At 37.2% G+C, this 144179-nt stretch overlaps 4 protein-coding genes and 3 long non-coding RNA genes across 11 annotated transcripts; 4 read left to right on the top strand and 3 right to left on the bottom strand.

Moving 5' to 3' along the window:
* Positions 1–13631: 13631 nt before the first annotated feature.
* Positions 13632–14631, top strand: LOC132126846 (uncharacterized). Of its 2 annotated transcripts, none has more exons than XR_009427464.1 (3): positions 13632–13698; positions 14360–14473; positions 14564–14631. It is a non-coding gene; the product is annotated as an uncharacterized LOC132126846 (long non-coding RNA). The 2 variants fall into 2 exon arrangements; XR_009427466.1 differs by having other exon boundaries at positions 14549–14628.
* Positions 14632–15568: 937 nt separating this feature from the next.
* LOC132126914 (uncharacterized) lies at positions 15569–17102 on the top strand. The gene is made up of 2 exons (XR_009427475.1): positions 15569–15650; positions 15763–17102. It is a non-coding gene; the product is annotated as an uncharacterized LOC132126914 (long non-coding RNA).
* Positions 17103–18692: 1590 nt separating this feature from the next.
* On the bottom strand, positions 18693–19938 carry LOC132126964 (uncharacterized). Its single transcript, XR_009427477.1, has 4 exons — positions 19849–19938; positions 19684–19754; positions 18877–19018; positions 18693–18758 (listed from the first exon to the last, which is right to left on the bottom strand). It is a non-coding gene; the product is annotated as an uncharacterized LOC132126964 (long non-coding RNA).
* Positions 19939–21366: 1428 nt separating this feature from the next.
* On the top strand, positions 21367–55624 carry foxk2b (forkhead box K2b). Its single transcript, XM_059561764.1, has 9 exons — positions 21367–21769; positions 46329–46520; positions 47996–48140; positions 49462–49608; positions 50469–50662; positions 50972–51168; positions 52332–52547; positions 52631–52843; positions 53956–55624. Exons 1-9 carry the CDS (start codon positions 21498–21500, stop codon positions 54147–54149), a joined length of 1770 nt encoding a protein of 589 aa, XP_059417747.1. The 5' UTR covers positions 21367–21497; the 3' UTR covers positions 54150–55624.
* Positions 55625–97999: 42375 nt separating this feature from the next.
* LOC132152938 (hepatic leukemia factor-like) lies at positions 98000–111094 on the top strand. 2 transcript variants are annotated; one of them, XM_059561963.1, is made up of 4 exons: positions 98000–98320; positions 100162–100515; positions 107434–107645; positions 108500–111094. In XM_059561963.1, exons 1-4 carry the CDS (start codon positions 98206–98208, stop codon positions 108713–108715), a joined length of 897 nt encoding a protein of 298 aa, XP_059417946.1. In that variant the 5' UTR covers positions 98000–98205; the 3' UTR covers positions 108716–111094. The 2 variants fall into 2 exon arrangements, with proteins under 2 accessions (XP_059417946.1, XP_059417937.1); XM_059561954.1 differs by having other exon boundaries at positions 98003–98326.
* Positions 111095–113149: 2055 nt separating this feature from the next.
* On the bottom strand, positions 113150–129389 carry LOC132152950 (monocyte to macrophage differentiation factor-like). 3 transcript variants are annotated; one of them, XR_009436601.1, is made up of 8 exons: positions 129332–129389; positions 121417–121498; positions 121126–121286; positions 119994–120068; positions 119475–119576; positions 117862–117931; positions 115451–115713; positions 113150–113989 (listed from the first exon to the last, which is right to left on the bottom strand). XR_009436601.1 is itself a non-coding variant. In XM_059561975.1 (7 exons), the coding sequence occupies exons 1-7, from the start codon at positions 129358–129360 to the stop codon at positions 115510–115512; spliced, it is 723 nt and encodes a 240-aa protein (XP_059417958.1). In that variant the 5' UTR covers positions 129361–129389; the 3' UTR covers positions 115266–115509. The 3 variants fall into 3 exon arrangements, 2 of the variants coding, with proteins under 2 accessions (XP_059417958.1, XP_059417973.1); XM_059561975.1 differs by lacking the exon at positions 113150–113989 and having other exon boundaries at positions 115266–115713; XM_059561990.1 differs by lacking the exons at positions 113150–113989; positions 129332–129389 and adding an exon at positions 123228–123553 and having other exon boundaries at positions 115266–115713.
* Position 129390: 1 nt separating this feature from the next.
* On the bottom strand, positions 129391–129896 carry LOC132152974 (small integral membrane protein 36-like). The gene has a single exon (XM_059562027.1). The coding sequence runs from the start codon at positions 129777–129779 to the stop codon at positions 129486–129488; it is 294 nt and encodes a 97-aa protein (XP_059418010.1). The 5' UTR covers positions 129780–129896; the 3' UTR covers positions 129391–129485.
* Between the last annotated feature and the right edge of the window lie 14283 nt (positions 129897–144179).

Here is a 144179-nt window from a genome sequence, read left to right on the forward strand (position 1 = left end):
AACCTTCTGGCACCCCTCAGGAACCTAACGATCAGGTCATGCCTCCCCAGGGACCGGCCGTCCACTGCATCGTGATGGGCTGCAATGGCAGCCACATACACTTTCAGGGTGGAGGGTGACAGCCCACGCTCCAACCTTTCTTGCAGGAAAGAAAGCACGACTCTGACCGGGCATTTCCGGGGGTCTTCTCGGTGAGAAGAACACCAATTCGTGAACAGACTCCACCTCAGAGCATAGGCCTGCCTCGTAGAAGGGGCTCTAGCCTGAGTGATAGTGTCTACCACCGCTGGGGGCAGATCACTTAGGTCTGCCGCGTCCCATCCAGAAGCCACACGTGGAGGTTCCAGAGATCTGGACGTGGGTGCCAAATGGTGCCAAGCCCCTGAGAGAGAAGGTCTCTCCTCAGGGGGATGCGCCAGGGAGGGGCTGTCACGAGGAGCATGAGTTCCGAAAACCAGGTCCGGGTGGGCCAATAAGGCGTAACCAACAGGACCTGTTCCTCGTCCTCCCTGACCTTGCACAGTGTCTGTGCGAGCAGGCTTACTGGGGGAAACGCATACTTGCGTAAAGCCCGAGGCCAGCTGTGTGCCTGTGCATCTGTGCCCAGGGGGGCCTGGGACAGGGAATAGTACAGCTGGCAGTGGGAGGACTCGTGGGAAGCAAACAGGTCTGCCTGGGCTTCCCTGAATTGACTCCAGATCAGCTGGACCGTCTGGGGATGGAGTCGCCATTCCCCGGGGAAAAAGAGCTGTCGTGAGAGCGCGTCGGCTGCACGATCGAGCTCCCCCAGGATGTGGATAGCGCGCAGCGACTTGAGCCACGTCTGACTCCAAAGGAGGAGATGGCGGGCGAGTTGAGACATGCGACGTGATCGTAGACCGCCCTGTCGGTTGATGTACGAAACAGCCGCAGTGTTGTCCGTGCGGACCAACACGTGCTTGTCCAGCAACAGCGGACGAAACCGTTGTGGTGTGGAGGACGCAGGGGGGCGCCCACGGCGACGAGCAGGCTGAGGCGCTGCCCGCGACGGAATGGTGGCAACCGGAGGCACACGTCGGGGCAAGATGTGTTGGATGGCCTCAGTCTGCTTTTGCTCCGCCGAAAACTGCTGGGCAAAGTCCTCGACAGTGTCGCCGAACAGGCCTACCTGGGAGATGGGAGCATCGAGAAAGCGGGCCTTGTCCATGTCCCTCATCTCAGCCAGGTTCAGCCAGAGATGCCGCTCCTGGACCACCAGCGTGGACATCGTTTTCCCGAGGGACCGCGCCGTGACCTTCGTCGCCCATAAGGCGAAGTCAGTTGCCGTGCGCATCTCCTGCATCAACCCCGGGTCGGTACCACCCTCGTGCATTGCTTTGAGCGCCTTGGCTTGGTGTACCTGCAGGATAGCCATGGCATGCAGGGCGGAGGCAGCTTGGCCCGCGGCACTGTAAGCCTTGGCAGCGAGCGCGGCCGACAGTTTACAGGCCTTGGACGGGAGACCCGGACGATTCCTCCAAGTGGCGGCGTTTTGTGGGCACAGGTGCACCGCAACCGCTCTCTCCACCTGGGGAACATCCACGTACCCCCTGGCTGCCCCGCCATCGAGGGTGGTGAGGATGGAAGAGGGAGACGAGCGGCTTCTGACCGTGAAAGGGGCCGTCCACGACTTCGTCACCTCTTCATGCACCTCCGGGAAGAAAGGCACCGGAGCAGAACGAGGTTGTGAGCCGCGTCCCGCGCCGAGAACCCAATCATCCAGCCGCGAGGGCTCGGGACTGGGCGGTGTAGTCACCTCCAGCCCGATACTCACGGCTGCCCGGGCAAGCATGGATTAAATTCAGAGATGATTGGCCTCCCAAGTGAGACCCCATATGTCGTTCGACATAACTCGTAGTGACCGACAGATAGGGAACAAGAATATTCTGTAAAACACTGTATACGAGCAGTAAAATCCCATTCTTCTGATTATTCATGATGCCCCCGATGTTTATTTACAGTTCAGGGGCTGGGCTACATTTGATAAATTCTTGTAAAAGCTGCTAAAATCCCATTCTGCATAAGTGGGATGCTTTGGTTAGCCGCGGTCCTCCAGCTGAGTTATTACACTGGTTTCCTAAATGGTTTCTGTAAGAGCTTTCCAATGTAATTGTTGGCGTTCTGGAGTGCTGAATATCGATCGCTCCGCTCTTTATTTTAATAACCCATGAGCATGCATCCTGGTGGTCACTGGTAGATACAGAAAATACCACAATGAAGCACAAAAAGCAATTTATGTGTGTGTGAGAAGAAAGAGTGAAGCCATACAGAAGAAGAGATGTTAATAACAGCAATAATAGGATTGCATTTCGAATGATCCATATAATTAATGTGAAAACCAATATGTTGGCATAATCCAACAATTCCTTCTTGTCCAATGTGGATGCACTCGAGACCAAATGTTGGTACATTTGGGGTAAATGTACCAACAATATTAATGACCCATCTTTTTCACAGGGCATATACCATTTTTATTTTTTTGTATCCAATGCTCTCTAGAATGAGCATGTCTCTCATTTCTCACAGTCCATTTACTGTATTAATCTTTTATATATTTTTGATCGCATGAAGGATATTTTTCCCCATTTTTACAGAATCTCAGATTGAGGAATAGTTCACCCTAAAATAAATACTAGCTGACAATTAGCGAAAAGGGCATCCAAGATGTAGATGAGTTTGTTTCTTCATCAGAACAGATCTGGAGGAATGTAGCATTATATCATTAAATCAATGGATCCTTTGCAGTGAATGGGTGCCGTCAGAGTCCAAACAGCTGATAAAAACATCACAATAATAAAAAAGTAATCCACTCACTCCATCAGTTAATGTCTGGAAAAGTGAAAAACTTGATTTGTAAGAAACAAATCCATCATTAAAACATTTTCAACTTCAAACTGTTGCTTCTGGCTAAAATACAAGTCCATAATTCATAATAACGCTTCCTTCTGTGAGGAAGTTGTCTCGTCTGAATCAAGAGAGAAGCATTAGTTATGGACTCTTATTTTATTTTTCTCATTTGTAGGTCCCTTTAGATAAAAGTGTCTACTGAATGAATTTACATGAGTGTAACATTAAAATATATAAACCATGTGTGCTGTTATTGTTGTTTTTAATGATGTACAACCTGTTTTTATGCGTCATACACCTGCTGTATGCTTTTTTTTCAATATGAATTGAGGTACAAAAAATAAGGCAGTCAAATAACCATTATAAACAATAAACATTAGCTTGAACAGGGATTTTATTTGTGAGAATGTCACCATACTCTCTCCTCAAGCACATGACAACAGCTTAACGTCTCCCTCTGGTGGCCAGGGGCACAACTTAACACAGAAAACTTTCTGCAAATCAATGACCAAAAGCCATCTATATAGTTGAAAGTTTAGACATCCTTCATTAAACTGTATAACCAATAAACTCTAAAAAAGCAAACGGACAATGTTTAACATTATATTTGTTGTCCAAATGAATTTGTTGCACTAGTTTTGTCAAATGTAAAGCTCTGTAGAAAGGAAAATACTACTTTTATTCTTTTGAATCCATGTAAAAAAAAAAAAGGCCAGACATCAAACACATAAATGCCCAAATGTAAAATGAGTTATTTTGTGCATTTAAATATGGTTTCATTTTCGAATTTCATTTTCATTAACGAAAATTTGTAAAATCCCATTCAAAAACCATGGTTCTACTATACGGTAGAAATTGTTTAAAAAAAAAATAATTAAAAAAAAAAAAATGGTGCTTTTTAGCAAGTGTGAAAGCCATCGTGTTCTCTATTGTTAGGCAAACACCCTGTGCTTCCTCCAGGAGCTGTTGTCGGGTGTGATGGGTGTGAACACACCCAGCAGCACTGTTTACAAACACCAGGAAGAGATGACGTCACCCTGCACGAGCACATGTTCTGCGCCCATCTCCCTGCGCGGGGTTCACGCTTCTAAAGAAACGGCCCCTGCTGAACTTATAAAGGACAAAGTGAGTGTTGTTTCAGGGGAGGGTCATCTTCGCGCTCACAACGCTCAAGTAAACGCGTTTGTTTTCATGACCTCCATACACAGACACACGCGTCTCGGACGGCGCGGAGGATTGTGGGGGAATCAAGACTGCAGACCTGGAGAGGACTAAAGCACGGAGTGGATTTACTCCGTTTTATTCACTCAGAGATACACTTTCTAGTTTCTAAAGATACATTATGACACGCGTTTATGAAGATAGATGCACGTCGGGTAAAATTGTGAACTATTGGAATATAAAATGTACCATGAGCTAAAACCTTAATTATATTAAATGTCATTATGAATTATGAACTTCTCTTTTTTTGGCGAAATTTTAAACATAGTATGAAAACAATTACATTCAATTGTAAAGGAACTTTTATTTGCAAGTTTGCTGCAGATTAAAAAAACATGAATAATAATATTTAAAGAAAATCTATATTACAAGATTCTAACTGTTTTTTACATAGCCTACTTTAGTATTATATTAGATCACATCGTTTTTTTTCTATATTCGTTTACATTTAGTCATTTAGCAGACACTTTTATCTGTGTAAGTCACTTACAAATGAGGACGATAAGCAAGTGATATGATAAGTCTGACTTTTTGAGTTTTTATATAATTATATAGCTAATAAATAAAAAGAAAAGAAAAATAATAGAGAAAGCTCGGGTTATAGTTAAAAAAAAAGCAATTAGAAAACTAATAGTGCAAGTCTTGAATGTTAAAGTGTTGTTGTTTTTTAAAAATATTTTAAATGATTTTTTCGGTAATTTATTATTGCCCTAATATTATGAATTAAAGGAGCTGTATGTAAGAAATCTATTTCAATTAATCATAAAATGGCCCTGATGTGTCACTAGACATTAAGAAATCATGTTCATTTCAAATACTTATATCACTGACAACAGTAGTCCGGCCAGGATATTGTAATTTAAAAAGTGGATTTGCAGCCCAGGCGGGAAGGAAGTCGACCGGAAGTTGAAGTCGGCCGCGTGCCGCCATCTTGTAGCAGAACTTCACTTGCGTTAGCATCCCATTGACTCCCATTCATTTTGGCGTCACTTTGACATCGAATAACTTTACATCTGAGGCGTTTAAAGACTCCAATTGTCCATTATTTATTTCTAAAGATACACGACAATGTATAAAGGGCTCCATTACCTTCTATGTTACATTATGGCCCCATAGAAACAGTTTTGGTAAAAATAGGCTAACGATTGCGTCATAACCACTCGACTCTCTGTCGCACAGTAGAGAAATTACCATACAGACAGGAGGAGAAGCTCGCAGGCAATCGGGGAGACGTCAAGGGAGAAGCCCATAGATACAAGCCCTGGCGTTACATTTTAAAATACTATACAAAATAATTAATCAGAATACTTACTCCTGCTCACTCACGCCAAAGAACTCCCCGTTCAAGCTCACCGTCTCTGCAAGATTAACGATGGCAGTTTGCACGCACAGCTACTAGAAGATTTACATCTGTCAGACAGGTTGCTGACGCCATCAAGCTTAGTTTGAGTCTGGCAGTGTCAACCAGTTTTTGTAAAAAACCTTTTTCGAAAAAGAGTTAATGTGCTGAATGGAACATGGTAACAGCTTTGCACAAGTTCTGACATAAAGAACAGTTAAGTCACATCACTGATCAGCTGTTTACGCAGTCAGGTACATTACTAAGCGGGGGGAAAGAAACTAACCAGGAAACCCTCAGTAGCAGCGAGCAAAGAGCCCAGCACTAAATCCCCATCTGACATGCGGCGTGGGAAATTTGGTGTATGGGAAACCGCTTGGGCAGTGTTGCATGAGACCCTGAGTCTTTCTGATCATGGCTCAGCCTCTGGAAGGTGTGAGGCCGGTAATGGCCCCCATAGTGCCGAGGTCCCATCTAAGGGGTGGGTTGTTTGCAGCCCAAAGCTGGTGGGAAACGGGGCGGGTTAGGGACAGCTTCAGTGTGGAAGAATCCCCTCGCGGGATCTTAATTAATTCCCTCCAACCCAGTTGATAGAAATACACCTGATTGATATTTTATACTTTTTCGATACATTTCATAAGTTCGCTTGACAATTACATGGAAACATGGCTACTGACTGTTAAACTTTACTGTGTTAATTGATTTAATTTCATAAATTCCTATTAGAATCCTGAACTTTGACCTAACCTTACCAACACATGGCTGCTATTCAGAACAACAGTCCTGTTGTTGTTTTTCTTTACTGACTCCTTCCATTCATTTTTTTTATTTTGAAAGTTGCATCTCTTCGCTGCAACTTTTGCTTTATATGGCTGCAGTTGTTTGCAAAGTGGGCAAGCCTTGTATGCAACACTTATTAGGGTGTTGCACCCTGGGCACATTTTCTTTGAACTTCCTGGCATCTCTAAAATAAAGTAAAAAATAACATTAGTTGCTTTTGTAACACGATATCCAGTAACAAGAGGCACAAATATAACGTTAGAATTCTTTAAAACTATGTTGTTACTATAAAGGGGGTTAGTACTACTGGCTAACCTAGCCACTTGCCAATGCCAACTGTCACGTGTCATCTATTAGCCGGGACGTCCGTATACTGGGCCTAATTTATTTGTCCCATACGCGACGTCCCTTGTCCCGTTTATTGACTGTTACGCTGATCTAACCACTGACTGATAAAACAGCAACAGCAGCAAGCACATCTAAAGTCATGCTTTTCCTATTTCCTGTATGACTGTTAAAAGGCGCGTTTATTTGTCTGGGGTTTCTCATTCCAGATTTATGCAGTAACGTTAGGCCAAGTTATATTGTTATTACTGACACATCATGAGTGTAATGACAAAGAAATGCATCAATTATAACATTTAAGCAAAACGTGATCATTACTTATTATGAACCTCGTAACTTACCTGGACAGAGCGCAATGAGAAATGAAATCACTAAAGAAATCACCCAATCTCTAAGCGGACTGGCTATGTCTCCATAGCAACTGATGCTTAGGATCACGGGTAATGCTGGCGTCCACTAATTTATTAAATTTAATTTATTAAATTTATTTTAATTAAAATACTATTCAAAACGAATCCCCGTTCTCATAATCGAAGGAGAAACAATTTAAAACTGATGGTCACTGTCGATAAGGCTAATGGGTTATGTATATTACTGTTAGATTTGACTCACCAAACCCATAGAAAAACGGTAACATTATTTCTCAAAAAATAAACAGCAACTTCTGTCTCGTTAATTAACGGGTAGAATATATTTACTATATTTACTATATTTTGACTGGAATTAATTACTGACGATGAGAAGCCTACAGAGTATAAATCAATAAAAACAAGGACAAAAAAATCTCTGTACGTTTTTTTTTTGTTATTTGTTGAGGAGTCATTTATTTTTCTGTATTTATATATATATATATATATATATATATATATATATATATATATATATATATATATATATATATATTATTATTATTATTATTATTGTTGTTTTTTTATATTTGTTATTTTTGGTTAATTCAACGCAGTCCTGTTTCTTCTTTGTAAAAGAAAAAAAAATGTCACTCTTTAGCGATCCCAGTGGACGTTTGTGTTTCAAAACTGTAGCAATACGTACCGGGTGGTACATATTTGTGGCGCTGCAAAAAAGTGTGCAGAGGTACGTATTTCCCATGAGACCAGGTTGGTTAAATCTGCAGTTAAAATCTAAGCTCAGAATTGATCCAGAATCATTAGAAAGAGACTAATTTCTCCCACCACTAATGTGACCAACACAATATTAGATCGCTTAAACACAAACTGCTCTTTCCTGTAGGCGTAACGTGCCAAGTTGATGCTTTTCCTCTTGCTTTACTCTCGCGTCATGTGACCAGACTGTAATCGCAACTTTTACGGTTAAAAAATCGTGTTTTATCATATTGCGATATTATCACAAATGCAATTAGTCGTTCAGCCCTAATATGTATTAAACAAATGCTAAGATTTGTAATAAATTCATGTTCCGTATTGAACACCCCATATCCATTTGGTTCACACAGATACATGTACTATTGCAGCCCTAACCAATATGCTATTAAAATACTGTATTAAGTAGAGATGGACATTTTTCAAAAACATTGTATTCGAATATTTGGGCTCATAACAATTGAATATTCGAATATTCGTTTATTTAAATGACGTCTAACGAGAAATACGTTCTTTTTTTTATTTGTCAAGTTTTTGTCACCAATTCTGAACAAGATGTGCTAAGCAAAGTTTCTAACCGCACTTTGTGTTTTCTGTTCTTAAACCTGACTCCCTCAATGAAACTTAAAGGACGCATATGTCTAGAGATAATTTTGCTGTCTAATAAGGAATCATCTCGGCTCACTCGGCGCTCACCTGCAAGACTCATGAATGCAGTGATGGACAGCTGTCTTTCCTCATTCGACTGGTGTTTGGATTTCATGTGATTTCTCATTGTGGTGGTGATATTGCGATAACTCAGTTTCATTCATTCATTTGATCAAAAAGTAATTCCATTTTGTAAGATCATTTTCAAGTAGATCCAAACTTTGCGCTGCAGACTACGACATTATGCGATCACACATGCGTGTTATACAATCCACTTGTTAAACACACTCCACAGCGCCACCCAGTGCATTTAATTATAACTGCGAGTTTTAGTGCTTGAAATTTAACATGGATTCACTGCATTCAAGGCCAGCAAAGCAACGTAGTAAAATTCGAATAGTATTTTTATTTTTCGAATAATAATTACAGATCGAATATTCGAATATTCATGCACACCCCTAGTATTAAGTACTACTTTATTAACTAATTTGATAAAGGTTTCATGTAGTGTTGTGTCATTTGAATTTGCTTACCTAAAGCATCATCCTTCAGAAAGTAAACTATGACACCAGGCACTGGAACACAGAAACAAATGAGATTAATAAGTATCAATTGTTAGGTTGAGTGTGAATGTTCTCTTTTAAACAATTATGAGCTTATGTACACCGCAATCATTTATTGTTATGATGGAATTCAGCATCTGTGTGTCCACAAAAAAGTTGAGCCTGGAATAAACAGCAACAAGCTTCCCTTTCATAGGGCCTTGGCAGAAAGGCACTTGAAAGGAGGGCATTCATGGTGGAACAACATGATGGAATCAGAATTGTCGTGTCCATCCTTCATACCTTGTAGGCTGTGGCAAGATGTACATAGTTATTTATTAGTTTAATTTAAAGACACAGAGCACTACAACCAAATCAACAAATATGTCACAAGACCTAAGCCTATCTGGAGAAGAACATTTTAACTACAAAAAACAAAATTAGAATGTCTAGAAACAAGGAGGATGAACAATAACAACAAATGGATCTGATACAAAACAGCCATAATCAATTTATTCATGAGGTTAGAGCATGTCCTATGGTCATCTATTAATAGCTAATCACAAACAGTTTATATTTATAAAACAAATGTAACTTTTCTGTTTAATACAGGATTATTTGCGCTATGTTGTGCTTCATTTTATTGAGCACAATGAAGTTGAGGTGGCTCCATCCAGCTGGTTGGAGTCGAACAATGAGGTAAGACTAAGTCCATATATAAATATAAATGTTAAATATTAAATAGGTTTATTGTAAATGTGCAAATGAAAACAAATACATCTATGTCTGAAAGATATTGTATTGCTACTGGCCTCACTTGAAAGCTGGTACTATGGTAAAAAAAATGTGCCATACCAGATAAGAAGCTATGGACTAAACATCAAGTCAGAATATTTTCTGACACAGGTAAAGTATGCAAAATAATACCTTACATACTTTTTAATCAAGACAAAAAAAAAAAAGGCAAATATTTCTATAATAAGTTATGTTGCTTTGTGAGCAGATAGTTATGATCTGGCAAGATTTCGGGCAAGAAAGGCACAAGAGACATCACATGTTGAGGACTCTGATGAGAATAGGGGGAGAAAAGTCATTCCCCCAAGACGATTTAGAGGTATTTAGATATGTTGTAATAAATAGGGTAAGGATCTTCCCTACTTTATTATGATAGGTAATATTTAACATTTGTTTTTTGCAGAGGAAGAAGTCTTGTCCAGCCAACCCAGATGGACAAAACAGACTCAAAGCTGTAAGTATACATATAAACTATAACTGAAATGAGAATGATTATGAAAAGCCAAAATTTCTGTTCTCTATAAATGTTGATTTTGTTTTACAGTTCATGAGAATGGTGAATCGTCTCAAGGTGAATTCATTGTGGTGTGTCCATACCAAAAAAAATGGGTTTTAAATATCAGTGATGTTATGGTTTTTAAAAGGAGAATGAATGATTCAAGACATGACATTTTGTATTTACTTCTATTTAACTATATAACATAATTCTTTATTTTCACTATTCCATTTGGCCATGAAGATGACATTGCCAGCTTACTAGCAAAGAAAAAGAAAACAAAACAAAAAACAGATCAAGAGTAGCAGAAACTACACCTGAGTGTAAGTAGAAAATTAATGTCACTTTTAAAAAAATATAAAAAGAAGTCAATAGTGCTTACATTATTGCTGTAACTTTTTTTTTTTTTCTTTCAGCTGAGGACACTGATGGAGGTAAGACCACTGTTATTTAGTTTTTAGGTTTAATCGATGTGATGTATTTTTTACTCAGTTCTTTTCTTACTTTAGATGAGGAGCTGCAGCCGAAAAGAAAAAAACAAAAACAATCTTGTTTGATGTTGCCCAATGCTCCTTCTTGTGAGTACATTTTTAGTTTTAATTTTTCAGTAACTGAGTATTTATAGAAAGAAGTTTAAGGTTGGGACTTTTTTAATGAACTAAATTAAATAAAACAGCAACACAGCTGTTTTCAACATTCATAATAAATGCTTCTTGAGCAGCAAATAAGCATATTAAAATGATTTCTGAAAGATCATGAAGACTGTACTAATTCAGCTTTGCCATCACATTAATTTGAAAATAAAATAAAATAGAAAGCAAGTATACAAAATGTAGTAATATTTCAACTTTTATATTATATATATATCAAATAAATGCAGCCTAGGTGAGCAGGATAACAGAAAACTTCATTGTAACATTGTGTTGATTGATGTGGTTACAGTTCCCTCTGTTTCAACAAGCCAGCAGATTCAAGGTACGAAGAAAGACTTTATACACATATATACCTGTACCTATACCTGGATAGATATGTGCAAGCATTGTGATTCTAACAGCACACTTTAATTCATTATGGGCCCCTTTCAATCAGTTCTGTTCAATCAGTCTTTTTGCCATTTGCTATAAAATGTATATAATATATATAATATTTTGGAGGGCATAGGCCTTTTTTGTGACATTAGGTTTATTTGAAGATTGTTTATTAAATAAATGTTAAAATTGATAGATTTTAATTATACTGTAATGCTGAATGGCTATAATTGCTAAAATACATATTTGCGAAAACATCAGAGAGAGAGAGAGAGTGAGAGACAATGTTTTCACAGAAATCGCTCAGCTATTTGATGGTTTGGAGAGGAGAATACTCCTGAAACTTGACCAAATCCATGCTGACATTAAAACTGCAATTGGAATGCAGTCTGTTAGCCAGCCAAGCACCTCTGCCTCGGACCTGTTCGAGGTGCTAGAGGAGCCGTGCAAGTCAGTGGAGGAATTGGAAGAGCTGTGCGAAAAGCTGAAAGCTGTTGATTTTCGCAAGAAGATTGTATGTGCTGAAACATATGCTGTTTTATGTTATGCTATGCAATTTTTTGACACTGTTCTTTGATAACTGATTGTTGTTGTTTGTTTGTAGATGCGATACCTTTGTCTTCAGAGTGCAGGCAGTTTGGGGGATGGCATTAGAAGAATGCTAAAAAAAAATCGGAGAAAATTCCCTTTGGGCTGAATATAGCCACAAAGGGAGAAAAGGAAAACGGGCATTTCAGCATCTGCTGATCAATGATGTGATCATACGTAAGTTTAAAACATTACTCATGAGATCCTGTCTGTCTCAAGGCTGAAAAAGTGCAGTGGAATGTGATAGATTCATTCTCTTTGATTGAATGTGCATTCTGCCATTCAGATGTTCATTCAAACTCAGCATATAAATATTATGGTCTGTTATGAGAACATGAAGGATGTTTAATACTGTAGGGAATAGTATTTTCTACATTTGTCTGTGATCTAGTTATAATTACTGTCTATAATTACTATAATTACTATTTACAACGCACCAACATGTATTCAGGGGGGCACAATTGTATCAAATGGTTAAGAACATGGCCACATTATAAAGTGGGACTTCTTTGCTCTAAAGGTGTTTGTGCATCAAGCAGCAATCAGTCCGAGCAAGATGATTCTGTGAATTGGCATGTGTCTAATCAAATATAATGTTTGCATATGTTCAAGCATGTCTGGCAACTTGAAAGTGAAAGTGAAGTGACATTCAGCCAAGTATGGTGACCCATACTCAGAATTTGTGCTCTGCATTTAACCCATCCGAAATGCACACACACAGAGCAGTGAACACACACACACACACTGTGAGCACACACCCGGAGCAGTGGGCAGCCATTTATGCTGCGGCGCCCAGGGAGCAGTTGGGGGTTCGATGCCTTGCTCAAGGGCACCTAAGTCGTGGTATTGAAGGTGGAGAGAGAACTGTACATGCACTCCCCCCACCCACAATTCCTGCCAGCCCGAGACTCAAACTCACAACCTTTCGATTGGGAGTCCGACTCTCTAACCATTAGGCCACAACTTCCCGTGGCCTAACTTGACAAACTTGACAAATATACTGTATGTTGCCATTGTTAATAGGATAAATAAGGTAAAATTGTATGATCTGTAAGCATTTTTGAAGATTACTTTTTTTTTGGAAACTAATTTATAGTTGAGTGTGAATAATGCAGATCATATCTCATGTAGCCTACGCTAAAAAAGTGCGCACATGCACGCAAAAAGTGCGTATCATAACATATAAAAAAAAAGGTGCGTATCAGATGCACGTAAAAGGTCATTTCTGTGTATAAAGAGCATGCAAAATGAAAGCATGAACTCGTGCCATACGCAGTAGGAGACTTCCCGAATTCATTCGTGAATAAAATTACTACTAATTTAGTGCACAATGATCCCCCTGTAGCCTATTTAAAAATATTTGAATGATAAAAAATGCTTTAATTAAGATAAAACCTAAAGGTTTAAATTTTGTTACTTTGTTTTAGGTTCCAAGCATACGGGTGGAATCAGATGTGGAGGAGTAACGCGTTTCAGCTGGAAACCTGGCAACTGGACACGCACGACCGCACGCACACACACACACACACACACACACACACACACACACACACACTTTTTTTGTTTATGAAAATAAAAGTATTTTGTTTCCTGAAATTCCTTGTTGTGTATTTGTTCCTTGGGCAGTTAAATTTTGTGTTATGAGAATAATGCTTACACTAGCGATCTAGCCTATAAAAGTAGGCTATGTTAAAAGGACTTCTAGCAAACGTTCCATAAAGGTCCCCGAGTGTTTTCTGAAAGTCCCGCGAACGTCCCCCGCGACGTCCTGCGAACGTTTAAAGAACCCTACACGAAGACGTCCAGGGGACGTTCGCAGCGGACGTTCAGGGGACGTTCTGGGGACGTTTTTTTGTTAGCTGGGGAGACGGCTGAAAACGGAGAAGAATTTGAACACAGACGCCAACGTTGCTAATTTTCTCCTGGACAGGTAAGATTCATCTATGCTTGGCTAATTTGTACTTGATGTCAATGGACATTTCATATATTCATGACAGTCGAACAAAGTTATGCATGTTTGTAACATAACGTTAGCTCACATGGACGTATGCTAACATTAGCAGTGCATTATAGGAGCCCGTTTCTCTGTCATTATGCTGAGACGCTGAGGAAAACATCATTAGCACGCCCATTATGGCAATTTGAAATGTAATTGAGACAGTAGCCTAATGTTACCTCAGTAAAAATGATTCGTCATTTGTTCTTCACGTATATCGTGGACTAAGTTACACATGATGCAAGTTGACCTGTATGACCATTGCTAATGTAATTTAGTTACTCTAACAATATTTTCTGATGAAACTGAAAAAACAACCCTGTGATAGCCAATGGTGATATTGAATTTGTCCCGCGTTATAATTGCTGTGGCAAATGTTTTGGTTATTTGTTAGCCTACTTATGACAAAAACTTTAGTACTTGTAAATCGATTTTTTTTCTTATTGAAAAATAAGGAATTTATATTTTGTTGTTTATGTGTTTTTTGTTTTGTTTTACTAGTATCATTTTTTTCTCAGATTTTTTTTTATTGTAATTGTATTTATATGTTCAAAAAAAAAAAAAGAAATCAAATCAAAAACGCTTATCTCTTCAGCTATTATGGCCCCAGCACCTCAACACCCAGTAAGAGAGACTTGAAGAAGCACCACCTGACTGCACCATCACTTTCCAGTATTGTATGTGCATCATCTGAAACGCTTTCAAATCGGTCAGTAGTCAGTACCACTTTTATTTCTTTTTTTATTTTCATTGCATATTTTGAAACAATTTGGGTCTAAAACAGCTACACCATTTACAGAGAGGACCTGTCGCCTATTGAGGAAAGACTGGAAGATGATGAGCGCACCATGGATGCCTCTGAGGTTCAGGAGAAAAGGTAGATAAAGCCTCTCAAGCTTCCTAATATGCCAAATGATAAGAAATGTTGTAGAAAATGTACTTTTTAAAAATAAAAAAAAATCCATTGTGACCGCTGTATTGTTTTTGTTTTAATCTACATACATAATTACTTATCAAAATATCTCTCATGAAGCATAAACATAATTAACAGAAAAATAACTTACTGGCTGCGTCTGAAATCGCATACTTCTCTACTATATAGTATGGAAAAAGCAGTATGGAACAAATTAGTATGTTTGAATCTTTTGCGTTCATAAAAGAGTAGGCGAGAATTGCAATAACTCTCGCGAGATTCAGTTGTACGTATACTTAATTTGCGTTATAATATGCCTACTCACGTACTATATAGTAGGGGAAAAAGAGTATGTGAAGAAAGAAGTACGTTCGAAACCTTTAACCATAAAACAGTAGGCGAGAAATCCCCGGATGTCCTTCTGCTTCAGCCACGATTCTGAAGGGTTCATCGATGGATACTTTTCAATCCCAGGATGACACGCGGAAAGGATAAATCGTCATCGAACGTGAAGGAGAGCAGCAACGAGGGTGTTTTCAAAGGTGAGTATTATAAAACAAAACACGGTTCCCATGTGATGTATTTGTTGAGCTATACTGTAGAGTAAACTGTTGATTTGTTAAGGTGTAAAAATGCTAGCCAGTAACATAACAGTGTATTTGTAAAAACAAAAAAAACAACAAAACATGTTTTATTATGTAAAGCGAACAGCGGATCTCCAGTAAGCACATGTACGTCTCCAAAGTGGATTTGCATGAGCATTGCAAAAGAGCAAATCACATGAACGTACATCTGAGTGAGAGATGTGTGTGTTATTATGTAGAATCCACTGTCTACATTGCTTTAGATGAATGTAAGTAATGTAAATAAATCTACATTAAGTACACATAAGTTATCTATGAGACAGATGAGACACGTGTGTTTATCTGCTGCAGAGAGACTGATGAAGAAATGATGCCATCAAAGACTCTCGGTGAGTACACTACAGTCATCAATAAAACATCTTTTAAATTTCAAGTTGTAGTTTATTTTAAACAGTTATTACAGCACTTTTCTGATTCTTGATTGCTGTACATTTTATGCAGATCTTTTGTGGTGGAGCAGGTGACAGCAGCATCTGTGGAAAAAACCTGAAACCAAAATATAAAATATAATTTCAGGATCTGAAATGTCTGCAGACTGCTGTGTGCACCGAGGATGGAGAAGATTGAGTGCCATGGGTGAAATGCTCCATCACTGCATCTCCTCTTGTTTTCTCATCAGGACCAGATGTTGCTGTGGTCTCTACATCTTCAGTGACCCCAGAGCCAGTGAGAACATCTAGAGAAAAACCAAAAGACACTCAGGATGTGATTTTGGTCAAGTTTGTTCTGCTGGTTTCTGTTCATACAACATCAGTCAATAAACCTAAGTTTCAGAAGCTTCTAAAGCATCATCAAATAATGTCATGAAGAATCTGAAAGTCCATTGACTGATACTGTATGAACACAAACCAGCAGGAGAAACCTGACCAAAATCACCTTTTGTGTTTGGACAAAGGATTGAACAGAATGAAGGCACGTCATTAATGACTGAATTTATTTTTAGATGAACTGACCCTTTAAAACCCCAAATAGAAACTGTATTAAATATATGCACGCATTAATATTATAGTAGAACATTGAAGAAAAAAAAGCTTTAAGAAATAAGCAGCTTTATTGAGCGTTTTTCTGCCCAAGACACAAAAAAAAAATTCACAAAGTTCACATTTACATGTATTTGTTTTTCAGACACTTTTATCTGAAGTGAGTTACAGTGCTCTTATTACAGGATCTCAATCCCTCTGGAGTCACCTGGAGTAAAGACACACGACTTAGGAGATTGATCCAGAAACCTTCTGCTGACCAGTCCAGTTCACTACACTACAGAAATAATGAAGCTATAGCAAATTAACATGCAATTGTAAAAATATACAATTAAATTCAGCATTAAATAGAATGCTGACAACATGACAAAGCGTTTTACTCTGTGTAAATGTTTTCCAGGTATTGGTGCTCATGGTGAGCAGACACAGATGTTTGGAGCAGACACAACAGCAGTCAGATCGTCCCGCACATGTTCTCCTGCTCTTGTTCAGGGTTGTGTGGTTCGGTCTTCATCATGGTCTTCCTCATCCTGTCTGTGCACTCAGACAAGGACTCGATGTCCCTCTCTCATCATGATCAGATTCAGTCTGACCGCAGCAGTGAGGGACGTGATGGACGAATGTGGGTTCACTGTCTGTAAAGATTCAAAAACAGAACAATGTCTGAATAAAGTTTTGTTTCATGTGTTGTTGACTTGTATTTTATTTATTGTGACGGTTACTTTTATTTATTATTTTACTTGTTTATTCATGTCTCCTGTTGTTGTCATTAAATAAAATATAGCCTAATTGTTTCATTAACACATGCATTCATTCATTACTTGACTGAATATTTAGGTGTATTTATCTTGGCTGCATTTGTCTAGTGTGAAGTCATGCATAGATATGAAAAAAAAAAGAATTACAATTTGTTTTACAAAAAATATAATTTATCATTATTATTGTTGATAAGTGTTGGGGTGGGCTAGAAATGCTTCCTGTGATAATCTTAATTTTTAAGTAGTAATACTTACATTTTTCAAGTGTAAAATCAACATTCTTCTCCAAAGGCGAGATCTTCAAGCAGCTGATTAATGTCTTATTTGTGCAGATATTACAAATACTGCAAACGCTGTGGAAAACCGTAAGAGGTAGGGTTGTGGAGTTATTGATGCTATGAAGGGTTTAATCTTTAAGGATTAAACTGTGGGTCATTTCAATAAAACATATTGAAGTTAAAACATAAAACAACACAAAATGTATTGGTTAAACTGCAATAACAATAAAGGGGCACCTGTGTATTCAACAAGACCACAAAAGGAGCAAATTGCATCAACATCTAAATATTTAGATAGTAAATATTAAACCTGTAGCAGTCAGTCATATACCGTATTTTCCGGATTATAAGTCACACTTTTTTTCATAGTTTGGCTGGTCCTGCGACTTATTTATCAAAATTAATTTGACATGAACCAAGAGAAAACATTACCGTCTACAGCCACCAGAGGGCGCTCTATGCTGCTCAGTGCTCCTGTAGTCTACACTGAGCAGCATATAGCGCCCTCTCGTGGCTGTAAACGGTAATGTTTTCTCTTGGTTCTAAATAAATGCGACTTATAGTCCAGTGCGACTTGTATACGTTTTTTTTCCTCGTCATAACGTATTTTTGGTATGATGCGACTTATACTCAGGTGCGACTTATAGTTCGAAAAATACAGTATTTGAAGTTGTTGCGCTTGTTATAACGTCATAGGTCACATGATAACGTAAACATGGCGGACAGCATTCATACTCAACGAGATTTGGCTGTAGAGTACGTACTCTTTTAGCGCTCGTTAAATATAATTTTAATATAAATTAAAAAGCGAATATAAATGTTGTGTTTTTGCATTTATTGTTGCGTTTCCACAACATCCCGTATAAATACAAAGAGTTTTGGATTACGACGAACAGAATAGAAATAAATGGTCTAATTTACAATTACTCCCTCAATGGCTGTAGACGCTACCTCGGCATTACTCGCTGGTTTTTGAAAATGACACAGCAATATAATGCAAAGTATGGTTATGTAGATAGTCATGGAGTACCTTGATTTATATATTCAAATTTTATATATATATATAGTGTGTGTGTGTGTGTGTGTGTGTAACAAATTGTCACCAGTCTCTGAACGTCACCAATAATATACTGAACATTCCCTTAGCCCCTACGAAAATTTACCATGGTTCTGCTACAAAAACTTTAGTTAAACTATGGTGTTTTTATAATTACAGCACATGGTATTTAATATGCCAACAAATATTTTTACTACAATTAATCCATGGTTACTTTTTGCTGAAAACCTCATTAATCCTGAATTTATTTAGTTACCCACTTCTATGTAAAAACATAATACATTTAATCACCCCTTTATGATGCTGTACATCCGTCTGAACTCGTTCTGGTAGACAGGAGGACAATTCTTCCAGTTGGCCACAACTTATAGTGTAAAGACAAAATACAGGAAAGATAATAATAATAATAATAAAAAAAGTTAAACAGCCTCATACTACAAAGTTCAATTGGAGAATGAGCATTAAACAGGGGGAAATCTTACTGTCTAGCCAGGCAAAGTGTGCCGCTTTCCGGAAAACTTCTTGAGTGACCACATCCCTAAACCATCTGCAAACCAGAGAAAGTGTCAAATATGCAGAGTCACCCGCTGACAAAATAACTTCACTGAGGATTTCCAGGGGAAGCTGTTGAATCAAAAACATACATAGGTTTATTTATACATGTATATAAAAGTTATTAAACATTATATAAACACTGACTACAGACAACCTTGCTTTAAACAAACTCTATAGATTGTTGTCACAACTGCATACTCATTCTTTTATAATACCACTAATAAAATGTTAATATATACAGTACTGTGCAGATGTATTAGGCATGTTAGTATTTTCACATTGAGAAAAATAGTTTTAAGCCAATTATTTATATCTTTTGCTGTAGCGTGTAAGTAGGATATATTAGTTTATATTTCCACACATTCATTTTGCCATTAATTGTAATAATTCAGTGATATATTTGTATGCATGATCCACATGAAGATCTTTTACATTGAATATAAATATTTCTGTCTTATATGGTGAACAAAATCCACATTAGATCGCAAACAGAAGTTATTTAAATCACTCGCTGCTGTCTGAAAATGAATTAAGCTGAAATGTTTTTAAATGTCTTTGATGCTGATGTTAACTGATAGCTATATATGAAATAATCCACGGTGCTGACCAATATAGTACTTGTACATAATCCCAATTTCATATCTGAACAACTATGTAGCTGTAATAACTAAAATACCTCTGCATGTACACGCATGTAATTATTAGTTCTTAATGAATGTATGTGCACAATTAACCTGCTTTGCTGGACTCTGCCTGAAGACATTGTCTTTTGAATGGTGAAGTTCCTCCCCTCAGTGGTTGAGCTCTAAAAGAACAAATGTCAAGAGGTAACGTTAGGTATATTGCTAGATATAGTACAGAGTAATGTTTCATGTAGCAACATTCAAACAGCTACATACATTTGCGGAGTGAAGCTGTCCAAGAGAACAGAACACCACCACCTCCTGATCATGTCATCCTGAAAAATAATAATAATAATATACACACAATAATCATGCATCTCTGTTCAAATAACTTGACAAATATAATGGCATACCTCTGTAAAATCAAACCTAAGAACTAAAGCCATGTACAGAGTGTACTGTTACAATCCACAAAGAACAATAAAATGAGCAATTTATAACAATTATTAACAATAATTATTCAAATTGAACGTACCATGGATAAATAAATGATCGAACATCGCATTTAATATTAATATTAATATTGCTGCTGCAGTTGCCACCGTTCTGTTTGTTTCAACGCAAACTGCCCCCTGCTGGCTCGGAGCAAAATGTCAAAGGCGGGGAAAACAAATATGGGCGGGGCGACACATGGGCGGAGTTTGGGGGGGGCTAAGGGGGGCACTGCTTGTGCTTTGAAAAATAAAAAAAATACAGAATTCATATTTTCTCATTTTATTTGTCCTGTCTTATAATTTTTGTGGATATTATGGGTAAGTTTAGAATTAATTATTTTTAATTACTATATTGAAAAAGAAGCTCATTTTGGCGGACTTCAAAGTATCGCGGCAAGTTACGTGAGTGGACTCTCTTCTCGTTCTGTTCCCGCTGTAGTCTACATGCTAAATAAACAAAATGGACATTCGTCATTTTTTTTAATAAACCCACTAGTAATTGGTAGTGTCTGCTGCAGCTTGCACTCACACTGCTGGCTCTGCTATGTCAGAAAGAAGTTTCTCAGTTATGAGAAGAATCAGAAACTGGCTCCGATCTGCAATGGCTCAGGACGGATTCTCAAATCTTTCCCTACTGCATATAGAGAATTGACTGCAAATTTATAAGAGAAGATAGTGGATATCTATGCAACTCTGAAAAAAAGGCGGCTTTCTTCTGCATTAGGTAAGATATGTTTTTAATGTTTTTCTTTGTATAGCAGTCCTTGTTCATTGTAAACGTATTTTAAATGTAGATGGTATGATATATGAAATATGGTAGCCCATAAAAAAACGAGCTCGTGGTCTGCTGGTAGGTGCCCCCTCACGCACAAAAGTGAAACTCCCCCTATGGGACGACACGTGTCGCTCCGCCTCGAAGTGTCGCCCCGCCCCATCGTCCAGACTGCACTCTGGGGTTACTCGGGAGTAGGGGGAGGGTATACACCGCTCTACAGTATTTTTATAGTGATTGCAGTACCAGTTTTGGCCACAATCCTACATACGGCTCCTTTAATTTCAAGTCCATGACTGATCTCCAGTCCAGTGTTGACATCTCTCCACACACATGCGTGTTGAGGCACAGCGCAACCGACCTTCAATCCGTCGAGTCTTCCATATTCCTTATTTCATTGGTTGCGATTGAATTACTGCATCCCCTAACGCGTCTCTGATTGGCTGGCCTGCGTGTCAATCACAGCGGCACCTCCAGAAGCACGCTTTGATTGGCTAAGGCCTCCTTCTCTTTCTCTGTGCGGTGAATCGCGGCGGTGGGTCGAGTCGCCGCCGCTGGTGCTGCTTGTGTCCCTGGTCAGGCACGTTTAACATTTCACCCCCTTCATATTTTATATTCATATTTATCGTGCCCCGTCCCCTGTGTGTGGAGAGATAAAGATGGCAGCGATGGCCCGCCTGGAGGGCCGCGAGTTTGAGTATGTGATGAAGAAGCGCTCGGTGACGGTGGGTCGGAACTCGTCGCAGGGCTCGGTGGACGTGAGCATGGGCCACTCGAGCTTCATCTCCCGCCGGCACCTGGAGGTCTTCAGCGCCGCCGCCGAGGACACGGGCTCGGGGGAGTTCTATCTGCGCTGTCTGGGGAAGAACGGGGTGTTCGTGGACGGGGTGTTTCTGCGGCGGGGGGCGCCACCCCTGCAGCTGCCGCGAGTGTGAGTGATTATAACCTTCATCTTCTCGGTGCTCTTCATCCTCATCGGCTTCGCTGTTATTGTTGTGATGCAGAAGAACCGAGAGCACGTGCTAGTGTCCTTATGTTGCACATTTTTTCGTTTCGCTTTCAAAGCGCGCTGTGGGCCTTGTCTCAAACCCTAGTGAGCTGACTAGCTAGACAGCATTCGCAGGCGTCGTGTTGATGGTCATTGTGTGTGGCATCGTGCGCGTGGGAACGTTTCAAGTGCATGGAACGTTTTTGGGGCGTGATAAATGTGGCTAGATTTTTTTTTCATCAACAGGGGGCGAGTGCGGCGTTTTTGGACACCCACTATACGTGCATGCAGTGTTTCGGGGGTGTCATAGGTGCATGCTGCAGCAGATTAGAGCATTGCATGCCAGTGTAGCTGCATTTTGGGGGGCATCGTGGCTATGTACATTTTTTCAGGACATTGCTTTGCAATACTTTGGGGTGTTATTGATATAAGCATAATTTTTGAGCATCATTAGGAATGCTGCGTTTTGGGAGTCATAGGCACATGTTGTAGAAACTTTGTGGCATAGTAAGTGTGTGCAATAGCATTTTTAGGGGCATCATAGGTGTTTGCAGCAGATTGGTTTGTTGTAGGTGCATGCAGTGCATGGGCTTTATCATAGATGCATGTAACTGCATTTTTGGACAGCACAGGCATGCATAGCAACATATTTGAGCAACAATGGGTGCATGCAGCATTTTGGGAGTCATAGGCACATGCAGCATTTTGGGGTGCTTGCAGTGGTTTGGGGGATATAGGTGAATGCTGTATGTTTGGGCATCATCACAGATGCATGCAGCATTTTATGCACCATAGGTGCTTTCAGTATTTGGGGGGTGTCATAGGTGTATACTGCAGCAGATTAAGAACATCACATGCATGTGAAGCAACATGTTGGGGGGCATCTCACAGATTTATTGGGAAGGTATTGGTGCTTGCTGCGGTTTGAGTTTTTTTTAGTTGCATGCAGTATTTTTGGGCACGTTTAGGAGGTTTTTAGGGCAACAGTGAAACTTAGCAGAATTTTGGGAGTCACCGGCTGCAGCAGTTTGGGGCATCAAAGGTGTATGTATCAGCATTTTACATGTGCATGCAAATATCACCTGTTTTTTATTTGCCATAAATGTGCCTGAAAGAGAACATGTGTTATGAAAGATTGAGTGTTGTTTTGTCTCACTTGGAGTGTAAACATGCTGAGATGGTGCGATTGTGTTAACTAACAGTTATATCTTGATTCTCTGCATCGTATGCTCTTTGTTTCTTAAGTGCTATTTTTTGGTGCATCTCAGAAAAGCACAGCCTGTCAGTTAGGTGGGTTTGCTGTCAGCTGTTTCCCTTTTTCATTATTTGTTTGTCTTGAAGATGTTGGACATCTGGGTGTGTTGACATTATCCTGAAGTCGACCTTTGGATGGTGCATTATCTGTAGTGAATGTCTGATTTGTATTAAGTCTCACGCACAGCTGGCCAGCATATATAACAATGATTTTGCAGTGTAGATTTGTACCTCTCATGTATCTTTTTCTTTTCTCGCACATCATCAAATCACAGCATCGAGCACGACTCTAGTGTGCACACTTATCCCTTGGCTTTTTTTAACACATGACCCACATATCTCAATATATAGCAACAAATCTGTTGCACCCTACAATGCCAGCCTTAAAAGCAATTTTGTGCACAGCCGTTTTCTGCCCTGCAAGTCTTTCAATGGAATTCTACACAGACTTAAAAGGCATGTCACCTCGAGATGTTCATGTTGATATGCCGGGCCACATTTAGAGTGAAGTGAGCACATACAGTTTGACTGATAAGCTCTTTCTAAATAAGGAAGCATACATGTTTGTTTGAGTCATATGGAGTTGCAGAGAGCTTCTCTGATGTCTTTGTGGCTTTTGAAAATGTAAATAAGGCTTTTTATAGCCAACATCTCTCTTTAAAGCTAGAGCTCTTTAAAACCAGTTTAACTTTAAACCAATTCCATTTTATTTTTCCCAAATGTAGTGTTTTCCACTTTAGTGTGGTTTAGTTAAATTGTATTAATCAAAAAGGATGCTGAATTGATTAAAGGGAAAGTTCTGTCATCATTTACTCACCCTAAAGTGGTTCCAATCCTGTATGAGTTTCTTTCATCTGCAAAAGATATTTTGAAGAATGTTGGTAACCAAACAGTTGCTGGTAGCCATGGATTTCTGTTGTTTTTGGCTCTGTACTTTGGAAGTCAATGGCTACCATCAGCTGTCTGGTTATCCACATTATTCTTCTTTTTACAAATTAGCGAATTCATTTTTTTCAGTAGCACCCCTACGTTTGATTTAATCATCCAAATTGTGTATAATTCTGTGACTATTCAATTTTTTAATGCCTTTTATCCAAAGTGACTTAAAGGGATAGTTCACCCAAAATATTTCAATTTTCACCATTTACTCACCCTTAATTTATTCCAAATCCGTATACATTTCTTTTAACTGTAGAACACCCTAAAAGCTTTGAGGAATAGTACTGGTAACCAGACAGCTGACGGTAGCCATTGACTTGCGTGGTATGTGAAAATGTCATGTCTGTTCAGCAGAAGAAAGACATTCATACAGGTTTGTCACAACTTAAGAGTGAGGAAATGATGACAAAATTCACATTTTGGGGTTAACTGTGCCTATAAATTGCATTTAAATATGCATGATATATATTCAAGGTATATTTACTGAGAATCGAACCCATGACTTAAGCATTGCTTGGCTTATAATGGATGACTTATAGCTGATTGCACTAAAATGGCTTGCAAGTTGCAACTTGAGTTTGTTTTTAAATGCCGGTCCTCAAGCAGCAGTTTTGCGTGTCTTTAAAGTTGTTAGTGTGCTGTATGTTGTGCTAATTATACTGCCTCTTCTCTGAAGATTAGAAAAGAGCTGCGTCCACATACTGTAATTAGCAAGAAATCAATCCGTCGCACCCACTGAGACGCACAGGACTCCAGATGGTTTGTATGGACTACAGTGGACAGCGCGTTTGAGGTAGAGACACTTTGAGTTACAATATTGATCAGGAAGCTAAAGAGCATTTAATTAGTGCTGCGTTTCGCTTTGATTGGCTCTCGTCAGCACAAAAAGATGCTGACGTTTCCACCCGTCATGACGAGGAAACGACAGAAACCATGTTCTTCCAGCAGTTTTTGTCATCTTGGTTTGAGAAAATCTTCAAAATATTCAAACATGGTGAAATGTGTAAAGCATCTTCATTTTGATAGTTTTTTGACATTTTAGGCTATTCATGTAATCACGCTGCTGAGTAGGGCTTGGCAATATGGAGCAAAAAATATATCTCTATATATTTTGCTATATCTCGATATACGATATATATCTCTATCTTTACAGGAAAAATAACCCCCCAAAAACTACTGCAGAAACAGATATGCCAAATACAGGTCCTTCTAAAAAAATTAGCATATTGTGATAAAGTTCATTATTTTCCATAATGTAATGATAAAAATTAAACTTTCATATATTTTAGATTCATTGCACACCAACAGAAATATTTCAGGTCTTTTATTGTTTTAATACTGATGATTTTGGCATACAGCTCATGAAAACCCAAAATTCCTATCTCAAAAAATTAGCATATCATGAAAAGGTCCTCTAAACGAGTAACCTAATCATCTGAATCAACTATTTAACTCTAAACACCTGGAAAAGATTCCTGAGGCTTTTACAAACTCCCAGCCTGGTTCATTACTCAAAACCGCAATCATGGGTAAGACTGCTGACCTGACTGCTGACCAGAAGGCCATCATTGACACCCTCAAGCGAGAGGGTAAGACACAGAAAGAAATTTCTGAACGAACAGGCTGTTCCCAGAGTGCTGTATCAAGGCACCTCAGTGGGAAGTCTGTGGGAAGGAAAAAGTGTGGCAAAAAACGCTGCACAACGAGAAGAGGTGACCGGACCCTGAGGAAGATTGTGGAGAAGGACCGATTCCAGACCTTGGGGGACCTGCGGAAGCAGTGGACTGAGTCTGGAGTAGAAACATCCAGAGCCACCGTGCACAGGCGTGTGCAGGAAATGGGCTACAGAGAAGCAGCACTGGACTGTTGCTCAGTGGTCCAAAGTACTTTTTTCGGATGAAAGCAAATTTTGCATGTCATTCGGAAATCAAGGTGCCAGAGTCTGGAGGAAGACTGGGGAGAAGGAAATGCCAAAATGCCTGAAGTCCAGTGTCAAGTACCCACAGTCAGTGATGGTCTGGGGTGCCATGTCAGCTGCTGGTGTTGGTCCACTGTGTTTTATCAAGGGCAGGGTCAATGCAGCTAGCTATCAGGAGATTTTGGAGCACTTCATGCTTCCATCTGCTGAAAAGCTTTATGGAGATGAAGATTTCGTTTTTCAGCACGACCTGGCACCTGCTCACAGTGCCAAAACCACTGGTAAATGGTTTACTGACCATGGTATTACGGTGCTCAATTGGCCTGCCAACTCTCCTGACCTGAACCCCATAGAGAATCTGGGGGATATTGTGAAGAGAAGGTTGAGAGACGCAAGACCCAACACTCTGGATGAGCTTAAGGCCGCTATCGAAGCATCCTGGGCCTCCATAACACCTCAGCAGTGCCACAGGCTGATTGCCTCCATGCCACGCCGCATTGAAGCAGTCATTTCTGCAAAAGGATTTCCGACCAAGTATTGAGTGCATAACTGAACATTATTATTTGAAGGTTGACTTTTTTTGTATTAAAAACACTTTTCTTTTATTGGTCGGATGAAATATGCCAATTTTTTGAGATAGGAATTTTGGGTTTTCATTAGCTGTATGCCAAAATCATCAGTATTAAAACAATAAAAGACCTGAAATATTTCAGTTGGTGTGCAATGAATCTAAAATATATGAAAGTTTAATTTTTATCATTACATTATGGAAAATAATGAACTTTATGACAATATGCTAATTTTTTGAGAAGGACCTGTATTACATGTTTTGGGCCCTATGAAACATTTAGTTTTTTTTTCTTCACCATGTTTTATTGTTACCTAATTCTGTGTTTTAGCATGTGCAATTATTTAAATGCATAAAAACAACTTAATTAGTTAAAAAAAATCTTAAAATAGCCTTATGTTAAATGTTTTTTCCCTTCAGAAATTCTGTGTATTTTTCTGGTTATCAAATGAAGGCATTAAACATTCATTTAATTTATCTTTTAATTGTTGAAAATTAAGCAAACTTTATTTTTTGGTAAACAAAGGGGAAAATGAAACCTGGAAGAAATGTTGTGATTATTCCTTAAAGTATGTTTGTTTCATTTAAATAGTAGTAGTAGTTGTAGGCTATGTACATTGACATTCTGCTGAACAATAGTAATAGATTTCTGGCAAATACTTTTATTTTGACGGGTTTACCGTTACAGTTCTGTGTATGTGATACTACAGTCTATGATGTGATATGACGCTAGTTTTACTCAAATCAAATGGTCAAATACTCATGAAGTGACTCTCAGTGCAGTTCTGGAGATGTTGTTCATGTGTTCACGTCCTTATTTAGTAGCTGAAATCACGCGAGTGTGACGCGCGCATCCGTGTGTGTAATAAACGAAGATGCGCTTCTGCGCCATTCATTGACACAGACACGCAGAACATTCAGGATTCATATTTAAATAGACTTTTCCGGCTTAATATTTACAGATATTAGTCCATATCGCGATTTGATGTGAGTGCAATGACCTACTTTTGATTAATTCATTCAAAATTTGACAAATTCCGTGACATTCCACGTTAAACTGTAAATTCCGTTTTTATGACTGGATTCCGCCATTCCGTCCGCGTTTTCTGCATCGCGGAAATCATAGGGTCCTACAGTAGACATCTGTCTGCTGTTCGCCCGACGGCTTAAAACCGAAGTATCTCCATATAATGGAGCCAGTTGTCCTTTTTTTGAGACTTTTTTTTTTTTAGACTAGTTCTGTACACGTGATCGAGGGGAGGGGGGACAAAATCAAGGAGGTGGGGGGTGAGCGAGCGGGGGCGAGCACAGCACAGAGAAGGCAAACAAGCAAAATGGCAGAATCAGAATTAAATATAAACAATATATCGATATATACGATATGTCAAAATCCATATCATGTTTAAAAAATATCTTGATATATTTTAAATATCGAGATATCGCCCACCCCTTCTGCTGAGTCTTGATTTAATGCCACAGTTAAAACTGATGCTATCCCAAATCAGTCATTCAGTCCAAGTGGGGGGTCAGCCTAAAACCTTTGGCCTAAAGTATTTAGTTAAAGTTGATATTTCAATCATTTGCCTAACAGCACATTTCACTGTTCTGTGACATTTTTTAATGGTTAAATAACATGCAGGTGACTAAATAAAATATTTTTAGAAGGTTTTTTTTTTGTAGGCGTTTTACTTTTGTGTTACGTGGAAAGATGTTTTGTATTTTATATTTATAAAATGGAAGACATTCTGATAATTGGTCAGTTAATTATTCCTTTCATTTAAGAGTTAAAGGAGCTTTTTGTGAAGCGTTTAGTATAAAATTACCCTATACTTTAAATTGTTGTCATTTGTATTTATTTATTTATAAATGGACAATGCAGCTAAATATCATTTATTATATATATATATATATATGTTTGATGTTTTGTTATATATTTGTTTTTTGTTCTGTCAGAGGATGCAGTATTTTGACCAAACAGCTGTTGCATTCACGAAGATTACAAATATTTTACAAATATTAAAAAAAGATTTTCCACATCCTTATATTAACAGCAGAAAATATTCATTTATGTGCAAACATGATAACAAAAACAGTTATATGTATCTCCATACACACACTCTTCTCTGTATTTTTAGCCTATTTATTTGTAATTTTTTAAATACATTGTAGAAGTTAAAAAAAACTAATTAATTACTAATGCCCTTATGTTTATTTTCCTCATTGTACAGGTTAAAAATGCCTTCATAGTTTTTGTAGTCCTGTTTTTTCTAAAGCCCCGTTCACACCAAGAAGCATAACTATAAAGATAGCGATATAACGATATCGTCTGTTCATTCTAATGCACACGTGCGTCTGTCACTTTAAATTCTCGAGCTCATTATAGCAGGATGAATCTGATTGGCTCTAAGTGTTTTCATCATTCATCAGCTGGAAAAAATCGTTCTGAAAATGATATTGTTTCTCTGTGCCTTTATCGTTATAGTTGTGGTGTAGACTCTGCTATTCCTTAATACTGAGGATGATTTTTAAAACTATATCTTTATCGTTATCTTTAAAGTTATGGTGCTTGGTGTGAACGGGCCTTAAATTTCGGTTTACTGTCATGACTGTAGACTAGACAATGCTGGATAAGTGAGTCAGGTTTTAATATCTGTTATAAACAGTGTAGTGACTTTTTTCCTGTTGTAAGGCAGTGTGAGTCACTGGGAATGGGGTTGTTTCTGTCTGGAAAGCATTAGGGTTTGGTGCTTTGGTCTGTTGTCGAGCACATACACCCCTGTCAATGACGTAATCTCGTGTCAATGACGACTCAGTCCTTCTTCTCTGCTGTAGCTGTTGTACGCTTATATACTTCTGAAGTTCAACATGCTGGAAATGTTTCATATCTTCTATTATTTAATTCAAATACATTTACTGTTGTTTTTGTTATTACAGATGAATAATGTAGCAACTTTTCCCTGGTTTATTTGTATGAAGTGACTCATCACAAAGACTTTTACGTCTCTTCTGGAAAATAGTGATTCAGTGTTGCACATGTAGGCTAATTATGTTTTATTCGTAAAGCAGCTCTAAAAGGCAATAGTAAACATTATTCAGTTAAAACCAGCTCTTTGTTTGAGTTCTTCTGAGTTTGGTTTTGTAATAAAACAACAATCAATTACTATTATTATTATTATTTTGTAGTGTACCATAATTGTATTATTTTTGGGTAAACATGCATTTTCCGTAAAGTTGTTTTGGGGAAAAAAAGTGTTTAATTTTTTATTTATTTTTTCACTTTTACTTTTTAGCCACTATTTTTTTGGAATGTGATCAAGAAAAACTGAGCAAAGTTTTGGTTGTTTGAGTAAACCATGCTTCCTGTGCAAGATCTGTAGAGTATTTTTGTAGAAACTGTGGTGTTTTGTGGGTAAGATGCAAGGAGATGTGCAGGAACAAGTCTGTTCGAGTCTCTCTCACACACACACACACACACCACCCACAGGGAGGAATGTGAGGGCTTGAGATCCCAGCATTCCTGTTTTAAAGAGTTCCTCGTAGTTGCCATGCCGGGATTGTGCTCGGAATGGCTGCCTGGAGCAGAAACACATTTAACATTCAATCCTGAATAATCTAATTACAATTTGCATGAATAGAACAATTGTTGGATATCTGACAAAGACAGCTGGCAGAGTTTAATGAAGGTTTATTGAAAGAGTCTCAATATTTTACATGAGAATAATTATTTTGCTTCTCTGAAATGCATTTGTTACAAACTAGTACTTTCAGTTTTTTATAAATGTTTTTTTTATTTCCTATTGTACCTCTGAGTCTCTTAGTATGTAAATGAATTTTGTTGTAATTAACAACTAAGTATCAGTGCGGAATACTGAGTGTTTATGTAAGGGTGTACTCACACTAGGCACGGTTGCCATGAACCGGGCCCAAGTACGATTGTCCCGATTGAATCTCACACTGCATGCGAACCGCGCCCGAGTCCAACTGAACCGTGCTCTGGCCCACCTCTTCCAAGCAGGCCAGGGCCGGCTAATCGAGCCGCGCCCGGCACGGTTCGGAGCACTCACACTAGTCAAACGAACCACGCTTTGGTGGTCAAACGCACTCGGGCACAGTTCAAACTGGCTAGTGTGAGTACACCCTAAGTGTTGATGTTCAAAGAGATTTGATCATTTAATATTTCTATCTTTGAAATACAAGATAGTTTTACAATAACCTTTGTTACTATATTGAAAATCCAGATGACCAAAACTTAGAAGATAAAAAAGGGGTTCTGTAGATCTTAAAAAGAAGGGATGCACAATATTAGATTTTTGCCGATATCCGATTTTCCTGTTGCGGTTAATTGATCATGCTTTTATCACGGTATACGGTATTATCAAGGTATTGAAATTTTGTTTTAAAAAGTGGTCATAATACAGTATAACAGGTTAAATAATTTTTTTTCTTATAACAAAAATAACTAAACATTTAAAACAATAAAGCAATACAGAAAAATATATAAAAGTTAAATGTTTTACACATTATCGTGCAAAAGAACTATAAAAACCAATAGGTATCACTTTACAGTAAGACCTCATTAGTTAACCTTAGTTAATGCATTAACATTCAAGGCAAGACAATTTATTTATAGCACATTTCGTACACAATGGTAATTCAAAAAGAAAGTAAAAAAAAAAGTCATGAAGAAAAATAATCACAAAAATAAAACAAGCAATTTAAGAACGTAAACGTAAAGAAGATAAATAGCCTATTAAGTCTAAATATTTAAGTAGTTGGCACTGTAATAAACACCATAGGGAAAACACAAATCTGAATGGTTAAGATTATCTTTGTTTACAGGGTAAGGGCTGCATTTAGCGCCATCTGCTGTCAGAGAGTGAATGTGCTTTCATTCAGCGCGTCTCTCATGTGTTCCATAATGTGCTTCTCATGCGTGCTTGTTTAAATCAGAGCGCATGCGCTCTTTCGATGTTGTGCATTTTAAGCAGCTGATGGGAATAATATTCTTAATGCATTCCAAATTCTGAATAATTTGTAATGTATATTTATTCACGGTATTTAGAAGTGCCCACGGTAACAATATCGTGCATATTAATCACCGCAATATATCGCATTACCGATTTCCAGGACCTTGAATTTAAAGGCAGAAAACTTGCAGGTTCCATTTAAAATGTATTCATTTGTGTTACAAAGATTAACCAAAGGCTTATTGGTTGGGAATGACATCAGGGTGAGTAAATGACAGAATTTTCAACTGTTCATTAAACATGTCAATGTCAATGTCACCTTTATTTATATAGCGCTTTAAACAAAATACATTGCGTCAAAGCAACTGAACAACATTCATTAGGAAAACAGTGTCAATAATGCAAAAATGATAGTTAAAGGCAGTTCATCATTGGATTCAGTTATGTCATCTCTGTTCAGTTAAATAGTGTCTGTGCATTTATTTGCAATCAAGTCAACGATATCGCTGTAGACGAAGTGTCCCCAACTAAGCAAGCCAGAGGCGACAGCGGCAAGGAACCGAAACTCCATCGGTGACAGAATGGAGAAAAAAACCTTGGGAGAAACCAGGCTCAGTTGGGGGGCCAGTTCTCCTCTGACCAGACGAAACCAGTAGTTCAATTCCAGGCTGCAGCAAAGTCAGATTGTGCAGAAGAATCATCTGTTTCTTGTGGTCTTGTCCTGGTGCTCCTCTGAGACAAGGTCTTTACAGGGGATCTGTATCTGGGGCTCTAGTTGTCCTGGTCTCCGCTGTCTTTCAGGGATGTAGAGGTCCTTTCTAGGTGCTGATCCAGCATCTGGTCTGGATACGTACTGGATCCGGGTGACTGCAGTGACCCTCTGATCTGGACACAGACTGGATCTGGTGGTCACGGTGACCTCGGAACAAAAGAGAAACAGACAAATATTAGCGTAGATGCCATTCTTCTAATGATGTAGAAAGTACATAGGTTGTTATGGGAAGTGTTTCCGGTTCCGGTTTACCTAATTAATGCAGCCTAAAAATCCTTTAACGGATTTGGATAATAAAAGCATATTAGTATGTTATGTGTATGCCAGGTTAAAGAGATGGGTCTTTAATCTAGATTTAAACTGCAAGAGTGTGTCTGCCTCCCGAACAATGTTAGGTAGGTTATTCCAGAGTTTGGGCGCCAAATAGGAAAAGGATCTGCCGCCTGCAGTTGATTTTGATATTCTAGGTATTATCAAATTGCCTGAGTTTTGAGAACGTAGCGGACGTAGAGGATTATAATGTAAAAGGAGCTCATTCAAATACTGAGGTGCTAAACCATTCAGGGCTTTATAAGTAATAAGCAATATTTTAAAATCTATGCGATGCTTGATAGGGAGCCAGTGCAGTGTTGACAGGACCGGGCTAATATGGTCATACTTCCTGGTTCTAGTAAGAACTCTTGCTGCTGCATTTTGGACTAGCTGTAGTTTGTTTACTAAGCGTGCAGAACAACCACCCAATAAAGCATTACAATAATCTAACCTTGAGGTCATAAATGCATGGATTAACATTTCTGCATTTGACATTGAGAGCATAGGCCGTAATTCAGATATATTTTTGAGATGGAAAAATGCAGTTTTACAAATGCTAGAAACGTGGCTTTCTAAGGAAAGATTGCGATCAAGTAGCACACCTAGGTTCCTAACTGATGACGAAGAATTGACAGAGCAACCATCAAGTCTTAGACAGTGTTCTAGGTTATTACAAGCAGAGTTTTTAGGTCCTATAATTAACACCTCTGTTTTTTCAGAATTTAGCAGTAAGAAATTACTCGTCATCCAGTTTTTTATATCGACTATGCAATCCATTAGTTTTTCAAATTGGTGTGTTTCACCGGGCTGCGAAGAAATATAGAGCTGAGTATCATCAGCATAACAGTGAAAGCTAACACCATGTTTCCTGATGATATCTCCCAAGGGTAACATATAAAGCATGAAGAGTAGCGGCCCTAGTACTGAGCCTTGAGGTACTCCATACTGCACTTGTGATCGATAAGATACATCTTCATTCACTGCTACGAACTGATGGCGGTCATATAAGTACGATTTAAACCATGCTAATGCACTTCCACTGATGCCAACAAAGTATTCAAGTCTATGCAAAAGAATGTTGTGGTCAATTGTATCAAACGCAGCACTAAGATCCAATAAAACTAATAGAGAGATACACCCACGATCAGATGATAAGAGCAGATCATTTGTAACTCTAAGAAGAGCAGTCTCAGTACTATGATACGGTCCAAATCCTGACTGGAAATCCTCACATATACCATTTTTCTCTAAGAAGGAATATAATTGTGTGGATACCACCTTTTCTAGTATCTTGGACAGAAAAGGGAGATTCGAGATTGGTCTATAATTAACTAGTTCTTTGGGGTCAAGTTGTGGTTTTTTGATGAGAGGCTTAATAACAGCCAGTTTGAAGGTTTTGGGGACATGTCCTAATGACAATGAGGAATTAATAATAGTCAGAAGAGGATCTATGACTTCTGGAAGCACCTCTTTCAGGAGCTTAGATGGTATAGGGTCTAACATACATGTTGTTGGTTTAGATGATTTAACAAGTTTATACAATTCTTCCTCTCCTATGGTAGAGAATGAGTGGAACTGTTCCTCAGGGGGTCTATAGTGCACTGTCTGATGTGATACTGTAGCTGACGGCTGAATGGTTGCAATTTTATCTCTAATAGTATCGATTTTAGAAGTAAAGTAGTTCATAAACTCATTACTGCTGTGGTGTTGGGAAATGTCAACACTTGTTGAGGCTTTATTTTTCGTTAATTTAGCCACTGTATTGAATAAATACCTGGGGTTATGTTTGTTTTCTTCTAAAAGAGAAGAAAAGTAATCGGATCTAGCAGTTTTTAATGCTTTTCTGTAGGATATGTTACTTTCCCGCCAAGCAATACGAAATACCTCTAGTTTTGTTTTCCTCCAGCTGCGCTCCATTTTTCGGGCTGCTCTCTTTAGGGTGCGAGTATGCTCATTATACCATGGTGTCAAACTGTTTTCCTTAACCTTCCTTAAGCGTAAAGGAGCAACTTTATTTAAAGTGCTAGAAAAGAGAGAGTCCATAGTTTCTGTTACATCATCAAGTTGTTCTGAGGTTTTGGATATGCTAAGGAATTTGGATACATCAGGAAGATAACTTAAAAAGCAGTCTTTTGTGTTAGAAGTGATGGTTCTTCCATACTTGTAACAAGAAGTAGAATTTACAATTTTGGCTATATGAATTTTGCAAAGAACTAAATAATGATCTGAGATATCATCACTTGGCTGAATAATTTCAACACCATCAACATCAATTCCATGTGACAGTATTAAATCTAGAGTATGATTTCGACAATGAGTAGGTCCTGAAACGTGTTGTCTAACACCAATAGAGTTCAGAATGTCTATAAATGCTGATCCCAATGCATCGTTTTCATTATCAACATGGATATTAAAATCACCAACTATTAAAACTTTATCTGCAGCCAGAACTAACTCAGATGTAAAATCACCAAACTCTTTAATAAAGTCTGTATGGTGCCCTGGTGGCCTGTATACAGTAGCCAGTACAAACAAAACAGGGGATTTATCATTAACATTTGTTTCTTTGGATAATGTTATATGAAGTACCATTACTTCAAACGAGTTATACTTGTAGCCTGCCCTCTGAGAAATCCTGAAAACGTTGTTATAAATTGAAGCAACACCTCCACCTTTGCCTTTTAGACGTGGCTCATGTTTATAACAGTAATCTTGGGGGGTGGACTCATTTAAAATAATGTAATCATCAGGTTTTAGCCAGGTTTCTGTCAAACAGAGTACATCTATATTATGATCAGTGATCATATTATTTACAAAAAGTGTTTTCGTAGAAAGGGATCTGATATTCAATAAGCCAAGCTTTATCATTTGTTTATCCATATTGCTTCTGTTTTTTATTTGTTGAACCTCAATTAAATTGTTAATCTTAACTTGGTTTGGACGTTTTTTGTTTTTTTCTAGTTCGGGGAACAGACACAGTCTCTATAGTGTGATATCTAGGTGAAAAAGTCTCTATGTGCTGAGAATTAACTGACCTCTGTGACTGGAGGCAGCTAGCAGACGGTCGGTTTAGCCAGTCTGTCTGCTTCCTGACCTGGGCCCCAGTTAGTCAAGTATAAACACTAAGACTATTTGCCATATTTCTAGAGAGAAGAGTGGCGCCACCCCAGGAGGGATGAAGACCATCTCTTTTAAACCGGTCAGGTCTGCCCCAAAAGCTCGTCCAATTGTCTATGAAACCTATGTTATTCTGTGGGCACCACTTAGACATCCAGCCATTGAGTGATGACAATCTGCTATGCATCTCATCACCACGGTAAGCAGGGAGGGGACCAGAGCATATTACAGTGTCTGACATCGTGCTTGCAAGTTCACACACCTCTTTAATGTTATTTTTAGTGATCTCCGACTGGCGAAGTCGAACATCATTAGCGCCGGCATGAATAACAATCTTACTGTATTTATGTTTAGCATTAGCCAGCACTTTTACATTTGCCAAGATGTCAGGCGCTCTGGCTCCAGGTAAACATTTGACTATGGTGGCTGGTGTCTCTATATTCACGTTCCGTACAATAGAATCACCAATAACTAGAGCACTTTCGTCAGGTTTCTCAGTGGGTGCATCACTGAGTGGGGAGAACCTGTTTAATGTTTTGATCGGAACAGAAGAGCGGTGTTTTGACCCACGACTACGCTGCCTCACCGTCACCCAGTTGCCCTGCTGCTGGGGCTCTGTTTCCGGAACCGAACAATGTACAGGAATCCCTGAGCTAGACGCATCCAAAGCCGTATCTAGAGCCCTAACATTTTTACTGTCCTCAATTAAAGTTTGGATGCGTGTCTCTAATTCTGAAATCTTCTCTGTCAGCCTAACTATTTCCCTGCATTTATCACATGTGAATCCCTCATCAGCGACAGAGATAGATAAACTGTACATGTGGCAAGAGGTGCAAGAAACAATGATAGGAGAAGCCATTACTCACCGTGCTTGATGAAAATTCTTACTGCGGTTGTTTGATGAACTTGTGAAAAACTGGAGCGAGGGAGAGGAGAAAAGAAAACAGAGATAGGTTCGAATGAAGACGCTAATGACAAGCTAACGAGTGCTAACGCTTTGCAGGTGTACTGCACTCACGGAAATAAAATAAAAGTGAACGATCAAAGTTAATCTGATAAGATTGATCGATAATATCAGAAATATGGTGTGAATTAAGTTATATTTTACCACTTTAAAAAACAGAGAGTGATAGTAAGATAAAGATTCTAAAGAAAAAAATAAAATAAAAACAGCTACACGGAGCTACAATTTGCTACAGAAGGCCAACAGGAAGTAGAGAAAACACTGTCCAACAGCGACACCCGCCCTCTTAGGTATACAAATCATAAACATGTTTGTATTGTCTAAGTTGAGTTTTTTTGCATTTTAGTTTGTCAATTTTGTGGTTTGGACAGGAGAGGAATTTCTGTGAATTCCTCTATCATGTAGATCATCAATCTGTTGTTTGATGAGAGAAGTATTCTGTTTTATCACAACAGGAACTCAAGGAACGGATTTGTCACTCAAGTCCAGCAGATGTTGTTGATAAAGCATCTCAGTCCGCTGTTCATTCATGACTGCTGTGCGTCTGAATGGAGCTTCAGTTCTGGCGTCACGCTGTCAGTGTGCATATGTTTTACTTGAGCACAGATCATAAGGCCAGATCATGTGGTGCTCTTATCGTGTCTTGTTGGATGTGGAAAATGTTGCTTTTATTTTTGTTCTGTAAGTGAATTGTTTATTGTAGTTTGTGTGCCACATTTAACTTCAGGCTCTAATCAAGAGCAGATTTGCCCACCAGAGAGATTTCCAACACAAGCTTTCCAACACACAAATATAAAAGCCTAAATCATCATTAAACATCTAAAAAACTTTATTTTTAGCTGCATTGCCCAGTTCTAGTGACATGAATGTACAGTAGAGAAAATGCATTTGATAAATAAGAGTGAACTTAAATTGTATACTAAACACTTTAAAAAGTTCAAAGAGTCCTTTTTAACGGTTTAATCAAATAATGTATTAAAACCGATGTCAGAATTTACCTAAGTTTTTTTTAAGCTGTTAACATTAGTCAGCGAACTAACATGAATAAACCAGAGCTATTATAGTTAAAAATAGCTAAATATAGTTAAAACCATAAAAAAAGATTGCTTGAAATAAAATTCTAATTTTTAATTAAGAAACTTTATTTGTGATTTGAGATTGTGATATAGTTAAATAACTAAAATCGAAATAAAAATAAAAACTATATATGCATTAAAATGAAAACGGGAAATAATAAACCATAAACTGATTAAAATTAATGCGAACTATAATAGTATCTCAACGACACTTAAATTACACTAAAGAGTTTTTACAAAAATTTTACTAAAACAGCGCCATCTGGTAGTTAATTAAAAATAAATCGGCCAAAAGACAGTGAAATATGCTCCGTAGAATGAGGCATCTACCACATATTCCACAGATCGATTCGACTTACGTGCACAAAAAGAAGTCTAACCATGTGTTAGGGCTGGACGATTAATCGAAAAGTAATCGAAACCGAAATTTAGAACCTCTAACCGACGTAATTTTCCCATGTCGGTTATTTCGATTATTTCCTGTTAATACTTCCCCCTTTAAAGCCTGTGTAGCCACATGATTCTGCCAGTCAGTGGCATAAATGCAAAACACGGACTTGAACGCCTGTTCAACACATAGTGATGGCGCGCGAGCTGTGAGCCTTGAGCTTTTACTAAACTTTGTAAGTTGTATTTGTTTCATAGTTTGGACGTTCAAGCGATTAGATGATCGGATGTGTATTATTATATCGAGCTACCATGTTCACGCAGCTGCATTGTGGCATGCAGTGTTCGAATTGTGTCAAAGCTCTTGGGGGGTACCCCCCCACCCCACCCAAAAAAACAACAACAACAAAAACCGAATAATATATATTTGTATTTATTTATTTCAATAATAATATAATTTCATTTGCTTTACTTGTGAATTTAATTTACTTTGTGTCTTTCAGAACATTTCTTTGCAGCTGAGCATTTACTATATGTAAAATTAAATAAAAATCTTTATAATTTGAACAGTGCACATGTATGCATTTTATTTCATTAAAAAAAAATAGTTTATCTTGAATGTAGTTACATAACCCTTTCATATTTTCTAGCGGAAGTTGTCATAGATGGGAAAACTTCTATAGTGGTGAATGAGAGACTACATTAAATATATGTTTTGTCACAATAGTGTTTCTACAAGAGGGTAAAAAATAGAACGAATTTGATACGATTACGATGCTGATGACCATTAATCAATTTCGATCTCTTGATTCACAATCAATTCACATGAATAGGCCTGTACTTACTTTTCTTGGGTTAAATTCCGTATTTTCTTGCATTTAATATGCCTCTTTGCATTGAATTTAAAACCCTTTTCTCCATTTAAACTTAAATACTACACTAATTGTATTAGGCTATACATAATAACGGAAAATAGGATACAATTCATAACACAAACGGTTGATCTGCATGTTTGTCTTCGCCATAATAATCAATGCATGTGTGTCTCACGCACAATTTGTGAGAGTTAGCAACCATGCTTTGTCATCGTTGACACAAAAAAAAGCCTTCACCTGATGTTCATCAGTAATAATGTCCTTAATTAAATTAACACTGTTTTTGAGTAGTTAGGCCCTGTGTCCACCAAAGCGTTTTTAGGCAGCTGAAAAAGCCAGGCGCTCTGCTGAAAACACCCACCTGTCAGTGCTTGAGAGCGCTTTTTGTGGGCTGCGTTTTTTCAGTTGAGACCACTGATCTATATTATATCTTATATCTATATTAGGCTTAAATGCTCTGGATGCTCAGTAACCAGCAATATTAATTTATATTCCATTTTTCTCGTTGTTGCGCTTGTTGACACGTCGATGTAACAAATAACTTTTGTGACAGTTGATTGGTGTGTAATTTGGCCCGCCTCTTCTGCACTCTGATTGGTCAGCTGACTAGAAAGTGACAGTGATGAGCGCAGCATTTTATCAAAAGTTGAACATTCTTCAACTCTTGGCGCAAGAGAAAAAAAAGCCCAGCGCGAATAAGATGCTCAGCGCTTGGCATGCTCATGGCGTTTTCAAAAATGTGGCGCTCCCATTGAGAACAACTGAAAAAATACGCTAGCTGCGGGGAAAAACGCTTTGGTGGACACGCGGCCTTAAGATTACTAGATTTAAAATGATTTTTAATTCAGAATGGGTGCAATGCTAGCTTTTTTTCTCAGAATTACTTTAGATGGCTAATTTACAATCCGATAGTGAGCTAGCATCATAAGATAAAAAAACAACTATTGACAGACCAAGATTATAATAAAAGTGACTGTCCGATTCTAGGATAAACACTTATTCAGTAGCAGTAAATTAGGTGTACCAAACAATCATAAAACGTATTATCTTACCGTCATCGTGAGGTAATATAATGAGGAAGGATCACTCTGCCAGCCAATCACACAGCGACGTCGCACCCGCAGTCTGTAAATTCCTTCAGAAAACAGTGTTTGGCGCACTTGAGGGTATTTTTCAGACGCACATCTAATTTGAAGTAGCTTTTTATTTTATTTTAGTTTGATTTGAAAAACCAGGGGACCCCCCCAAGGTCATTTTTTTGGGCCTTATGGGGGGTCCCTTGATGCTTATGGGGGGTCCCGGACCCCCCAGCCCCCTCTCAATTTGAACACTGGTGGCACGGACACTCATAGCTGTGAAGATTGCGTGCACAGAGGAACGCAGTTGTCAGCGCTGTCCTGTGATTATTATATACTATAAGATATTACTATATCTTATTATAGCATATTTTTCTACCTTTGAAGGAACTAGGCTATTTATAACCCCCAGCTTCACAATAATATAGAGACAGTATGACTAATTCACACACGCAATCACTTGTACTGGTACTGTTTACCTTTAATCTTTATTGATCTCTTACACCGAGCAATAATATGTTAGAAATGTTACGAACATAGATAAAATAACTGCTGATAGTGAGCTATGATCGCTCTTTCAATAGGAAAAAATATCCCACCATTAATAGTCGATCTCAACCGTCTGGCTGAGGCCAATCTAAAAAGACGCTCAGGACAGTTGACAGAACGCTGCTGCGTGATGACACGAAAGCGTATCATTTCACGTGTTATTAAGCCTTGCCACTTGCAAATGTAAACGTTCAAAAGCCTTTAAAGCATTCAAACACAAGACCCGGAAAAGCTGCACACGCGGAGAGAGAGCCGTGTCTCACAGACAGCAACATTGAACCGAGCTCTTGTCTGCAAAGTTCTCCTTTAACCTCAATCGGTCCTTGGGGTCAGTATGACCCCAATCGACTTTTCATTAGTTAAAAAAAAGGATTCCCTTCATCTCAGAGGATTAAAATTTTGTGACTTTTCCTACATTATCTATCTATACATACACAAAAAAACTGGGCTTGATTCAGTTGTTCTGAAGATGTGTAAAAAAAAAATTGCTTAATCTGGTCATTGGGGTCAATATGACCCCAATTGAAAATGAATGGGAAATGCAAAAAAACATGTTTTTTTTCCATTTGTCCCCCCAAAAAATAAAATAAATGCAACATAAATCTGAAAATTTTCACACAGAAATTAAGGCCTGGTACTTGAGCACAAATGCAATGTAGAAAACACATGCTCACACACACACACACAAACACACACACACACAAACACACACAGGTATGCCACAGAGAGCATTTGTATAGAATTTGGCAAATACGATTTGTCAAATAAAATCAGCCACACATGCAGAAAAAAATATATAAAGGGGTGAGACCTAATGTGCGCACACAAACACACACACCTACACAACCACACACACACACACACACACACACTCAGAAAGAGACGCTCTCCACTCTACACGCTCTCTCTCCCTCTCTTACACTCTCTCACTCACTCACTCACACACACACACACACACACACACACAAACACAAACACAAAAGACACTTACACTCACACACACACACAAAGACACTTACACTCACACAGAGACCCAGGCACACTTGCCCTCTCTCCCTCTTTCTCTTACTCACACTTTCTCTACATCTCTCTCTCTCTCTTACACACACACACTTACACTCACACAGACACACAGATACACACACACACACACACACACACACACAGAGACACTCACACAGAGACCCACGCACACATGCTCTCTCTTGCCCTCTCTCTCTCTCTCTCTCTCTCTCTCACACACACACAGAGAGACACACAGGCACACATAATCTCTCTCTCCCTCTCACTCACACTCTCTCTCTCTCTCTCTCAAACACACACACAAAGACACTTACACACACACATACACACACACACATAGAGAGAGAGAGAGAGAGAGAGAGAGACAGATAGAGAGAGAGAGAGACACAGGCACACATGCTCTCTCTCCCTCTCTAACTCACATTCACTCACAAAATGTGTATGGAATGATTATTTTATGTGTTTTACACCATGTATTTCACATATTTTTTGGTAGTTTGGTATTGCTTTTATGTTCAGTGTTCAGAATGTCATTGTAAAAAAAAAAATATTTGTTGTAGGCCTATACTTTTCCTCCTGTTTATTTCTGGATATTGCTGTTGGTTATTTACACTTTTTTTATTTTGTTTACATTCTAAAGTTATTTTTTTATTTTATTTTTTATGCATTTGAATCATTCAAATGTTCAATAATATGCAACTACAGTCTGACTCAGAGTTGTGTCCTTTAGGTGTGACCTAGGTGGCATTTATGAGCAGTTGGCCACATCCAGTAAAATGAATGGCTTTCAATGGCCCTCTGGTGGTCAAAACAAGTTATTGCTTAAATACTAATCTCCTTAGTTTTTTCACTAACCTCCAGATGGCAGCATTCTACACATAGCACCTAGATCTATATCCAGAAACAGTTTAAAATAAATTTAGATAATAATTTAAGTGATTTTTTTAATAAAAAAAATGATATTTCACATGCAAGCTAATGGTGTAGTTGCAGATTTGTGTGTTAAATGGGTACAAAAGTACTTCAAATCTCCCAAAACACAGCATAAATGCATAGTTGAGGAGTAAACAAAAAAAATGATATATTATTTGTATTATTGAAAATGTATATTTTTTCTACAATTATGCTTTCAATTTTGGGGTCATATAGACCCCAACGACCAGATTCGTTAACAGGAAATGAGGACCATTTGAGGGTTAAGTTCCTCCTGCACCTCAACGAACAAAAACAAATCGCAGTTTAAACAAACAGAAAAGGATGTGTAAGAGCCCACTTCAGCACCGCGGTGTTCAGGGCTCACGCAGAGAGGCGTCTCAAAACACTTGAACACCGAATTTGTCTGTTTTTGCTCTTGTACCGACAAATACATAAAAAATATGTGAAAATACCCGTCTTGGATAGTATGTTCGAATAAACTATTAGTTATGTCTTAAGTTAAAATAAACAGTTGAGAAAAAAATTGTATGTGTATAATATTGGATGCATTCATTGTCTCTTAAAGTGTCTGCGCTTAATAGGGCTTGGGCGCCGCGTTGCATTCTGGGATGAACAAATAAACAGAACGAACATACAAATTAAACACTTTCAAACAGGGCCCACTGGTACAACCTGAACCGGGGCCGCCGCAAACCCCAACTATGGCCCTGTTTACAGTACAAACCTTGTAATTGAACTATGAGGGCAAAAAAAAAAAAAACAGAAACAAAATAATCGTTCATTAATCGTAATCGAGGTAAAATGTTCAATTAATCGAGGTTTTGACTTTAGGCCATAATTGTCCAGCCCTACCATGTGTGTGTGTTTGATGAAAAACAATTAATAACAGTAGGAATATCAATATGATGTAATAGAAGAATAATGTACACATATGAATTGCATATGACAAATATAGAATTTTTCAGAAATAATTTGTATTCTTCATATATCTGACTGCTTATATTTATTTACTTCACAAAATTGTATAAATGTGAAGTAAAATTTAAAATTGAGGATGCAGTGCATCGTCAATGCATTGTGATAACGAATTGAACCGTATCGATGACATGATGATCGTATCTGAACCGAACCGTGAGTTCAGTTTTTTACCTCATTCATTTAGATTGGACTTGGTCTTGTTTGAGCTGTCCAGAGGTGTTGCAATTATGGTGGCTGAGTGACCAGACTTTCCTTCAAAGGGACTTTGATGTTAGTTGGTTTGTTGCTTTTTTTGATTAAAATCATCATTGGCTAAATGAAATTATTGTTAGTGTGTTTTAAGGAAAGAAAACTAAAAATAAGTCCACTCAAATAACGCGCTGATGGGAAATTTCTATGCAGTAGCCTATACTTGCTTCTGTTTGCAGTAGCGCTACTGTGCTGTAACATGGTGTAGGCTAGTTCAGCTACGCTGGTAAAATGATGCTACCTTCAGTGACGCTATGCTCTGCCCATATGCTTTAATAATAATAGCTTTGTAGGACTATACATAATTTGGATAATTTGTCCAAAAAAAAAAAAAAACTTCTGAAAACTCTGTCCAGTTTTATTGTTACTTTCAGTAAAAGTGTGGTTATTATTTCTCTTTTTATCAAGTATCATTAAAATTGAATTACATTTTAACAGTCTTACAAAATGACTTTATATTATTTAATAAAATAATAAATAATCATTAAAATGCACTTTCAGTTTTTGTTCAAGTGCATCCAGAATTTTCCGTTTTGGCCCAGAATTTTCATTTCTGGAAATAAAAATGTTCTGGAAAGTGATTTTGAGCTTCACTGTGATGGTACCACGAGGCGGATCTCAGACTTCTTGGGGATGTAGATTTGTAATTGTGAGTGGAAGTAGGCGGGTGCGAGCCAAAACCGCTAGCTAGTGCAAAGAGATAAAGAGAGGTGGGCCTCTTTTGGGTTTGTTGAAGACCAGTCGTGCCGCTGCATTCTGAATCAGATGGAAGTCCAGCCAGAAGAGGATTGCAGTAGTCCAGGGTAGAAATAACAAGGGCCTGGGCAAGAAGTTTTGCAGCATGCTCCATTAGAAAGATAGAGCTGTGTGTCATCAGCATAGCAATGGTAGGAGAATCCATGTGCCTGTATGATGGGAATGTCACAATATATTTCAAATAATATTTGTATCGTGACATAAGTATCGTGATAATATTGTATCGTGAGGATGCTTTTTTGATGAGCAAAATGAAATTGAAAATAGTATCAGTCACTTTAGCAATAAAAAACTGATTTCAGATCAGCACAGTTTCTTCTCACGGCTTTAGTTTCTTAAAGTTGAGTCCGGATGTTGGGCGTAACTTGACTCAGGACCGTATTTATTCCAGACACGTACGAATGGTGTCTCTGTTCGTGAACAAAGGTAGAAATCCTTCTTTCATTTGTTAGTGAATAAGCAGAATTCTGGATAATTGAAGTCACTGGGTGTGATTGGGGGCATGTGTGCAGGCCTGTGTGCCAGGTCTACAGGGGCCTGGCACAAAGTTTAGTACAAGCTTTGGTACAGAAACACAGCGCCCAGTGCCAGCCATATGGACCGTGATGCCGGAGTGGAGAGACTGGCTCTTGTCCACCACAGAGGAAAATCTCTCCACCGTTTCTGAACTCCTTCAAGAGGGGCGCTTGTGTTCTTTAAGAAATGTACCAGTTTTGATGTGTTTTCGTTCTCTTTTGTCTTCTCAGATTGTTCAGTTAAACTGCTATAAAAATCAAAGTCTTTATAAAGCAATGTCAAGAATTTATACCTTAATAAAACGTGAAGCAATGTTTTCTTGGCCTAGTTGAGAAAGATTAGAAGAGTACATGCATTTGTAATTGTATTTTAACATTATTATAATAATTTATAATGATCTTGGAATAATTATTTGTAATTTTGTAATTCATTTTAAATTATTTGTATTTATTCATTATTTAGTTTGCAGTGGAATTATTTTTTTATAAATTAATATAAATATTTATCTTATAAGTATAAATATAACAATATTAAAAAAGTTTTTTTAAAAAAAGGGCTTTTTTCAGTTGCATTTTATTTTGAAAAAAATATATATTTATTAGTACATTTTATAATTTATTGAACACGGTATCTTAATGTAATGCTGTATGATTATGAATAACTGGTTCCTGTGTGAGCTGTGTTTGTTCATGTTTTGGAGGATGAAGTAACTTGTGTACTCGTGGGGCTGTTAGTGTTAACACTGAGTATTACTTCGTCAAGGGGTGGTTAATTTTAGCATCACTTAGAGATCTACTTATACTCCTGGGTTTTATTGCCACAGTCATTTAAGTCAAAGAAAACTTCTGTTTGAAGCACGTTAGCAGTGTTTACATGCATTTAATAAACCGATTACACTTATTGAATGGACTGCACATATAAACATCCTAAACTGTGAGTTTCTCTGTTTCTCTAACCTGTTTTTGTGATTTTCAGTTTGCATGTAAACATTTAATGTGCTTGTTCCCTAGGACACAATTGTAACACGTGAGCTGAATGTGTTTCTGTGTTAATTTTGTAAAAATATTTACACTTGGATTGATATTATGATTTCAGACTCCTCTTAAAATGTTAGCCCTCTTCTCTAACTTAAACATTCCACCCGTGTGTTTTGGATGCATGAAGTGTTGTTTTGGCCGCAGATCTCATTTTTAGGTTCATGTTGATGCTTGCTCGATCCATAACGATTATGTCTCTTAGGTTACATAATTGCTTTCTCTCTCTTTCTCAGGTGCACATTTCGGTTCCCAAGTACGAACATCAAGATCACATTCACTGCGCTGGCAAGTGTTAAGCGTGAGAAGCAGGAATCGGAGTCTCCGGTGAAAGCGGTTCAGCCACAGATCTCCCCTTTAACCATTAACATCCCAGATAACATTGCTCACCTCATGAGCCCCCTGCCCTCACCCACCGGCACCATCAGGTACAAATACTTTGTAATCTACACACACCATCAGGAAACACTTTATAAACAGCACAAAAACAGCATTACCAACACAGACCATCAAGTACAAACACAGCATTACCAACACACACCATCAGATACAAACACACCATTACCAACAAACACTATCAGATACAAACACTTCATTACCAAGACACACCATCAGATACAAACACTTCATTACCAACACACACCATCAGATACAAGCACATCATTACCAACACACACCATCAGATACCAACACTTCATTACCAACACACACCATCAGATACAAACACTTCATTACCAACACAAACCATCAAAAACCAACACTTCATTACCAACACAAACCATCAGATACAAACACAGCATTACCAACACACACTATCAGATACAAACACAGCATTACCAACACACACCATCAGAAACCAACACTTCATTACCAACACACACCATCAGATACAAATGCAGCATTACCAACACACACCATCAGGTACAAGCACTTTATTACCTGCACACCATCAGGTACAAATGCAGCATTACCAACGCACACCATCAGGTACAAACACGTCATTACCAACACACACCATCAGGTACAAACACGTCATTACCAACACACACCATCAGGTACAAACACGTCGATACCAGCACATACCATCAGGTACAAACACGTCATTACCAGCACACACCATCAGGTACAAACACGTCATTACCAACACACACCATCAGATACAAACACTTCATAACCAACACACACCATCAGATACAAACACTTCATTACCAACACACACTATCAGAAACCAACACTTCATTACCAACCCAAACCATCAGGTACAAACACTTCATTACCAACCCAAACCATCAGGTACAAACACAGCATTACCAACACACACCATCAGATACAAACACAGCATTACCAACACACACCATCAGGTACAAACACGTCATTGCCAACACACACCATCAGGTACAAACACGTCATTACCAACACACACCATCAGATACAAACACTTCATTACCAAGACACATTATCAGATACAAACACAAGCATTACCAACACACACCATCAGGTGCAAACATTTGATTACCAACATAAACCATTAAAGATTAATGTTTTTACTTTATTTTATATTATAATTTTTTTTTACTTTTAATGAAATCAACATTTTAGCAGAATGATATGAAAGCTTTGTTTGAAATATTTCAAGTGCATTTGAAACAGAAGCTGTGACGTTCTTGTTCATTTCGAGTTGGTGATTTTGTGTGTTTGAGTTTGAATTGCAGCTGTGTCCTTAATGGACTACTTTGATTTGATTGATTTAATTGAGTTTGGCTGCTACACAAATGAGGCAGTTTCCTGTTCTGCATAGAAAATTAAACTTCCTCCTTTCCTACGGTCCATCTGTTTCCATTGCTCTATTTCAGATGTTGTTTTTGGAATGTTTGGTAATGCATTTCTGTCGTTCCTCTGTCAGCGCTGCTAACTCCTGTCCATCCAGTCCGCGTGGTGCGGGATCGTCCGGTTACAGAATGGGCAGGATCGTGCCTGACCTGCAGCTCATGAATGATAACTCTCAGTCTGAGAATGACAAAGAGGCATCAGAAGGAGACAGTCCAAAGGTAACAAACTTTCTGTACTGATAAGCCACACACTATCGGAGATGTAACGTATTTTCCACACTATAAGTCGCACTTTTTTTCATAGTTTGGTTGGTCCTGCGACTTCTAGTCAGGTGCGACTTGTTTATCAAAATTAAATTGACATGAACCAAGAGAAATGAACTAAGACAAATGAACCAAGAGAAAACATTACCGTCTACAACCACCAGAGGGCGCTCTATGCTGCTCAGTGCTTCTGTAGCCTTCACTGAAAAAATAGAGCGCCCTCTCGCGGCTGTAGACGGTAATGTTTTCTCTTGGTTCTAAATAAATGCGACTTAGAGTCCAGTGCGACTTTTATGTTTTTTTCCTCATCATGACGTATTTTTAGACTGATGCGACTTATACTCAGGTGCGACTTATAGTCCGAAAAATACGGTAGTAACCAGAGACATCTATGATACAAGTCAAAAGTTAGGAATGAATAAGATTTTTGTTAATGTTTTGGAAGAAAATTTCTTATTGCTTACCCAGGCTGCATTTATTTGATTAAAAATACGGTAAATAAATGTGAAATATTATTGCAATTTAAAATAACTGTTATCTGTTTGAAAAAATCAAATCTGGATTTTCAGCATCAGTCTTCAATATCACATTATCCTTCAAAAATCATTCTATGCTTCAATATTTTTGTGGAAATGGTGATCATTCAAATTTATCAGTCAAGTATGATTAAAAAAAACAAGAAAGAAAAATATTTAATACTTTTAATTTAACAAGGATGCATTACATTGACTAAAGGTGATTTTATGATCTTAGATCATTGTTGTTTTTCAAATAAATGCTGTTCTTTTGAACTTTCTATTCATCAAAGAATCCTGAAAAATAAAACGTCTCAGTTTATCACAAAAGTAAAAAGCAGCACAGTTTTTTCAACATTGTTAATAATTAGAAATGTTTATTGAACAGCAAATCATCTTATTAGATACGTTTTATATTATATTTTTGAATCATCATGTAAACACTGAAGACTGCAATACTGATGCTGAAAATTCAGCTTTGCATCACAGGAATAAGTTACATTTAAATATACATTTACATACTGAACAGCTATTTTAAATTGTAATGATATTTCCCTTATTTCATTTTTTTTTTACTTTATTTGTAATCAAATAAATGCAGTCTTGTTTAACAGAAGAGGCCTCTTTCAAAAACATTAAAGCATTCAAATCTGAATTATTCAAAGTTTTTGTTCTCATAAAGTACTCTAAAAACTATTGATCGAATCTAAATGAGTTAATCTTAAAGGTCAGATCTTCTAATAGTCTCTCTCTTTCTCTAGGATGACTCCAAACCTCCGTACTCGTATGCTCAGTTGATCGTTCAGGCCATAACGATGGCGCAGGACAAGCAGCTAACACTAAACGGCATCTACACACACATCACCAAGAACTACCCGTACTACAGGACAGCAGATAAAGGCTGGCAGGTCAGTCCCACACCGTCAGATCAGCTGAAGACTATGCTGTTAGAACTGAACAGACAACCTAAGAAAGGAGTTACAGTAAATCATAAATCTGGATGATGTTTGAGAAAATTAATGCTTTTTGAACGCTCTCTTAGCGTTCTGTTTTTAAGTAGGTAAGTAGTCAGTTAACTGTTTAAATGACTGTTTAAGTAAAGTTTTTGTCATTGAACTATTCATTTTTCAAGAGATTTATTCACAATCACTGGTTCATCCAGTAACAAGACAAGCGTTTATGAATGAGACTGAATTCAATTAAATTATTATTTTTTTTTTTCTAAGATTCTTTTTTTTTTTTTCGGAATTATTTGAACTTTTTTTTTTCAACAAAATAATTTGTGATTCTCAATTCATACAGAATCATACATCTGTAGTATGCATGCAAGATGATGTCCTGCATGTACTATTTTTTCTGAAACATTACAATAATTTTGGAATATTTATTTAGGATTATACGTTTACATTTTAATGTTTAGTAATCTTTTTTTATATAATTTTCTAACTTTACCTTTTTTGTACTTTACTTTGTACAGTACTTTTTGTACTGTAAATTAAAATTTTAACCTTTATGTTTGTCCGATTTAGACAATGTTAGATATACAGTTGTAGACTTGTGTATCATATGTATCTCATATTTTTATATATATTTTTTATATTTTCATAGTTATTTGTGTATTGTTAATAATTTTTTTTTTATGATTTAGTTTATAAAAATACCAAAATTACAAAAATAGTTAGTTACTTGTTTACGATGTCTGTCAGAATCTATGCATCAGATGGAGGATGATGTCACTTGACAGTATGAATGAATTTCTCTGTCTCAGAACTCGATTCGTCATAACCTGTCACTGAATCGGTACTTCATCAAAGTCCCACGCTCACAGGAAGAGCCGGGCAAGGGCTCGTTCTGGAGGATAGACCCGTCATCTGAGAGCAAACTCGTGGAGCAGGCATTCAGGAAACGCCGGCCACGGGGCGTCCCATGCTTCAGGACCCCGATGGGACCCCTCTCATCCAGGTCAGAATCATAGTACTTTAAACACACAATGTTCTTATCAGTGTTGAAAACAATCGTCCTGCTTCGTATTTTTATGGAAAGTCTGAAACATTTTAGTCTTTCAGGATTCTTTGATAAATAGAAATTTCAAAAGAGCAGCATTCATTTGAAATATAAATATTTTGTCTTTACTGTCCCCTATGCTCAATTTAATGCATCCTTGCTGAATACAAATATTTATTTATTTTGGAAAACAAATCTAACTGACCCCAAGCTTTCAGGCGGTAATGTATGTGAAATGCGTGCTGATGTGTTGGTCTCTGATTACAGGAGTGCCCCGGCGTCGCCCAATCACTTGGGCGTTCTCTCCGCCCACTCCAGCGGTGTGCAGACCCCCGACAGCCTATCACGGGAAGGCTCACCGGTTCCCATAGAGCCAGAGCCCGCCTCTGCCCCGCCCCCTGCTGCTGCTGTCCAACCCAAGCTCGCTGTGATTCAAGAGACCCGTTTTACCCAGAACACCACAGGTACTCGAACATAAACAAACATCCACTCTAAGAAACTCATGATCTTTTATATCATTTTTTATTATTTGTATTATCTGTTTTGGTCTAATTTCAATAATATGCAAACAAACTTGTCTGTAACGCTAACTGTAACCATGGTGTTGTGGCAAAAATATTGTTACAAATGTTATTACATTATTCATATCAGGGCTTGTACAGCCTTTTGAGACAAAAGTGTTTCCAGCACTTTAAAGCTCCATTTTGAATGTTATTTTCAACGGGATGACCAAAATATACGGTGGTGAATAAACGCTTATGTAACATAAAAAATATGCATCAATTCACCATTATAACTTGTAGATGGCAGCAGAGGAGCACTTACTGGCTTATTAGTCATTCATTTATACTTTTTCCTTTATATTTTGAAATAATAAAATAATTATAAAATCACTATTGTAAAAAATCTAATCATCAGTAAATCAGATTTTGTCAGTTTTGCTTTTTTTTATGTATGAAGTAAAAAAGTCACAAAGTGCTTTGAAAAACAAACTTTTGTTCAATTTGCAACTAAATCACACACAATCACTGAAGTTGTTGGTCAGTTTCATATAAGACTAATCTAATAAGAGTACAATATATATCTTTTCAACATAAAAATTTGATTTTGCAAAAAGCGATCTCCACTTCAACATTCTATTCTCAGAAAAGTGTAATTCATCAAGTGATTATTTACACAAGAGAGAGAAGCTGTGTATGTATGAATTACCACCATGTGTTTCTCTGTTTTAACAGTGAAGCTGTGGCTTTAATTCCTTTAGAAACAATGATGTTACAGCTCCTTGTTGAGAAAGATAATATAGCTCTTGAGCGACATTGATAAAACTGTGGGGCAGTGCTAAAACGTTTGTTGCTGAATGTCTGTGCGTGCACACACAACGTGATCTGTGCGAGTGACTAAACGTGTGCGTGAGATACAGTGAAGACATTAGTTTAGAACTCTTTAGAATTTTTCTAAATGTAGAAAGTGTTAATTTATGCAAAGATAACCTACCAGCAATGAAAAAATCTACTAGTATGACTGTGAGTGCATTATTATTTATGGGCTTTTCTGTATCCGTCTGAATGTGTGTGTCAATAGTGCATCAATTAGTTTACAGTAAGTGTGTGCTTGTTTCCTCTCTCAGCGTCTCCCATCACCACCCAGCCAGTTCTCATTGCGGTCCAGCGTCCGTTAACGCAGACACTCAAACCGGTCACATACGCTGTGGCCGCCCCAGTCACGTCCTCCACGTCTGCGCAGCCGCTGATGCAGACGCTGCATGTGGTGCATCAGATCCCTGCGGTGGCCGTCAGTACAGCAATCAAAACAGAGACTCTGGAGAATGGAGAGGAGGTCAAAGGTGAGCACTGAGGTCCAGGCACTTCACCTGGTTTGGGTGCTTCAGATAAAGTCAGTAGCTAAATGTGTTCTCTCTCTCTTTAGTGAAGGTAGAGTCAGTTCCTGGCATCACTCATGGCTCTATAGGCTCAGCCAATAGGATCATTCAAAGCAGCACTGCAGCCACACCCCTCCAGACGGTTACCATAGTGCAACAAGCCCCATTGGGCCAGCACCAGCTGCCAATCAAAACCATCACCCAGAACGGCACTCATGTAGTGCCCATCGCCACAGCGATACAGAGCCAGGCTAACACAGGTATTCATTCACACACTAAACATTAATCATATCATCACAGGACAGCAGAATCTGAAATCATATTCTTTCTTTTTGTTGTTGTTGTTCCCTTCATTTTATATCTGAAGAAGTCATGAAAATGGGTGAACTCTTAAAGTCATGGTCATTTTAAGTATTGAAAATGACGTTTCTATATTAAATTTCTATATTTTCTGTACATTTCTGTTTTTTTTTTTTATTATTTCTCTGGCTCAGTCTATCCCAAAGTAACTCTTGAATGTGAAGAAATTATAGTAGTGGAAGTGCAACACCTATGACTTAAATTAAAATAATCCATTTTGTATTAAATATTCATTAACCCTTTAAAGTGAAGCAAAAGTGAATTCTAATAGCAATAAAGAAAATAAAAATTAGGCTAATTCTAATGTCAAAGAAAACCCAAAACTCAAAGATTAAGCTCTTGAAATTGATGAAATTAAGTCACAATTCTTATTTACTACTGTAAATTATACTCACCAAATAATATTTTGCACATCTGCTGTTAACCCTTTTTAAGCAACACACAAATGAATTCTAATTCCAAAAAAGCTCAAGGCTTAAACTCTTGAAAGTGAAGAAATTAAGTTGGAAATGTATATATATAATTAATATTCTTATGAAATATATATATATATATATATATATATATATATATATATATATATATATATATATATATATATATATATATATATATATATATATATAAAACATTTTTTTTTTTTGACATCCATTGTTAATCCTTTGAAGTGAAGTAAAAAATGTCAAAGAAAACCAAAAGCTTAAGACAAACTCTTGAAAGTAAAGAAATGGAGTCATACGTGTTGTAATTTTTTTTTTTTCACAACTGCTGTTAACCCCTTGAAGCAAAGCAAAATGAATTCTAATGTCAAACCCCAGTCCTTTAACTTTTGAAAGTATACTTATTTATTTTTTTAATTTACAGTGCAGTTGTTTTACAGTAGTATTAGTGATTATATATCTGTCTTAGAAATAATAAAAGTAGTGCTTACTAATAATAAGGAATCTCTGATAGCACAGCAAGCAACTTGAGAGAGGTTTTTAATGTCAAGCATCTCTTTCTTTGTGTCTAGTGTCGAGTCCGTTACACATGTTGGCCGCTCACGCCTCGGCGTCAGCCTCCCTCCCCATGAAGCGGCAGAACGGAGAAAACGGGAGCGAGCCGCCGGAGAGCAAACGATTGAAAACCGAGGATGAAGAACACGCAGTCACCACCGACCCGAACGGGACCGCTGCGGACACAAACTCCACCAACCAGCACAATTAGACATCCATTAACCTCCACCACCTCCACTTTCCCTCCCTTTATTCTGGTTTTCTCTTTTCCTTTTTCTCATTCTCATCACGGTTTCTCTTCCATCCAGCAGCTCACAGTGCCAAAACTGAAGGCTTGGACAATAACTCTTCAAACCGAAGCAAAAACGTCAAAAAAAGAACCAAATGCATAAAATCCTATCCGTTACTATCCGTCATTTTCTGTAGCAACCCTTCTGTCTGTTTTCCGTTTTAATACTCGAACACCTGATTGAACAAAAACTCACACCTCGAAACACAAGAGCAACTGCCACCTGGGCATTTTTTTACAAACTTTCACCGATGTTGGAGGCGTTCGTTCAGCTTGGATTCCGTTCTTTGGTGATGTTTAGTGACTCGCAGACAAAATTAAAAAGGAAAGATGCCCTCCGGATGTGCAGATGTGGATCCGCTGCGCACTCAGAAGGATTCTAGAACCTCCGGAACTTGTGTGTTGCTCACAGCAGTCTGAGAATTCCAAATCCGGATTTTTTGGCGCTGACAGCGGAACACTGGCTTCGATCCAACATTCCAAAGTTTGGGAGTCCACTTACAGAGGGTGAAAAGCCAAGAGGATGTCCTGGAATGGAATTACACTCCATGAACCACAAATAGGTTGTTGTCTTTAAAAAAAAAAAATAGTGCATACTTGGGTTGTACGTGGAGCCAAAGGGATCAAAATATTCCGAAACACATCAGATATTCCTTAACTTTCGGCAGCTAGCCTGACAGCATATCCCACAATTCCCTGCAGTTGTCATAGTGGGTAATATGCAGTATTTTGTCATTCATACGTGGAGCGTAGGATCTGGGTGTGTTTTCATTTATAGAGACGTTTTAAAAAGTAATAATAACAATATATATAAGCAGCAGCGTATGAGCAGAAGTGGACAGGCGATGTCCAGACTGTGTCTGTTTTGTGAAACTAAGCGTAGTTTCTTTTCTAAGATGGATAAAAATGTATCAGTGGAGTATTTCCTTCCTATGTTTTTCCTTTTCTGTTTATTTTTTAAAACCGGCTTTGTTACACCGACATATTTTCATACAGATGCTGGAGTGGACGTGTCATTTCCATGTGAAGTCAAACTGTTTTCATTCAGCTTGCATGTAAGGGACTAGACAAACGTACCTGTGCCGTCGATGTAATCCAGAAAAAACAAAAAAGAAGCAAGATTCGAGAAACCGCTTTGAATCAGACCAGATCTGCACTTGATTAGACTGTTCTTTTTGTTGACACTTTCTCGGTTTCCTTTCCCGTTTCGTTACGCTTTTTTTTAGGCTGTATTGGTGTAGGCCGGTTCTGTCTGCTTAATGATTTGATTCTGGTCAGGCTGGTGAGTTTGACAGATTATATGTGTTTCAAACAAAAGCAAAAAAAAAATATGATTGATGTTTGTTCTGCTTCAGTGGGTCAATGCTTTTTTTTTTATAAATTAATTTAAAACCATACGCTGGCTGTGTTCTTGTCCTTTCTTCAAAGTTCAAATTCAAAGGTTTTTAAAGTTATTGAGGCTGGATTTAGAAGTTAGATTCTCAAATGAAGAGTAAAAGGTTTTTAGGGCTGATTCAGTTTACACAGGATGTTTTCCAAATTATTTAAGTGTCCCAAAATGAGATGAGTTGTGATTATCCACAATCAAATTTCAGATTGCTTGATGACTCAAAACTAAAAATCTGGTCATTCCTCAGATGACCACTGTGTGGCGCTGGTGTAGAAGCATTCACATGCAGCATGTAGCATTATTCAAATGACCTCTGGTGTGTGTATGAGAAGGAACATTTCAAGTCCTGTCGTCCTACAGATGATCTTAACACATGCCGTGTTGTTCATGTGGTCTAGATTTTTTAATTCGCACCGAAAATAGTTTAAACTTTAACCTCTCTTCATAAGATGGATCTCTAGAGAATACATATCTCTTTAGTGCACTGTTAGTAAAGATGATTTGATTGACCTTCACGCCCCTCCTGAGGGGCTCGTCCTCTCCTTGTTGAGTTTTGACCTCTTTATGGAGGCTGAATTTGAACGTGCAAGATGGCGTCTAGACATGCATCATCTGTACAGCTTAAGATTTGGTGCTAATAAATAGAGTTTGAAATGCTTGAATGCTTACCATTCTTCAACTAATTAAGAGGGTTAAACGTTCTCAGTCCAATCTATCTTATAGACCTTTATCAGGTCAGATGCCATAATGAATTTATCCCAGATAAAAGTACACACGCTTCATGAAGGTCTTATAATTTCATCATTTATCAATTATAGTTTCATCAGCTGAACAATCATTATGTTGTTATTGAGCTGTGCTTCATATCAAAGTCCCTTCAAGGCAAGTCATTTCACTTGACGGCCATCAAAACGCCCCTCGAGCACTTCAGTCATGCAAGTTCAGCTCCAAACATCAAATTCTCTGAAGCTGTTCATCAAGCTTATGATATGAGAATAGCATGATTTTTAATCTGTTTTATAAACAACCATCTCATTAATGTTTCTAATAAAGTCAAAAAGCTTTTTTCTTTTCTTTTCTTTTTTTTCGGCCACACCAGGCAGTGTGCATGTGCTGTCATAAAAGCGTGCGTCTCAGAACGTGGATTGTTTCCATCCAGCTTTTTCCTACAAATATCATTATAATAATATATATTTTGTAACAATTACATTTTACAGCATCCATGTGAAAACAAATCTGTAAAGAGAAGACACATGAGGATTTGAGTTGAAAAGGAAAAATTCTTAGTGCATTCCAGGGAATTAGTCATGGTTTATAAAAACTGCTGGGTTAAATATAACCCAGTGCTGGGTAAAATACGGACGAACCCAGCATTTGGGTTGTTTTCACCCAGCATTCAGGTTACCGCCCAGAAGGTTGGGTTAAAGACTGAACCCAGCTGTTAGTTGAAAACAACTTGAGTGATTTGAGTGAATCGTGAGTAAAATCAGAAGAGCAGAACACAGATGCACAGTATATGTTGTCTTTTTTTTTCATTTAATTGCAGCAAAATACAAATGAAGCATGAAAACGATCAGGTAGTGCAGCGGGCTGAAAGGAGCTTTATTATATATATTGTTGTTATATCGCATCACATTAATATTCCAAACGTAAGATTCTTCTGACCTCTGAAAATAGACAACGAATGAACATTTTGAAAGACCATTAAGTAAAAATGACAGATAAGGACTATTTGTAGTGCAGTCTTATGATTTGTTCCAGTCTTTTTGAGTGGAATTTTCTCAAACCGGAAGTGCCTCCCATAATTTAAACGCAGTAGGCTTGTTAGGAAAATGGAAGATTAATTTACTTGCCTATTAACAAGTGACTTTTTTTTCTTCTTTTTTGAGAAGTGGGATTATTCTGCATTATTGTCATTTGTAAGTAATATGAGTGCACTGTTTTTGTAGGTCTACGCTGCGTCCGAAAGAACTAAAATGCTGCCTTCGGAGGCAGCTTTCCAAGGCATTAAGGCATTAAATTCTGCTTTACTTTCTGTCTCCGGAGGTACTTTTGTTTGATACATTTTTTTAAGGCAGCATAGTTTTGTCCTCCGCTGCCTTTGATATCCCACAATCCTCTGCTTTCCATTCCGTGACTGTTGAGCTAAAAATAAAGATGGCGTCCGAAAGTTGCGTTTGGTGGTCAGTTTGTGTGTATGTATATGTATATTTGACTTACTTATTGCACTTTTGATATTATTTCTAGCGAGAAATCAGTATTAGAGTACTTAGATATTAGTTTAGTTATCACCAAAATTCGTTCTACTTTGTTGTAGATCATTAAACCTGTCCGAAATCACTTTCATGAGGTGTTTTTGGGCATAAACGCTGCCTACAAAGTCATTGCCTCATAAGGCAGCGAGGCAGCAAGTCAGCTGCATAGGCTTTCAGACACAGCCCTAAAGACTGGATGTTTTTGCCTGTGATATTTATGACCGTGCTTTGGCATTTTTAGTGAAATCTGATTGTTGGAGAACACATGACTGACAGATAAACATGAGAGGATGAACAGAGACGTTAGATTCAGCTATTCATCAGGGTTGAATTTATTTTTTATATGTTCAGTTTTAGATGAAATACTCTACTTTTCTTCGTATTCGGCACAGTAAGGCGCAAAAATCATGCCTCATCACTCAGACAGCAGGAAAAGGCAGCAGCAGAAGATCGGAGGTAGCGCTGAAAGCTAGAAAGCGAGACTGTGGGAGGTAAATTAAGGCTGTAATGAACACATCTCACTGAAGCACTGACGTGGGAGGCGTTGCCATGGCGACCGGGCACTGAGTGATGCTGATGAGAGGAAACGATAGGAGCCCAACCGAAGTGTGTCAGACTCCTGCCTCCATCACACCTTTCAGACCTCTTAATAAAGCAGGACCTTGAGCTGAACCACGTCCTGTAGCTCATAAACTCACACCTGATGCAAACGTATGCCTCAAGGCCATGTACTCAAAGAAAACCTGGACAGGTAAGAGACCCATTTAATGCATCAGGACACTTTGTGAAAGAGTCCTTTTAGGTATGAATTAAAAATGAATGCTAATGTGAGTATATTTTGTCTCCCGTCATAAGCTTTCTCTCTTGTTCTTCACGCAGGTCTCCAGGATGTGTGAAACACCCAGAGGACCTGCTAAATTTGACCGAATGTGCAAGTGCACGATGTGGTATAAAGTATCCCACAATGCAACATGCTCTACTTGAATGCATACGTTCAAAACAAAAACAATTGAAATTAAATCAGAAGAAAAACGGAGAATGCGAAGATATGAAATTCTTTATATTTTGATTCATGGTGTAATTATAGTCCAACAGAACTCCAACAGCCATTTCAGCGTTTGTATCACTCCGCTTACCGAAGTTGCCATATTTTTCACAAAGAGTGTTATGTAGGACACCCAAATACACTTAAATTAAAAAAAAAATAATACTGTTTTATATATCAACATGACATTAACTATATAATTTAGATGTTAGATTTACTATATAAATATAGATATTATCGTCCAGCTCTAAAATATATAAGACAGAATGATATTATCTCATAAACAGTATTTATTTTATGTAAAGCTTCTTTGGAATGGTATGGAAAAGCGCTTAACTTTTTCTTCTGCAATCTGACTGTTGTGCTCTGTAGCAACATATCGTTGTTTTTTCCTGGTAGCGATAAAGAGCAGGATCTGGTTCCAGAGCCCTGTAGATCGTCTTGTGGTGCTCTGAGAGCTATTTTGTCCTGTTGACTAATCTAGATCCTCCTCTAGCCCACAGTCCTCATCCTGACCCCTGACACAGAGGTCAGTGAGGGATCATCCACAAGCTGATTATCTCGCCGCTGTTTTACTAACAAGCTTCTCAGCTATTTGGCCGAACTTTTTCAGTATTCTAGGTCACTAAATTTAGTTGGTCTCTGTCTCTGTAGATGAGGTTATGTATATTTTTCACTGAAAAAATCTAAAATACTATGGCAATACCTTGTTACCTGATTTCTGTATTGTACAACAATAAAGGCACTTAAAGTAAAAAAAAAAAGAGTCATGTTATTATGTTTTTATTTTTTGGACATGATATCATGGCAATACTATGTTTTGTTGTTGTGTGAATTTAGTATTTCGGGTCAATTAATTTATATATAGTCACACATATGTCTCAAGTATACATGAGGTTTTCACGTGAAAAAGTATTGTGTTATTGCCCAGGCTTTTGGACTTGGTTTTACAATAATGCCTTTGTGTTTGGACATTTTGGTTTTTCTAGGTCACTACATTTAGTTTATGCGAACCTGAAAACGTAATATAGTTTAAATAAAGTACTGTGATGCACTGCTAAAAAGAAAAATCATATGATCAATAAATCAGGGCAACATGTCTATTCCTAGTCAGTAATTTTGTCTTATTTTTCATTAAAATACAGAAAGCATTCTCAAATAAAGATACATTTACTTAGAAACAAAATGATAAAATATGCATCTTAATATACATCTTATAATAAAAAAAGAAATAGTCTTTGTTCCCCTTTTACTACTAAAGTAGCTATATGTCTGTCCCCATCGGCAGCTTTTTCTTATTTTAAGCACAAACTCAGTTTTGATATATTTATTTTAGAAAATAATTTAATCTCTTGAAGTCATTTTGTGTCTGAAGTCAATGTATTTTGATTCAAGAATGCATAGATATTTGTACTGAGAAATACTAAGAATGAAAATCTGGATGGCGAGGGTGAAGAATTACTGCAGCTGTCGTTCTAGTCGTCGTATTGAAGCGGTGGAAAGTGTGTACGTGCCTCTCCGTCTTCCTCCACAGCGACACACGCTCAACAATCACCACCGCTGACAATCGCTGCAGTGTTCATTGGCTGTTTTCAGTGTTCAGCTCGTTGATTGATCCCTTGTGATCCTTATTTTGAAATCACAAAGCCGAACAACAATCTCTTTTGTGTTTGGAGCGTGTAATTCTGTGTAATTCGGGCCCGTAGGAGGCGCGGGTCAGGGTCTGAGCTGCTCTGAACCGGCCACGGAGAGATTACATTACGAAAGAGACTCAGGTTAGCTGTGCTCGGATCAGCTAGCACTAACTTCAACCTGTTTTTAGCTTTCTCTCGATGCAGTTTTGTACTTGAGGCAGGTGTTTGGGATCTCTCTCTCTCTCTGTACGTGTGTGTGTGTGTGTGTGTGTTTCTTTCTTGGGTCCTTGAATTGAAATGTGTCTGAGGCAAACAGATGAAGCTGCAGGTCCACACACTCCCTCATGGTGGCGCTCTGTGTTGAAGCAGTGAGATGGGAGGATGGCCTAATTGAATGCATTTCTCTCTCTTCAGTGTCGGTCTGTTCTCGTCCCGTGCTGCTGTGTGGAAGTGGAGAGTTTACAGGGATTAAAACCCAGTGTGAAGACCAAATGGCAGGAATGAATATTTAAATTTCCAAACAACGTAAAAGTGACGACTTGTGCACTGTATTCCTAGACTTCAGAAGCCGTGCGATCGTTTTGTGTGAGGAACAGGTGCAAGTTTACGGAAAGCCACATGAGAAATTGTTTGGTAAAGCATAATTATGATATAAAAGTTATCGTTGTGACATCATAAATTGAAATGATGACACACAAAGTGACATTTATGACATCAATTCAATCATGAATCAAATTTGTAATAAATCATATGATAATTAGAATTGACAAAAATGTTAATGACAAATTTTAAATGTATTATGACATGAGCCATAATTATGACGAATTGAAATTGATAATTATACATTAAAAAAAAAAAAAAAGACTTGGCAGTAAAAGGTGCCTTTTTATATCAGTTGACTTTAAAATATTGACTAAAATTTTGACTTAGTATGGGCTAATTTTGACATTTTATCTCATAATGTCAATTTGTCATAATTTGTAATTCTAAATTACTAAATTCGTATAATTAACTTAAGTCATCATTTTGACTATATTATTTGACTTGATGTAAGAACTTTGACATTTTACCTCATAACTTTGTCATGATTGACTTTTGATGTCTTAGCTATTTGAGATTTTTTTTTTTTTTTTTTCATTTTGACTTTTTATTTCATAATTACATTTTCTCATAAAATTGGCTTAATGTCAATTTGAGATTTGGCAGAATTTGGCCTTCATGCAAATTTAATGCACTGACATAATCATTTGATCCACTTTGTTGTTTGAAAAACAAAAGTGCTGACATTCTGCCTAACATCCCTTTTTAATTTATTTTTATTTTAATTTAGTCAACAGAATAAAAATAAGCTAATATGGAAAGTGTGAGTAAATGATGATGTACTTGTTATTTGTGAAAGCAGTGCCAGTGTGTTGTTTCCTTCTGATTTGGGCGCTAATATTTGGTGCTATAGCAAAAGACTTCTGTTCTTTACAGTCATTGAATTAAAAGTTGAAATTTCACTCAAGCGAACAGATCAGTGTTTTACAAGAAAGAGCGCCACTGACATTAAACTGATAAACCAGAGTTGTCATGAAATCAAAATTGGTGCTTTTTAATCTAATAAATTTGCCTCTGAAACGACTTTCTTTTGAGGCTGATGTCATCGAGGCCGAATAGACTATGTGTAAACCAGTAGCCAAAGAGAGACTCCATCCTGCTACTTAACAGCCACTTTTCACCATCCACTTGTTTCCAAATGTATAAAATTAAGCACCCATTTACCTAAATGTGTTACTTCAGACTTATGTGCCCTCTAGAAGCTTGCATTCTGCAAGTGAACGTCGCTTGATTATGCCATCCCAAAGAAGCACAAAGTCACTTGTACGGACTTTTAAATGAAATGTTCCCTCCTGGTGGAATGAACTCCCCAACTCAATCCGGACAGCTGAGTCCTTAGCCATCTTCAAGAATCGGCTTAAAACACATCTCTTCCATCTTTATTTGACCCTCTAACTTTAACACTCACTATTCTAATTCTGTTCTTTAAAAAAAATCTACCTACCTTTCTAATCTTTTTGTATTCTATTTTCTTTTCATTTATTATAGGCTACAATTATAAAAAGAAAAAAAGACCTCTAACACTAGCCTGCTCTATTCTTTTTTTATTCTATCTGTTTTCTTTTTATTTATTATATTATTTAAAATCCCATGCTACGTGAACTGTGTTGAGCTAACTGAGACTCTTTTTTTGTTTTTTGTTGTTTCGATTGCTTCCACTGTCCTCATTTGTAAGTCGCTTTGGATAAAAGCGTCTGCTAAATGAATAAATGTAAGTCCTGTCACTGAATATCCCAAATATGTCACAATATGGAAGTAAAATGGGTTGTGAATGTCATTTCATGTTGTTTTCAGTATCACACATATCTTAAAGATCACGGTCCGGTTCTATACATGTAGCCAGATTCAGTTTCTACATGACTTGGCATAAACCGAGATTTTCTGCTCTTCGAAGCAAGTTTAATGTTTATCCATCTGATATCAGAGCAGCATAAACCTCCACACTGCCAGACTAACTATTCTAGTTAATAAATATATTGCAGGTTTGTTTGTGTGCTGCTTCTGTACCGGCTCTCTAATCAGTAAGTGTGCAGATGGAGACATCTGTGTTTCTAGACTTTAATTAGACACAAATGGGGATGTTGTACCAAACCACTTGTACACTCTCACTCTCTCACACACACACACGCTATCCTTCCATCATAGCGCAGGATGCTATTCTCTCTCTGTCTCTCTCTCTCTCTCTCTCTCTGGTAATCATGTTCCTCCTCTCTCTTACAGGGCTCGGTAGAGCAGATGTCCTCCCGCATGTCAGACCGCCTCACAGGTGCATTCTGGGTCTTAGACATCAGCCGTCTAATTGCTTCTTCTCTCTGGTGTGTTGTGACTGTCTTTGGGTCTCAGTGGAGCTGTTGTCAACAGTTTCTGTCTTCGGGGAAGTTCTGGCTGTAGATTATGTTATAAATGAGACCGATTGTCCCCCGGACGCAGCTGCCTGACACCTGTGCACAGGAGGATGTCGCTGGGCAGATGTGGTTTCCAATGAAGGGGCTTCAGTTTGGTGTGGAGAGATTTGCTATCCATTTAGTGAAGGAAATGAAGGCTTTCAATAGATATAAAAGCAGTCAGATAGCCAGAACATTACTTAATATTTTGCAAATATATTTTTGGGTCAATCTTTAACCATTTTTTTTCCCCCCATGCTGCAATAAATAAATACGTCTCTTGTTCCACTCTGGGTCGTTTTCACTTAAATGGGTTTATAACAGATGTTCCCTTAAACACACTGATGGCATGTTTCATTTCTTTTTTGAGCTATAAAAAGCCCTTTGCGTTGTTGTCAGGCTCAGGGCAGCCGCAAATCTCATGAATGAACCAGACTCCTCTAATCTCTGGATTAGGACATCCGTGTGTCATGAACAACATGCTCTCTTTAAGTGCAGGCTTGAGGACCTTTTTCCTCCTCTTCTTTTCCTGACCCGCTCCATGGTGTGAATGTTATTTAGTGAGACCATTAGAATTTTTCAAAAGATAGAAAGCAAAGGGGCTTTAAGTCCATAAAATGTTTTATTTTGTTCTCTGTATGTTCTTTTATAGGTAATGCATTTTAAGTTCTTGAGTTATTTTATAACTTGTAAGTTCTCTATAAGTTTGAGTGTTAAGTTCTAGAAGTAATTTTGTAAGTTGTAAGTTTTCATAGTTTTTTGTTAGTTTTAAGTTATATATAAGTTATTTTGTAAGTTTTAAGTTTTCATTGTTTTTTTGTTAGTTTTAAGTTATATATAAGTTATTTTGTAAGTTTTAAGTTCTGTGTAAGGTTTAAGTTCTCAATAAGTCCTTTTTTATTTTAAGTTCTCTAAGTTCTTTTGTACGTTTTGTTGTCTATAAGTTCTTTTGTACGTTTTAAGTTCTCTGTGATTTATTTTTGTTATCTACAACTTGTTTTCTTAAGATTTCATTCTTTGTACGTTTTTGTTAGTTCTTTCATTTCTTTTGTAAGTTATTTCAAGTGTTTAGTTCTCTAATTCTTTTGAAAGTTTTGAGTTCTCAAAAAAAGTTTTAATTATCTGTATTTAACTGTTAAGTTCTCTAGTTCTTTTGCAAGTTTTATTCTCTGAAAGTTCTGTTCTCTAAAGCTTTTAAGTTTTAATTATCTGTATTTAAGTGTTTAGTTCTCCAATTCTTTTGTAAGTTTTGAGTTCTCTAAAAGTTCTGTTCTCTAAAGTTTTTTTTTTTTTTTTAGTTTTGATTATCTGTATTTAAGCGTTAAGTTCTCTAGTTCTTTTGCGAGTTTTTAAGTTCTCTAAAAGTTCTGTTTAATTTCTCTGTAAGTTCTTTAATAATTTCTCCATAAATTCTAAGTTGTTTTTATAAATTATTTAATAAGTTTTACCGTTAAAAGTTTAAGTTCTCCATAATAATCATTTTTTATAGACATTCTTTTTTAAAGGGGTCATCAGATGCCCATTTTCCACAAGTTGATATGATTCTTTAGGGTCCTAATGTAAAGTCTTTAACATACTTTGGTTATAATTTGTCATTTACCTTGTCAAAATCAGCTCTGCAGGAATCAACCCGTTTTTTGCATGTTACTTTAAATGCTAATGAGCCCTGCTGACCCCGCCCCTCTCTTCTCTGGGGTGAGGAGCCCTGCTCTGAGGTACTAGCTGTGTCTCATTTAGAAGGCTGCACCCTCCGGAGGTCGAATCCTCTGTTGTGTATACGAAGTGTCCTCAACTTAGAATTAAATGAGACGGCCTTCATAGGATGGGTACATCCTATGGCGGTGAAACAATGGCGGTCGGACTGTAACAGCTCACTCAGGGCGGGTCTTAGGTAAGACGGCACTGTCAATCAACAACCATGGAGTGGCCTTCGTCCGTGTGATGTCACATAGACAATAAGCTGAGAACGGCCTGATTTGATAAAGGGCATATTATTTTTAGGAATTAAATAAAAAACACTGGATGGTTTTTTTTTATCATTATAGGGTAGATGTGTACACACACCGCCAAAACAGATTTATTTTTAAACAACATATAAAAGTGAATTTAGCAACTGATGACTCCTTTAAGTCTTTTATAAGTTTGATATAAGTGTTAATGCATGAGAGTATTTAGATGTGGCTTTGTGACCCACATATAGCTTAAATTCAGTTCTGTAAAATAGTCATGACATTATTTTGTGGCTCTTGTGTTCCTGCAGACCAGCGGATGGACGCTTTTGTTCTTTCTGTGTTTGATAAAACACTGAAAGGACAGATTTTAAAGGTCAATGCCACAGAGGGTCTTTAGCGGGTAACTGGTTTATGCTGCCGAATTAAACTCAGCTGGACTCAAAGGTTCACTGCTCTTAAGACAAAAAAAAATCTATACTGTCTATAAATCTATAAATCTATACAAATGAATGGATGATATTGTGTGTAATGACCTGCCAGCTTGTTTACAGTGTTGATTATGGACAACTACTTTTCAAAAATAGTATGTGACCGTATGCAATCTGCAGTCTAAGCATGGATGTTCATCAAAACGTGTGTGTTTTCTCTTCACATATCTGTGCTCATGGCATTTTCTCTCTCCACAGTGCACACCTAAGAATCCGGAGCCAGAAGATGAGAATGGAAATATATTCAAGAACAAAGGGAAATTATAAAGATATCAAGATGGAGTTGCTTTCTATCTGTTTGTCTGATGAGATCTTGTGGTCCAGGTGCCGTTCTATACAAATGCACCTGCTGGGCATAGTACTGGTTGTAAGTACACTATCAGTATGACTGATGCTGTTAGTATCTGCCAGGCCACAGACAGTATTTCCCTCTCTATCAGAGATCTTATTAAAAACAATCAGCTTCAGAGGTCTGGTTTTACCCATTAAACTCCCTCTTTGCAAATCACATTATGAGATAAATGAAGCAAAAGACAAACAGATGAATCATCTTTTTCCTTTCCTTTAAAAGGAAGCTCGATTAGTCTGTAAAATGTCGATTATAGATTGCTTTTATTCAGCTATTTTTAGCGTTTCCGTGTGGGACGTTTCTGTGTTAGTCCCGTGACCGTCAGCAGTACACCCAGACTTCAGAAGTCACATGACCTTAAGAATGGCTGAACAGGATTGCCAAGATGTAGATGAGATTGTTTCTTTATCAGATTTGGAGAAATGTAGCATTACTGTACATCATTTGCGCACCACTGGATCTTCTATAGTGAATGGGTGCCATCAGAATGAGAGTCCAAACAGCGGATTATAGCAAAATAATCCACAAGTAAAGCTGGCCCGATTTTAAGCCCGATTTGCACCCCTGAATGATCGGGGGTTTGGCCCGATTCGCAGCTTGTGGCAAGCTATTTTTTTTGTCCCAAAAATTCTCTATTGTGTTGTGTCATTACGATGATTTAACTGCTCCCGTTCGAGACAGAGCGTCCATGAACTCAAATCATATATATCAAACATGTTTTTAAATATCATATTAAATATCATTAAATATTAAAACAGAATACTTCACCCATATTCATTGTTATATTTCGACCCCTTGGAATTATAAGGTTCTATCTGCATTCCGAGTAGTTTTGAGATATTGAGCTTCAAAGATTTTGCGTTCCATTCGACTGTGTAGATAGAACCTCATTGTTTTTTTAATAAAAATCGTCTAGTGTGCAGCCATCTTAATCCATGCCACTCCAGTCCATCAGTTCATGTGTTCTGAAGTGAAAGGAAACACATCCATCACCAAGACGGTTTTAACTTTGAATCATTGCATCTGGTTAAAATAGGAGACAAAAATAATGCTTTGTCCAGCAAAAAAGTCATCATCATTACATCACAGGTCTGTAGACCTCAACGATTGAAACTCTGGAAATGATTTCTCTATGTGCTGTTTAGGGAGGACTGGAAAGATAAACAATGAATGTTTACCAAAGAGTAGCTTTGGCAGACTGCAATGTCCTCGACTTATCCATCTCCGAAAATATCGCAAAGAATCCACAACCTGAGTAACCTGAGTCTACTTGAGTTCTTCCATGCCTCCCTTCCCACTGACGTACTGTTTACATTTGAGTTCTTTTGATGATTGATTCTGAATGAAGGGCAGTCATCGCCAATGACATTACATCGAGCACAAAAGAACCGGTGAACCATTTTTTTTTTTCAACTTTTTTTTTTTCAGCCCCTTAAGTGCCCCTTTTGTCAAAGCAAAATTTCCTCAAATTTTTTTTGTGATAACATTCCCTTTTGTGAATGCCTGCCCATGCCCAATCTTAATATTAGTAAAATTTATTTATAATAATTTAGCCGTAAATAAAATGACCAACATGATGACCTTTCACCTGACGACGACGACCTCATCCGACCGGGACGATGATTCACTCATGCTACACGCGCATTTTTTAATTGCTAGAGGATATTTTCAACACCGCGGCAGCTGGTAAGTGGTGTTTCATTCTCAGTGAAGTAATTTTGATGTTTATTTACTTATTATTATTTTACAAGAACGATGTGATGTGAGAATATGCAGATATGTTGTTTATATTGCTGTGTGTATCCTGTAGTGTACGTAGAAGTAACACTAGCGTGCTGTATATTTTCCTACAATAGAAACTTTAGCCTGTAAACTCAATAATATCTCTCTGGAAATAAATGTAAAAATATCAATGTCAATAAATGCATAATATACCTGACATCAAAGTGCAGTGCGAAGGATATGAATAACACATGTAGCCTGTCATTTGTTTACATTGCAAAGGTGTTCAAGTTTAGACAACAACAACTACAACAGTAATAATAATATTAATCACTATATTCCAGTGTATCCGTTTCTTTATGTTTTGTATCGATATTTAAGGTGGACTTATTGATTAGGTGCAAGAGTAGTAGTGATGGTTAAAATAATAGATAAATGCTGAAATAGTAAATTGAGCCTTATTCCTAGGTGGACAGAAAGTGGAAAGTAATAGATCAGATGAGGAGATGGAGAAAGAGGAAGAAAAAGAGGGAAATGTAGAGGCACAAGTGACAGAAAGAGAGCAGGTAACAGCAAGCCAGGAGACAGAGACTGGTGAGAAAGAGGAAAATGTAGAGGCACAAGTGTTTTCTATAGTTTTTACTATAACCGCTGTTGTTAATTATTCTGTAGAACAGAGAAGAAAAAGCCATCAGGTTGGGACAATTTAAGACATTTCAGTTTCTAATCCCAGAGCTATTATTATTTTAAACTTAAAATTGTCTTCTCTATTGTTTCTTTTTCAAAACTGCATCAAAGCATTTGCTGCTGTATCAATACATAATCATCCATATCTATACGTGAATCAGCAAGGAGTGCATCACAATATATTGCTGTATTGATATTTTGAATAGGGCCATTTAAAGCCTTGTTCCATTTGCCCCTTTTATACTTTGAGCACCTGCCCCTCCAAAGGTCTCTGCATGGCCCTGCTCAGAGGGAGTGTCAGCCATGTTAAAAAAGGATGGATTAATGCGTATTGGTGACGCAAACCATTTAAAGTGCCAACCCTTAATTAAAAACAAAGTAGTTAATAATATGTAATATGCAGTTAATATAGTAATATGCAGTTATTAGCAGTGTCCACTGTATTTTTTGTTGGTTTTCATGAGACCCCCCCTTGAAATAACCAGGACCCCCCATTGCCCCCCCCAATCAAAATCGTCTGGAGCCGCCACTGCTGGTATGGTGCTCTGAGTTGATGTGGTTTGTGGCTTGTTTTAGCTGGTTGTCATCCACCAGTGAAAATTATTTATAACTTCAGACTTATGTGTCAAGGCAGTGTTATACTGCCTTTTTTAAGTATTGTTTAGTTTCTTGCACAGACCGATTGTTTCGCTTTGTAAGAATTCACTATATTGTAAAGAGCAATGGGGATTCATTTTCTGTTCCTTAATATGTTTTTTTCTGACTTAAAGTGACAGTAGCCACTGAGTTGCATTTTATGAATCGCCAAGGACCACGGTTTCAGCTAAAAGTCTTCTTTACTCTTCTACTGAATAATAATAATAATAAAAAGTCACCTACATTGTGGATGCCCTAAGGGTGAGTAAATTAACTGCAAATTTTCAAGTTAAGTGCACATTTTGAAAAATGTAATAAGTAATCCAGGTATTTTGTACATACAGGAGTTTGCATATTGAGAATAGTAAACATATTGCAGAAATAGGGAGAGTTTTGTAGTATGCTATTCTAAAATTAGTGACTGTATGTTGGTGAAAGTCTCATGATGATTCTTCACCACAGCTGTCTGTCAGTGCACACACACACACACACACACACACACACACACGTGTATCCTGTCACACACACTTCCCCTGATGAGGTTTACTCAGCAACAAGAGCTGTCTGCTGTTCCCATGGAAACAACGCAAATCTATATTTTTCGTCAGCCAATCTGAGCATCTTCACTCTCTATATGCCTCCCTGGATCTTCTCTAAATCTCTAGCACGCCGACGCACGCCACTGCCTGAACTTCTCTGCTTACTGTAATTGAAATGCGTATCATTCATAAAGTCTTTGTAGTCTAAAGCGCCTGGCTCTTCATTGCCTTGAGACCTACAGGAGGGATCAATTTCAGAATACCTCATATGACTGTAATGTAGAATCTGACAAAGAGAAACTTCCTGTTTTGATTGTGTTTACAGGAGAGCGCTGTGGCAACGCTTCAAGTATTCAAACACTCATCGCCAAAGTTCCAAATTGAATTTGCGGCAACGTTCTGACCTCAGATGAGCTGGAAATCACATACACACACACGTCACTCTGACCAGAGATGCACCGTGCGGGATGGACAGGTGCCACGAAGCACTTATGGTGATGCATGGCCTTGCAGAGAAGGATTAGGAAGAGTTTAGTACATTTTGCAGCTTTGCTGACCAATAACTGTCCATTTATGGTCTGGCTGACGTGAAAAACCAAGCAGAGCTGTAATACAGAAATATACCTTTCTGATTGTTGATAACTGGTTTTCTTGTAAATCTCAAACCAAACTCAAAAATCTGATGTCATGAAACTAGCAAAATTCCTCAGAAGTGCTCATTGAAGCTGTCTGGGAACATGCAAACACAAACCATTGACCCTCAGAAACCATAAATTAACCATTCAGACTGGATTTGGATTATAAGAAGTGCAATATGCATCATCAGACACTAACTCTCTGATCAATAACTGTCCATTTAAGTTCTCATTGACATGTAAAACAAAAATAAGCTTCAGTCTTTAACTTGATGTTTAGTAGTGAGTCAATTTGCTATTCACACAAATGTTCTAATCTTCAAATTTTATTTAAGATTACATTTCAGAAATCCATTACCAATTACCTTGACCAATTAATTATTATTTTTGAGTAAATTTTTGTAACCTCTTGAACAGGATATGTCTTAGATCTGAAAAAAATTGGCTTTTTTTGAAAGTGTTTGAAAGTGGTCCGGCACCTCCTCAAGTAGATGTACTGTCTCTGATATAAACTTTCAGAGCAAAGAATTATAGATTATAGATGGTTTTCTTGCGCTGCTCAAACAAAACTCAAATATTTGTTTTCATGAACTTCTAAGTCCTCAGAAGTGCTCTCTGAAGCACTGTAAAGACGACAAACCTCTGACTCAGAAACTGTATAAAGTCAACCAATCATAATGGGAAAGGTACGTACAGTATGCAGCAGACACACTGACACGTTTGACTGTGTTTCTATACATTTGTGCATTGCTGTTAAACATAAGCACAAGGACAAAGATCCACTGAAAAGCTGCCTCTGAGTTGCTTTTAAAACCTTTATGCTCCCCCATCTCTGTCTTTCTTCTCCTGTCCATTTCGATTAGCTGCACTGAAAGGCTGTGGTCATGATGAAAGGCTCATCATTTGGCTGGGATTCTGTGTCTTTCTCCTGCATGAATAAGCATATCCCAGCATCTCCAGACCCCCAAGGGGCCTCCTGGACACTGTCTCCTGCTCCGGGCCTCCTCTCCTGGGACACTGCTTTCCTGCCTTTCTACTGCTGTAGATGTTACAGTACATCCAGGAAGGTTAAACAAACGACAGAGCAGCACCTTTCCTCCTGAAGATGCACATAGGGAAGTCGTGGCCTAATGGTTAGAGAGTTCAACTCCTAACTCTAAGGTTGTGGGTTCAAGTCTCGGGCTGGCAATACCACGACTGAGGTGCCCTTGAGCAAGGCACTGAACCCCCAACTGTTCCCTGGATGCCGCAGCATAAATGGCTGCCCATTGCTCCAGGTGTGTGTGTGTTCACTGCTGTGTGTGTGCACTTTGGATGGGTTAAATGCAGAGAATGAATTCTGAGTATTGGTCACCATACTTGGCTTTATGTCACTTCACTTTTCACTTTCCAATTAGATCTGCCACTTTAAATTCTCTATCGCATGATAGTGATGGATTCTGATTGAGTGTCAATGATTTTATCGTTCATCATCTGGGTTCTGGAAGTGATTCCAGTTCTATCTTTTCTCTGTGACTTTATTGTTATAGCTGTGGTGTGAGCTCTACTATTCTTTAATATTGAGAACGATTTTTAGAACTATATCACTGAACACCACAGATATTGATTTTCTTGGCCATTTGATAGGATTGGGCCCTATGGAAAGCTTCATTTAATTTCTTTCCACAGAGAAGTGAATAAAGCAAGCTCTACTGAACTGAAAAGGGCCATTGAGAATGTTTTTTAGAAATATATTGTTATCTCTATAGTTACTGTAGTTGGTTAGAATGGACCTTTAGTGTTTATTAGCTTGAAGCAGTAGTATAATGAAGAATTCCAGGCTGAAAATCGATTCCAAGAAGATTCAGTTCAGAGGCACTGGGAATCAGGAATCGATTCCTCATTAATGGCCCTTTTCAGTTCAGTAGAGCTTGCTTTATTCACCTCCCTGTTGAAAGTAATTAAATGAAGAAGCTTTCCATATAAGGCCCAATCCAATCAAATGCCAAGGATAATCAATATCTGTGGTGTTCAGGATCAAGAATCAATTCCAAAGTTGAGAATCGATTCCGTCAAAAGGAATCAACTCTCTTTTTTGGTTCAACAGAGGCAATTAATTGGTTCACCTCTTGGTCACTCAATAATAGTGATGTGAAGTCACTTTTATTATATAGCACTTTATACAAGCAGCTTTATTGTATTAAACTGTGTTCATGTTGTAATTTACATCTGACTTTAACAACTTTTTAAAAATAAATTAGTGAGAGGGAATTGATTCAGAGGAGCTGGGAATTGAGAGAATTTAAAGTTTTGACTCCTTTTTGATAGACCCTATCAGTGTAATGAAGCTAACTGAGTAACTAAATGATGTCTTAAGTTTGGGAGGAGAACGTCAGATATTTAGCCTAATTAACACAAGAGGAGCCCACCCAAGTCAATTAACACCAAGGTATAAATACAGCTGACTTACCTCTATGGCAAATGGAAACACTAAAAAAAGATTGAAACCATTTCAACACCTTGCTCTGTAACCCAAAGATGTTCTCCAACCTGGACATCAAGATATTGTGGTCAGCTTAAGTCTAAAAGCACTTAAGCCACAGCATTTCCTTTATCTGTTTATAGTAAAATATAATAACTTTTAAAAGTGCAGTGTTGAGACTTAAAACCCTTTTGCAATATTTCAAAAAATATGATTTGACATCAAATGGGACTGCAGCTGGGTCAATTTGAAGAATCAAGATTGCGCCACTTTAATGATGGAGTTACTGTAGCTGTTTTTAGGCAGGCAGGAACAACCCCAGTAATTAGATTAGTATTAACAATAGTTAAAATATCATGTCCAACAGTATTGAAAATCTGTTTTAGAAAATCTAGATGGAGTATCTTGAGAAGGTGAAGTTGATCTTAAACGTTCAGCAATGCACTTACAGGATTCAAAAGAAACAGGCTGAAAATCGCTCCACAGCATCGGACTGCTCGATCTCTCAGGTTGAACAGAGTACCCCCAGGGCAGGTAAGATCCTAATTGTTTTTTTTTTTTTAAAGATTTGCGCTTGTTATTTTACATTGTTGCATAATGTCATTACTAGAGCGTATTTCTTCGACTCTGTCATGGTTATGTCACACGGAAATGTTCAAAGTTTTCCAGGAAAAGTTTGAACTCCAGAAATGAACTTCGTTTTTGGTCTGATTTTGTTCAAAATGTCATCACACCAGTTTGTTCTTTGAGTTCTTGAAGCTTATGCAGAGAAGTGGTTAATGAGATGGACAGATATACAGAATGCAGGTGAAAAGTCAATGCGTGTGCCCTTTTATGATATGAGCCCTGCTGTATAAGTGTGCGTGTTCAGTACCAGGGAGACAGGTTCTCAGTAAGAGTGCACAACATCTCCGTTTAGAATAAACCTGTCCTGACAGGGGGGTATCGTTTACTGTACCACCCCTGACTCCTTGCTTTCATCCCAGAGTCAAATTTTATTGCTCAGAGGTCATTCAGGAGTTTTTCAGGAGCTGAAGTCTCCATGTGTTTTTCCATTTAATATCATTGCTGTCTATGAGAAACAAGATTTACAAGAGATACTGTTCATGATTTTCTTTCCTGCACTCTTAAATTTTTTTATTCTTTATTGAGATCAACTGACAAAAGATTATTTAAAGTGGAAAAAAAAAGTTCTTTAAAGATTCTTAAAAAAAAAGCTGTTCACTGAAAGCTTCTTTGTGCAACCCAAAAATGGTTCTTCTATGGCATCACTGCAAAACCCCCTGTTTGGAGCCTTTATTTTAAAGAGAATTACTGCTCAGAATTATTATTATTATTATTATTATTATTATTATTTTAGGACTGAATGCAATTATCTGTCTACTTTAGTGCAGATTTTTGCACCAATATTCAAAGCCGGTCTGCAGATTTTGGTGAAGAGTTTTTGGCTCGAGGTCAAGTTCAGCTGGAATAAGTACTTGCTTTCTGAAGACCACTCAAGTTCTTCCACACTGACTGAATCAATCTTTTCCTTTTTAACCTTGCCTTATATATACAGAGACATTATGTCATGTTAGAATAGAAAAGGGTCCTGTACGATTTTTTCATTTTTTATAACACTTTAATTTGCTCCTAGCGCTAAAAGATGCATGTGTTTTTGTAAGTTTGTTGTTTTTAGGAACAACTTAAAGTCTTAAAGTGTATGATCATCAGTCATTTAGTATATGATGGCCAGTTTTAAGGAGTGTTAACATCATATGTGTGATGCCTGTTGTTTTAAAATCTAATTTTAAGTCATGTAGTGTATACAATTCCTAAGATTCTATTTGGAATTAAACAAGGAAAAGGTAATATAGAACCAAATGCCTCAGTGTTTTGAGTTGCAAAGTTTGAGACATTGTCAATACCTCTTCAGAAACTTAAGAAGTGAGACATCTATGATTACAGGCCTCTTATTTTCTCTCAGGAGAAACATTCAGGAAAAAGTCTCTGATTTGTATCCATTTGGACTCATTGTCGTCTAGGAAAACTGTTCTTTCTTTCCTACATTGATTTTTCTTTGTTTCTCATTCAGAGAGAGGTGAAAGGGTCTCATTTGTGGGTTGAGTCATGTCTGATGTCTGGCTCTAACGTCAACTTCTCATGACGATATTGGCTGCAGTGTTTGAGTACCATTCATTCAGTGTTTCACACAATCGTTTCAACCCTCGTTTGTCTGTCGGCCTGTCCTTGACAACATGTCAAGGATTTCTGTCGAGCAGCAATCTCTCTCTCTCTCTGTCGCACTCTCAGCATGGGGCGAAACATTGTTCTACTTCATCAGACGACAGACAGAAAAGTTGAAAAGACTTCGGCCCGCTCAAAATCAGCTGGAGCCGTGAAAGGAGCTGTGGAGTTTGGATCAAGGGATGTGTTTTGGCTTCAGAGGAGCCCATGAACAAGCCTGTCTGATCTTGTCTGGAGCGTTGCCTTGCATGGAATGGAAAATACCAGCCTCCTGCATGAAAATCAAGGAGAGGGAGAGGTAAATAATGGTGTGTGGATCAGATGGATAGTCTGACATATGCGTGAGGGCCCGTTCTGTGTGTATGTGTGTGTGTGTGTGTGTGTCTCAGCGAGTGAGTGAGTGGGAGAGAGGAGGATACGAGACTGGCCTCTAGGAGAGGAGAGGCCCTCCTGCCTGTGGTATTCTGGGTGCCTCCGTGTTTAATCACATTACGAACACTTGGAAAACCCGGAGCGAGAGACAGACTGCAATCCACTGAGCAGCTCATGAAAGCTGTTAAGAACATGTCTAGGACAGATTTAAGCACAGAATCAGAAGAAAGAAGAAGGACTATGTTCGGCCTGAAAGAAAATGAAACCTGTTCGTAGGACCATTATGATTTACATTATGTCATCTTGACAACTAATTGTGTAATATGTGTAATATTATGTAATATGCTCACAAATAAATATAGCAAGTCATGGTTCTTCACAAGTTAATGTTGCATGAATTTCTGCATTTTGCCCCAACGTGAGATGAATTAGATTTGAATGTGTGTGTGTGTGTATGTATATATATATATATATATATATATATATATATCGATACATAACATATACTGTAGATCATTTCTACATAGAAAACAAAAATACATAGATCATATACACATTATGTTTTATATATTTTATTATATTGTTCAATACATCTTCTCTGTCGAATGCCATGAATTTTATTTGTTATATACTTAATAATCATTTATAATAAAGTTTAATTTACATTAAGGCCACTTCATGATGGTAACAAGCCACTGAATAAATAATAATGTTTGTTTGTTTTAAAAATCAATGTAGTTTCTGGTTAAAAAGCAGCATGTGAAGAGGTTTGTACTTATTTATTTTTTAATTATTATTTTTATATTTTTGGATAGAAAATTGAAGACTGTTGCCTGACTGGAAATTTTAGTTAGACAGGGGGTAAAACACAAGCATCCGGGTCCCCCACGCAGGCTTCTGGGACCTGAGCATCAACTCCAAGTGAACTCAGCAGAGATTAGTGCACTTCTCCTCTCGTCTCCACCACTCCTGTCTCTCTCTCAGCACTCTTGCTCCTTTCCAGCCGATCCATTCCTGGTTTTTGTTCTTGCATGTTCCCTGTGTGTAAAAGTAGGTCAGTGTTTGCTTTGTATTATTCAGCAACTGGGCTGATTAGAGAGAGGGAGGGAGAGAGGGGGGGGGGGTGTAGAGAGGGATCTTTAACACGATCTCGCATCCAGGCCTCATCATTGCATTAGTGTGTGTGTGTGTGTGTGTGTGTGTGTGTTTTGCAGTCTCATGCCAGCCTGTGTCTGATGGCTCATTAGCAGGGGCTGCTGCTCCGCAGACCGAAGGTTGTCAGCTAAAATCAGACCTGCATTCCGGAGACATGGAGCACCAATCCCAGCAGACCTTGCAGCACACAGTACGCTACTGTTCATAACCTTCATCTGCCGCTTGCTCTTCCCCTCCCGATGGCTCCGTTCCCTGTGATAATGACCAAATGTACTTTCCTCTCTGGCTGTTTGCTGCATTCCTCAGCCGGAGGAAGTCCGGGAGGCCAAACGGAGCGCTTGTGATTGTGGGAAAAAAATGAAGTCAACAAAAACTATTACAAATACATAAATGAAAGCATAAATATGTGCATTTTATGGAATACAGACACAGGATGTTTATCATTTTTAAAGAAAGTGTTAGTGGTGCATGTTCTAGGGTGTCTTGGGTGGTCGCTAGGGTGGTACTGTGCAGTCACTAAGGTGAACTAAGTTGCTAGGGTGTTTTGCATGGTTTCTGGGATGTTCTTGATGGTTGTTAAGTGGTTTTGGGTGGTTATTAATGTACTATGCAGTTATAAGGGCATTCTAAAGCCCCTTTCACACTGCACGTTGGACCCGGAAAACTGCCGGAACATTGCCGGGTCGCCTTCTGTGTGAACACAAACATGTCCCGGGATTGATTCCGGGACTGATCCCAGAAACTGAGATCGTTCGCCAGCTTAAGTGAAAGTTAACGTGCCTAGCGTTTTCGACTCGTACATAACACGTCACGCCCTGATGTCATGTGTCTTCACTGGACGTTTACGTGTTGTGTGTGTGAACCATAAACTGTATAACAACATGGATGTAGTGTCCGTGACGTCACCCGTAGACTCCTGAAGTGTGTTTTTGAAGCTTGAAGTGTGTAGAGCGGGCCGTCGCCATCTTGGCAGCGCATCACCACGTGACTCTCCCGGACAATCATGAATGGGCAAAAAGGCGGGAGCTAGTTGCTGAAGCCACGCCCACCTAGCTCGACGGCAGTGTCAGCAGCGGCAATCCACCTGTCACTCAAGTGACCACGCCCTTAATTATGCAGAACTTTAAGGCTTAATATAATTTAAATGGATGAGTTATAAAAAGATTCCTACCCCCTCACAGTTGTCATGAAGGGCAAAATTTGCTATATAGACCAAAACCATTTTTTTGCACCAGGCTGTAAACATGTTTTTTCCTGCTGGAAAGTTGGGCATTTTAACATGGGGAGTCTATGGGACCGACTCCTTTTTTAGCCAGCCTCAAGCGGCCAGTCGATGAATTGCAGGTTTAGTTACTTCCTTGATCAATATTATGAAGCTGCAGATTCGGAGCCTGAGCCTGCTGCATCTACAGTCCCGCACCCAGAGTCCCGCATCCTTAGCCATCTCATAAAATACATACGAATTGGTAGATTTCTCTAAACCCCTGTCTCGGTTAGGTTTAGGGGCGGGGTTAGGTGTAGGTCATTCATACAAATTCATACGCATTGTGCAACTCGTAAAATACGTACGATTTGGCAAAAATCGTATGAATTTTGTACAAGTGTGGTCTTACGAACTCGTACGAATTAGCCACCTCGTAAAATATGTACGAATTGCTGTGAGATCGGGTTGCAAGGGCTCTGAGCATACGGGACTCTGGGTGCGGGACTGTAGATGCTGCAGGCTCTCTTCTTGTTGGCTTCATGAGAGAGAGCGGGAGGTTGGTGCTCGGTGTGAACGCATGCACATTTTCCGGGTAATCACTGGCAGTGTGAAATCTAGTGACCCGGGAACAATTGCAGGGACACATTACCCGTGTATTTTCCGGACTCGCAGTGTCAAAGGGACTTAAGTGTTTGTACATTGTAATTAAGTTCTTAGGGTGTTCTGCGTGGTTGTTGCTTGTTGGTGTGCAGTTGCCAGGTTGCTCTGAGTTATAGTACATTGCAAGTAAGTTGTTAGGGTGTTCTGTGTGGCATTTAGGGCAGGGTGTTCTGCATAGTTGTTAAAGGAGTTTGGGTGTTTTTTTACCCTATTGGTGTGCACTTTCTATGGTGTTCAGAATATTAGAACACTGCGGCCATGTTGCTAGAATACTAGGGGTAGTAACTGAGGCAATTCCAGCTGGTTGCTGCTGGGTTGTGGCTGGTTGTTTTAGGTTGTTGTCAAGGAGCATTGGCTGATTTGTAACTTGTTGCTGTGCAGTTGCCAGGGGGTTCTAAATACAGTTTAGTTGTTAAGGGGTTCTGAAGGGTAGACAGTTTGGAGACGGTCTAGGTAGTTGCTTTAGTTTTTGTGTTGGCTTTGTTATTTGGTTGCTTTGGTGTTCTGCTTATTGGCCAAAGTTATTCAACAGTTATAATAAGTGTTTTTTTTTCACTCACAGCAAAAACTGCTATAAAGATGCATTTTTATTCAGTGCAACTGATACTTAAAAATCGTTGAGATACAACTACACTCTGCTTTGATGTGTTTTGTGCATCAGCTTCCTTGGTTACACTTGTACGAAAGTGTGAAAACAGAGGTGACATTTTAACCACATTGTGTGTCTATGAGCGGTGTCACAAGTAGTTGAGTTTTCCTGTTGCTCTGAACCAGTAGTTTCTGCATTTTTTTGTATTTTTTTTATTCTCTTTGCTGATGTGATGGTTTCTGCATGTGTTTTCGCTGTGCGGCCCCATGTTTATGTTGTAAACTGTTTGAGGCCTTGAGAAACACACCTGGTATGCGTGTAAAGCACTTGTTGCTGTTTCTACTAACCTGTGCTGGCGATTGCATAATCACAGACCTCAGATGCCCCTGTAATAGGTTCCTCATGATAAAGATACTGGCTTCACGCCACCAGGAAGCGTTCCAGTCTCGAGCGTAGCTGTGTATCTTAATGTTTAGAGCGTGTGTGAGAGACAGGGTCATCAGGGTCACTCCAGTGTCATCTCATAAGGGAAGAAATCACAAATGAGATCTCCTTAATATCTCATTTGTTTCTGCTATACAGTTTAAAAGAAGAGTGTTTATTTGCAATAGGATATTTTTTTATTATTTATTTTTTTTTTTTTTTTAATTACCACAAATCCAAGAAAACAACTAGATGCATTATGCATGCCAGGCCAGTAAAGTAAAGAAACACTATGCAAATGTGCACATATGCATTCATATGGATTGAACGTGTAATACGCAATGCATGACTGCACCATTTTCACAAATTCCTATTTTTACAGGAGGCACTATCACTTTCAAAAACTGGCACTTTAAAACTAATTTTCAAAAGTTATTATTTTCAGACACCCAAAACACCATTGTTGTGTAAATGAACATCCAAATATCGGTGTTGTGTAAACGGATTTTGGAGTAAACAACAGCAAATTTTTGTACATTCACCCTGCAGATGAGCTTGTTTATTCATCAGATTTGGAGAAATGTAGCATTACATCACTTGCTCACCAATGGATCCCCGTTTTATGGTGTGTCATAGATTATGTAATAATGTGTTCAGTTAAAATCAGTGTATTTGTCCTCCGTTGAAAGCGGGCTGTATGTGGGCATGTCAGTGCTGTGAAGGTGACTCCAAAACAGAATAAACTGAAAAGCGTTTCGTTGAAAACTCTGCGTGAGTTTGAAGAGTTTTTTCTCTCGGTTGAGTCAAACACCCTTGAGATATTTTCTCCATCATATGCAAATCTATTACCATCTGATCAGGCTGTAAAATGATTTATGCAAAGTGGAAATATTCAGATGCACCTAAGCCGTTACCAGTAGCAACCTATCGCCAGCGCTTTAATGATACAAACAGTTTGACGCCTGCAGGAAAATTGATTTTGTGTGTGTGTGTGTATGTGTGTGTGTGTGTGTGATTCATTCACATACAGTATCACTGTTAGACAGCAATGACAATAAATGGAGAGCAAATAGAGACTTTAGCTGAAGTCATCTGCTCCTCACATGTGTCATTTCATCCAAACAGTGTCTCATACTGTGCTCAGATTGGCAAAGATAGCAAAATCTACAAACAAGTCACAGATCTCAATGTTAACTCAAGCTGTTGCACAATTTCCACAATTTTCGAAATATTCTGTTATACAGTGCATACAGAAAGTATTTACTTCACTTTTTATAAATTTGCAAAGATTTCAAACCAACTTCTTTAACGTTGTCACGTTGGGGTATTGTTTGTAGAATTTTTACGGAAAATAATAAATTGAATCAATGTTGGAATAAGGCTGTAACATAACAAAATGTGAAAAAAGGGAAGCGCTTTAAATACTTTCCAGATGCATTGTATTTTGCTGTAGACGTAAATCATAAAAGTACTTGCAATTTTTTTATTTATCTTTTATTTTATTAAACACTGTACATATTTGGACAATTTGCTTTAGTACAAAGGCAATATAACAGCTAACTTGTATTAAATCAGGTCATAAATGATGAGATCAAGTGCAACATCTGAGAAAGTGGTTAATGGCCTAGTTAGCACGCAAACCAGGGAGTCTCTTGCCCTGTTCACTAAATCATATTCATGAGAGTAAGGCGTTTGCACCTGCACATGATTTCCTGTTTCGTGAGGTTGCTCTGATGACCTTTTATTCAACTCGTTTGACGCGACAGATTCCACGTAGTGTCCTTTATGAACAATGTGATCCTGTTCACCTTAGCTCACATACTTTTCATGCTGTGATTGAAATCAGCGTGCAGATTTGGCATTAAATACAGCAGATTGTATCTGGAGTGTGTCACTATCTTTAAAAACCAATCTTTTGAAAAGCATAGTTGTCATTTACTTGCCCTCGTGTGTTTTGGTTTCGCTGCTTTTAAATTCATAATGCAATTGCAAGCTGTTGAGCTTTTATATTATGGATACAATGCTCATCAACATGATTTTGTGAATCAAACTGATTTTTGTCCTCCTGCAGATATAATTAGGGGATCTGTAATAACATTTTGAAAAGTGGAAAATATTTTACAAAATATAGAATTTATTTCAAATTTGTCATTAATTTTTAATAAATTTTTTGTTAAGTGTTAATATAAATTAATATTCATAAGTTAACATGTAAATATTTTTAGATAATATTTTAGCAATTTATTTTTTTAAAGTGATGTTATGACAGCCGATTAGTGGATTTTGGAAACAATTATTTAATTTGTGTTCACTTTTTAATGACATTTCTTTTCTCACAACTGGTGTTTATACATGGAAATTATATAGCATTTATATTAATATATGTAGTTGATCTTTCAGCTTACTGGATGGTAATTATCAATATTTTATGGAACTTTATGGTGCTTTCTTGTCTTTTCCTAACATCAGCCCCACTGACTTCCATTGTATGGTAAAGAGCAGTTGCGGATATTCAGCAAAACATCTCCTTTTATGCTCCACAGAAGAAAGAAAGTCACAGGGGTTTCAAACGTTGAATATTTGAGTTCAATAGCCCACATATCCGGCTTATACTGTCATTCTGTGCTACAAGAATGCAGACACATCTGTCAATCTGCGTCTATGTTTCTTTTGTAAATAATAAAAAAGAGCAACCTGTGCTTTTTTATTTCACCTGCCTACACTCTCACAACTTCAGCTTGACAACCTCCACATGTACAACTACAACATTTCCTCTTCCTCATTGCTCTCTCTCTCTCTCTCCCTCTTAGAGGGGGCGGTGTAGGCGTTCAAGGCTCAAAAGAACCGAGGAACATCACCGCTACAGTCAAAAATATCTAAAGGAAGCACACATATGCGCATTGATTGTGTTGGCATTCGTGCTGCTGGCAGAGAAAAACAGTGTTGCGCCGTTGCGGAGCATATTTCCATAGATAAGCAGCAGAGTGGCTTTATTTTTAAATAAAACACTCTGAGCATGCAAAGAAAGACATTAGCCACAAATCAGTTTGGGGGCAGAAGAGCTTCTTTGCAAACACACTTGACTCAGCGAGGCGATGAAAGGTCACACAAATACACACAAAGACGGCAGAGATGCACCATATGTTGGCATAAGTGTCTTGCTGGTTTGTGTTTTTGTGTAGTTTGTGTGTGTTTGAGGCGGTTCATGTGCCATTGTACGTCAGTGCACAGAGTGTCCTCCAGCTCAACCTGGACAGACCATCTGCTGGCACAATCGTCCACCGGAGACCCGATTATCTCACATCAAAGTGGAAGAAATTATAAAAGAAGTCCTAAATAATAACCTAATAATAACCGCAATAACCTAAACCCCTGTTCTTTTAATCAGTAGTAGGATTTATTTATTAATATATTTATTTATTAATATATTTATTTATATATATATATTCTGTTCATTTTGTGAATTGAAAAAAAGTGAAAGTGACATGACATACAGCCAAGTATGGTGACCCATACTAAGCATTTAACCCATCCAAAGTACACACACCCAGAGCAATGTGCAGCCATTTTTGCTGCTGCACCCAGGGGTTCAGTGCCTTGCTCTAGGCTATGGTATTGAAGGTGAGAGAGAGCGCTATACATTAACTCCCCCCACCTACAATGTATCATATACAATGTATCAGCTGAGTATCTTTAGCATAACAGATAAAAGTAGCACCATATTTCCTAATGATATCTCCCAAGGGTAGCATGTACAGGGTGAAAAGCAACGGTCCTAGAACTGAGCCCTGCAGTACTCCATACCGAACTTGTGACTGATATGATACCTCTTCATTTACTGCAAACTTTTGTTACTTGAAATACAATAAATGTTAACAGAAATAAATGATTAATCTCACACACACTGTAAAAAATTTTTTTTTCAGGAATCAAGCATTCCTGTTGTCAGAATGTCATTTATGTATGTATTTATATAGTTATAGATTGAGGGAAATGGAGCAGCAAAACATCTCTGTGTTATCAAGAGGCAAACAGGTAGAAAGTGAAAGTCATGACATTTGCCAAGTATGGTTACCCATACTCAGAATTGGTCCTCTGCATTTAACCCAAACTTAATCCAAGTGCACACACACAGCAGTGAGAAGTGAACACACACCCAGAGCAGTGGGCAGCTATAGATCCAGAGCTGGGGAGCAACTGAGGGTTCAGTGTCTAGCTCAAGGGCACTTCAGCCATGAGTATTGAGGGTGGAAGAGAGCGGTGTCCATTAACTCCCTCCAACTCCTGCCAACACCAAGACTCGAACCGGCAACCTTCTGGTATCTAGTCCGGCTCTCTAACCATTAGGCCACAGCCTAATAGAGAAGCGATACATAATCACATGACACAAACCAGCAGGAAGAACAAAAACATGCTGAGAAACATGTTAGTGTGTGTGTGTGGTGGTGTATGCATTTTGGTGCTAATTCAGTCAGCTGTGAACCCGTGTGTGTGTGTGTGTGTGTGTGTGTGTGTGTGTGTGTTTGTTTGTTTTGGTAACGAGTGGCACACTTGCATCTAGATACCTGTTGTGGTTAAATAGCATTCACACACACACTATGTGAAAAATAGCATCACTCCAATCTTGTGTTCACCATGTGAGGATCCACATCAAACACATACCCAAGTAAATGTTACACCACTGTAAAATTTAAATGACGTAATTAGTATTTGATTTTATTTACAGCAACTTTGACAGTTTCTTTATTGGTATATTTGTGTTTATATGTTTATACTGTTTATATTGTTGTTGTTGATGATTTTTGTTTGTTTGTTTTTAAATTAATTATCTTTTTTGCCTTACTTTGACGGGTTGATGTCAGGTTGAACCATGGTCACAGTGACAGCGGCTTTGACAAAAATGCTACACGTTTGTTAGTGAACCCAATTTAATTCTCCTTTCATGACCTTTTAAATTGGCATCATCTTGAATCGGCCTTGTTTCTTTGTAGCCTTGTGAATTATGGCTTTGAATGTAAGTGAAGTAGAAGCCCAGAGCCTGTGTGTACTTTTCTTCTCAGACTGACCTCAATGAAGCCCTAATTAACAAAGACACACTTGAGTTTGTTTCGAGCATCTTCCAGCATTCATTCATCTCTCTACCTTCATACCAAATGGATGCTCTTTATGTAAGAAGCTATTATGCTTTTGCAGCTCATGACAAGGTCATTGAAGGGGCCTACATCAGATATTAACATGACATATGACTGATAAAAGAGGAATATTACCGAGTGACTGAAGTCAGACCATAATCAGTTGCTATATCTGACACTGCGGTATATTATTATTATTATTATTTTTTAGCATTTTAGTATGATTTCTGATGGATCATGTAACACTGTAGATTGGAGAAATGATGTCGAAATTCTGATTTGATCACAGAAATGAATTACATTTTAAAATATATCCACATAGAAAATAGTTATTTTGAATTGTAATAATATTTCACTTTTTCAAATTTTCTGTATTATAGATTTTAGAACACATAGAACAAAAAACTGCACTAAATGGTCTGAAATGAAAACAAAAATACAGTAGACGCAGTGAATGCTAACACATGACTGTTGTTTTCCTCAGTGATTTCTTCAGGTTTCACACTGATCTGTGGGAAATTACTTGGGTGTACACATTTACATCAATCTCTTCACAGCCATTTTTGCTAAAAAGTGGAACTTACAAGATCAGATTTGACCCTATTAACCAGCACTTTCATGAAATCCAAACTCCAAACAATGAAGTCTGGCGCAAAACAACTACAAATAAGAAATCAAAATGCACTCCTTCTCTTAACAAATGTCCATGGTTGTATTGTACCTAATTCAACAGTGCATGTTATATTCTGTGTTTCTCAAATCAAGTATGGAGTTTTTTATTTTTATTTTTATTTTTTTTTATTATGGCATTGAATCGACATGTGTTTGAGTAAATGATTAGAGAATATTACTTTTAATATGTGGTGAATGTAGTTTTATGACGTATTTAGTGTTCACGGCTATCAGATGGTCCATCAGAGGTCATCTTACAGTCATTGACTGAGATAAACGAAGACATTCGCTAGCAGTTAACAAGCCTACCATTGAAATGTGAAGATGAAGAAAGATCAGAGACTCTAAACAATAATGTCTCAGATATTAGATATGTGGCAGGGCTGCTGATGCACAGCATGTCCATGGGGATTTTTTGAATCAATAATCAATCAATATTTTACAGTCCAAACGTGTGTCGGAAGGTGCTTACCTTCTGGTCACACATATTTGACAAATTATTATTATTTTAAATATTGCTGTGGTGTGATAAATATTTTTTTGCATGTACAAATATCTCATGCAACCTCTCAGTTAACTAGCATGCATATTAATTGCATTAGCAAAATAATTAGAAATGGAAAATCATCAAAGAATTTGCAACAGACTTATATCATGCTTTAGAACAAGGCAACTTCCAAAGTATTTTGTATTAGTTAGATATTTGTAGTTCCTTGTTAGTGCCATATTAAATAATTCAGTGGAATAATTCTGTAAGTGATATAATATTCTAGAAAAACGTATTAGTAACTCTCTTGAACAATCTAGTGAAATAGTGTTGAAATGTAATATTCTAGAAATAGACAAATCTAGTTAGTTAGTTAGTTTGTTAAAATATCCCATGCTACCTCTTAATTAAATCGCGCTCATAAAGCTGCATGGAGTAAATAAAAACGACACAGAATGCTTAAAAAAAAATCTTTTAATTTTATTTCTTTTATTTTTTTTTCATATTTGACAATATGCATGTTGCGTGTTGATACAGTATATGGCTAGAAAAAAATCTGTCCTCGACAAAAGTGAATGGGGGCAAATATCACTTGTTAATTTCTGACCCTGTTATCTTTTCCTATATAGTTCTGGTGCAATATATTAAAAATAAATAAACAATAAATAAGGCATGTGAAAATCTGAGAAATAGCCACAGATATCAGCTTGAATGTGTATAACAGACTGGACTGGAATGGCTTATGTTCAGTGATATGAAAATATAACAACATATTTATTTCTAAAACCATTGTCTTCTCTCAGCAAATGTTTATATATGTGACTGATTTGATTTCTGGATGTAGTTTCAACTTTGTTAGTATCTGTGACTCATCATATGCTGAACAAAAAGTTATTATTATCATGTTTACATGTGCTTTCATCTGGTGTCTCTGGTGCTCGTGGGACATACAGATCTCCAGTCGTCTTTCATTTGAAGATAAAACCGCTTCAGTCCTGTTGACGGCAAAGCAGCTCTAATGAAACGCAGTGGGTGTAAAACCAGGCACTGCTTCAAACCCAATTACATCTTTCACTCTCTCATCTTTTCATGATTTAAACACACTGTGGCTGATTGAAAAGGACAATAATCAGGAGCTAATCAGACCCTGGTGTCGGCCCCTGAAGAAAGACTCATTTTCTCTGCTTGCCATCGATCCTGATCTGTTTTCTTCTCGATAGGGAATCTTTCTGAGTGCACATATCGCCATGGCAACTTTGTTATGAGACGTTGTCTGGTGTGAATAAGTCTACTGGGAGATTGAGATTTTATTCAAAACCTGTATGTGTGTGTGCAACAAGAGAGAAAGAAATATATATTGAAACCAACACCTGACACTGGAGACAAACCTGTGCCGTGTGTTACTGAGTGTACTCTTTGGGAATAATCCATGGAACAATTAATGGAGCAGAACACATTTAGTTAATTACTTAGCTAGGTAGGTATGTCCGTGGTTTTAAAGAGCTCCCTTTGTTTTAATAATCTATCAATTAGTTCTGCAACACAAAACAGTTCGTTTGTCTATTAATGTGCTCTTTTTGGAAATAAGTAAAGGAATATTACATTAATGGGTTGGAAGAATAGATAGATGGATGGATGGATAGATAGAAAGACTATTGAGCATTGAAATGTAACTAACGGTGTTCATGTGTTCATGAACTCATGTTGTGCAGTTCATTTCCCATAATTGCTTTTCTAAAAGTTACAGAATGAAGCACTTTTGCTGCAAAACAGAGCAAGAAAAGTCCTGTTTTCACACAGAAACATTAATGAAATTGACTGGAAATGCAGCTTGGCATCATCTGTCTGTGATTGTTGTTGGCTGAGTGGAGCGTGTGGCATTTCACACCTCCCTGTCTCTCCTCTCACATCTCTCTTTTCTCACAGAGATGGGAAAACTCGCAGCGCTCATGGACTGAGCTCAATTACAGAGATATCAACTTCTTATTACTGTCATGCAGGAATAAAATGTTCATGGACATTTAGATCCTGCTGATTATCTAACTATCAATAATCGTGATCACTGATGATTTGTATTATGGAAAGATATCACAAAAAGTAGTAAAAAGTTAGTTACCATAAACTAATAAACCATAAACTAGAAATCAAGCTTAAATATTTCTGTTATTAGAAACAAACAAGGGTAACCATGGGAGCTAATAAGCAAGCAAGGTAGGAACAGGAACTAAAACAAAATTAGAAAATACAGGGAAAAAAGAAAAATACTTCAAAATAAAAGTCTTACACCAAAACCTAGGGCAGACACAGAGCACACGTGACAGTTCTAACTAAATAAAACTAACTCGCATGCACTCACTCACTCACTCCCTCACTCACTCACTCACTCACTCACTCACTCACTCACTTACTCACTCACTCACTCACTCACTCACTCACTTCCTCACTCACTCACTCACTCACTCACTCCCTCACTCACTCACTCACTCACTCCCTCACTCACTCACTCACTCACTCACTCCCTCACTCACTCACTCACTCACTCACTCACTCCCTCACTCACTCACTCACTCACTCACTCACTCACTCCCTCACTCACTCACTCACTCACTCCCTCACTCACTCACTCACTCACTCCCTCCCTCACTCACTCACTCCCTCACTCACTCTGTCTGCCTCACTCACTCCCTCACTCACTCACTCACTCACTCACTCACTCACTCCCTCACTCACTCTGTCTGCCTCACTCACTCCCTCACTCACTCACTCCCTCACTCACTCTGTCCGCCTCACTCACTCCCTCACTCCCTCACTCACTCACTCACTCACTCACTCCCTCACTCCCTCCCTCCCTCCCTCCCTCACTCACTCATTCCCTCTCTCACTCCCTCCCTCACTCCCTCCCTCCCTCCCTCACTCACTCACTCACTCACTCACTCACTCACTCACTCCCTCCTTCACTCACTCACTTACTCACTCATTCCCTCCCTCCCTCCCTCCCTCCCTCACTCACTCACTCACTCACTCATTCCCTCTCTCACTCCCTCCCTCACTCCCTCCCTCCCTCCCTCACTCACTCACTCACTCACTCACTCACTCACTCACTCCCTCCTTCACTCACTCACTTACTCACTCATTCCCTCTCTCACTCACTCACTCACTCACTCCCTCACTCCCTCACTCACTCACTCCCTCACTCACTCCCTCACTCACTCACTCACTCACTCCCTCACTCACTCACTCACTCACTCACTCCCTCCCTCCCTCACTCACTCACTCACTCCCTCACTCACTCACTCACTCACTCACTCACTCACTCACTCCCTCACTCACTCACTCACTCCCTCACTCCCTCACTCCCTCACTCCCTCACTCCCTCACTCCCTCACTCACTCCCTCACTCCCTCACTCACTCACTCCCTCACTCCCTCACTCACTCTGTCTGCCTCACTCACTCACTCACTCCCTCACTCACTCACTCACTCACTCACTCACTCCCTCACTCCCTCACTCCCTCTGTCTGCCTCACTCACTCACTCACTCCCTCACTCACTCACTCACTCACTCACTCACTCACTCACTCACTCACTCACTCACTCACTCACTCACTCCCTCACTCACTCACTCACTCCCTCACTCACTCTGTCTGCCTCACTCACTCACTCCCTCACTCCCTCACTCACTCCCTCACTCCCTCACTCACTCACTCACTCACTCACTCACTCACTCACTCCCTCACTCACTCACTCCCTCACACACTCACTCACTCACTCACTCACTCACTCCCTCCATCCCTCACTCACTCACTCACTCACTCACTCCCTCACTCCCTCACTCCCTCCCTCCCTCCCTCCCTCCCTCCCTCCCTCACTCACTCACTCACTCACTCATTCCCTCTCTCACTCCCTCCCTCACTCCCTCCCTCCCTCACTCACTCACTCACTCACTCACTCACTCCCTCCTTCACTCACTCACTTACTCACTCATTCCCTCTCTCACTCATTCCCTCTCTCACTCCCTCCCTCACTCCCTCCCTCCCTCCCTCCCTCCCTCACTCACTCACTCACTCACTATTTTTCCCTGTTCCATTGGAAATCAGTGAGTGAGTTTTATTTTATGTTAATAATTTAGTTATTTTTAAAGGGTTAGTTCACCTAAAAATAAAAATTGCTCCATGTTTTACTCACCCTCAAAATGCTCATACAAGTTATCCACCCTTGCACATATGACTGTCAGCAGAAGTGAGAAAAAAAGTATTCATAACATTTTAAATATGGTTATTTTTCATACAAAAACACATCGATTCACTCCAGGAGGCCTTTATTTTTCCCCCTGGAGCCGTGCGAGGCACATTTTATTGTGGATGTGCATGCTTTATTTGACTTCTTTTGGACTGTTGAACAAAAACACCCACCTATTCCCTTTCTAACACTTGGAAGGGCAAGGAAACTGTTTTAACTTTGTCTAAAAACAGAAAGTCATATACACTTAAGATGCTTTGAGGGTAAGTAAAACTTGGACTGATTTTCCCTTTTGGGTAAACTTACCCTAAAGTGTTGGTTTGAGGAATAACTCAGTGACAATTTGATAAGTAATAGAAATGATGGTAATGAAATGGGGGGAGGGGGGATGAAGTTCTAAACGTTTTTTTTTTTGGTAGGAATCCAGTGAAATAAGTAAATAAGTAATCGATTATTATTATTATTATTATTCACAGTAGATTTTCACACAGTGAGGCGCTGAGGGCTGCAGCAGCAGTGCAGCACAGAGAATCACGTCACCAGCAGCTCACCGAACATTATAAATCTTTCAGATTTCTTCCAGGGGATTTGAACGCACAAACCTTGAGCTCTTAAAACATTTGACCCCTAAGCCGCACAGTGGCATCAGATGCTTCCAGAGAGCTGAGGGAATCGCTGGTTAACCGCTTATTCCCTCGAGTTCAGAGCTGAACTGTCCTGTAGTGAAAATCAGTCATTGTACAGAAGAAAACTTACTGTGAACTGTTATGACTAAACAGTGTTCAGCCCAAAGGAAATCCACAGTGATCATGAGCCTCACTACGTCACCATATGTGAAGAGCTTTAGATCTTGTGAGCTCCCTACAGAGTCCAAAATTAAAGTAATGAGTCACCCGAAAATGAGCTCTACAATCTGTGTCATGCACACATATATTTTGTGTTTTGGCCGTATAATGCTGAATACAGCCTTTGAATATGTGGAAGTGTGAATGAGAATGGCAGTGAGGAAGATTTTCATGAAATAATGAATACTCTTTTAGTCTGTTTATCACACAAAGCATCATGTGACTTCAGAAGACTTGGATATGGACTGTTATTAAACTTAAATGGTGTTTTATTATTCAGGTCCTGAAAAGTTACAGCATCATCAACTGTTTAAACGTCTGAAGATAGAAAGCCACACAGAACGACACAAGAGTGAGGAAAATGTGAGAGCAAGTTTATTCATTGGTATACTAGTCCATCAACACTTACCCAACTTGGAATTGCATTTAAAAAAAAAACTTATAACACTGTGCAATTTAGTAATTGCAGCATAATTTATTCTTTGGCTGCTATAGAAGCCCATTTCTACCTCAGAATAAAAAAGGTAATTGCAAAAAGTTTTAAACAAATTTTTATCCATCTTTATGAAGTAAAAGGTTACAAAAATGAGAAATAAAGTACCAAATCATATTTAATACAAATACATTGCAAGAAAATAATGTTATTTATTTAAACACAATGCATGCTTTCAAGATTGTCTAACTCTGATATATGTGAATGAAATCATAAATATTTTAGGTTTTAGGTTTAATAAATTTAGATTTGTCTTTTACCAGTTTTTGCTTGTTTTTTATTTATTATTATTTTCTTTTTACAAAACACTCTCTATATAGAGCTAGTATCTGTATCACTGCTTGATTCAAGCATTAAAAGGGAAACCATCTAAGAAATTCATTTTCACAGGGACAACATTATATTTTAATAAAAGAATGTAATGTACAGTTTCACAGCCAGTAGCAATGTGTTGCTGTTACATTTTCTCTGTAAACTGGCAGCACTGTGTGTTTTGGACTCGCTATCCTCAGATGAGAGATGATCCATCTTAAATGAATCGAAATCAAATGAATTTGCACGTACTGTACTTCTTCTAGCTGCAGTCGGCAGACAGACTAAATCAATGATGGCACTGAAGAACTGATGTGTGTGTGTTTATCCAGCTAAAACAGTGCTATTTTGCAAAAGTAGCAATTTGCTAATTCAGTTTTAGCAGCCTAAGTTTAGTGACGTGAACACAAGTAAAGAGTGGGTGACTGTTAATCCAGTTAGTACCTCTATTTTTACCATGGTAAAATGTCCTTCACACGATTATACAGTCAAAATATACCCCGACCCTGACAGTAAAGAGAAAATATCAATAAAGCATGATAAAAATCTGGGTATTGGTCAAAAGAAGGGAGAGATTCTGAGTACAGTACTGAGTACATGGTGTGTGTGTGTGTGTGTGTGTGTGTGTGTGTGTGTGTGTGTGTGTGTGTGTGTGTGTGTGTGTGTGTGTGTGGTTTGTGTAGCAGTCAGATGTTCTCTGTAATCGGGATTATCTGCGTCTTCTCCGCTCTCTGATCTCAGTTCCCACTGCTGAACAGGCCAAATAAATCCTAAAATAACCCACTTTCCCAATCTGGCCTCGAGCTTCTAAAAATCACAGAGAAAAAGAATCAAATCCACTGCTCTGCTGAGATGCCAAGCTTCCCTCTATCTTCAGATTGGAAAATTGGAATATATATATATATATATATATATATATATATATATATATATATATGCACTGGCCCACTTTACATATTCTGCAAAAAGGAAGAGTTAATATTTATGATGTCTATTTAGTATTTTATATTTTATCTTCCTATTTTTAAATTTTTATATATATATGTGTGTGTATATGTATGTATGTATATATGTATATATAAATTTATATATATATATATATATATATATATATATATATATATATATACATATAAATACATTTAAATTATTATTATTATTAAAATATATAAAATCATTATAGTTCCAGAGGAACTTTTTATTGTTCCTCCCTCACTCTGCAACCTCCCTCTCAGCTCTCAGTAGAAATATGAGGACTGTGCTGAAGTCTCCATCGGTCCAGGAGACATGGCTGAGATATTTAAGAGATGTCTTGTATGATTTTTGTCTTGTATGTGCACAGACAGTCACGAGGTTGATGATGAACATCAGTGGAGGTTCGTGTCTGTTATCTCAGCGTGAGTCTGCTGGAACGCAGCGGAGCGGCTTTCAGTGAGTGCTGAAGTGCTGGATTATGTTACATAACAGCAGCTCTGGCTCTGACTGCATGTCTTTCCACAGCCAGCAACAGAGACTCCAGCCGACTGAGATGAAGAGTTACACCTGTAACAGTGCTCGGTGACATCTATGAGACTGTAACGCTTCACAGAAGACTGTGTGTGTGAGACAGAGAATGTGCCTGTTGTTGTGCGTTCTCTCTGTGGGCTCCGTTCGTCTCGCAGGAAGTGACCGCCCTGCCACTGTCGTCCCCTGAGAGACGTGAAGCTATCAACTCCACATAAGAAATACAATCAGAACCAACATCTGTATATGAACACACACATGCAATTAGCCCAGCTGAGAACGTTTTTGCCAAAGTTGAGTAATTGTATTTGTCAAAACCATGCTTCATGCTGATAAAGTATCGGGCAGAAATAGCCAGTCTAAAAAATCACATGATGCACACAAACACAAAGAGTTCATTTGTTTACAGTCGAGTCTCAGTCGCTTACAATACACACAGACACACTTCAAGTAACATCAAATCACCCTCAGGCCATCCAAGATGGAGATGAGTTTATTTCTTCATCAGATTTGGAGAAATGTAGCATCACTTGCTCACCAATGGATTCTGACGGCACCCATTCACTGCAGAGGATCCATTGGTGAGCAAGTAACATGATGACACATTTCTCCAAATCTGATGAAGAAACAAACTCATCTCCATCTTGGATGGCCTGAGGGTGAGCACATTTTCATTTTTGGATGAGCTAGTCCTGTAAATTCCTTCAAATTTCCCTAGAAAACTGGGGCAGCCTATGAAAACGAACTACAGTTACCTGTCATTCCAACGGTTAACAATACTGTTCGTCAGATAATGTGTCATCATTTTCTCTCATTTGTGTGATAGTACTAACCACAGAGAGTAATTAATCTGAAAATGCCTCAGTAAATGTCGTGAGCACAAACTACCGAGCTTAAAAGTACTGAATATCCCTATATGCATTATTTTTGAATTTTCACAGCGGAGACAGAACAGACCATTGTTTCTGCATTTTGTATTTTCTTTCTGAATGCTTGACATGTCTTCGCGAGTCGGAAGTAGAAACTCATTGGCTGCTTGTGTTCATTGATCTTGTAGGAGTGACTTTACCTGTAAACCGACGGGGAGGTTCTGACCAGAAATACAAAGAACAAAGCCGTTTTCATTGAAGGAAACACAGAGCTTCAATAAAGGAAATGCTTTAACTAGGAAACATTTAAAAGAAACACAAACAAGGAGGTGTTTCTAAAAGCATCTCTCAGGAAATCTGAAAACCCCCAACAAAGGCATCACTGTTTGGTTTTCTGTATAATTAAACATCTATTATATAGTACATTCATTTTGAACATGAAAGGCAATGTTATTAAAAATGCAGTACTTTATAAACAATAGCAAAAGGCAAAGCATCTCTTCATGCCTTTTGAAAAGGTGACGATGAAAACACACACGAAAGAAACTGTATCTGACAGCGTGAAGTACCTATAAAATCTCCATTTCTCTTCCTCAACTGATAATAATGTGATCTCATGTTTCTATTGTCTGGAGTGAAACATGATCATCGAGTTTATACAAAGAAGTATCTTTTGTTATACCTGCTTTCTCGCACTTTAAAGATGTAATATAGATCCAAATGTCTTGATCTGTTAAATATTTAGGATGGTTATATGTCAGTTTATTTTGTTGAAAGTATAGTATAGTTAATTAGAAATAAATTAACCACTTTCCTGAAGTTTGTTTTTAAAAAAAGTTATCTTATGTTCACTTAGGCTGCATTTATTTGATCAAAAAGTGCAGTAAAAATGTGAAATATTATTACAATTTAAAATAACTGTTCTGTGTAATGTGTATTTCTGTGATGCAGTGCTGAATTTTCAGCATCATTACTCTTCAACAGTCTTCAATGTCACACGATCCTTCAGAAATCATTCTGATTTGCTGATTTGCTGCTTAAGAAATATTTATTTTTATTATCAATGTTGAGAACAGTTGACCTGCTTTTTTTGTCAAAACTGTGATACATTTGAAATCCTGATCATGTGAATGCATCCAAGCTAAAAAAAAAAAAAAAAAAGAACTAATTTCTTTCTAAAAATCTAAAAAGTTTTGTGTATTATTTATGACATTTTAGCAACTAAGAAAGACAGGCATACATTGCTGCAGTTATGGTTTGTAACATTCATGTATTTGGCCAATAATTATTTTATTATCTGTGGTATGTGCTGCAAAGAGCCCACAGCTTGAATGAATTCACATAACTCCTACTAGAAATTCGGCTATTTTTACCATTCTCCCCCCTCTGTGATTCACGCAGGCCTTCAGGATGAATACAGTAGCTGCTGCAGGATGTGAAGGGTGAAAGGAAAGCGGAGAGGACAGCTGTGACCGTGGGTCTTTCGCTCCAGCCGGAGGGTCGTGCACCTGTGGGTGGAGTGAGTGGGCCTAACACAACACAACACAACACAGCATCCTAAGAAGCATCCTTTCATTTGGCACAGACGCCCGTCAGTGCATCTCGCTATATTTAGACGTTGGTTCTGATACAACCCTAGGCCACTGTATTTCATTGGACTCCTATCAGACTGGCGCATCTCTTTAATTGTGAAATCTGTCGTTTCGTCTGCTATACTCTCTGAGACAGGAGGGAATGCAGGTGACACCTCACTGAAACTGCAATCTCAGCAGCGAGTGAGTTTCTTCCGCATCGTAATTTATCTCTTTAGGACAGGGAACGGATGAGATCGACCATCTGTGCCACTGTTACCCCACGAGCATCATCATTAAATCTGTGCGAGCGATCCAATCAATTTGATGATAGAATAGAATAGAATAGAATAGAATCTATCAAGACCTCACATTGGACATTCTGATTTGGATGGATGGATGGATGGATGGATGGATAGATAGGTTTATCCTCCTGTTGTATCTGCAGTGTCAGTGTTCAGTGCATACAGTGAGATTTCACAGCTGCTGTAAGATGATGATGATGATGATGATGCAGTTGTCATGGCATCTGTTCTTCTCCACTGTCACTGCTCATTCTTTCTCTTGTGTGTGTGTGTCCTACTTTTGTGCTCGCGTCGTCACAACAGTCCTTTGCTGTGGCAACCGCGGTTACTAAGCATGACACATGCGCACTCTGTAGCACGCTCCGTCTCACGCACCTGCCGGTGCACGCGCACAGCCCCTGCGCGCTCACGAAGTCGCCGCTGGTACATTTTGGGGACTTGCATGACAGTAGATAACTAACTTATTTCAAAGCGCTCACCTTCGACTGTATAATTGCACCTTTATATCTAGGGACTCAATGGGCGACGAAAGCTGATTTCCACAAGAGCTCTGGTGTTGTGCTCATCAGTGTAAATGTGCAGACGTGAAGTCAGAGCTGGAGCTGCTTTCACTGACTCACTCTACCGGGGACCGCGAACACATGACATTCAATGTGCCGTGGCCCGTACTGATCTCACCGGAATTACCGACTGGCTGCTGCTATTGGACAAAAGTAGGTCAGTTCCAGCCGAGGGCTGAACGCTGCCCAGATGTTCCTAAAGTCAGCGCATTGCGCACCGGCTTCGCTGTGATTGGATGTTCCTTTCCGCGCACGCAACTCTCCACCAATCATAAGCATGCGTGTTCTCTTTCTGGTGACTGTTGGTTACTAACACTGCCTGTTACTGTGTAGTCAGGGAGCACTGGCCATTCCAAGAAGAGGATTCTGTGTTTAGAGACGGTAGAAAGCGGGAGGGCTTAATATAAAACAATGCATTCAGGTCAACTTTATTCCTAATTTTACTTTTTTTTATTTTTTATCAGAGTGTGATTCCATATGCTTTCTAAATTTTGTTCAACAAAGCATTCTGTAGATGTCCTTCAAAATCACAGTGAGCTGCCTATGTATGTAGGCAGTAAGGCAACAGGCAGCTTCTGCTTCTGTAGAAATCTCCAGATCACTAGGTTTGGAAGAGTTTTCTTATTGTTAACTAAAAGCATGGTTGTTGACTAAAATAAAACTAGATAAATATTATTACGTAAATATTATATTGATAATTAATATTACTCAATGTAATATTAATATAAAAAATTACGATAATAACTGAAATAGTTTGTCAAAGCATTAAAATTACTAACTGGAAATAAATAAAAACTAAAATGAACTAAAACAAATTAAATATATAAATAATTAATTAGTTATATTTAATAATAAAAAATAATAATAAAAGTCCATAACAAAATTGCTAAACATTAAAACTGAAAATATATAAATAAAAGTTAATTAAAATATTACTATATGTAATTATACATTTATAGTGGTATAAAAATAATGCTAAAATAATTTTTTTTTGTTATAAATGTAAAAAAAATTAATTGCATTTAGCAATTAATTGCATGTATGCATTTAGCAGGCTATTTTATCCAAAGCGACTTAACGTGCATTCAGGCTATCAATGCTCTACCACTTGAGCTACAGGAACACTATAATGTTATAATAATAATAATAATAATGTTATAATGTTTAGTGTTTCCTCTCACGTTCTTTTATTGATATTTAAAACAGCACAGGGTTAATACATTTGCAGTGGTTACAATGTAATAATCTTGAAACGCAAAAAGAATGAAATCAAGAACGTGCAACAATATATCGAGCCATGATGGAAGAACACGCCCCCGCACTCTCATTGGTCGGGGCTCAATTCAACAGCTTGGCCTGTCCATTGACGTCACGGACGTCAGTCTTCGCACATGGAATTGCGAATCAGTTGCGCTTTTGCGCTCAAGCCAGCCGAGCTCACGGACGCGCGAGAACAGAGCAGCCGCCGCTCTCCAGTGCGCACGGGCTGAGGACTGTATTCCGACACCCCACTGCAGAGCTCTCATCTTTATAAGTTGGCTTTTTAATTCCGTTTCTTCAGGAAGACTGATCTCTCCTTTACGCGATGGAGAAGATGTCTCGACCTCTTTCTATAAACCCAACTTTCCTACCTCCGACCCACGGCGTCCTGAAATCCCTGCTGGAGAACCCCATGAAGCTGCCCTTCCATCACGACGAAGGTAAAGGTATGTGGATGTTGCTTTGGAAAGTTTAAATGGTCTTCTGCATCAGCTGTTGGGTGTCAGGTGCGGTGCGCGCTTTGCTTTCGTTATAATCTGCGCGTAAACGCGCATCACGTCACGGTGTTTTTCATGTATAATTGATTTGAATTCTGATGTGATTTTAGATGTTAATGTATGTTTATTATCATATTTATGTTGATATTTGTATTGCATTGCAGTGCAATGTATTCATTTTACGCGCAAACGCAGATCCTTTGCGCAGTGAATTTAGCCGGAATGCATGATGTTACCTGCTTAAAATACGCGTGTTTTACTGTTTATTAAGCATTTACTCACATATAGAAAGAATAAGCAGAGTCTGCTCAACTGATACTGACTTTATTTGGATAATGAAGTTCGCACGCAATGGAGATGATTTGTGCTTATAGTTCCCTATAGAGGGCGCTACTGAGAGGCTCTGATTGTACTCAATCCTCATCACACGTTTATAGTATAAATAAAAGGCTGTTTTATCTTTGGATGCCCATATGAATGTCGTGCATTGTCAAGATATAAAATATGCATGCTATTTTTGTTTTCTCCAGTGTGCAAAATAAATGTTTATATGGTTTATATGCATTTTTGGATCACCCGGTTTCTTCACTCTCATGTCATTCTTTGTAAAACTGTACTTCCTTTCTTCTCTGGAGAAGTGCTGAGAAATAGCAATTCTTTTCCCGGGCTGAGCACAAAATCACAAAAAGCATAAAAGTCTGCGCTGTCATATGACTTCAGAAGACCTTGAACAGAGTGCAATAATGTGTTATGGGCCACTTTTAAGATGCGTTGGAACAGTGCGTGCTGTAAAAACTGCGTAAATTTATTTCAATTGAATCAAATACTTCTGTGGTGCTTTTTTTTAAGGAACTTAAGCTGCAACTTTTGTTATATAAAAAATAAGTGCCTGAGTAAAGCTCAAATTTCCTTCTTTAGTGAAAATGAAAGTCAAACCCTTTTGGGGGGGAAAATAAATAAAATATTTTGCATGAGGAAGCATATTTCCATAAAGAGTTTATGCATTGTGAAATTTACATTTTCATCCTAAATTTTTATTACTGCAAAACTTTTTTTGTTATTAAAATCTGTATAAATGAACTGTTGGTTTGGGACAACATAAATGTGTAATAAATAATACAAAATAATAATTTCCATTAAAACATTTTTTTTATTATTGTTAAATTAAATTTTATTGTTAAAAAGGAAAACAAGCCCATTTTTACCCCCAAATTCTCATTATTCGCATTACAGTGTAAAATTACTTTAATAAAGTAATTTATTTATTCAAATCATCATAAATTAAGTCTTGGAACAACACAGATGTGTAATATATAACACCATTTTGTATTAAGAAGATAAAGCATGTTATCATGAGTATGTTTACATAGCAAAATTATGAAAATCAAGCATGCAGTAATTATTTTAACCCCAAAGTCTTATTACTTTATTACCATTATATATATATATATATCAGTATTAATTTAATACACTATATATATATATATATATATATATATATATATATATATATATATATATATATATATACATACATTACAGACCAAAAGTTTGGAACAACACAAAGGTGTAATAAATAATATTTTGCATAAAAAAAAGATAAGGAATATTTTCAAAATGTCAATTAAGCACATTTCCAGTGAAATGACAGTGAAAAATGACTTGAATACTGCAATGTTTTCATTAAAATCGGCATGCAACACAACACAAATATACATGAACGATGACAAAATGATAATATTTTAGCTTGACAGTGACTATAACGCCCCATCTTGTTCCTCCAGGGTTTGGGAAAGAGAAAGAGAAGGAGAAGAAGTTGGAAGATGATGGAAATGCCATCAACACTCCTCAATCTGCCTTCTTGGGCCCGACGCTGTGGGACAAGACCCTGTCATATGATGGCGACAACTTCCAGCTGGAGTATATGGATTTAGAGGAGTTTCTGTTGGAGAACAATATTCCAGCCAACCCTGGGAGCGAGCAGAGCCAGCCTTCCCAGCAGCCCCTGCAGCAGCAGCAGCAGCAGCCGCCCTCCGCCCCGCCCACGCCTTCGGTGGTGGATCTCAGTAACCGGACAGCCACGTCTGTTCACTCCGGCATCGTGGGCCAGAACTGCCTCCAGAGTCCCAGCAGAGCAGGTACCGATCTGTTTCTGTTCACCTACGCTCTTAAACATAGCAGGTTTTCCATAGAAGATCCATTTTGGGTTCCAAAAAGAACCTTTGAGTGAACAGTTCCAAAAACTGTATTTAGAACATATTTAGAATCTACAGAACCCTCGGTGGAATGAAAAGGTTCTTCATGGAATCAACGATGCAAATAAAGAGCCATTACTTTTAAGAGTATGCTGAGTTTATCATCTTCTGCATGTCACTTTGGTTAATCATCAGTGTTGTCTGACCTCTGTAGAGCTTTATAGATTCAACGGATCATGTTCACTCGCAGCTGTGTTGGAAGCTTTATCTCTGCCACCTTTCAGATCAATCTAAGCCTGTTTTTCTCTAGAGGTTGCGGAGGAAAACAGGAATAATGTGAATCTGGATTCATTTGACGTTGCAGATTTTGTAAGAAAAACCATAGATGGTTTGCACATGCACATGGTACAGTTCATGTGAAACAAATAAATAGTGCTGGTGTTTGCTGCACTAGTGCAGTATGCATCACAGCATTTTGTTCTGCTCAAACGTGACTGACAGCTCAAGCCAAACACACCTGAGGAGCCGTCAGAGTCAACCGTCACACTGATCAGACATGCTTTCATGAACCACTGACTTTCACACATACTTCACACGCTTTGAAAGCCATTAAACCTGTCGTGACAAATTTCCGACAACATGCGTTACGCCTTTAATTTGCGCAAATGCAGTTAGTGCATTAAATCATGTATGTTTTATGGCTAATGTAAGAGGACTGAATGAGACTTTCATCCTGTTACACACCAAACTACAGCAGATAGTTTATGGATGTTATATTTAAACACGCATGGATGAGCAATGACAAACAAACACACTCCAGCATACATAAATGGAGATCATTTGTGCAAATCCTACAAAACACGGTCCATTTAATCTCCAAAATCAAAACGAGTAAAAATAATTGTATTTTGCATGAAGATAAACAAGCATATTTTCATGACATTAACATTTTTTTTTGTATTGCAACATTAATAATTTAGCACATTTTCACCCTAAATTCTCATTACTTAATTACAATGAAACCTTTTAAACAGTATTTATTAATGAATAAATATGCAAGCAAGCATAAATTAACATCAATTAAAAGCACAGTAAATTCTACCAAGGTATATAACTAATATACAATTACAATAATTTATTATTATTTATTTATGTACTTTTTGCAATATGTAAATTCCTAACAGTCTGTTTCTTTTATTTACAAATTGATATAATTATCACTAATTTACATTATATAATTTGTAAAATATATTATAATGTAATAGTGAAACATCGTTTCGACAAGTTTCAGGAGATTAATTTATTCACATATGAGGAATATATTTCTATAACATTTTATTGACATTTTTGATGTTAAGAGACAAGTTGACAGTTTAATATATTTTAGTTTAAGGGTTTATAAAATCTGGACTTTTTAGCCACTTCTTTTTATTGATTAAAAATAAAGTGAAATGAATAATCTCAAAGGCCATCAAAACCTTTTTTTAAACTTGATAAGAATTTATTATATTAAAAAATATGTATATTGTGTCATTTTTATTTAAAATATTACAAATATTTTTTATGTTTAATATAAAAAATATTAGTTGTTTTATTTAAATGTAAAAATTTATTAAAATGTAAAAATATATGTTTTTTTGTATTTAAATTTATTTATTTAATATATAACATATATGGCATTCTGAATAAATTCATTCTGAAAATAATTGTTCTATTTAATTACATGCATAAATTAAATCATATTTGTAAATGTCATTGCAAACTATTTTTTTTTAATATCAACTTTTTTTTATAAGGTTCTATACCATGTTTATAAATATCAATGACATTTCTTTCTCCTTATTCTGATTGGTGAAATATTGAACCAGGCATGTTTTGACAGCAGACTCATCCTCTGATGCATCTGAAAGCAGTTGAGAATTTATATCTGCCAGGATTTGCAACAACCTGCAGACTTTATAGCCATTTCAAGGGAATAAAAGTGTAGAATGTGTACAGTAACCCTCTGCCTGCTTACAGAGACAGAAGAGTCTCTGTGATGTCTCTATAATTCTCGGTTTATAGGCTTGAAATATATTAGTTAGGAACACAAGCGATGCTGTAAAAGCGTCTGACCGCGGTCTCATCTCACACACTGTGAGTCTTGCATGCGCATTTACATGTGTGTGTATGTGTGTTTTCTGTCTAGATGGACAGTTCAGGCTCTGTTCTGCACATTTCGGCTCACGTGAAACCAGCGCGTTCTCAAAGCAGCGTGCGCGGCCATGTGATCAACACATGCGTCCGCGTGTGCCACAGAGAGAGCGAATGACACGCCCCTCCCATTCCTTTCCAGCGGTCTGATTAGGCCCCGCCCCTCGCTCGCTGACACGCCCCGCCCCTCCCATCCGTGTGTGTGTGTTTCTCGAGCAGAAGTACAGTATGTTCTCAATGAGACTCACATTGCCTGCGTCGTGCGCCGATTCACGTGCGCTTGAGCCGAAAACACACGTAGTGTTATCACTACAGAGCTTGTTTTGGGATGTAGGCTGCAGTCACCTACTGTTGTTTTGCAGGCTTGAGCAAAATTCAGAGTTTATTTTAGAAAAGAAATCTACTGGATTGCAATTCTTAAATTGCGCAATTAATTTTGTCTAATTATTCTTTAATAGGTAGTATACATTTGGCAAATGAAGAGCCATCCAAACTTGTTTTTATTATATTTTTTTTTATTCTTGATTTTTTTTTTCAGAGAACTTAAGAAAATTTTGTGCAATATCAGTATTAATTTAATACTTTTAATGTAATATTGAATATACTTTATATTCAGATTATTTTAATACAATAATATTTGTATTAGAATATATTATTTAATAATATATGTATTTGATATTTATTAAAATATATTCACATATTAATAATTTAATAAATTATTTAAGAAATATCAATACATTAACTATTATTCCACTATGGTTTATAAAATATTAAATTAAATAATCAACAAAGAAAGTTTTTAAACTTTTTTTTCTACATTATTTTCAGAGAACTTAATAAGAATATTTAGTACTTTTTAATATTAAATGTAAAAATTTTAATTTATATTATTTTATGTAATACTCTATGTATTTAATATTATATATTTGATATATTATGACATTAAATTTGTTATGCGATTTAATAGTTCTTCAACCATGGTTCATAAAATGAAAATGTAATTATATGTTAATTAAATCATCTTACTAAATTAAGCAATGTTTATAAATTTTTTCCACATTGTTTTCAGAGAACTTAATACAAATATTTTATATTTTATAATATGAAATATTTCTTCAAATTTATTGTGTGATAAATTATATGTAATGTATTATAATGTATTATTTAATATTATATGTATCTAATATATTTTTGCATTTTGAATACATGTATTACATTTAATTAAAATATTATATATTCTTTTTTTATTATTCCATATGGATGTGAATGAACATGTTAGTGACTTAAAAATAAAATAAAATAAAAGTTAAAAACAATAATAATAAAAAAAAATAAAAAATAAAAACAATGTCCTGACACCTCCAAAAATCTCTTCTGCTCACCAAGGCTACATTTATATGATTAAAAATACAGTAAAACTTGTAAAATTGTGAGATATTATCACTATTAAAAAGATTTGTTTTCTATATCAATGTATTGTAAAACGTAATTTATTCATGCCATCAAAGTATTTTCAGCATAATTACGCAAGTTTTCAGTGTCACGTGATCCTTCAGAAATCATTGTAATGTACTGAAACATTTCTGATTATTATCAATGTTAAAAACATTCATAATTTTATGAAAACTGTGAGCCACTTTATCTTGGAGGATTTTTTGATGAATAGAAAGTACAATTTAATGCATTTTTGCTGATTTTTTTTTTTTTTTTTTTTTACAATTTAATCAAAATAATAATAAAAAAAAATCAAATAAAGAAATACACTTTAAAATTGTAGTGTAGTTCAGCCCCAGCTGGTCAGTGTTGTAACTGCAACATTCAAAATCAAAGTTTATTTTTTATTTTTTCTTGATGGCCATTCAAAATTAGTAATGTATCTTACTAAAACAACTGCATAAAAAACAAACAAAAAAAAAGGTTCTAAACAAACCAGGCTTCCCGAAGCTCTTCCTCGCTGCTGGCGGCTTCAGAGGGATTTTGTGTTTTCAGGAAAGATCAGAATTCCTGATCGGATGAAGTCCTGGACCGTGGAACAGTCCAGAAGCACACAGCCAATGGAAAGCTGCTCCTCGCACTGAATCCTATTAGAGGCTCTTATCTGCAGTCTGCTGCTCCTTAAAACACCACAACACATTTAAATTGAATACAGAGAATGTTTAGTGAGTTTGTTATGAATTTAGAATAAGTGAAAACACTCACTGAACTCAAAAACATATTTGGACACCAGGGTTATTATAGTTGAACTAAAATAAATCAACTTTTGATCTATTTCTGGTTGTTGCCAAGTTGCAAACATTCCTCATTTTAATTAACTTGATGCACTGAAATAACAAATTAAACTTTAAAGTTAAAACTAATAAAAACTGTTAATATTTTTTATTATTCATGATAAATTGATAAAAACTCGACAGAGAGACCCATCAAAATTACAATTTTTTTTTTAACTAAAGTAAAAATGTTATTTTAATTTTACTAAAATGTATTAAAAAGCATTTCTGTTGCTTGAAATAAAATATACATTAACTGGATAAAAAAAAAAACTTGCATTAGCAAGTTAGCAAGGCAACATCTCATTTTATTTCTGTTTAACTTAATGTGCTAAAATAACTCAAATTAAAACTAAAATAATATATATATATATATATATATATATATATATATATATATATATATATATATATATATATATATATATATATATAGACATTAACTGCTAAAATAAACTACTAAAAGTGAAAGAAAATCACAACAAAATTAATGAAACCTTAACTATATATATTCTGTTTTTAATTCTATTATTATTATTTATAACATTATGAATAACAATTATTTTATTATTATTATCTACGTTGGTCTTCTACTTTTTCCCTTAATTTAATTAAATGTGCATGTACTATACATATATTTACACGTCTCTTTTTGGTGTGTTTTGAGGTGTTTCTGTACAGTAAACAGTATCTGTTTGTCAAATGTGGTGACGTTCTGAGTCTAAGACTTTAACAGCTGCTGGTTTTAAGGCAGATGCTGGTTCTGTGTCAGTGCTCTCATCACAGGTTAAAATAGAGCTTGTTAGGGTGATTTTTTCCTGCAGCCGTCCACTTCCCCAAGCACAGACACCTCCCTTCCTTCCTTCCTTCTTTCTGTGTGTGTGTGTGAGGAAGTGAAGGCCGGGGTTCATGGGACGGTCACGATCACACCCCTGAACACTCTCACATGCTTCCACTGCGTCAGCGCTCCGCTATAATAGTATTATATTTAATACATAATAAATGTTTTTATATGTTTTATTATAATTAGAGGTTATATTACTTTATATTACTATTTTTACTTTATATACTATTTTAAATACGTATTATTATTATTGATTTATAGTAATATTTATTATGAATTTATTCTTATATATCATGTATTGTCTTGAATATTTCTTATCCTACTTGTAGACTCTAAACAGTCACTCATAATTATACTATATAATAACATATAAATATTATTATTAATTAGGCTGTTACTTTTGCTGTTGTTATTATTATTATTATTAATATTATTATAGGATTTTGTCTCATAAGAATGAACATGCATAATATTATCATTTAAAGGCAGTAAAGATATTTTCATTACTTCGCACTTTCGTCTTGATCGGGTCAGTTTCTAGAGTAGTTCATGATTTACTATCTACTTGTTTGTAATCTGGCAGGGAAACACACACACACACACACACACACACACACACACACACACACACACACAGATAGAGAAAGACCTTTGTCAAGCTTAAACAGCAATCTGGGTTGTGAAAAACCTCCCATTTCTTACAGCTGTGACCTCTGACCCCTGCTGTGTGTTTCTGTACAGCTTCTCATTTTCACGCTGCTGCAGCTCATGAAGGACAAGCAGTTTTTGAGTTTTATTGTATGATCTGGTTGTGTGATTCAGATTGTCTGCATTACGTGCAGTTAAACTTGTGTTATTATGTGTAATATTATATATAAGTAAATGTACTGTATTTATAAAATCATTATAAATCATATTATCATTTTGTAGTTCAAATGATATAATAAGACATCAACTAATAATAAAAACAATATACAATATATATAAATAATATATGAAATACAATAATATAAATAATAAAACTGTATTTATAACATTCATATTTATATTATTTATTGGTGGTATAAATTATACTATAAAACAATGATATAAATAATTATTTTTTTTCATAATAAATAATAAATTGTATTGTAATAGTAATAATAATAATATATTTTTTGCTAGTTTTGAACATATATAAATATTATTATTATTAATATTGTTACTTTGTAGCGAAATTATAATAAACAACTATAAAACTATTATTTTATTTTATTTTTGTATTTTTTTATTCATCAGTATTATTTATTCAGGTATTATTTTGATTTTTAATCAAAACATTTAAAATATTTGTAAATATTTGTGTCTACAAGGTGGGTTCATGTGTCCACTAGTGGTGTTGCACATAACCAAACCAAATTTCTCTAGTCTAATAAGCATTTTATATTAATGTTAATGTTTTGATTAAGCTACTTTTTTCCTTTCTGAGCAAGTTTCCTTTCTATAATGTTAATAGACATGTTTAAAACAAACCCTGAATGGTTTTCTCTCTTCTCTGTCTCTGTCTTTCTCCCTCAGTTCTCCCTTCGCGTGACACACCCAGTCCCATAGATCCAGACTCCATCCAGGTTCCGGTCAGGTACGAGCCTGACCCCGCCGACCTCGCCCTCTCCAGCGTCCCGGGACAAGAAATCTTCGACCCACGCAAGCGCAAATTCTCAGCAGAGGAGCTGAAGCCGCAGCCCATGATCAAGAAGGCGCGCAAGGTCTTCATTCCAGATGACATGAAGGTAAACATAAACAGTGAAGCATGATGCACAAAGAGACCACAGAGAGCAGCCAATCAGAGAGTTTGTCACGTAGTCATGTGACTGTTTTTTTACGGAATAGAATATTCAATACAATTTTGTCACCAGTGGAAATTTCAAACGGCAGTGTTCATTGCGTTGATGGATTATTTGTGTCATAATTTTCGTCAACAACTTTTTCTCATCGAAGAAAACGAGACAATACTAATTTAAAAAAACACAGTTTTTAATGACAAAAACTAAAACTAAAATATAATCTAATTTCTGTTAACGAATAAAAACGAGATGGAGATGTTAAGGAAGGACGATTTGGGAAGATATACAGTCAGACTCAGTCAGGACTAATGTCTCATGTGGTAGTTATGTACATTGTAGCGTCCTGATCTAACTGCGGGAAAATGTGACGCTGTGCGTAAAAAATATTCTTCGTTAATTGGAATAAAATAAATGTTAACTGAAATTACAAAACAAATCTATAACATATCAAATAAATATCAAAAATACGTAAATAAAAAAAATATTTATTTTATTTCATTTAGTTTAGAAGCTTTATCTTAAACTAATGTACTAAAATAAACAAAACAGAAAAAATAAATAAATAAATAATGCATTAAAATTTAAATAAATCCTTTAGATTTTAGTCGCCTAAATCTACTTAAAATTTAGTCAACTAAAATTGTATGATATTTAGTCGACTAAAACTAGACTAAAACTAAATGGCATTTAGACTAAAACTAAATAAAAATTCGCTATCAAAATTAACACTAAAAATTAATATTAATAACAAAATGAATAACTGGTTTTTCATTTGTTTCTCTCTCTCCATCTCCACACAGGACGACAGATACTGGGCACGGCGCAGAAAGAACAACTTCGCAGCCAAACGCTCCCGGGACGCTCGTCGGCTGAAAGAGAACCAGATCGCCATCCGCGCGGGATTCCTGGAGAAAGAAAACACGGCGCTCAGACAGGAAGTGGCCGACCTGCGGAAGGAACTCGGCCGCTGTAAGAACATTCTGGCCAAATACGAGGCGCGACACGGCCCTCTGTGAGCCCCTCCCACCCCACACAAACCCCGCCCTCCTCCACAAACGCCCCGCCCACCACCATCCCCAAGGGACTTCTGCGTGCCTCTTTAAGAGGCGACAAATTCTCCTCTCCTTTTTTTCACGTTTCTCTTTTCACTTTTCTCTTTACAAACCCAGTTTGCATTCTTTAGTTGATTTTGTATTTCGTGCGTGTTTTTCCTCTTGTGTAGTTTCACACATTCACTTTTCTCGCTTTCCTTTCATTTGTTCCATTCGTCCGTTTAGTCCTTCACCAACGATGGATCGTTTGTCTGGAAATGGTTTTCTCTGGAGTGTTTTGTACACCTGTAACACGGACTGATAAATATTTTCCTCGCCGCTCACCCTCCTGTCTGTCAATCAACCGCTCGACCCACCCCCTTTTCCCGGAGGCTCCACCCACTTCCTGATGCCCGAGCTTCTTTTTGTGTATATTAATGTATTTTAGTTGAATAGCTGTAACGCACCGACACCTTTTGTTCTGTGAAGCGTGTAAAACACTAGCTAGCATCAGAACATGATGTTTGTTTTGTTCTTTTCCTGTTCTATGTGTTTTGTCTGTTTTATTTTACCATTTCTTTTAAACCAACACCAGCGTAGTTTTTGGCGTCTTTCCCACATTGTCCATGGAGCAATAAGCCTGAATCTCTTCAGAGGGCAAAACACATGAAATGTAAGCTAGCCTGTATCATAGCGCCATCATTTCCGCTGTAGTGCGGAAACTTTCCCTTCGAAACTTTCCTTCCACAAATGCTGAATCCGTATATGTCTTTCTGTCTCGCTCTAACTCCCTGCACTAATGCGTGTTTCACAATCTGATCTGGTGCAATGTTTCTACCTACACTATATTCTGCCTGATATATTTATGGACTTTTGTTGTTTTTGTTTTTTGAATGGAAGAAATTTTTTCAAAATTATTCAGTTGTTAATTACTACTATTGTTGTAGCTGTTCTTATTGTTATGGCTGTATAGTAATTTTTCCTGATTGTTTAATGTTTCATTGGATATTTCAGCATGACTTTTGTTTCAGAGCTGCGGCCTAAATCTAATTGTAAATGGGTCTTTTTATTTTCTTTTTTTTCCCCTTCATTTTTAGGATGGATGATTATTCAATCCTGTCTTTTTATTTTTATTTGTTTTTTTACCCAGAGCATGTATTAGAATATTAGTCTGCACTAGCAGATATTTGTAATGATTTATTTTCTTTCTTTTAGTTTTGTAGCTTCGCGTTTCTGTCGGGTGTATGACTGCAATGAATGTGTTTTAAGAGGTTTTGAGGCGTTCGTTGAGCAGGACGGTGTTGTCTCTAATACTGTGGTTGAAATCAGTTTTTTACTGCAGACCAAAAGATACAGCACACAGATTTATTGATAAAACAGAGTTGATATATATATATATATATATATATGAAATCTATTCTAAGTTGCTTTTTTTGTACAGTATTTTTCCTATATAATACCCTCTGAATATTTTCAAGGCACAACAAAACCAGAAATATATGATAGCTTACATATATATCTATTATTCAGAGCTAAGTGACATAGTGTTTTGATATATTATAAAGAATATAACTGGGAGTTAATGCGAAACCCGCCATCATTTCCTCTATTTTGGGCATTAAAAACCTTCTGCACCCTCATATTCAAATAGCCTTTAGTATTCTGTCTCAGGGAACGCTAGCAGCCGGACCTCGAACCATAACTCCTAATAAATATGAAATATATATATATCTTATATTTATAGCAGTGTTCTGTACATCAGTATCTTTTTTCCTATAGAAAGGAGCTGCAATTCCTCAGTCTTAACTCACACTCTTGATGCTGTGTTCATTACAGAGCATTTTACAGTATTGCTATTGGTTCTTTGAATGGAAATCTAAAGGCTATGCTTTTTTAGACTCTATAATGGAGTCAGCAGAGTGTTGATATTGAATGTTAAGTGCGGCAGCTCTGAGAGCTTTTGCTTGGTTGAATGTTAGAAAAGTCTTGCTGTCGAAGGAGTCACTGGGTTTGAGTACAAGGTTTCGTAAGAGTTTCTGAGATCAGTTTTTATTCTGTTTATTCTATTAGAAATTAACAGGGTTTAAATCCAGGACTTCTGATCTCAGGTCAGAAGTTGTGTTTGATGCGCTGGTAACCTTTTTAAAGTCCTGGTCTGCCCCAGTTCAGGCCAAAGTTGAGAGGTGCACAGATTTGTATTATCGAAGATTGATGGGGCAGAAATGTTTCATTTAATTTCCCTTGATTTTATTCCTTGTGTCTGTTTGTTTGTGGCATAAATGCAGATGTGAGATGTGTGTATAAAGCCCTGTGTAGACTGTTTCTATCTGTGCAAAACTGAAATAAATCCAGGATTAAGCCAAACCCTTTCTTGTGAATAATGACCCCCTGGAAATACCTCCCTGAGGGCGTGAGGAAAACCAAACCCAGTTTTCAGCGTTTCACCAATCTGTTTCCTCTCCTTGTTAGACAAGAAAGTTATCTCAGGTTTGACTCCTAGGCCATCATTTATGCTTCCTTCATGTGCTATCAAAATTATCGTAAATATTAACAAATTGGACTGCGTATCAGGTTGTATTTATGATTGAGAAACTAAGATCATTTTGATACCTGATTTTCCAAGTTGCGCGAATCATTTTAAACATGGCGGAGGGAAGAAGTGACGGTTGTAATATTAACGAAATTTCGCACGCGCAAAATATCCATTTGCAGTTGTCACGTAACATATAGGCTAATGCATTGCTCACACAGAAATCATAGCATATATCGTGTAGCCTAACCAACTTGAAAATAAACGTTTTTGCTATCACGAATGACTGGATTTCGCCCGCGAATTTGCGCTGAAAAAGCTAGCTGGTTAAATATGACCGCATTTTCCTTACCTCCATATTGACGTAGGCTATAACAAATTGGTGTGTATTATGTATTTTACACAGCGAAAGCAGCATATTTCTCTGAAATTTAAGAACAAAGTAGCAATCTTATAATCTCGATATTTAGCGTGGATTGTAAACAAACCAGATTTTATTCATAATATGTTGGGTATTTATAAAATATCGAATACATTTAGGCTTTTCCAAGATTTTCTTAAACATAATAATCCATTATATTCTTTCGACATAAAAGCAGCTGAACTCGATTAATTCGTTTTTACCCAACTTCAGAAATTAGACATTTCCGATAGCACGTGAAAGCAGCATCAGACCAGAAACATCTCGAGCTGGACAGTTTGATTAGCCCACATTGCAGATCATCTTGTTTTCACATAGCCTTACTTTAAAGGCCATATGCATCATCTTATAAATTAATTTTTGGCAGTAGTCTATTCCCTGTTTTCTGGGATTCTGTGAATTGGCTTTCTTTGGTAAATCTCACTACCTCAGTCTTGAAAGGAACCTATAACCATATTGAACCTGTGTAGTCCAGTGCCTTGAATTACCACACACGATTCCAGACACATATTAAAGCTTATATTACTTGGACCGGATCGGACCTGCATGGAAAGGGCTCGCGCGCTGCTCCAATCAGACTGACCCCAAAATCCAACCCTTATTCGACACAAACTCAGACGGCTCGTCTTGAATAGAAATAAAACCGCCGTATTGAAGGCAACACCTGCAGACAATCTATGAGAGAGACTGGAGATGTTTGAGCTTGTGTGTCACTCGAATGAAGCAGAATGCTGCCACCTTTTGACTCCTTGTTTCTCTGTACATTTAGTGTCCAATAAAGACTTCAGTTTTTCTCTCAACGTCTGTGATTGTCTTTTTTCATAACTTGGTTTGTCTGAATTCTAGACATTAGCCTATATGTTCCATGCTTTTAGAAAATTAATAAACAAAACAATAAGGAATTATTCAAATCAGGGTATGTTGTTACATTTTGATTAAAATAATAATAATAAATTCTTATAGGAATAACATGCACTGATAAATCACTCCAAAACATTATTTGAGTACATAAATTAGTATTATACATGTATAATTAGTATACATGGATTGTTAATAATGCAATAAAATAACATGAAACAAAATACAATATAACAATAAAATGTAATATGTTTTACTATATAAAAAATACTTTTAAATATATATACATATACTTTTTTTGTATTTAGATTACTTTGCTAATACATTTGCCTCTAAAAAGTAAATTTCTTTACCAATTTCTATTCAAAATAAGCAGTTTCACTCTCATTTCACAACATTAACACACTGCATTGAGATAATATAATGTTAACAATAGCATGAGAACATTGAGGTTATTGAATTAATAGAAGTGCTAATTCTTAGTTAATTTTATCCAGTGTTTACAAGTGAGATCTATATCCATCGAATAATAAAGTCTTCATTGTGTCATGTGTGAAACATTGGACCGAGCCACAATATTCCAGATGAAATCATCACAAACACACATGCATGAGAGTTACAGCTCGTGTTTATTAACACTTTAGAAACTTGTTCATTATTGGACACATGTAGTCTTTATAGTAACACCAGCACCGAAACACTAGAATGATGTGTGATGAGGACATCAGAAGCGTTAGAAGAGGTTTTGTAGTTGGATTTGAGAAGGCCAGTGCAGAATTATGTGCTAAAACAGGATGTAGAAAGATTTTTACAAAAGTCTGTCCCAGAGAAGAGGTGGTCAAAATGACTCCGTTCATACAGTCCTAACACATCTCATCAAACATCCCCAAATCATAATCAAACTCTGCATGACCGAATTACAAAAACAGGACAAAAAAAATAAAAATCAAACACCATGAAGAAAAAAAGGCTTTCACTTGTATTAGTGCTAGCATAAACTTTCACTTTTAAGTCTGTAATTACAGGATGAACAAGTGATTATGGATATTCCGACACAACACGAGAAGATGCAGCATGTTCATAGACCACCACAGTGAAAATATTACAAAACAAGAGCTTCAGCCTTTGTGTGAAAAACACTTAAATAGCGAGAAGCTGCGAAGTTTCCTGAATCGCTTTCAGATCAGTGCTACAACAGAACTGCACAGTCAAACTGCGATCAAAGCCGAACGCATTCACAGTGTCACAGCGTCTCCTGCAGAAACACCACAGAAACCACGGAATGATGAAAGATGATCCTGCTGCTGTCAGGTCGTCATGTGCATGATGGCATGAGGAGCGATTGCTGCCACCGTTTAGCAAGAGATATCATGGCAGAAAGAGAGCATTAGTTCAGAAATGTTTAGTTTGCCAATATTGCACGGTCGATATCGAAGTAAATCTCATTAATCTGTAGAAAACATTGTAGAATCATATTTCATGTCAAATCAAAAAAAATTGCATTGCATTGCATTGTGACATTTATGTACATTATGCCCCAAGTTTTCTCTCTCACACACACACACACACACATATATAGGTGTGTATATATATATATATATATATATATATATATATATATATATATATATATATATATATATATATATATATATATATATATATATATATATATATATATATATATATATATATATATATAATTAAAATAAAATTAATTAAATATACATTTATATATTTTATTCATACATTTAAAACAATGAATAAAACTATATGTGCATGTATGTGTGTTACCAAGTTATTTGTTTTAAATTGATATGTAAAATTAAATATAAATGTATTATTCATATATATATATACAGCAATAAATCGATATAACAATCTATCACGGTATTATAAACATCTAAAGAAATGTTATATATGTATAAACACATATGTATATGTATGTATTTCTTTAGTAGTTATCTATTTTATACTTATATAATAATACAAACTCTATAGTAATGAGAAGAAAAATGTCATGAGAATGTCAATGCAAAAAAAAAAAAAAAAAGAATACAAACAAACATAATGGTCCTAAAAAACAGTATGCTTTAGTTTCTTGCAATGCAATTGCAATTTTACAGATTAAACCTTTTTTTTTTTCAATTCAAGTTTTCAAGATTTGGGGGTGAAATATGACCCGTTTTTGTCAGATTCATCATAACAGACACAGGATGTTCTTCTAGGATGTCATTCACATGTCATTGGCCAACACTTCTTAAAATCACAAACCCATCAAATATTGTGCCAACTTTCAGAAACTTCACAAAGTGTCTTTAAGGTGGTTAAGGCAGTGAGATAAAACATCCTATAAACCTGGTTGTGCAGAGAAGCATTCAACATCGTTTCTATCTGCCATCAGCCTACAAATGGAGTATCAAAGAGAAGTGGTTCTTTCTGTTAGAAAAGTGCCACATAGAAAAAAAGCTCTGTGCAACACTTTCAAATCCTGCTGAAAGAGCAGAAACTCAGGGGAGGGAGGATAGAAAACCCCCAGCGCTTTGTAGAAAACAACTAGCCATACGTTTGAAGTAAAAACCTAGTTAGTTGAGATGCAAAAATGCAGATTTGATACAGAAAGTCGCACAAGTAAAGTAATTCACTACAGATGATAAGAAACTGCTACTGAGTGTGTGTGTGTGTGTGACTGAATGCACGGAAATATCATTAAACATAAAAAAGAATCACAATTCATCTGCTTTTAGTGGAATGTATTTACATAATACTGATGAAAATGGAAAAACACAAACATTACTGTCTAGTTGCAACTGTGGTAAATGTGCATTCAGTACTGCGACACACACACACACACACACACACTTCACAGATCCCAATTGGATAGAAAACCGTAAACATTGCATGGTCGTACTGGTAACCGTTGGTGTTGGGATCGTCCGGTTGTGATGTTTTGGTGATGGAGGAGGAAACTCAAGCATCCCTGATGTCCTCCAGCGAGGAACTGCGGTACAGGTACTTCCAGATGGCGTAGTAATGGATGGCAGCAGCAAGAGCCACGAACACGTGCCAGATGGCGTGAGCGAACGGAATCACACCGTCTGATTTGAAGAAGACGACACCCAGGCAGTAGACCACGCCTCCGAACGCCAGCTCGTACAGCCCGTCTGTGTTACTCTGATCAAAACCACAACCAAACACAGTTACTGACATGAAAATCAGCGAATAAAGGTGTGTTATGACATGTTTGACAACAAGGTAAAAATCCATAAAACTAAAAGGTTCCAAAAAAGAACACTGATGCCATGGAATAACCATATTTGTTTCCACAAAGTTAAGTTAAATTCAGGTTAAGTTTAAGTTAAACTCAGGTTAAGTTTAGGTTAAACTCAGGTTAAGTTTAGGTTAAACTCAGGTTAAGTTTAGGTTAAACTCAGGTTAAGTTTAGGTTAAACTCAGGTTAAGTTCAGGTTAAATCTGCATTTTTACATTATCAAAAAATTTTTTTTATTCTACAATAAAAAGTTCTACATAGAACCATCAATGACAATAAAGGACCTTTATTTTTAAGAGTGTCATCTACTATATTTTCATTTCCGATGTGTAAAAGGTAATTTAACAATGTTTTGATGGTGTTGCATATAGAGTGCTGCAGTAATTAAATATTTTTGGAGGCCAACACCCTGAGACAAGTTCACATTTCAACAACTCTTGTTTTTTTGTTGTTGCTTTTATTTGATTAATTGCCTGAAACAGGGTCTGTGGTTAACACAGGTTAAGTTCAGGGTTAAACTGGGGGTTAAGATCAATATATTTTCATTGGTTTATTCTACAAAAAAAATTATAAATAAAAATACACTAGCAATATGGATCCCTGTGATTTTTTTTTTCTGAAACTCTTACTTGTCTTGAAAAAGGCAGGTGCTAACAAGTGTCCAAATGGGACTACAGAGGTCATTAAGGACGTTAGACCTCATCACACTGAAAAGACAAAATTATAAACCTTTGTTGGTCACAGAGTTTATTTTATTGCAATAATCCAAAAGCCAAAGGTAAAGTTGAGTTTTGAATGCAGGGAGATTTATTTGGTGCCCCTGGATTTTTTCAAGTAAGTGTAACTACTGCTCCTAACCACAAGGTGGCGTCAGTGTGTGTGAAAACATGATGTACATGAGACACTTGCTGTATTTTGAATGTAATGAACACCGATCGGCTGCTGTTTCTGACTCGAACCCAACGCAAAGGTCATCAATAGTGATTGAATTTGAAAGCATCTCTGTTTGCTCACTCCACCGAACCCAAGTCTTTACTGTATTGAACAAAACACGATGTACACATGTGCTGTATTTACACTGTTTATGTAAGGGTGAGTCTCACACAAGCTGTCAAACTATGCCTGGTTCACATTTCATCCAGAAGTCAAAAGAAAAAATAAATATGTAATAATGAAAATTTATATATGAATATATCATTATAATATATTTTTAATATTAGTATTGTTGGGAATACAGCAGAAAAAAAATAAAATAAAAAATAACAATTAACTCATTAACTATTTCTAGTTAATTTCATTAGCTCCATTTTTAAAAATAAATAAATGTATATTTTAGAATAATTAAAAATATATTTTTTTATAAACAATACATTAAAAATGACTGGGATTACATGAAAGGAAAGTGCATTATATTAATTCACTTATTACACTACTAAAATTCCCAAATTTATTTTGTGATGAAACTAGCCTAACATGTATATCTATAAATATAGAATTACTACATGTTATATAATCTCACTTCATTAAATATTAATGCTTCTTTTTAAAAATTAATTAAAAAAAAATAAAAAAAATAAAATAATTTAAATGTGATTTTATGGTAAACTATGACCTGGAAGTTTTTTGGGAGATTCACATGTAATTGTCCATGTGATAAAGTTTTAATTCACTTCTAATCCGGTGTGTAACGAGTCGGTTGCACAGTGAACATTTCAGGTGTGACAGGTTAACGTGAAAGCCTGACGACTCAAAAACTGGGTCAAAGGTGAAGGTGATCAGATTTCCTTCAGGGGAATAACATTCAAGGACAGGTTGGAAATTTCATGTTTCACAATAAAACATTATGGTGACTAAACGTTTAGTTTTCTTCAAATCTATAATACAGAATTACTTCTCAAGTCATTTTAAGGCTTTTGTTAAGGCTTTCTCCGTCCTCTGTAATGACTCCTCCCACAGCAGCTTTAAATAGTCAGGTTAATTATGGGGTCTGCTAATTAGCGCTTGGCCTTTAGAAGCACATAGATCAGATTAAGACGAGCTCGTAGACTCACCATTGATGTCACCACCAGCGCAGGAAAGAAGCCCATGGTCAGGTAGAAGGCCAGCTCCACTAACTTATACCTGCACAAACACAAACACACCATGACAATTAAACACCTCTCTCACTCAAGGGGAATTAATACAGAGGTAAATATTGTTCATTTATTTCATCCTCTAATTTGTGCATGTTTAATTGCCCATTCTGTTGTGCTGAATCCACATACGATTTAAGAAATTATTTATCTGCAATAAACTTTTAAATAAAAAATACTATATATTTGTATACAGTTTTGTATATTCTTTATAGACTTTCTTGAAGGATGTGTAAACCAATATTGCAAATAACACTAAAGTATTTTGTAAATATTTTATATAATAATAATAATAATAATAGTTGTTGTTGTTGTTATTATTATTATATAAATAATAATAATAATGTTTTTTTTTCTATATAAATAATAATAATTGTTGTTGTTAAATAAATAATAATAATAGTTGTTGTTGTTGTATAAATTAAAATAATAAAAATTGTTGTTGTTGTTGGTGGTGGTGTTAAACAAATAATATTAATAATAATAATAAAAATAATTGTTGTTTTTGTGTATAAATTATACTAATAATTGTTGTTGTTAGTGGTGGTGGTGTTATACAAATAATAATAATAATAATAATAGTTGTTGCTTTTGTGTATAAATTATAATAATAATTGTTGTTGTTAAAGAAGTAATAATAATAATAATAATAATAATAGTTGTTGTTTTTGTGTATAAATTATAATAATAATTGTTGTTGTTAGTGGTGGTGGTGTTATACAAATAATAATAATAATAATAATAATAGTTGTTGTTTTTGTGTATAAATTATAATAATAATTGTTGTTGTTAAAGAAGTAATAATAATAATAATAATAATAATAGTTGTTGTTTTTGTGTATAAATTATAATAATAATTGTTGTTGTTAGTGGTGGTGGTGTTATACAAATAATAATAATAATAATAATAATAGTTGTTGTTTTTGTGTATAAATTATAATAATAATTGTTGTTGTTAAAGAAGTAATAATAATAATAATAATAATAATAATAATAATAGTTGTTGTTTTTGTGTATAAATTATAATAATAATTGTTGTTGTTAGTGGTGGTGGTGTTATACTACTACTAATAATAATAATAATAACAGTTGGTGATGGTGATGTTATATAAATAATAACAATAATAATTTGATTGTATAAATAATTTATAAATGCTACAAATCATAACATTAAATATTTACTATTTTGTTTATTTACTGGCCAAGTTGTACATTCAAAAAATAAAAAATAAATAATTTAAACACTTTGTGCATACTGATTATCAATCTTGCTCCTAATTGTAACAATAATAATTGATAAATAATAAAATGCATAATTTTAATATTTAAAAATGTAATGTATTGAACTGTACGTGTCCTCACTGTACTCTACATGACTGTGGATACTCTATCAATAATCACAACCAATGTAACTGCACATTCAACAACATATAATCAAACACTGTGTCTCTATTATCAATTTTGCATAATAAAGATCTCATGCATCTGGCTTCCCCTGACATCTACAGACATTGTGGTGATGTCAAACATACTTCTCGTGGTAGTTGAACACATAGATGGTCCCAGCGGCCGCCATCAGCCACACAAACCAGCGCATGTGAGCGGCGAGCGGCCCGAGCTCCCGGAGATTGAGCCTGCGGGAAAACACTCCCTCATTAGTGCTCACAAAGTTTCACTTTACTGCTGTACGCGAGCACTGAAACACACTGAATTATTCACACTTGCAGAGTAAAGTGACCAAACGCTGCCCTGCTTCAATCACAACACTGTCATAACGATTATAAACGGATAAAAATGTGTTATCAGATCTATAACTTCACAGAACGATGTCGAAAGGAACCAAAAATTGCACATGTGAGCAGAAGAAACTTCTTCCAAAAACATTACTGATACCAAACATGGTATTACTAAAGTATCATCTTTAAAAAAAAAACACACACATAAAAACATGTTCATTTAATTATGAAGCTAGTAGTTTGTTTTTGTTTTAGATGTATTTAACTTTTGAAATCTAAATGCAAAAGTAATAAATGTGTGTCAAGAAAACATACCATGGTGTATAAGAGGCAGCGATAAAGAAGTATATGACGACTCTGTCACACATGTGGAAGCAGTGCTCCATGGCCCTGAGGAATAAAACACACAGGAGACAATATTCATGTGAACTGTGAGTTTGTGTACCATGGGCACTGAAATATCTTATTTTGATGCATGTTAAAGTTGATCAATAGAGAATCTACAGAATAACTATAATGGCCAAAGAATACAAACTTCTGTTAAGAAAAGATGAAAGATTTTATGTGCACAACTAGTGAATAGCTAATTGAAAATGTGCTCACCCTCAGCTCATCCAAGAAGTAGATGAGTTTGTTTCTTCATCAGATTTGGAGAAATGGAGCGTTAGATCACTTGCTCAGCAGTGGATGCTCTGCAGTGAATGGGTGCCGTCAGAATGAGAGTCTAAACAGCTGATAAAAACATCACAATAATCCACACCACTCCAGTCCATCAGTTAATGACTTGTGAAGTGAAAATCTGCACATTTATAAGAAACAAAACCATCAAGACATTTTTAACTTCAAACTTTTGCTTCCAGCTAAAATCCATAAAGTCCATAATAACTCTTCGTCCAGTGAAAAGGTTGTCATCTCACATCATAATCCACCCAAATATTTATTTAGACGGAAACCGTGTTTTTGATGGAAACAGTGTTTGATCTGGGCAGATTTCTCTCCCAATTCAGATGAGTTGACTTTTTCTCTGGATGAAGAGTTATTATGGATTATGAACTCATATTGTGACTGAAAGTAACGCCTTAAAAGTTAAAAATGTTTTAACAATTGATTTGTGTCTTACAAACACACAGCTCTTCTCTTCACGGGTCATTAACTAATGGACTGGAGTGGAGGATTATTGTGATGTTTTTATCAGCTGTTTGACGGCACCCATTCACTGCAGAGCATCCTCTGCTGAACAACTAATGTAAAGCTAAATTTCTCCAAATCTGATGAAGAAACAAGCTCATCTGCATCTTGGATGAGCTGAGGGTGAGTAAATGTTAAGTAATGGATCATTAAGCTGTGATCCACATGAAACAATAACTGAAGTGATTAAGTCTTGCATTTAAACGTCGTTGTTACTCGCACCGTTCTTCACCGTCATGCTGTGCGATGGCAAACAAACCTCAAGTGGCTCTTTTTCCAGGAAATGATGTGAAAGACCGTGGAGACGAGGAACAGAGCGATCAGACCCATGCCGTACACCCAGGCCGTGATCCGCTCCCAGCGGTCATCAGACAGCCGGTGTAACAGAGCCATTCCCACGAACGCCGGCACAATCAGCAGCTACAGGCCAGAGTTTGAGGAGAAAATAAGCATTGCATATGCCAACATTCAGGAGAGTCACATGACACTCCAGACAAGCACTTAGCTGGATCTCTTGAACTCTATTGATGAAGGAATGCATGTTCGTTACCGCATGGGTGTAGCAGTTGGCTGCGTGCTCGTAACATGTGGGCTGGTAACGGCAGTTCACAGCTGCTCGGGTGTTCATAAACCTGAAACACAACAAAACACGCATTCATATTTAATAACACAGGGGAAAACAGACCACTTTCATCTGACATATGTTTGGAAAAGGTGTTGTTATCCTTAACTAAAATTATTTTGAAATTTAAAATGGTTTTATAATACTTTACGTAAATATTCCAGTTAGTTTCCCAAAAATGAAAATAATGCTGTGTAATAAGTGATAAGTGTAATAATAAGCAAAATAAAGCTGACGAAATAATACAAATAAACTCATATTTAAAAATAATAAAACAAACAACTATATTAAAACTGTAGCTAAAATGAAAATGAAAATATATAAACTAATTGTGAATATTAATACTATATTAATTATAATAAACACCATTATGACAATATTTCAGAGGGACACAAATTATGTAGTGAGTGACCAAGAATGTTTACATAATCTATAATCTATCTGCAAAAGCCTTGCAATCAAAATATTTTTTATCATGAAAAACAAATGCATCCAAATGTTTCCAAAATACACACTATAACATTTCTACATTATAAAAATTAAAAATGAAACTCAATTAAACCCTAAGAGACATTTATACTTCTGAATGAATCTAATATATATATATATATATATATATATATATATATATATATTTTTTTTTTTTTTTTTTCTAACATATGCATGTTTTTTTTTGTGTGCATAGATAACACCCTGTGACTTTTTTTTTTCTCTCATATCTTTCACCCCATCAGTAAATGGCCACTAGCCTCATAATCTGCAGTGTGACTCATGCACATGTTCTGTTTTTCTCAGGTGTTTGATGGTTTGTTTGTTTGTTTATGTCTGAAACTCCTCAAGGATGCAGCAGTGATGTCAAACATGGTGGTGTGTGATGCAGTGGTGCGTGCTCATTAAAAACACACACGCATCCGTATCCATGCTGCATTCCCCGCTCCCTGCGTCCCAACACCCATGCGGACCAATTCTGACACTGCTGATGTTTGGAGAGCAGAAAACCACAATCAGACTGCAGAAACGAGTCTAAGAATATGGAGACAATCTTATGTCAATGCAACGTCTCATCTCTAAACAGTTTTACTGGCATGATCAGACCACAGAGCATGCTTTTAACTCAATGTGTGTTCTGATTCATAAATAAAGCTTGCAGCTACAAGAGAATAACAAATAATAATGATAAAAAATATATAAATGGAATGAAATATAAACATGTTCATATTTCAGGATGAACTTTATCCCTGTTTGTTGTGGTCCGATTTCTGCATCAAGAATAGAGTTTATAGTCTTATCTGTGATTATGCAATATACAGTCAATAAAAACACATGATCTGTAATCTATGCATGGACTTATCTCCAAATAGAAAATCAATAAAAAACTTAAATTAAATAAATAAAGTCTGATCTCTTAATACAGAATATAGAGTCAGTAAAAAACACCCTGCTTTCTATGCATGAACTGAATACATTAATAAACATCATGCATTAAAATAAAAGCATCACATCAGGATGTGTCTGTATGTCAGTGAACGGTCTGATCTCAGAACAGCACAGAATCAATAAAGATGCACGATCTGATCTCTGGATATAGCATGAAGATGCATGATCCATTCAATATCTGATTTCTGAACAGACTGCATTAATGAACAACGTACACATAACAAGCGATAACAGAAAGAGCATACAACACATTAATACTCATTACAGCACGTAGTCGGACCCGTTAACTCATTAGTACTCACCTCTGGAAACTATTAACTCTCTTCATCTCGCGAAATCACAAATATAAACAGATCTGAGATCAGTAAATCAATCAGATGATGAAAATGATTCAGATGTCCATGGCCTACGACGAAGTCTCCATTCACAAAAATCAATCTTAGATCGAAACGAAACGCGTCCGTGGAACCATAACTGTTCGAATACACCCCAAATCATTCATAAAATGCCGTTTTGTCGCATCATTTCACCTCGCGTCCGATCCTTCTCTCTTTCTCTGCATGTATCCCTCTTTCTGTGTCAAATCGAAAGCCGGAGTCGTACATTTTAAGCATTTTTTAGGCACACATGATTGACGGGTCCTTCAGCCAATGGGAGCGCGATCGGCGTGAGCCGGCCGATGCGTTCGACCAATCATCAGCAGGAATGATATCGCTTTGTTTGACGCAAGAATAGAGGGCGGGGCTTATGGTGGCGAGAGAGTTGCAATACCTGTTTGAATCGTGTCCTAATCAAAAGTGACACCGAAAAGGACGAATGTGTTACAGTAACCTAAACCTAATGCCATGAGCAACACACTACTCATTTCCTAATTTCTAAAAATGTATTCTACCATGCTTTTGGATATGCACAATCTTTAAATGACCTCGGAGCAATATGTAAATACCGTGGTATATGCATAATGTAATCTTTTACAGCTTTGGTGTCTAATGACCCATTTAATAGGCAATACTTTGAGGTACTTCAAATACCATGGAGATACATGTAAATACCATGGTATATGGAAATGTGTTCATACATTTCCAAAGTATGTGGTTTTACCAGGTGATACTGCTGCTGCTCTTATCTGTAGCATGTGATATTTTTCTGATACCATCAAAGTGTTGTTGTATAGGTAATTGTGCACTTGTGCTCCTGTTTTGTACTGAGATTTCCCTCAGGATGCAGGAATATTTGTCCGGTTGGACTAGCACTTCTTCTTTGTATGAACACACATACACTTACGCATTAAATGTGTCCCGACCTGCATGTTGCAACTATGCTGAAGGCAAACTTGCACAATATTAATGTGAAATAGCGTGTTTGGGTGAAGAGCCACCATGGCTTATGGACTCTGTGACCAGAAGCAACATTACATAAACCAGCACCAATGTCACCCAACATTTATGTAAGGCTGTTAACTGAATTGAGAAGATGTCTGTGTCGTGTGTCCCTACTTTTTGTCTTGTTTTCCAGGAAAAACATCCAAGCATCACTGAGAAAAGAAATGTTCTTGTTTTGAGAGTTTTACTGAATGTTTCTTGTTTTCAGAGAAACTGTCAAATTGGTTTTTCATTGGTGCAAGAATAAAACATTGTTCTCATTATATGCCACTCAAATACTTTGTTGAATAAAAAAAATATGGTACTCATTCAGTATAGTGTTGACAGTAACAAGATCTATTAACTGCTGTTACGAGGTCCAACAAAAGCTGCACCACCACAGCCAATTTTCGACCCGCACAATTCAACTAAGCACACGGGGATTTATTTCAATCATAGAGCACCTTAACCCTGCCATAATAAGATGCCCCGAGTCTCATCTTCCGCTTCATTAATTAAATTATATAATAAGCCATCGAAACCAAGAAGTATAATAAGAAAAGGATTTATTAATTACATAAACTTAGGAGACAAACAAAAGAATAATCTAATTACCTCAGGAGGGGGAAAAGCCAAAATTATAAACCAAACTCAAACTATCTCATTACACCTCTTTCCTTCTCAAAATAAAGAGCAAAATAAACAACATAGTCTTACCTCCCTGCTAACCTCAAAACAGGAGAAAACGGAGGAAAAACAAAAATCTAAATTTTAATCTATTTTAAAAAGGATACATTTTTGAACATTTTGAACACAGGTTACAGCATTTTCACGATTTAATGGGATTGTTAGCAAATGTTCCTGACCTTTACACCATTTAGACGGAGGCTTAAATCACTTCCTCAGAACGGTTGGTTATTGTTTAGCTGTTGCATCCCACAGTGCACCAGAAATAGAACTGAGAAATGCAACCACATGCACCAAATAATAAAACAAACCAAAAACCTGCAACAACATTGCAGAAATTGTTTTTTTAATAAGTCCTATAAAACCATCACAGGACCTGTGATTTTTATTTGCAGGACAAGATAGAGTGCAATATGAGTTTAAATGGCACCAACCCAACTACTTTAAGAGCGGATTGACAATATGTGCTTCAGTCTCAGATTAATGCGTGATAACCAAGATAAGGTCCTTAGAAGGACCTTAAGGTCCTTAATATCCTTCTTGGATATTGCAATGATTTGCACTCTCTGTGTGGTAGTCAAAACCAACGCAGCCAAGCTCTCAGAAACCAGCAAACTCTTGTTGCTAGAGAGAGTGCAGTGCAGCAAGAGGAAGCTGAGAGGGCTAAATAAACTGGGGAATTACACTAAGACACTAACAGGAAAGCTGATCCTTCTCTTCCTTTTTGTAATCTTTCATGACGTATTTCTCTACAGTCAAATCTTCTGTTCAATCTGAAAACATTAAAGGGATACTCCAACCCGAAATGAAAATTTTGTCATTAATCACTTACCCCCATGTCGTTCCAAACCTGTAAAAGCTTCGTTCGTCTTCGGAACACAATTTAAGATATTTTGTATGAAAACCGGGAGACTTGAGACTGTATCATTAACTGCCAAGTAAATTACACTGTCAAAGTCCAGAAAAGTATGAAGACATCGTCAGAGCAGTCCATGAGACATTAGTGATTTCAACCGTAATGTTATGAAGCAGCGAGAAGACTTTTTGTACACGAAGAAAAATTCGACTGTGCATTAGTTTCTCCTTTCCCAATCACTCTAGACAAGTGACCTGTAATGGCTCATAGATCTTTCAGTAGCCTGGCATGATCTTTCTGAGGCTAGTCCAGATGGATTTAAGACAATCTAGATCATCATCACACACAAAAAAAGTGTAATGGCTGTACCAGGATTGTAAACTCAATGTGATCAAGTAGGGCATGTTCCTGGACCAGCATTATCTGTTTATCTGGGAACAATAATTCAAATGTCCTACTTGGCTAAATCACATTAGACGTACTTAGGTGAATATTATAATATACATGTACCCAAACACACACCCAAAATATGTACAAATATTCCAGTTAAAATCATAGATCAACTGAAATGCTAACGGTAACCTAGGCTAGCCTAATGTTTTTATTATAAAAAGACCAACCATAGATCCAGGTCGCCAAACGAACAACATTTTTCACTTTGTCTCAAGGTAAAAGTCTGGAGGGATTTGAAAATGAAATTACACACAGATCGTTTTTCCCAGAGGGAAACATCTCTCATTACTCTTTTAATGGACTGTAAGAGTAGGAACCGCGGTGACATAACAAAATGGGCCACCTGAGAAGAGAAAGCTGAAATAATATCCCAGAGAGCAGGGACAAACACCCTACCCCTGGCCATGTTTCTGTTACGGAAATTTATCCCGGATGCGTTTATCCCAGTGGAGATGTCAGATATGTTGTTCTCTTGCATTAACACCAAGTAAAACTCTTTTCTAGCTAACAGAGCTAATGCTAAATGTTTCTTTGTACTGTATTTCAGAAGGATCTTCATTAAAGGGGTCATATGATGTTATAAAATAATGAATATCTCTTTGGATTTGAGACTTAGTCTTTGAATCTTTACAGATCTTCTTTATGCACCAACAGCTTGTAGCACTCCAAAGAGAAAGGAAAAATTGAAATCGCATCATATGACCCCTTTAAAGACCCCATTAAATAGCTTGAGGAGTAATTTTCATAATGGAAATGAAACTGAAAGTATATGTGTCTCTTCGTGCGTGTGTAAGTGTGACACAGCGCTATCTTCTGTTATCTTTATGTTAAATATTTACCATGAGTCACTCAACCTTTGAAACAGATGGAGAGTGTGTGTTAATAGGGGGAAGTCGTGGCCTAATGGTTAGAGAGTCGGACTCCCAATCGAAAGGTTGTGAGTTCGAGTCCCGGGCCGGCAGGAATTGTGGGTGGGGGGAGTGCATGTACAGTTCTCTCTCCACCTTCAATACCACGACTTAGGTGCCCTTGAGCAAGGCATCGAACCCCCAACTGCTCCCCGGGCGCCGCAGCATAAATGGCTGCCCACTGCTCCGGGTGTGTGCTCACAGTGTGTGTGTGTGTGTTCACTGCTCTGTGTGTGTGCATTTCGGATGGGTTAAATGCAGAGCACAAATTCTGAGTATGGGTCACCATACTTGGCTGAATGTCACTTCACTCACTTCACTTCACTTAATGATGGTTCGACAATGATTCCACAGACATGATTGTGTTATCTAATCATCAGCGCTGAGAGCTGCCAAGCATTTTTATGATGCTCTGTTTAAATAATGTATGCATAGTTTCAATCAGATGAAATAGTTATCAAAATGAGTTGCAGCTCTTAAATTCATCTTACAGAATCATTCCGGGTAGGGTATAAATAATGTACTGTAAATGTCCTGTATGTATTTTTTTTTCTCACTCTGAGAAACTGAAGTGTAAAAATAACTAGTAAATACGAAGTAGCATGACGTAAAGCTCAGCAGCTAAAGGGGTCAAGACCTCTGTGACAAAACAGTGATTTAAACCCTCACTATACTGCAGACACACACCCAAACAAAAACTTCAGCCGTGGTTTTGCTGATGGATAATCTAATCCACAGGCCAATGAGATCAATGTGTGTGACATGTCATCTCAGAATAGATGCGGTATGTTGTCTTGGACAACTGTTTATAAAGCAGTCAGCGGCTCTGTGGACACTTCACGGAAACGTCTGACCTCTGTTTAACTGATTCATGGATCTAGGGGGTACAGAAAAAGACTCTGAATTGCTCAGAATTTGCTCTTTTATAGCTCAGGACACTAATGGCATTGTCTGTTACATCACATTCAAGCATCAGCTCTGTCTCAGAATTTAAAATCCAATGGTAAACACCTGCTAATTGGCTAATGGCAAGTCCCCTCACTAACGGACCAGGTAATAAATTTAGGTTATAAAAAAATTGTGGGAACATTGTTTTAAGGTTTTGATAAAATGCTGAATTGTCCAGTGAACTTACAATTCTACTAATTTTTTTCACACAAAATATAACGTTATTTGAACCTTTTTTACTAATGTTAAAAATGTTAAATGAAATGTTAAAATGTCCTGTTTTTTCCTGTTATTTATATGATTTTACAGTGTTCTACTAACGTTATTTTCACTGTTAAGTTATTTGAACTTGTATTTATTAATAGGCAATTCTAATGTTAAAATGTCTGGTTAAATTGTTCTGATTAGAATGTTATTTAGAGATTATGAAAAATCTTTTAACTATATTTTCACCCAAATTATGACTTTATTACATTTTTTTTAAGAACATTAAAATTTCAAGTTTCATTGTTGTAATTAGAATTAATGCAAATTAATGCAGTAAAACTAAATGTAAAACCTAAGATTATTTTTAACAGTAAAATTCTGGAAACCACAGCTGCCGATTTTTACTGTAAATTCAATACATTTATAAGAACATTCCATGCACATTACTTTAAGAATGTTTTGTCCTAACATTTATATAACTTCGAAAAAATGTTAATGAACATTTTGAGAACATACCTTTTAGACGAGGGGACATTTTAAGTAGCTTTACAGTAAAATACTGTTAATTGTACAGACTTTGGAAGTAAATGCGAACCATCATCTTATAATTTACAGTAAAAAAAAAAAACTCCCTGCAATTCCCTAAATTCAATTTATTTACCACAAATTTAAGTACAATCCCCGTAAAACCTTAAGTGTTGCTACAGTATTTTTAACAGTAAAATACTTGTAACCACAGCTGCCTTTTTTTAACGATCCACAAACTTAATGTTCAAATCATTAAATCCTGGAAGAATCAGTTCATTTTTAATCGCAGATTTAATCTGAGCACAATTTGACAAATTATCCATTTTTAGAATGGACCATTTCAGAATCCATTTTAGAACCTCACAGAGTTGGTTTTCCCAGAGAACCAGAACAAGACTCTATTCATTCTCCATTGAATCTCAATGCTGCAGAAGAAACAAGAGATATGAAAGACTCACCGTTTCTTCTCATAATCCGATCCCGACATGATTCAATCTTGCACAGAAGTTATAAGTTATTAAATGAGACATAAAGTACTTTTGAGTATGTACAGTAGATAGAAAAGATAATGTGTGCCTTTGAGCAGCTGTTATCAGTCCTTCTTCCAGCCTGTCAGACCAAAGTACTCTTTTTCTCGGTGCCCAGAGGTTCGTAAGTGGTCACCATCTTGTTCTGGTCCCATCTGGCGTTGGCGGGCGAATTCTGCATGACCACCAGCCGGATGGGAGCGGGGTTGACGTTGGGCATGGGGTCGGGTGCGTACTCCTTGGTGGGGTCCTTTCCCTGGCAGTCATAGAGGATGCAGGAGATGAGGAAGACGAGGAGGAGGATGACATAGCTGGCGATCAGGATGATGAGGTTGAGGGTGACCGGGTCTATCTCCACATCATCGGCGATGAAGCTCATGGTGGCGGTGGGACAGTGAAGGACTGAGTTGGATGGCGAGCCGTCTATCTCAGGACATACAGACCTGGGAGGGATTAGCTGACACAAATCTCTCTCTCATTCTGTCTCTCTCTCTTTCTCCTCCACTGCCTGTCTGACTGCCTCTCAGTTCAGTTAAATGTGGTTTATTGGCATGACTAATAATCGTACATCTGTATCGCCAGAGCATTTGCGGCTTAAATCTCTAGCTTCATTTAGTTTTAATGCATTTCATTGGCATCACAAACACATTTGTACTGCCAAAGCATTTTCAGATGAGTTGCATATAAGGACAAAATTAAAACTGTGCACAACGACACACTGAATATTAGTGTTGTTAATGCATATGTGAAAATAAGATCTTGACAATAAAAATCTTACCTACCTTCTTCAGTAACAAGACTGGTTGAAGAAATCAGGAGCATTAAAAGACACTACAGTAGCTCCGTGTAGATACATTGGGCCTAATGTTTGGGGTAGTTTAGATCCCAAAAATAAAGTAAAAATTTTAAAATATATTACAATTTCAAATAACTGTTTCTGATGTGAATGTATTTTGAAAAATGTAATTTATTTATGTGATGTAAAGCAGAATTTTCAGCATCATTACTCCAGACTTCAGTGTTACATCCTTCAGAAATAATTCTGATTTGCTGCTCAAGAAACATTATTATTATCGATGCTGAAAACAGTTTTGATGCTTCGTATTTCTGTGGAAATGTGATACAGTATGTTTTATTTTTCAGGAATCATGGATGAATAGAAAGTAAAAAAAACTGGATGTATTTGGTACATAAATCTCTTCATGCATGCACTAAAATCACTGTATGCATATGCACATATATAAATGCATGGAGCCTTCATCATTGGTTTTCTAGCAACTCCAGCAAAACATTAGTGCAGTCTGAAATCTAGGTTAAAGTTATTGGTTTAGATGGAGATGAGGCAGTGTCGCTATTGTTTTCTGTGTTTCATGACTTTAAGACACATGCACTGATTGTGTGTGTGTGTGTGTGTAACACAGTGCAGGACTCCTGCGTAATCCTAATCTTGATTGTGAGGAGGGATTAAACTATCTGTTTTAGCAGCATTCACTCTAAATCTATCACACGCACAACAGAGACACACACACCACCACTGGAGACAATGTTACCATCCTCAACTAAAAAAAAGAAAAAAAGAAAGAAAAAACTAATAGAAATAGAAAAACTGAACCTAAACTACAATGCAACTGAAGACTCTAAAATGCACCAATCAATCAATCAGTCAATAAATGGGAAAACTCAGCATAAACTAAAATGCAACTAAATGCTCCAAAAATCATTATGTATATAAATTAATTATTAAAAAAAAAATTAAATACACAGTTGAAAACAATTTAGTAATATCAGTCAGTTAAAGTCCCTCATTCCTAATGAAGCCAGGGGGAAATAAATAGGGCATAAATGGTGCAAAATGCATTGGCAATGCAAGGCATTTTAGCATAGCAAAATCGGAATTTAAATATGACAGAGAGCAAGAGAAAGCATGAATTTGCAAATTAGAACATACCCATGAAATGTATATCCTGGATATGAATAATTCACACATTCATGACAGCAGGTCTATTCAGTTCATATTCAGTGCAAATTCTCTTCTGAGCAGCAGAGGGCAGAAGAGCTCAGGGCTGAATAATACAGGCCTCAATCTTTAAGAACACCTGAACTTTCACCCACTTCAATTTTGAAGCAGATACAAGTGCCTATGCTTCTAAAACAGAATTATGCTCTTATATGATTTGCAATGAAAGTAGTGAGTGAAAGTGACACATGGCCAAGTATGGTGACCCATACTCAGAATTCGTGCTCTGATTTAACCCCTCCGAAGTGCACACACACAGCACGACTTCCCCGTACAATGAGTACAATGAGTTAATGAAATGAAACATTTCAAACAAATTATTTTTTTAGATGATGGATGAGCGTGACATTTTAATACTTTAATACTTAAGTGCTAGAGGTTTAATCACATCACTAACACTAATATGAGCAATAATAGTAATGACTGTTAATAATTAGAGGAGCTCTGATGGCTCTCTGCCTGAGGAACAGATTGTTGCCTTCATTGACTCTGCTGACATTATCAAAATGATAAGTGAAATCTCAGAGACACGGCGGCACCGCTACATTTTGAAATCACAAGCTGTTTTTCAGCGAATCAGACATTTATGTAATGAATAAGCGGGAATGAGCAGTTTTTTGCTATATCAGTTTGTGTATTCAGAGGTGCGGGTGGAGTCTGTCCTGTCTGTGGTGCCAAGCTGTCCAGAAAGAGAGACAGCGAGTGCTTTACCTCCCTGTTCCAAGATCAGGTTTTGATAACGTCAGAATTCAGACTTTATTTTTGACTGACATGCATAAACAAGCCACCCTGTCTTCCACGTCAATCCCCACAGTTCTGCTTCCTGATGTTTGTCACGTTTATTCCTGTTCCCGCGTCCCTGTGCCACTGCACATTTACTCTGGTGGCAAATACAGCTTTCCTCTCTTGAAATTCCCGGAATTGTATTAGACTGCAAAAGGGGGAGTTGTGGCCTAGGGGTTAGAGAGTTTTGACCCTGTCACATTGGATCATTTCGCAATTTTGTAAATATTAATTAGCATAAAATTATTATAGCATGAAATGATATGGTAAGATATGTGCAATAATCACTAAAACTGAACAGTGCATTGCAACATCTGACTAGCAATGCATGTGGCGTCGCTACACGCTGTGGCTTGACGCTGTTTCTCCCTAGAGAGCAACGCGTGAGGAACGTTGACATGAATCGTGTGGAAGAGTCTTGAAACACTTACAAAGTATTTTATTTCCCTGAAGTCCATCAACCGAGGTCAAAAACAGACTTTCTCAATGCCTTTGGCAGCAGTTTGTGGTTTGCGTTGGAAGACATTTGGTAATTGCTATGATTAAACAAAGAGACTCATATCAGGGGTCTGCCAGACTGAAATTTTGTAGCTTAATCTAATTTCACACTCATTAAGAGCCAATAAACTATAATTTGGAAGCTTTGTTGGAAGAAAAAGCACAAGCACAGCTACAGTTTGCTTGTAAAGTTCTGTTCTGCGTTTCCCAAGAGCATCGTAAGCCGCTGATCAAAGCGCCATTGGTTTCAACCCTTCGGGAAACGCAGCCCTGTTCAGTTTACAAAAACATGAACTGGCAGAGATTTCCAAATTACCTGTATGTTGTGTGAACTCCTGAATTAAAAAGAGCTCTTTTGAGTGCTTTTCCTGTGCTGAGAGACTGCATGGCTGTAGAAGAGAAGCAGAGAGCAGTGTTTGCAGATGTTTGTTTGTGTTTGTGTATGGTTTATGATGTACAACATACAATGTAAACATGGTTCATGAGGTCACTTCCTGTGTCCCCGTAAAACAAAAGGCTTTAAAAAACATACAAAACAGCGTTTTTGTGACTGAACAGGGTAAAATATATTTAACTGATTGTGTTAAAGGGATCGTGACCTGAACAATTTTGGAAAATAATCTAATTGCGCTTTATTTATTTATTTTTACCAATATTGCGATTTAAATCCAATTATTTTTTAAAGCTCTTTATGTATTTTTCAACAAAGGCAAGCTATAAATCATTGTATAGTATGACCAAAACATTGGTAGGTTAAATATATGTTTGTTTCTGTAGGCCAGGCCTATATGTGACGATGAAATTAGGCATGACTTGATATGAATGATATTTTATTTAACAACTACAATCACAGTAGTACATTGACTGATTTGTTGAACTTTCAACCTCGTAAGCATGTGATAATTATGACAGCATAAAGCGCTGACAATTAAGCCTGGCGTAAACATTAATATGGAAGTCAGTAAGAAATCACACAAACTAAAGTAGATTGCAGAAATATAAAAAAAAACTGTTGCTTTACCACACTACTTTAGGTAATTCAAAGTCACTTTAATAAGCATATGTAAACATGTGGACTGCACTTTTTAAACACTGTCTGTTAACATTAGACCGACTTTAAAGGAGACATATTATGCCCCTTTATACAATATGTAATATTAGTTTCTGGTGTCCCCAGAATATGTCTGTTTCAGCTCAAAGTATCCCTCAGATCAATTATTATATCATTTTGAAGATGCCTATTTTGAGTGGAAGCAGAAACACTCTGTTTTGCCCTACTGTCTCTTTAAATGCAAATGAGCTGCTGCTCCCCGCCCCCATTTCTGTAATAGAGCTGCGATATTGCAGCTTGGACCTGCTAAAAACATCTGTTTTGGTTCTGATTATCATGTTTATTGTGCTGAAATCATGCATTTAAAACCATATTATTTTAAACTTCTAATATATTTTCTGAATGCACACATCTGAAGCACATGTAAAGAAAGCGGATGTCATGCATGTGAGTACTAAACTAAGTTCTCATTCACACACAAGTTGACATTAAAAACACACACAAGTTACAGAAACAGTCGGTTATGTCTGTGAAAGTAAACAGCTGGGAAATAAATCTCATGTTTATTTGAGATCTGTGTGGCAGCAGTGTAATATACAGTAAATAAATCATTAAATCCACTGCTCTGTTGTCTCCTCTGTTCTGTGCTCGTCTGTGCAGCCAAAGACAACATTAGCATGTTAGCATGTCTTTAGAGCTGGTACACCTTTGTCGCTTGTCAAAATGACGGGGGCCTTGGCTTGGGTGGAAACTTACAGATTAAGGGGATGTAATATTATAATGCGATCCATTCCCAATGTCACTAGGGGAGCGAAAGCAGACTTGTTTTTTTCAGACACTTGCAGAAAAGGGCTTACCAAAGCAAAGTGACTGGGTTCATCTTTTTTCACGTTTCCTTGGCTGGCAGATGCATGGGGACCTGATTATAGCACTTAAAACCTGGAAAAGTCTCATTTTCATGATATGTCACCTTTAAATTAATAAATAAGAATATATATATATACATGTGTATATAAAGTGCATTATATATATATATATAATGCGCTTTATATACACATGTATATAAATATTCTTATTTATTAATTTAATATATATATATATATATGAAATGAACACTCGCCAAGCACCAAATGCGAGTTAAAATCAGCGTAGGTGAGTCCAAGTAACAGTGTCAGTTGCCAGTTGGCGGGTAAAACGTTTATGAATTATAGCAATGCAATGAATTGAAAACAACAGCCAGTTATATATAAAATAAAATTATCTTGATGGCCCCGCATGATTCTATTAACTTTTACCTGAGATGATTTTGTTGCTTCATTTCGGAAGATTAACTTTTCCCTTCTTTATAATACCGTTGCTCAGCATTTTCAAACTTATTTTTGCCCCCAAACGAAGAACGAAATCAAACTTCATTTGAAGTATATCAGGGCCTTAACTTTGGGGTGGGGGGCTGGGTCATGCACCGAGTCTGTAGGCTGAAACGTCATCGCTCTACCACCTGATTACTGCAGATTCATTTTGGCTGAAGGGGGCCCCCTGGTGTTTCGGGGGACCTACACAGATTGCATATTTTGCATTTAAGGCTGATCAGCTCTGACAGTGGTTTGCAAAGCGGTCTCAACACCTAGTTTCAAGAATGTGGTCTGAATGACTTGTGTTGTAAATAATAAATGAATCATTGATTTTTTTAGATTTAATCAGTTAGATTAGTTTCCGAAACGGTCTGAATGACTCGTTTTTCAAATCGCAAATCAAAACGCTATAGTACTTCAGACAAAAGCAATTGGAAGAGACTTTTCACGCAAACTCATTCTGCACTTCTGGATAATAATTATGAGCAATAGGGGTTTAAGTCTCAACAAACTCCACAAAAATGTAAATGAGTGTTTGTTTCTTTGTGCTCGTGTGTGAATGCAAACCTGCAATGTCACTCGGTCTGTGAGGTGTCTGGGAACCCTTTCCTTCCTGAGGGCTGCAGTGTTTGTGTTAGATCAGCCGAAAGCCCTTCTTCTGGGTGTGGGAACCGACTCCTCCCTGGACTCCACATTTCCTCTAGTCAAGGACCGAGCAGCTGAAGCCCAGACCGATCTGAGCCGCTGCAGTTTGCCTACATTTAACACGCATGAATGTACACATGCACAGGTTGGTTTCACTGACAAATACATAACCACATGTTCACAAATAATATTTCATATAGACAGAAGATTTTGCAGGTAAGCCCTAAGTATAGTAGATCAAGTTGTCATCTGAAATACTGTTTGATTGAGACTAAATCTGATTGAGATTGAGTTGGTATTAGTTTATTTTCTAATCTAATCAAATATGCAGTACATATAAATGAGTTGTCATCCAGTAATTCACTGTGGATAGCAGCTCAGATCTTTCGAAAAAGTGTTGTGATTGTAGATCTCCTCTGAAACTCTAGAAGAGACACGAGGGGGGAAACAACTGTAGACTTAAGCTAAAGAGGTAGAAATGACTGTTCATTTTATCTCACTGCTGTCCAGGAGAAACAACTTGAGATAACCTATTTTTACTATGGGCTGTAGCTTATATAGTATAAATGAAATCAGCAGTTTTGTAAAGGCGTCACCTGTATATTTTAGTTTTCCTGCCATGGTCGCACACTTTGCCCTGGTATCGGCCTCTCTTTTTATCCTCCATCGGAAACCCTTTTCACGCTCATCCCTCAGCGGAGGAGGCAGGAATGTTCACAGCTAATTTAGAGCCTGTCCAATAACGCCCTGCGATCTCATAAACTCACTCTCCAGCTGAGGCCGACAGTTACCTACAGAGTGATGAGTAGTCAGTTTTGGCCTAATGGTTAACATGAAAGTTGCAGGTTCGAGTCTCAGGTCTGGCAGGGATTGTTGGTGGGAGGAGTGAATAACCAGTGCTCTCTTCCACCTTCAATACCATGACTGAAGTGGGACCCTTGAGCAAGGCACCGAACCCCCCAACGACTCCCCAGGTGCCACAGCAATAGCTGCCCACTGTGTGGACTTGGATGGGTTCAATGCAAAGAACAAATTCTGAGTATGGGTCACCATAATTGGCCACACGTCACGTCACTTTCACTTATTAAAAAAAAACAATAAAAACTTTTTCGAGATAACACAAATATGAAAAATTACGAACAAACGTAGAAGAAAGAGGAAAATGCTTTGCTTCTTCTGCGTTCATACGCAAAACATTTGCGTTGCATTGGCCCAAGAAGCTTAACTGTCACTCGCAAAACATTTGCGCACAAACACAGTTTCTTGGGGCAATACGGTAATTTTGCAAGAGAACACAAATGTTAAATGAGAATGCAAAGCTTCCTTTAGGCAACACAATACTTGTTCAAGAGAATGTTTTGATGTTTCAAGAGATGTTTTGCAAGTGAAAGTAAGGCTTCTTTGGGCAACGCAATACTTTTGTTAGAGAATGCAAATGTTATATATAAGAATGTATAGCTTCTTGAGGCAATACTTTTTTGAGAAGTTTATGGTGGAATGTTTTGTGAGTGAACACAGTGTTTATTGGGGCAACGCAATACTTTTGCGATAGAATACAAATGTTTTTCAAGGGAATGCAAAGTTTTCCGGGGCAATGCAATACTTTTGTGAGAGAATGTGAATGTTTTGTGAATGAAAAGCTTATTAGGGCAATGTAATACTTTTGCGAGAGAACACAAAGTTTCTTGGGGGAGCTCAAATATTTTGTGAGCTGAGCGAACAGTTTCTTGCATGGGGCAATGCAAATGTTTTGCGAGCAAGCACAAAAGCAACAAAATACTTTTGCAAGCAAACTTAAATGTTTTGCAAGAGAACTAAAAAGTTTTGCGAGGGAACGTAAAATCATGGAAATAATTTTTTTTTTACATCCCATCTTATATTTTTTTCTCCATATCTTTTAGGATCTATGTAGTAACTTGTTTGCACCTTTAAATTCATCTTAATATGTGACTCCAAAATGTATTTCAAGTTTTCCTGTGACTCCAAAAACTCATGAGTCACGAGGGTTCACGAGAGTTGATTGTGAAACTGTTTCAGCACACAAATGATCTGCTGGTTGTGTGTTCCTCAATGCACCAGTCTTCCTGTGACTAAACACATAACAGACCCTCAGCCATCGTGTCACAGCGTTTAATGCGTCTCTGGAGGTTGACAGATGAACTGTGAGCTTTTTCTCACAGCAGGCCGAGGGAAGATAAAAGGAAACATAGCGCTATGAAGTCCGTACCTCTCATGACATCACCGTTAAATGCTTCCCGACCTCCACAGCTGCTGACTGAGACACACCCTCACGCTTCCTGCATAAACCATCTCAACAATTCACATCGTTCACCCTGGGAAAAACGCCTCACTGCCAGCCACGACTTTCCATGCAGTGCCGACAAAAAATGAGAAACCCCTTGTTATTTTGTGGTCACAAAAGCCTAATAAAATGACCTTTGATTTCGTTTTAATAGTGTGTCCCAACCCAGATCAGATTGGACACTGATGTTACAGAGATTGTGGGTGGATGAAATACTAGAGGCTTCATTCAGAACTACTGTTTAGCCCAGAAGTAGTCCATACAGATTTGTTATAATTCAAGTCCACTAAAGTTCAAATTTAGAGTCATTATTTGCTGTCAATTTTTTTTTATGTAATTTCAAGTTCAAGTCTGCTTTATTGTAAATTCTTCCACATGTACAGTACATAGATACAGAGAATCGAAATTGCTACTCTCAGACCCCGGTGCATACAGATAACATTAACATTAAAGCCTAAAAAATCTAGATCAAATATAAAATGTAGATATAACTATACAATAAGGGAATGTAAAAAAAAAGGCATATAATAAAATTAAAAATAAAGTTAAATAAAGCAGCGCAAGGCAAATGACAGATATAGTGCAAATCAATGAAGTGAACAACAGTGCAGATAAAAGTTTTTTTGTGCAAAAAAAATCCCTTATTAAAAATATCTTATTAAGTCTGATTAAAGTGACAAAGGGCTCAAGAGCAGTTATTTTATTTAACTGATTCTTTATCTTAGAAAATAATGTGTTGTTCTTCCCTATATAGTACACCCTGTGTCACCTTGTAACTGCAAAAAAAAACAAAAAAAAAAAAAACCTTTTTGTGTGCATGTTGTAATGTCCGATGAGGAAAACCAGTCAGAAAAAGACTAAAAATGGAAAATAAAAGATGTAGTGCCAGACTTGTGTTGACTGGAGCTGACTGGAGCTTGCTGATGATTGTAAGAAAGGAGTGGATGAAAAGATTGGAAGTCATGACAATTTTAATAAAAACTAATTATGAGGTCAAAACATTCATGTAAATGTGTTCATATTAGAGCAATAACATGCATTTAGAAATGAATTCCCATTTCATGCATACTTAAACCCTGTAGGAGCTGACACTAAAGAATCGTTAATTCTAGTCATTTCTGTTCAAAGAATTGGTCAGATTGGTTCCCAAAGCATTCTGAATTACTTGTTTTGTGAATGGCTAAAGAATGGTTCATTCCAATCGATTGTTTTCAAAGAAAAGGTCTAACAGGTTCAGAAAGTGGTCTGAGAGACTTTTTAGAGTTGCAGAAAAATCAAAAAAATTTTATCTTTGTAAACTATCTTGGTTTGAAAGGCAGTCTGAATGACTAATTTCATGAATCACAAAAGAATCATTCATTCTAGCTGAATCAAACTTTTCTTCTCCTTATATATATATATATATATATATATATATATATACACATACATTTTTTTTCTTTCTTTTTTTATTAAATCTACATCATGCAACCTGCAGACGACTTGAACTGAACCTGGAATTTCCCTCAAAGGTTCATATTTTTTCTATCCTATGAAGTCCTTTTACTTTGGATTGGTCCTTTTGGTAGAAATCCCTTCCGTGAACTATACAGAAGTTCAATATGAGCTTGAATTGTTCTTTGTTTTCCCATTTAAAATTTATATGAGTGGAGTAGATGCGTGTGTGTGTGTGTCCTGAGGCTCATTGATACCAGTGCTGATGTCATAGTGTTTTCCTGAATCCCAGCTCTGAGATCATTGTCTAAAGAGGTTGTTCAAAGGTCAGCCGATCTCACACGTCAAGAAACGACACAACCCGATGCTAGAGCAATTGACACCGACACTGGGCCGTTTCCTTTGAGATTTCATTGAACTGTTTTCACAAAGCTTTCTTCTTCTGCCCAAAGCTACCATTCTGAAATGTTAATATTTGATCTTTTTGTTATATCTGAATTATAAAGCCTGTGGTACACAGTAAACGAAACAGATATTTCTAAGCAAATACTGAGACATTAGAAATTGTTTTTCTAATCTCACAGTTTACTTAAGGGTCGACAATGATGACTACTTCAGAGGAAAAACACTTATGCTCACCAAAGCTGCATTTATTGATAAAAATAAAGTAAAATCAGTCAAATTGTGAAACATAATTGCGATTTAAACTGACTGTTTTCTATGTGATTATATATTTTAACTGTAATTTACTCCTATGGCTGCAAAGCTGAATTTGCAGCATCATTACTTCAGTCTTCAGTGTCACTTGATCCTTCAAAAATCATTCTTATATACTGATTTGCTACTTAAACATGTTTGCTTTTTAGCAATTTTGAACACAGTTGTGAGGCGTTATGTTTTTTGTGGAAAGATTCTTTGATAAATAGAAAGTTCAAAAGAACATAATTTACTTGGAAAAATAAATATAATCTAACATTAGAAATGTCTTCATTGTCGCTTTTGATCAGTTTTATAGGCTACATGATTCCTGAATTGCTGAAAAGTAAGCTATTAATTTCTTCCAAACTATTAAATGGTCGTAATCAGTTCGCAAAGTAGTCTGAACGACTCGTTATGTGAATCGCAAAAGAACAAAGTCCAAAAGAAAAGCATTTATTTTAAATAGAAATCTTTTGTAACATAATAAATGTCTGTCACTTTGTAACTAATGCATCCTTTCTGGATTAAAGTAGGCTATTCTTTTCTTTGAAACTTTTTAAAGTTTACATTCACTGGGACCATCATGAGCTGATGAATTACTCCCAGCGCACGGCTGTCATTTTCTCACACAGATTTCAATCAAATATCGCTCTGTGTTTTCCCTTGCTGGAGGCTTGACGTCTTTCCTCCTCTGTGGCATTGTGGGATACGTCTGTCTGAGGCAAAAGGCAGCAGCTCTGCATATCTAAGAGAGCTCTTGATGAGGAAAGTTGAACAAAGGCTGACCGGCCTGAGCTCCGCACTCCTGGGTTTAATTAGGAAGTGTGTGTGTGTGAGGGTGGGAGTCCAGCAACAATGGTTGAGCAGGGTAAAGTAAGTACACACCGATCGATCAGCAAGAGCCAGAGCTCTGCGTCACAGTGGACAGTCTGCGGTTAACGCTCGCTCACTCGCTCGCTGACGATTGTTTGGTCTCGCGGGAATAGCGCGGCTCAACGCAGAAGCAGAATTGATGGAAATCATTCAAAAACAAAAAGCCATTGTTTCATAAGAGCCTTACCACCTTCCAGCTCAGCACACAGTGACTCCATAATGCTTATCCATCTCCATAAACACAAACACACACGCATTGGCAAACTTACTTTGAATTCAGTGCTTGAAGTGGGGTTGTACGCACCGCTACACAGTACTTACACTTCTATATTTAAATCTTTAGAGTACCTGCACTTTTCTGTGTGTACTGGCACTTCTGACATGTTGCCAGGACTCTGAGTAAAAGCGTCAGGGTCTGAGTGATTATATGATCCAGTATATGATTAGAAAGGACACTATTGGTGCTTTTCCACTGTGTGGTATGACTTGGCACGGCTCGGCTCAGCTTGAGTCTCCACTGCAGTTTTGTATCGCTTTAGAGTGGGCGGGATTATTTACATGTCCTTATAGTTGCGCCGCATCTGTGATTCTGTTGTGTTTTTGTCAATTGTTCATTGACGCAGTTTGTGACAATTTTCTTCGTCCTATACATGATCATCAGTGTTTACACGTCACGTTTTGGTAATGGTATGGCTAAGTTGTGCTGCTTTTCTACTGCATGGTACGGCACGGATCAGTACGGTTCACTTTTGGGTGGTTTCCACTGGGTACAGCACCACTGTAGTGAAGCCTCTCCTGCAGTGACATCCATTAAAAAAAATGGCATCTGATCTCCTTTCCCACACAGTGACAAAGTGAAATGTTAGCATTAGCCGTTATGCTTTTTTGGCTAAAGGTTCCAGGCTTGCCTTCTAGTGGCTTTGCGTGAGTCTTTATCATTCGCTTCCTGTTGTTTTAGCTGTACAAAAACTCATCTCAACTCAACTCATTTTATTTCTAGAGCACTTTCAAAAACCACAATGGGCAACAAAGTGTAGTACACAAAATAGAAAAAACAAAAACAAATAAATGCAAACCATATACATACAAATTACAACACATTATTAAAAGCCAAAGAAAATAAATATGTTTTTAAAATGCTGTGAAAAGACCCTAGAGTAGGAGATGTTTTTAAGGACAGGGGAAGCTCATTCCATATTCTAGGGGCAGCTCTTCTACATTTCAAGCATTATCGAGGAATCATCAGGCACTTACTTGATCCTTAGAGCGAAGAAATCTCAAAGGTTGATGTAGTCAAATTAAAATGGAAACATACTCTGGTGCCAAGCCATGGAGAGGTTAAAAAACATATAACATAATGAGAAATAAATTTGAGAATCATCAGCATACATATGGTAATTTATACCATGCTCATAAAAAATTTCCCAATGGAAGCAAATAAAGGGAAAATAAAAGGGGTCCCAAAATCGAGCCCTGAGGAACCCAACACGTCAACAAAACCATCCGTTATGCAGCATGATATTGCAAATTGGTTTTCAAATTGTTTTAGGTATGTTTCTTGTAGTGATTTACCTATAGCAACTATTGATTCGGAAGTCTCGTAACTTCACAGAAAATAGATTACTTCCACTTTTCAAAATAAGGTGGATGATGTTAAGAAATGTATTAAAAAATACTGTCAAAATGGCAATAAACTTATTTTTGTGAGTCAGTTCTTCAAGCTGTTTGTGTGTTTGCTAACAAGTTGCTACATAAGATGTCTGTGGTTGTCCCATTCATCAAACTGCCATTCTTCCTTGTGCTAGTTGTACTGCTTGTTTAGCAACTAACATTTTAAAGCCTACAACAGTACCAAAATTCACATTTGAGGTATGAATGTCATTTGTGTTGTAGCATGAAATGTGAAGAGGATCTCAGTAATTCAAAGTAGTAATTTACCTGTAAATGGAGAACCGCATGGAAAACCCATAAGTTGGACCAGGTAAATAGTGCTGAATTTTATGAATAAGTTTAGTTTACAGAGAGCAACATTTCAGTAAAACAGTTTTCCTTTTGGGTTTTGCCTTTTCAATGCTGAACTGCATTTCCAAAGACATGCTTCTAGACAAAAGTTGAGAAATCACTGTGTATTCATTGTGGTTTATGACATTATGCTTGACTTTTGCAATACTGTGTATTCACTGAACAGCTGTGCCAATTTGTAGTATTTTAAGGGGAAATCATTGTCTTTCTTGTACAGTTTTTGCATCTTTTGCAACATGTCTTTGTTATTCTCATTTATGTTTCAGTGTTGTTTCAGATGTTTCTGCTATAGCAAATAATAATAGCAAAGGGATACTCCATGAGGGCATCTCAGATCATTTGAGAAATCTTAACACATCTGATCAATTTGAGGCATTATTGACAGAATGCACATAAGATTGGGCTCATTTACCAAGGATAAACATCTGAGAAGCAGGACTCATTTTGCCAATACGATTGAGATTAAAGAGCTCTTTTTGTCATTTCTCTTTTCCTCTGGTTTCACTCGATTTCTCAACTTTCAACCAGAGACACACGGAGCTCTGCCAGCTTTTTCTTTTGAAATGAAGATTGCTGTTGCAACACCGTAATTGCAATTCAGAGAGTTCAGAGCTCAGCGAAGTCAAAGGGCTCGAGTTTATTTAGAAGCCTATAATGAAAACCGCACTTTCTCTTATTCCTTCCTTCCTGTTCTTTGTCTCTTTGGCTTTTATTCACAATCAAAGAGAGGAAGAGAACTAGGGAGTCACCCTGAATGAAGTGAAATGGATGACAGTAACTTCGTTCAGATCAGTGAGACGTGTTTTAATCAGCATTCATCCTGAGTGTACGCCAGTTCAGAGTCACTGCCAGGAACTGTCTGGCACGGGAAGTACAGCGATCCCACGCTGAGATCTTCCATCCCTGAGGCTATACGACAGAGTTTTCAGCACATTAATTGGCTGTCCTGTCTCCCGGAGAGACACTAAAGCAGATTTATTAGCTCCGAAAATGCCTCCTGTTCAGTTCTGTGCATTTCAGACTCAGGTCAGGCTGTTTTTCTTGGGTGTTGTGTGTTGAATCGTCGCTCAGAAACAGCAGGAGTGATGCTTCGCTCTGCTAGA

This window comes from Carassius carassius, chromosome 1 (assembly GCF_963082965.1).
Source record: "Carassius carassius chromosome 1, fCarCar2.1, whole genome shotgun sequence".
Lineage (NCBI taxonomy): Eukaryota > Metazoa > Chordata > Actinopteri > Cypriniformes > Cyprinidae > Carassius > Carassius carassius.

Coding starts and splice junctions, on each gene's coding strand:
- LOC132152950 (XM_059561975.1), bottom strand. CDS start 129,360: ATGTCGGGATCGGATTATGAGAAGAAACG. Junction 121,287..121,416: donor CCAACTGCTACACCCATGCG/GTAACGAACATG, acceptor TCTGGCCTGTAG/CTGCTGATTGTGCCGGCGTT. Junction 115,714..117,861: donor CGCTGGTGGTGACATCAATG/GTGAGTCTACGA, acceptor GGTTTTGATCAG/AGTAACACAGACGGGCTGTA.
- foxk2b (XM_059561764.1), top strand. CDS start 21,498: ATGGCAGCGATGGCCCGCCTGGAGGGCCGCGAGTTTGAGTATGTGATG. Junction 48,141..49,461: donor CAGAAGGAGACAGTCCAAAG/GTAACAAACTTT, acceptor CTCTTTCTCTAG/GATGACTCCAAACCTCCGTA. Junction 51,169..52,331: donor TTTTACCCAGAACACCACAG/GTACTCGAACAT, acceptor TTCCTCTCTCAG/CGTCTCCCATCACCACCCAG.
- LOC132152974 (XM_059562027.1), bottom strand. CDS start 129,779: ATGAGCTTCATCGCCGATGATGTGGAGATAGACCCGGTCACCCTCAAC.
- LOC132152938 (XM_059561954.1), top strand. CDS start 98,206: ATGGAGAAGATGTCTCGACCTCTTTCTATAAACCCAACTTTCCTACCT. Junction 100,516..107,433: donor CCAGAGTCCCAGCAGAGCAG/GTACCGATCTGT, acceptor TTTCTCCCTCAG/TTCTCCCTTCGCGTGACACA. Junction 107,646..108,499: donor TCATTCCAGATGACATGAAG/GTAAACATAAAC, acceptor ATCTCCACACAG/GACGACAGATACTGGGCACG.